The 144,179-nt window shown below is 47.7% G+C and overlaps 1 long non-coding RNA gene and 1 pseudogene across 1 annotated transcript; both read right to left on the bottom strand.

Annotated features, from left to right (window-relative positions):
- Nucleotides 1–26,233: 26,233 nt before the first annotated feature.
- Nucleotides 26,234–119,812, bottom strand: LOC144137740 (uncharacterized). Its single transcript, XR_013315724.1, has 4 exons — nucleotides 119,686–119,812; nucleotides 97,390–97,443; nucleotides 33,879–34,026; nucleotides 26,234–26,397 (listed from the first exon to the last, which is right to left on the bottom strand). It is a non-coding gene; the product is annotated as an uncharacterized LOC144137740 (long non-coding RNA).
- LOC144137745 (uncharacterized) lies at nucleotides 69,984–74,350 on the bottom strand (annotated as a pseudogene).
- Nucleotides 119,813–144,179: the final 24,367 nt, after the last annotated feature.

Raw genomic sequence — 144,179 nt, 5'->3', positions numbered from 1 at the left:
CAGCAGCATGAAATGTAGCCTTTGTTTAGCTTTTGCCAATGAGTTCCAACAGGCCACTTAACTAGTGTCAAATACGTTTTAAACCTTTAATTGCTATTTATAGCACGCATATATTTTATCATTTTTTATAAAAACATTTCGTTGTAACATCACTCAAGGTTTTTATTACCCAGCCAGCTTGGTTAATATATCTCGGAGCGAAGATCTACAAACCAAATGCGTTATTGCAATACATTCACACGCCCGTCTTAGAGCAAATCTGCAGTAACAGACGCCACACATTTTGGCTATCCAGCAGAGCTTTGATGTCATGCAAAAAAGGTGTCCTTTTACTTGGCTTTTCTGCAGAGCTTTGTAGTCAAGCAAAAAAATCACTTGGTGGTTGGGACAGGACGGGCGCTCGGTAGTGAGGGCAGACGGGGCTGGCCGCCCGCCGAAGTCGGTGTTTCCGCCCTGCCGTCCACGCGTCCCCTCCTCCCCCCCCCCTACACACACACACACCTCGTTCCCTACCACGGCACCAAGTCAGACAAGGATCACTTAATCACGTACCACGATATCACTGCGCATTACCGCCTCGCTCGCCGTCAATACCCTCTTGCCCACCCTGAGCTAACCAACGATCAGTAGCGCTTACGGCGACTCCTGCAGACGCACTCCTTGGCCTGCCGAGCACTTCTGCACAGAATTCCCCCCTCGCAATTCCCCTCGCCAAAGTGTCCACTCTGCGGGGACCCAGCCACGCTGGCCCACTCCATGTGGGCCTGCCCTCAAGACTCCTTTCCACCCATAGTTAATGAAGAGCAGTGGGAGGGAGCGCGGGGCAGCTCAGACCCAGAGGACCAGATACTTCTGGTCACCCGGGCTGCCAACGTCGCTGCCGGCCTCAAACCGGCCGCCACACCGCTTCCGTAAACAAACCAAAGGGTCAATAAAGTGATTCCTCCTCCTCCTCCTCCTCCACGCGGAGACGCAGGGCGGCCGAGGGCACACGGCAGGCGTAAGGCCCGCGCAGACGGCGGGCACTCTCTAGCACAAGGAAACACAACCGTGTATTCTTCAAACAAAGGCGAGTAGGAATCATGGCAATGACTGACAAAGTTCCCATCAGTGCCCTTTTTTCACTTGATTGGCACTTTCACGAAGGCAATGACCTTATACATGATTCCCTCGCGCTCAGTGCAGTTCACGTACTGATTTTGGCGATTCACACGGTACTTATTCTTTTTCGTTGCAACCGGACAAGTATCAGTGCTTCGTGCTCTTGTGTTCCATAAACCAGATCACCGCACACGGGAGGTTGCGGAAGCAGCTGAAATGCATCGCGAGGGTGAAGATTGCGTCAGCATGACCTCCTTATCTTCGACCGCGAAAGAGATGGCCTTCCGGAGTGCGCGCATGACATAGGGAATGAGGAACGCGTGCGCGCCTGTACACTGCGCAGCTACTTCGTTTTTAAAGACGATAGTCTTTCTTGGGCTACTTAAACCCAGAAATTTTGGTCTGTCTGTATGTCTGTATGTCTGTATGTCTGTCTGTCTGTCCGTCTGTCTGTCTGTGACTCGATTCAGCCACCCGGCCAAAGCTAAACAATGCCGGCGCAATAGTCTTATATAGTCACAGCTAAATGTGCCCGTCTATGTCCGGTGTAATATTCATACTTGTCAACATTGTTGAAGAAGAACAAGACATTACGCAAACATGAGTCAACAAATCAATACAGAAGTGATATTTGCAGCGTTCCTTTATAAAAAAATCAAACATGCTTGACTTTTGCAAAATTAAATACTCCATCAACTGCAGAAAAAGAATTCACTCCGCCGTCGCCTGCTGTCACCCGCGGCACTATAGCTTCTGGCGCCATTTTAAGAAGTCAACCGGCAACAATTACGCAAGGTTTTACTAGATAGGTTCCACGTTCTGCTTGCAACGCACGTGGAGTAGGGAAACGCGGTTCTATAAACGTTGAAGTAGAGCGCCTCGATTAACGCGCGTCTTCGCCGTACGGCAGCGTTCGCATCGAGACACCCTGTTTGGAGCAGTGGAACGCGGGAAATTTAAAATGATTTAAGCAAACCTTTGGCGTCTTTACCTTGGGAGGAGCGCGACGCAAGAGGAACAACATGAGAGGTGAGCGGGAAAGCGAAGGGAGGCATTTACTTCGCAAACGCTGATAAAGACTATCGTCTTTTGACGGCATTTGCAACGAAAGGAGCAGATACGCGGCCAATTTTTTTCCCCCTATACATAGTTTTGAAAATAAAATTTCAGTTGTAGGTAGCGCATGTTTCTGTCCTTTACTTCCTTCGTCTAAATGATTTGGCGCATGAAAGTCTTATCGTGGAATGCCAACTAGCTCGTACCCACACGTTGTTAAGTGAGTCTTCACATTCCTGAGGACCTCTGGTGTCGTCTTCAAGCCGTTGCCTGATGTACGCCGCCAAGGGCCTTTGTTCTTCGGTGGCGCTTTCAGCGTGAGCCATTCTTTGTGGAAGAAAAAAGCGCATACGAAGCGATGAAAACGGAGAGGAACAAATACGAAAGGCAGCGCGCCATCCGGTCGTATTTGTTCCTTTCCGCTTTCGTCGCTCTTTCGGGCTTTTAAAGATGGTAGTCTTTCTTGGGCTACTTGAACTACAAATTTTGGTCTGTCTGTCTGCCTATCTCTAACGCGATTCAGCTAACTGGCCAAAATGAAATACAAGCTGCACTATAGGTTTACATGCTGTTGCGAAGTTGTCACCCCAATTCTGACAACCCGTTGCTGCATCCCGGGAAGACGTACCCGAGACGAGCTCCGTCGCCTCCGACATGCGTGTGGCAGCGTGGTGAAGCGAGCGGCCAGCCAATGTTGCTGCCTCGAAGAAGCCCATAAGCCGAAGGCAAACGTAACTTGTTTACTGCTTGGCGAGAGATGGGCCGAACCCGACAAGAGCAATGCCCCGACGGGCGAGGTTACAGTACAGGACTCGAGCAGAGTGACAGCATTGATTCACTGCTCAAACAGGAATGAGCTACAGCGCTTTGGGGGTCTTATTTATACCCAAAGCGCTAACGGTCAAACAAGCTTTCCCTCTAGGTTGTGCTCACGACACGAACGGGACAGACACACACAACACTCTTTCCAGAGTTCGTGAGCGGTCGATAGTAACGGCGCACGCTGAGTCCCAGAGAGGGGAGAGAGGAGGTCTCCGCAGCGGCTTCCGCGTCCTTCGGACAAGTCTCTGCGTGTTGCGTCGGTCGCCACCGAAGTTTGAGTCACGCCGATAGCGAGGCGCCAGCGATCCAGACATGTAGCGACGCGTTTGAATCCGTCGGCTGCAAGCGTGAGTCACCGACAGGTGGGCCTGCTTGAAAGGCGCACGTAGTGGTGGCTTCGCCACTCAGCCGGGGAGTGTTGCACAAAGCACAGCGGCAGGCTGACTTGACAGTTACGAAAGGTTCCACTAGATAGGTTGCACATTCCGCTTGGAACGCATGGGGAGTAGGACAACGTGGTTCTATAAACGCCGAAGTAGGGCGCCTCGATTCACGCGCGTCTCCGCCGTACGGCAGCGCTGGCATCGATGCACCCGGCCTGAAGGAGTGGAACGCAGCAAATTTAAATTCCCTTGAGCAAACCTCTGGCGTCTTTACCTTGGAAGGAGCGCGAAGGGAGAGAAACAGCATGAGATGTGAGTGGGAAAGCAAAGGAAGGCATTTACTTGGCAAATGTCGACTAACAGACTATCGTCTTTCGTCGGCATTTGCGACGAAAAGTCGTCGTCATCAGCCTACTCAGGTCCACTGCAGGACGAAGGCCTCTCCCATTGAGCTCCAACCGCTCCTGTCCTGCGCTGCTCGAGTCCACAGTCTACCCCCGAAGTTCCGTATTTCATCCCATCATCGGATTAATTAATGGCCTTCTTCTTCTAGACCCATCTCTTGCTATGCACTCTTTTGCCCTAATTGTCCACCGGTTGTCGGTTCGTCTCACTACATAGCCAGCCCAAGTCCATTTCTTTTTTCTTTATTTGAACTATGATATCGTCAACTCTAGTTTGTTTCCTGATCTAGGTAGTTCGTTTCTTGTCCCTGAACGTCATTCCAACATTATTCTTTCCATGGCCCGTTGAGCTGACTTAAGTTTGTTCGTTTAGTAGGGCGCCGAGTTTCAGCTCCATACGTCATAACCGGCAGTATGCACTGGTAGTACATTTTTCTTCTGAGTAATAGAGGTAGCTTACTCTTCATTATTTGGAAGTGCTTGCCGAGTGCTCCCCTGCCCATACCTATTCTGCGCCTGATTTATCTTTCGTGGTTGGGGTCAGCACTAACCATCTGTCCGAGGTAATTGTATTCTTTATACTTCTTCCAGCGTTTCGTATCCTAAGCTGAACAGGACGTTTTTCGCAAGCTTATTCCTCATTATTTTAGATTTATTAATATATATTTTTTGCCCAACGGCCATGCTTTCTAACTGTAGTTCCTCAAGAATTGTTTGCAGGTGTTTTGCACTCTCACTCAGCAATATTATGTCGTCCGCAAAACCCAAATGGCTCAACTATTCCCTGTTTATCTTTAATCCTATGTTTTCCCAGTCAAGCTTTCTAAACACCCCTCCAGACGTCCTATTAATAGTTTTGGAGAGATGGTTTCTCCCTGTTTTACTCGCTTTCGGACTGGAAATTTATCGCCTTGCTTTTAAAGGGTTATCGTGCCCGCGCATTCTTTATATATGTCTTCTAGAAGTCTTATTTAGGTCTCCTTTATTCCCTTTTTTTTTATTCTACTAGCTCGGCTACGTTGAGTACGGAATCAAAAGCTTTCTCATAGTCTATAAATGCCATGTAAAGGGTCTAGTATATTCTGGGGATTTTTTTACCAATCTATTGACAAAATGAGTGTGATCCATGGTTGAGTACCCTTTCTTAAACCAAGCATTCTCTCTGGGTTGCTGGAAATCCAGACTGTCACCTATACGGCTAGCTATAACTTTGGTGCAGCGGTGGCGTAGAGGTAGAGCATCCGCCTAGCGTGCAGAAGGACCGTGGTTCGAATCTCGGTGCCGGACAATTCCCACCGGATTAAAACAAATCCGCGTGTTGATGGAATTGCAGAATGAGGCTTGAGGTGCGGCCTGGCCCCGGCGACCCTTGCCGCTAACGCACTCACTCACCGGAGCAGGATTGGCCACCCCGGTGTAATAATGGCCACAACCTCCCATGAATACGCCAATTAACCCACGACCCTTAGTCTCCAGTGGCTGCGAAGCAACTGTCCAAGGTGGCGGTCAGACCTGTGACGCAGCAGAGGGTGCTAAGAATCCCTGGAGCCGGACAGGCCGCCGTTGGAATCTGAACCTGGCAACGCTTAACGCGAGAACTTTATCTAGCGAAGCTAGTCTAGAGTTATTGTTCGATGAATTAGAGGGCCTTAAATTGGATGTCATAGGGCTTACTGAGGTTGGGAGGACAGGTGAAGCTTTTACGGTGCTGAAAAATGGACATGTCCTGTGTTACCGTGGTCTAGTGGACAGAAGAGAACTGGGAGTGGGATTTATAGTCAATAAAATCATAGCTGGCAACATAGATGAATACTATAGCATTAACGAAAGGGTAACCGGTCTTGTAATTAGGCCTAATAAGGAGGTGAAAACTCACGGTGGTAAAGGGCTACGCGCCTACATCCAGCCACGACGACCAGCTAGTTTAACGCTTCTATGAAGATGTGGAATCCGCAATGGCTAAAGTAAAAACACAGTATGCCGCAGTTATGGGAGACTTCAATACTAAAGTAGGCAAGAATCAGGCTGGAGACAAGGCAGTTGGGAGCTATGGTCTGGGCTGCAGAAATAGCAGGGGGAACCTACTAGTCGAGTTCGAGGAACGGAATAATCTACGCATCATGAATGCGCTCTTCCGCAAACGGGAGAGTCGGAAGTGGACGTGGAGGAGCCCGAATGGGGAGCATAAAAATGAAATAGACTTCATATTATGCGACAAACCTGGCATCGTGCAGGATGTGGAAGTGCTCGGAAGGGTGACGTGCAGTGCCCACCGTATGGTAAGATCTCGAATAAGGCTAGATTTGAGGAGGGACCGCAACAAGCTAGCACGAAAGAAGCCGATTAATGAGCTAACAGTAAGACGTAAAGTTGAAGAATTCAGGACCGCGCTGCAGAACCAATATTCAGCTCTTATCGAGGATGCAGAGTTCATGACACAGGAAGCTAGCGACAATCTTAAACGCATTATCACGGAGTGTGCAATAGAAGTCAGGGGCACGATGGCTAAACAGGATACCGGTAAAATTTCCCAGGATACGAAAGATCTAACTAGGAAACGGCAAACCATGACAATCTCCACCCCAGCTGACAGAATAGAACTAGCGGAGCTTTCGAAGCTAATCAAAAAGCGTAAGCCAGCTGACATACGGAAGTATAATATGGAGAGGATCGAATATGCTGTAAAGAACGGAGGAAGCCTGAAAGCAGTGAAGAGGTGTCTTGGCGTGGGGAAAAATCAGATGTATGTACTTAAAGAAAAGCAAGGCAATGTCATCACAAATAGGGATAAAATAGTCATAGTAGCCAAGGAGTTCTATAGAGATCTGTACAGTAGCCAGAACATCCAGGATAATGCCGACCGCGAACGTAGTTCAGAGGAGATAGACATCCCACCAGTAACGATAGAAGTAAGGAAGGATTTGAAAGAAATGAAAGGGGGCAAAGCACCCGGGGAAGATCAGATAACAGCAGACCTCTTGAAGGATAGCGGGCAAATTGTACAAGTAAAACTGGCAAACTTCTACACGCAATGCCTAATGACCGCTATTGAACCGCAATATTGGAAGAACGCGAACATCATCCTAATCCATAAGAAAGGTGACATGAAGTCGTCTAGAAAGTATTTAGGGAATCGCTAACAGAATTTCCGCCACCTTAGATCAGGCAACCTAAACAACAAGCACGGTTCCGTAAGAGCTATTCAGCAATGGACCATATTCACACGATATATCAGGTGATAGAGAAGTGCGCCGAGTATACTGAACCCCTATATATAGTCTCATAGATTATGGGAAAGCATTTGACACGGCCGATACCGCGGCAGTCATTTAGGCATTACGGAACCAGGGTGTAGACAACGAGCATTATGTAAGAATATACTAGAGGATATTTACAATGTGTCCACAGCTACCATCATCCTCCATAAGGAGAGCAGTAAAATACCTATAATGAAGGGCGTCAGACAAGGAGACACAATCTCTCCAATGTTATTCAGAGCATGTTTACAAGAAGTATTCAGAACATTAGATTGGGAACAGGTGTGAGTAAGGGTTAATGGAGAGTACTTCAGTAACCTCAGATTTGCTGGTGACGTTGCCTTGCTAAGTAACGCGGGGGACGAATTGCAAAGCCAGCTTACAGCACTGGACAAACAAAGTGGAACCGTGGGCCTGAAAATTAATATGCAGAAAACTAAAGTAATGATCAATAACCTCCGGACAGCACAGCGGTTTGAGATAGGTGGTGAGGCAGTGGAAGTGGTCAGCGAATATATCTACTTAGGCCAAGTTGTGACACCGGACCCCAACCACAAGGCAGATATAATTAGAAGGATAAGAATGGGGTGGTGTGCATACGGCAGGCATTCTCAGATAATGAATGGCAGCCTACCATTGTCCCTGAAGAAGAAAGTGTATGGCAGCTGCATCTTACCGGTACTCACCTACGGGGCAGAAACTTAGAGGCTCACTAAAAGGGTTCAACTTAAATTGAGGACGACTCAGCGAGCAATGGAACGACAGATGATAGGTGTAACATTAAGGGACAAGAAGAGAGCGGAGTGGGTCAGGGAACAAACGCGTGTTAAGGACATATTAGTAGAAATTAAGAAAAAAAATGGGCGTGGGCAGGGCATGTAATGCGAAGGCAAGGTAACCGTTGGTCATTATGGGTAACAGAGTGGATCCCCAAAGAAGGCAAGCGTAGCAAGGGGCGTCAGAAAGTTAGATGTGCAGATGAGATCAAGAAGTTTGCGGGGATAAATTGGTCGCAGTTAGCACAGGACCGGGGTAATTGGAGATTAATGGTAGAGGCCTTTGCCTAGCAGTGGGTGTAGATAGGCTGGTGATGATGATGATGATGATGATAACTTTGGTAAAGAGCTTGTATTCAACAGCGAGTAGGGTGATGGGTGTGTAATTTTGCCATGACCGACCACCGGGGGATGCATATGCTACTATTCAAACTTTCCGTCGAGGTCGGCATACGCTATATTCGCTGCTTTCTGTCACTGCTGCATCGTGTATACCTGCTCGTAGAATTGGTCAGCAGCTACCACCCCTCGGGCAGCTCCTCAGGAGCACTACACAGCCAATCAAAAGCGCTCCAGCCAGCCAACGGGCGGCATTCATGAACCGACGCTGCCAGCCTGCTGTACTGCTCAGAACAGCGTGCGCTCTTAATAGAGCGCTCTAAATGCTAATGCTTCATCCTCGATGTGATGTCTTCAGTGACGTTGTTGAGTGTAAAATTTCGCCGCGATGCCACGTTCTTTATCATTTGCTGTGGCCTAGAGTAAGGTTTCTTTATAAGCTTTTGCGGTAAAGCGCACAAAAGAACTTAGACTTTAGATGTACAAGAATTTAGATGCGCAATAAAGATTCGAATGCAGTGGGTGCAGTCTTTATTTTTTCGTGCTGCAGACTACATGCACGTGTCCAAACAGTTTTTAACTTTCTTACGAAATGCTTACGTTTGAAATAACCTGTTGAAAACGCAACCAAAAAAGACAATGTCATTTAATTTCTCCACCTCTGGCACCACCTCGACAGAATTTGAGAAACTCGGATGGTAAACATGGCACCTTGTCATTTGCGCTAATATGTTCTCGCCTTCATAGTAGCTAGCGTCTTCTACGGCGACTTATATTTCGTGGGCCTTGACATGTAACGCAAGTAAAGGCATGTGTTATTCCACTCTATACACCGTTCATAAAAATGTAGGCTGTTGGTTCTCTGGCCACTCTAGCTTCACAGCATCATAAGGTACTCAAAAAGTTACTATGAGGTAGTACTAATGACCGAAAACATTAGGCTTAGCAATGGATGCGTGTGAGTAGAACCTTTTCGCACGTAAAAGCTCCCCAGTCACGTTATCACGACACTGGTCGTCACCGGTGGCTTAATCGAAATAACGTAGACTCACGATGTAGCTGTGATACCCATTCGTAGAACGCTAAGCACTAGGCACGGTTGCCAGCTCGAAAAGAACTGTTGCACAGCACATAACATTTTTGGGACTGCAAAAACTCCTGGGCGACTGAAGCCACCATTAACCTCACGAAACGATGGGAAGTGAACGCGCAGTGTCGAGTAGTATACGCTGGTGTAGTGTGACGATGTGGCGAATAAAACCTGATAGTCTTTGGTTCCCATGCATGGTCTAATATATAGATCGTATTCACTGAAAAGTTCAGCGAGCGATTTCTTCGTTTGGCAAACACTGGAAACCGCCATGACATGGCTCGCTGTGCCTGCGCATGCGCACAATTGCGCCCGCATCTTGCAGACAAAAAAACAGGGGTGTGCGTCGTCTGCCCTGTTTCAACCAGATTCTCAGGCGTAGCGACAACAGATATATTAATCACACTCACAGTATGTGGTGGTGCTTTGTTCTTTACAGCCAAATTTTTGGGGTTTTATAAATCCTGTTCGACCAATTATCTCCATTTCGCTATTATAACGATTACAGGCACAACTTTCGCGATATCTGCATTATTGTGGGAATACAGGGCATTACAGGTATCACCATTTTCCGTAATTTTTTATATTTTCCATATTTTCTTAACGTTTCAAAATTTGGTTCAATCAATTATCTCTATTCACGCTAATAAAAGGATTACAGGTGGAACTGTGGTTATGTAGCTATACGGTTTTTTTATACTTTTTTAATTAATTTTCAGAATTTCGTTCGACTAATTATCTCCATTTACAATATTATAACGATTACATTTAGAACTTTCGCGAAATCTGCACTATTGTTAATGCAAGACGTTATACGGTTCAAAATTTCCCGTATTTTGTATATTTTGTTATTTATTGTTTTTTTTTCTCGAAATTTCGTTCGACCAATAGACCCTTTGCAAAAAGGCGGACAACACTGAGAATTCAGCGGTGGTAACACTTGTGGTGAACGCGACGACGCCATTAGAAAGGAAGCAGGTTGTAGCAACGCCGTTGCGGTTGCACGTTTTCGCCCACGGCTTCACGAGTCTGTTGCCCCACGACGCGTAGGCAATTACGTGGACGGTGGACGGTAGCTACTCCATAGAAACTCTGTGCTCGCAGCCTTTTCGCTTCCTTTCTAATGGTGGCGCAGCGGGTGCACAGTGTTGCCAGAGTGGCTTGCTGCTTTTCCGCCAACGATTTGGCCATTTTGTAAAGGGTCTATTATATCCAATTACGCTAATTATAAGGATTAAAGGCGGAACTTTCGCGAAATCTGCCTTATTGTGGAATTGTAGGGCGTTAGACGGTTCGCCATTTTCCGTATTTTTATATTTTTTTAGTTTTTTAATATTTCGTTCGACCAATTATTTCCATTTACGCTATTTCAACAATTACTGTGGAACTTCCGTGGATTCTGCGTTATTGTGGAAATATAGGGCGTTACACGTCTCGCCCTTTTCCTTATATTTTATATTTTTGTTATTTTGAAGCTTTTCAAAATTTCGTTCGACCTGTTATATTCATTTACGCTATTATTATGATTACAGGTTGAACATTCGTTATATCTGCATTTTTATGGAAATGCAGGGCGTGTCACGGTTCTGGCTGTGGGGGTACTCGGCATAGAATGCTACGCATTAAAATTGGCGCAGCTTTGGTGCAAGGCTGGGGAAATAGCGGAGCTGGAAGTGGACCTATCTTCTTCCTGTTTTACTAGGGTTTGCTAAGTTTTGTTGGGCTTTGCGATGTTCTTGCTATAGGGTAGGCGAAGTGTTGAGGGGTGAGGGCAATTTTTTCCGAATTTTACAAGGCCCTTTCTGTCAGCCCCCTACACTGACAACAGATCTCAGAGAGCAAGGAGCTAGGTCTACACCCAGCTGCGCTGTATTTCCAGTATTGCACTACTAGTGCAAGCTGCGCCATTTTTTTTTGCGTTTTAGTAGACCAAGAAATATCAGCACCTTTAAAATGGTGCAGTAATGAGTGCACATATTCATAGGCCCCTAGTGCTCACACTTGAACAGGCGCGAAAGCCGGCTTCACTGTTATAATACCCTTTCTGCGCCGGTGCACCCTTTACAGGCTGCTGAAGTTTTATTTTGTATTTTTTACTAACGCCACCGGACCAAGCTTATGTTTAAACAGCTGCACTGTTAAAACCATACGATCCTTTTGAAGAAATTTTTCACGCGTACGCCGATGTAAATGCGATGGTAGCGTAGCAGCTAGTGCTTGCGAGGACTTCTTTCCTGTCGTGTCGTGCTCGTGCTCCACAGTCGGCACAAGCGTTGGCGAATCGCAAGCGCCCTGTGAATAAATCACTTGAGTTTGGCTTCCGCAAGGCAGAATTGTCGGTAATAATATTTTTGTTGTTGTCCTTGAACATGTGACAGATCTACAAGGCGCGATCAGTTTTCACTAGCATACGCGCGTGACTTGGTACATCAAGACGTAGTTGCACGGTTGCATGCATACGTAGGCTCCGGAGTTTGTACTGCTCTACCTGGTTGTGCGACAATTTGAGCCGTGTCTGGCGATAGGTAGATCGAAGGGTGCTGCACGGAACAGTATTTGGAGTCGAGGTATTTGGAGTCGAGAATCAAGTTTGCGTCCGGTGAGGCACAGTTTGGAACATAAAACAGCTTTGCTGTTGTCATGCGCTGTGCTCCATCCGGTGCCAGCGCGGACAAGTACCGCCATCTCGTGGGGCCAGACGTAACCAGTGATGGATAGCCAGTTATATGGAGTGTGCGGGACTGAGGCGGCGTCGCCTTAAGCGGGGTTCACACGACGGAGGAAGAGGCGCGCGGAGGCGGACGGATATGTGACGTCGACCGCACGTGACCGAATTATCCGACCTGGCGGCGCATCCACACGGGACGCTCTGTCCGGCCAACAACAGATCGAGGTCATGACGTCACAGTCAAAAGTCAAGTGGCAAAGACGTTTTCGTCACTTCCTGGGCTGTAGGCTTTTTTTGTTTTTACATTTATTACAAAGGCACTGCGCATAGCCTCAAGAAGCCATGCACTGCGGTAAGGAGTTTCACCCAAGGCGTCAGCCAAAGCATGTGGAGGCGATTGCCATTGGCATTGTGTGTGAGCGCTTTGGTCGCTTCGCCGCTTTTTTTTATTACTGTTATTGCGTCATTTTGCCCCTGGGAATTTGTTCTGTGCCCGAGTTGGTTTCTTTCCACGTAGATGATACCCGCGTATTACGTTGTCGTTGCCGGTTATTTAAATAAAGTAAGTGTATCGTCGAAGTGTCCCTCGGCGTCGCGTTGTCTGTTTCTCTGAGGCAGCTCAGGAATGAAGCCGTCACCTTGAGCCCTCGCCGGTGAAACGGTGACAACACGACGACACCGATCTTTTCCCTAACAATCGAGGACGAAGTGTGACACCACTAATTGTGCGCCCCCATATCCTACAAGAAAAGAAGTCACGTTGCCGTCAGCAACAACATGCAGCAAAATAGTTCACCACGCGCGGATATGCCGTGATGCAGCGAATTCAGTGATGTGGAAATGATTGTGTGCATTGGGGTGCCACGCTGGACGTACCACATTCGGCTTGTTATTTCGGTGACAGGTAATTGCGCAAACGAGACGTGGTCGAGCTCGCTGTGTTACGGTACATCTACGAATAACACGGTGACACACACACACAGAGAGAGAGAGAGAGAGAGAGAGAGAGAGAGAAAACCTTTAATGAAAGCTGAAGAGGTCAGTCCCACTAACGGAGAATTTGTTTTACGGTAAAGGCGAGATTAGCCATTGCACTTAGCTTGCTATCGCCCTTAATGTCTGCGCTCTTGACAGCTGAGTGCAATGCTTGCACGGGCAGCAATTTTTTGCAGGCAGCTGTATGATGCGGGCTTCCAAATACAAGTGCTTTACATACATACTATTACATATTGCAAACATACTATTTTACATTGCCTAAGTGGTGAAAAGAGCAAACTTTAAATCGTAAATCAGCGGGAAGCTGAAGGCATGTAAAGTTTGATAACTGCACGTCGCAGGCCTTATAGCTACAGCAAGTGGTGAGCCTGTCTTATATGCACCTCCTGCAGTTATAACTGCCCTACCTGGCCTAATTGCACTCAGTGATGGTACAGGACGAGATTATTAACAGATAAGCCATTTGCAGTGTCGTGGTATTTTATTGTCCCTCTGTTTTCTTAGTGCAGGAACACACCCAGCTGAATATCATCACAAACTTAATAAATCAGAGCAAAGCGAAGTTTATCAAGCTGTGAGTGGTCATAGCGCTGTATTCTTATTTTTATGGCGAGCCTTCCCTGACCAAAACACCTTTTCCCATGGCGTTATACATCCGAGACTATTTCCGAGACCCACTTTGGGTTGCTCATAGAAGCAGCCATTCCACTGAGAGAAGGAAGAGTCACCTATGCAAGCCTTCCTCATCAAGATGCCAATAGTCAGCTGTAATCATGCTATTGTCAGTCCAGTCGCCTTTGGAACTCTCAGCTGTGCATTGTGCTATCAAAACTGCAAATGCTCAACGCAGGAACACACATGTACACTACCTCAATCAGCGCAGTAAAGCACGGGGACAGGAAGATGCTTTGAGTCTTCCAGCATATTCATGGTCACTATTCAATATTTCTATCCAGTGATTGCAAAAACAAAGCCTGAATGCTTCTGACCACTTTGCCGACCACATTTTTCCCTCACCATACCAGACTCCTTGCCAAATTACTGCCTTCAGGTCCTTCTGCTTTCTTAAGACTAAAAAATCTCTGCCCTCAAAGTTGCCGATGCATCTGCTCCCTTCCTTGCACTGTTTTCTTTTTTTATTGCGACAGTATGCCCGTTGGCATAAAACCTTGCACTGTTTTCGAGAGGAGGAAGTTTCTCTCCAAAGGCTTCTAGTTGGAGTGGCCCTCACTCTTTCAATCTGGACACATATGTAATCCCCTGTCCACTGAAATCCATATGCATGAGTCACTAAGTTGTGAATTTTCATAATGTCTTTGAACATTGATAGCAGGTATAGGTTCTGAAGAGTTGACTCTGATGATATGTTTTGGGGCAACACGTTACGTAAAATGGACTCAGCAAGCCTAAAAAGGCATTTTTAGGGCAACAAAAAGCCAATATAGACACGAATCTAAAAATAGGCCGTTATTGGCACTATCAACAGTCGATTAATTTAATTCCTGTAGTTCGTGCTTATATGTTGAACGAAGTTTACAGGGACTCCAGGAAAAAAATGGGAATTTTGCCTAAACTTTCGATCTCTAGTTATACTTTGTACATCAGGGCATGAGCTGCGTCAAAAATATTATTATGTGCCTGTGCATAACTGTTTTGTGTGCTGGAATTTGCTTTTTTTACTGATGTTCACATGGTTTCTGTATATACACGATTGTACTTTACCAGTAATACTTAGTTGCACTTGTTCCTGTCATCCTTTGTCTCTTGTCAAACTTTTGCCTGTATATATGGGAGTGTATCTTACCAATAAATCCTAATTGGAAGTAGCACTTGGTCATGTCATCCTTCTTTGTCCAATCCAAATTTTGCACTTTACACGTGTGAAGTCGCCCAAAAGTTCACGTCGGTGAGCTACATGAGAGATCCAGTACATCACCCACTAAAAGGCTTCATGGCTTCACCTAATAATTAGGCCGTAAGCTACAAGTGAGACTAACACTAGCCATCTAGAGTTAACATCTATGGATAAAAAGCGAGTAGTATAATGCACAAAAGAAATTGGAAACAATACGAGGCTGTTTGGGCACAAATTTTTATTGCAATTGAATTTCCTGGAAAGAATAGTCCGTGTTGGGTGCAACAGGGCCTCAGAACACAAGTTGGGTTCAATGTTTGTTTCAGTTAAGTTTTTTCTGAGCCGACATCACAAGCACAGAGTTAGGTAGCGGCACTGTATATCAAAACTATCATGCATGGTGGTGTGGCTCCTATACTCAATAAAGTGCAAAGGCTTTCTTAGAAGAGAAAAACTGGAAGCAGTGCCCTTAGAGAAAGTCAATATCTTGATTCAGTGCCTTCCGTTTCACCTAATGGGAATGCACTGTCCCCTTATAACTGCTGAAGGTGGTACAAAAACAATTCAGCTATTACCAACACACCCACTGAAAAGAAAGTGCTGGTGATCCATTTTACATTCCTGTGTCTGATGTGTTTGAGGTGTTTGCAGCACATTGTGGCAAATTTTAATTTTTGTCCCCAGTGCAAATTACAAAAGGCACAAATTGCGGCTCGTTGAATGTTATGTGGTGCTTTTGATTGGACTATGTATTAGGGGTGGGCGATCGATCGATCAACTTTTTGATTAATGCTTTAGTTGCGATTAATTTTTTAGTCGGTCGAAGTCATGTGAGAAAACTGAAACAGGAGTACCGCGTTGAAAGTGTGTGCATGCCGAGGACCATATTTGCGTTCAAATAACCTGCCTGACGTTACAACAGAAAGCAATGCAAGTATGCTCAGAGATGACAGCAATAAAACTGTTGGGACGGATAATCATTTTATTAATATTATTATTATTATTATTGTATGGATTCCATTAAAATATTATTTTTGGTCATTTTTCTTTCGAAACCAACACTACCGATTAATTGATTAATTAACAGATTAAAGCTAGCCAGTTAGTCGGATTAAAACTTTTAACCGACGCCCAGCCCTACTATGTATGCAACCTACATCTTCGCTTTACTCAAAAGGTCAGACAGTGTTTATCATTACTACAATATTGTTGTATGAGGAACAACACTACCACCACAAAGGAATTAGAATAGGCTCCGGAACGATCGCCGGGTGGCGCTGCACTCTCCCCGGAGGGGGAGTACGCCGGGGCGGCCGTCTATTCGGCACGTGCTTTTTTCGCTGCGCGCGTGCTGCATTTCTCGCGCTAGGAAGAGGGCTGGGTAAAATTTTCTTTCGACTTATGAAAGCATACACATTAGCACGTGTCCAGCAAGTTCGGTTTACACGTAGAGTAGCTACTGGGTCCATTTTTGCCGGTGCATGTCTTGTCGTGTGCTAGAGACGCGTCGTCTGCTACGCGCCGCTCGAACGGCCGAGTGCCCCGGCGGTTTCACAGGATAAAGAGTGCTCTTGTGAAGTAGACGCCTCCCGGCCCGCTCCTCCGCGTCTGGCAAGTGCACGCGCAGCTCGCGCTGTCTTCCGCACCGCCTGAGGCATCCAGCCCCCTACTCACGAATGCGAAGAAAGCGACCGCCGGTTGCGTGAGCCACTTAAGCCAGCACGTACAAAGGGCGGCGGGAACACTCCTCACTCGCCCGAAACGAAAAGATGAAACTGAAAGTGAAGCAAACCCCCCGTATTGTTCCATGGTCAGCTGCCATGACAGTAAAGAAGAGGATTCATTCGTTAAATTCTGCATATTCCCCGCGAAAGCGCACCAAAAGGATAGGCGGTAAGCATGGATCACTGCGGTTCGAAAGGTGAAATAAGTTGGCACATTTTTGTTTGCATCTGTGTGCTTTCAGATTACATTACCCGGCTTTGAAAATGCGAACTAGTGTTCTAACGAGTCCTCCCCTCTACACTTTTAATGCATGCTGCCAATTATTGTTTTCCGCTATAATAAATGAACTTCGGAGTTGTTTACCTGGTGCCGTTTGATATCGTTCATAAATAACACAACAGGTTGACATTTTGCATGGGTGAAAAAAAAAAAGTTTCTTGCGATTTACCTAGCTGTAGTAGCTCTGGTCCGTCTTGTCATTGAGACTTGTGTTCTGGACGGGATTGCTGCGTTGTTCATTTTTTTCCCGCACATTTACAAATACTGGTAATTAAAAGAGGTATACACCAAATTTTGTATAATAATAGTAATTAAAAGTTATACGCCAGAAGCTGTTCTGTTGTTTCCGCGAACTGTCACTCTAACCCATACTTGTACTCCAAGCGGGTGACAAACATTGCGAACAAAAATTCCTTCAAGGGCAAGTAAAATGGACATGCGGCGCTGTCAGCGCACCCCTTAATTAGCGTGTGCCTTTCTAATGCGTTTTTATAAGATTGAGCTGGTTGTTTCAAGAGTAAAAAATAACCTGTTACCATAATAAATCACGTTTATCTTACATTTCTTGAAAGCCTCAGTGTTTCTGCAGTCCAGAAAATCCGGATGTCCGAAGCGCCAGCACGCGAAGGGAGTACGCGAAGAGAAAAGTACTACATGACAAGCTGAACAGCTGTCACCTTGCTGACAAAAGGACAGCAGCCGGCGACCGCCGAACAACGCGTTTCCCCACTTAAAATCGTCGGGGCAGTCTGCCGGTCGAGCGGCGGGTCTGTAGCAGACGATAAGACAAACGTCGACTAAAATGAACTCAGTAACTACTCTACGTTTAAACCGAACTTGCTGGACACGTGCTGACACGTATGGTTTCATAAGTAAAAAGAAAATTTTACCCAGCCCTCTTCCTAGCGCGAAAAATGCAGCACGCGCGCAGCGAAAAAAGGACGTGCCGAAGCGGCGGCCGCCGCCGCGTACTCCCCCGGAGGGGAGAGGGCAGCGCTTCCCTCGACCTGCAAACTTTTGCTTCGCCTCTCTATACCCACGGGTAGATTTCACAAACAGGCAGCCAGAATGCAAAGGAAGCCAAGTAAACCAGGGGAGGTCATCCACTTATTATACAGCCATCGGTTCTCTTCTTGTGCAAGATGGATAAAGCCTGCCACTTGACCTTACTTCAACTGTGGTATCAAAACAGCTTGTCCGAGTTACTGCTGCTGCTGCTTCCTTTTTTTTCTGACATGCTATAGGCACTCGTTACGAAATGTAATATATGCTACCGCTACAAAACGTCTGAACTAAAAGCCCGCAACCCTCCTAGTTGTATTTCTTATAGGAGCTTCTGTAGAGACCAGGTTTGCGAGGATATGAAATTGTGCTTTTAAAGCTGTTTTATTGGAATAGCTTTTAATAGGAATAAATATTTTCAAATTAAAGTGCTCTCCGAAAGCACATTTTCCTTCGAAACGTGTTTTGGTTGAGTTGGTATTGACAAAATAAAATAAAAAAAACGATGAGGGCTACAATAACAGCGCATGAAAAGAACGGACGACGAATACGCCAGCTGCTTGCCTTTCTCGTGCGTTGTTCTTGTAGCGCTCATATTTTTTCAACTCCTTCCTCCTGTCCTTTAGCCGCACGTCACAGGGGCATTGCGGCAAAGCCTGTCGGCGCTAGCGGTAAAAGCGGCGCTAGTAAGCGGTGGTCGATCGGTCATCCAAACTTTTTATGGGCCTGGTACTGGTACTACAGCGGAGTTATGGTGGAGTCAGTGACTGCCGAACAGGCAACATGAGCAATACGCTTAAAGCAGATACGTGGCATGTTCATCAACCAACAGCTCGACGCTACACTTCACAATCATGTAAGCAACCGTCCATGACGTTGACCTGCGGCTACGCTGACACAAACTCGGGAATCAAACAAACGCCAAAGCGAACCTACCACTGCGGAAGGGCGTATGTACCTCCGCAATAGTGATAAAAAAACACCTTACCGCAGTGCATAGCTTCTTGATGCTATGCGCAGTGCCTTCGCGATAAGAGTAAAAAAAAAAGCTCATGCTCCAGGAAGTGACGAAAATGTCCTTCTCACGTGACTTTCGGCTGTGACGTCACGACCTCGATCTGTTGTTGGCCGGACAGAGCGTACCCATCCACACGTGCGGAGCTAGGCGGAATGACTAGCAGACGACAGCGCCGAGGAACAGGTTCCATTCCCCACCGAGGGCCACCGTTGTCGAGCGAAAGCACGCGGAGGCATTTTCTTTCTCGGAGCCTCCGCGGGCTATCCCCACTGAGGGGCGGAGCCTAAAATCCGTCACGTGAGTGGGTCCCGCGGGCCAGAAAGAGAGGGTTTCTCCGTCATGTGAATCCCGCTTTAGCAACACAGACGCTTGGAGGCTCACACGCATGGTTGCCCGAATGCGTGTCACGCAAATCAATACAACCTATAGAAAGTACGCTATGAGTCAAGTCTTTGATTTGATTTTTGATTTGATTGTGGGGTTTAACGCGCCGACGCAACGCAGGCGATGAGGCGCGCCATAGTGGAGGGCTCCGGATTAATTTTGACCACCTGGGGATCTTTATCGTGCGCCGAAATGTCGTACACACGGGCGTTTTTGCTTTTCGCCTCCATCAGAAAAGCGGCCGCCGCAGCCGGGAATCGAACCCGCGACCTCGTGCTCAGCAGCGCAACGCCTTAGCCACTGAGCCACCGCGGCGGGTATGAGTCAAGTCTTCCGCGGACGAATTTGAATAAGGATATTACGGAAACTAATAAAATATTCATGGGAGTAACACGACAAGTTTATGCTCCAAGCACCGGAAAGGGCCAGACAGTTCATAGGAGCTGCTTGGGAAATACCTGCGGGACCGACAGACAAAATAAAGGGCTATAAAGTAAAATAAAAGCCTAACCCGTACCACATACGTATCAGGGGTGACGCCACTTAAAAATAAACAAACTGGACCGAAGTCAAAAAGCATTTTTTAAGAGACAGGAAAAGAAGAAAGAAAGAAAGAAGAAAGAAGAGAGATCTACCCCGCGAAGCCAAGCCAAGGTAGGGGAGGCAATCAGCGGTATTTTTTTGAACGAATATGTGAAAGCTCGGTTATGAATCAACATGTCGTTCTTCATTAATGTGATCTTGATATGCAATCATATATGCAGTTTAAGTGCTTCCTCGATGGTCAAATCTCGTGCTCAATGTTGACTCCTCTTGATCCGTTGATCCTTTTTCCGTCTTCGTTCTCTGCCGTGATTGCGATCTGAATCTGCCCCTGACCTTCTGTCCCTTGTGCCCTGGTAGACCTTCTGTAAAACTCAGAAACTGATTACTTCCCCCAACCCCCCTTCCTCGTGTTTTTCCTCCCCTTTACTTCATATCAGTTCTTGCTGTACATTACTGATGTTCCAATTTGAACTATCATGATTGTGGTTTCACCTTGTTTCTGTTACTGATATCCCTACCTGAGCTATCTTGATTGTGGTTGCAACTCATTTTTTACGGGAATTTGTTGGACTTCCGCTACTTCCCACTCCTCCAACTTATACTCCATTTATAATTTGTACTTCCTACTTTAACGTACTTTTACACTATTGCTCTTATGTCGTGTTTATAGCTCATTATAAGTAATATATGATCTCGTGCACCCCGTTACGCGATTATATCTACGCGATCATATAACTAACCTCAGATATTTTCAAGCGGGTGCGGCCACTCTAACCTCTTCCTCTCTTCCTTAAACCTTACTGTACATATATAGTTCTACCCTTTTACAATAGTTTTTTTTTCATTTTCTTTTTAACCTTTCCTAATTTCCCATTATACACCTTTTTACTTGGTCTTCTGTTTTTGTTAAAAGAGCACTAAAACACACCAATAGGTCCACAATTGTTACTGTGCCCTGCAGAGTGACCATACTGGTTGATATTCCCATTTTAATCCCTGCCCACCCTGTTTATAGTATTTCCCACTACTCTCATAGAATTCCGTGCTCTTCTTGAACGTACCTCCCACGGGGGAGGGTATTTGTCCACCTCTTGCCACGAAATGCACCTTCTCGCCTAGGTATGCCAGGGTGTCACCAACTCAGACCGACTCTGTGCTTTTGCAGTTACTTCATTCTTTTTGTCCCGAGTTATCCCCAGGGTCTCCGGGCATTGTTGCCCACACTCGAATGGGAACACTTGTTGTACCTTGTGCAGTATTGACAGCCTAAAGCTGTGCTACTGCGAAAGTCCACCTCTCCCTCGAGAAGGAATTATAAAAAAATCCACCGCCCCACCTCTATCGTGCTCGTGGCCACGTACTTGGTCGAAGTCCTGAGGGTGATCACCCAGCGATGGAGACTTATACTATTTGCTCCTCTTTTTTCTCCCACTTCCTGACCCCCTATGAGACCACCAGTGGCAAAATGTTTGCCAGCCGCCTCGGGAGTCTGTGGTTTCAATATTTTGGTGTCATTTTTTTTCCAAGTGTGGAATTGCCCCTCTTTCGGTGATCCTTCCATTTTTATACCCACCTTGGTTAATGGATATAAGTTTGCCATGTTGAGCCCCTGGGTGGCCTGGTGGTCTTGTGCTGCAGTGAACCGTTCCTCCCCCTCAGGGGGTGAAATCAATAATGAGCACGACGGAATACCCAATCACCTATTCCTGTTTAGTTATATTATTTTATTATTCTCTTCTACCGTTTGTGCTAGTAACTCCATTAGCTTTTCGTCTTTTATTATTTCTTGTTTTTGTTTGGATAACTGATGCCTTAGTTTCTTTTTGAATTTACCTGTAAGGGATTTCGTCTTTGGGCAGTCATCTAAGTAATGGTCAAAACTTAGCTTCTTTTTTACAACTGCATATTTTATCATGTTTAAGCCCGAACCTATACAAATAGTGGGGGAACCTGCCATGGCCCATCATTGCTTGTGATACAAAATGATTGGTTGGGAAGTGACTTGGGATATTTTTAACGTTGAGGACCCATTGGTACGCCTGAGTGCTTGAACCCTCCTTAACCCATTCTTTTTGCCACCTGTCTGAAGCGTCTTCAAATATTTGTCTTTTAATAAAATGCTTTGACATCGGGATGGTAAGTTTTTCTCCTTGCTTTGCTGCTGTTCTTGCGAAATCGTCAGCTAATTAGTTTCCCGGATTGCCGGAATGACCCTTTATGTGTGCAAGTTGGATTATTCCCTTACCCTTATTGCTTTCTATTAGTTTTTTAACTTCCAAAATCATGGGATTTTCATTATAAGGATTGCTAATGGCCTATAATGCTGAAATACTGTCTGTTATTATTTGTATCTTTTTACATTCCTTGGAACTGACATACTCTATTGCCTTCGTTAGTGCTACCACTTCAGCCTGAAAGTTGTCGCAAAATTTCGGTAAACTATACTGACAAAAATGTACATTACTCAAATTTTCATTCATAACCACAAAAGCCGCACCTACTTTGTCATTTGATTTCGACCTATCCGCGAAAATGTGAAATTGATAGTCCTCTTCCCCTGAAAGTTCCCTATTGTAGGGGAAAGCTAATAACTTTGCTGGGTGCCTTTCCCACTTGTCTATCTTATTTATTATATTATTTCTATGGAATGCCACGCCTTCCCATGTAAAAGGTTTATCTTCTTTTATAATCTTGTACGTTTCTACCTCTTCCTCAATCGTAAGATGGATTGGCAAGATATTACTTACTATATTCAAAGCTATATTAGGCGCTGTTCTATAGGCTTTGGCTACTCTTAGTAGAGCTATTCTCTGTATCGAACTCAATTTCCTTTTAATGTGACTTCTGGCTGAATGCCAGAAAGGTGCTGCATATACAATTACCCTTTCAATGGCTCTTAAGTATATTATTCTTAAATGGGGACTTGTCCTTTCTTTTTTTCTAGATGTGAATTTCGATACATTTACCGCCAGCAGGGTAACTTTGTCTTTGATATAATTTAAATGGCTCATAAAGCTTAGGCGACTATTTATGATGACTCTTAATATCTTTATCTTTTTGTCTACCTTAATATTGTTACCCTGCATCTTAAAAATTGGTGGTCTGTTGTCGTATTTGTTCCCAAGAACAATTGCTTTACATTTGTCCATATTAAAGTGCAGATTTCTCGTGCTCGCCAATTTTGCAACCTTCTCTAAGGCTGCATTTGTTGCCGTTTCAATTTTAATCATTGATTTCCCTTTAACTACTACCGTGATATCATCAGCAAACGCTTGTATATGGCAACCAACCCCAAATTTCTCATTCAGCAGGTAGTGAATCATGAAGTTCCAAAACATGGGACTGAATGGTGATCCCTGAGGTGACCCGATGGGTAATTTGAATTCGAGTTTCTTAAAGTCGTTGTCGTATATTATAGTTCTGTTTGTTAAAATACTTACGGCAATCCTAAGTTCTCCTGAAAACCTATTTTCTTACAAAATGCTACCACATGATCAGCTCTGATGGAGTTAAATGCACTCTTAATGTATAAAGATATTAATACCGTTGTTTTTCCATCTAATTTTGCTTGATCAATTCGCTTTTTAATTTCTCTCAGTCCTTCTGTCGTCGGCTTGTTACGTATAAAGCCAAACTAGTTTTTGGAAAAGTGAATATTTTTATAAAGAAAATAATACATCCTGGATTTCACAATTTTTTCCAACACCTTACCTATAAGTGAATTTATTGCAATTGGTCTATACCGGGACAGTGTGTGAGAAGGAGAAGAGACTCCTAGCCTGCACCACCGAAGTATCGCAGGAAAAGAAAGGGAAGGGAGGGGAAAGAAAGCGGGTTAAGGAATTGGCAAAAAAGTGGTTGGGATAGGAAAGGGATGGGGTAAGGGGTAAAGGAATAGATCTACCATCAGCGACCACCGCCCGGGAACGGGCCCAACAATCAGCGGCTTTTATTGATTTTTTTTCTTCCCATAAACAAAAGTGTACATTCAGTTGCTTCTGTGAAAACTATAATTATACAACAATTAAGCTTTAGAAAGAGAATATTAACACTCGTTGTGCTGGAACAGTGTCTTGTAGTCAGTAGACTTGTACTGGTGTTTCTTGATCTTGACTTGAATACTTGAAGACGATGACGTAGACGAAGTGCTTGTCTGTAGTCATGTCGTTCTGGCTCTGTAGAACTTGGCCAATTTCTTGCTGTTGTTCCTTAAGTTGAGTTGAGGACAGCTTGCCTTGTATCCATCTTTAAGAAGGACTTGGCCTTAGTTTTTGAATGTATTTTTGTTGTTGTATATAGTGTTGTTATAGCGTTAGAGCCAATATGACGAGAGATGCAGGTGGAGGAAACCTCACCAAATTGGCCTTACATCCCATCTCCCGATCATATCTGCCTCAAATATTGTTGTTATCTGTGGTTAAAATTTAGGGTATTTGGTCACATTTGCATCACAAAGTCGTTAATTTTTAATACCATTGCTACAAGAATCTTTCTTGTTTGTTCGTTTTTAATGATTTCAGGTTTCCGCTTTCCAAGATTTGGTCCTAGTTTCTGAACCATTTCAGTCCTCTCCTTGGTAACTAGTTCACAGTCATTTAGGTAGTGATCGAAGTTTTCTGCTTCGTCCTTACATGGACGTAATGTATTCTGCGTAATTCCAAATCTTTGAAAATAGAAAGGGAACCTCCCATGTCCAGTTACAGCTTGAGCTGAATAAAAATTTGTCGGGAAGTGTTCTGGAATAAGATTTACATTTGGAATCCACGTATACGTGTAACTTGCCTTACCTTCTTTATTCCAAAGATCTTTCCATTCCCTAGTAAGCTTTAACTGTAATTCTCTAGATATAGTTGATTTCTTAGTTGGGATAAAAGTGTATTCTCCAGACTCTGAAGCCTTGTTTGCCTGTTCATCCGCTAAATCATTACCTAGTGTGTTACTGTGACCTTTTACGTAGCTCAATTTAAGATTAACAGCATTTGTAGTTATTAGTTTTTTGATTTTGACGATCATTGGGTTACTATTACATGATTTTTTTAAAGCGTTTAAGGTGGATAGGCTATCTGTATACAGTTGATAACTATTATACTCCCTATCACCAACAATATACTCTACTGCCTTCTGAATCGCTAAAACTTCTGCGTCAAAATTAGAGGCATATCCTGGCAGCTTATATCTCCTTATTACTACAATTGCATTATTGCAGTCTAAAACTATGAAAGCTGCCCCGACTTCCTTTTCTCTTTTTGAACCGTCAGTGTAAATCTTGAAATTCACTTCCTCTTCTTTGTCAGCTACGGGTATAACAATTTTTTTGGCTGGATGGTCTTGCCAGTGGTCATATTTTTGCATTATTTGTTCTCCCAAAAATGTTTCATTTTCCATTGAAAAACTTTTACCGTTCCTCAATATTTCATGTTGTTCATTTTCTTTCTGTATAGTAAGATGGACAGGTGGTATTTTCGCTAGAACATTAAGAGAAGCATTAGATGTTGTTTTGAATGCCTTTGTTACCAAAATTAATGGTAACCTCTGTATTGAGCTTAACTTCCTTAGAATGATTACTTTCTTGGTATACCATACGGGGGATGCATAATTTATCATCCTCTCGATTCCTTTTTTATATATTAGTTGTAATAACGTCCTACTAGAATCCTTGTCATCCTTCATCGTTCGACTTAAATTATAAGTTAATTCTGCTACTTTTTCTTTCAAATATTTCAAATGCGGTAAAAATGTTAGTTTGTTGTCAAAAATTACACCTAGAATTCTCATTTCATTCACTATTTTGATTTTATCATTTCCAATCTTGATGCCTGGTGGATGGTTTCCGTATTGTTTCCCAACTATCATAAATTCTGATTTTTCATTATTTAATGTGATCTTACTTCTTCTTGCCCACCTGTAGATTATGTTTAATACCTCGTTAACATTACTTTCAGCATCGTTTCGAGATTTGAATTCAACCATTACTACAATATCGTCAGCGAAAGCTTGTACATGCGAACCCTGTGGAAACCTACACTCTAAAAGTCCTGAAACCGTGAGGTTCCAATATAAAGGACTTAAAGGAGAACCTTGGGGTGATCCTTCTGCCAACGACTTTACTACCCTAATAGTTCCATCTTCAAATATTATTTCTCTTTCAGTAAGTATACTATCTGTTAGCTTAATCAAGTTCTTATGGCATTGATATTCTTCAAGTTTAGAGGTGACTATCTTTGGTTGAATTGAATTAAAGGCATTTTTGATGTGTAACACTTTATGAATTCATACCTGGCGGAAGTTGAAAGTGAGAGGTTGATGCGGACCATAGTAAATATATATTCTGACTTGGCCGCTGTGAGCTATATGTACACAAAATTTGCAAGAATAATACCCACATTTCTGAGCTCATGATGGCGCCAATTTTGTGAGAACTACAAAATAACGGGTGAAAATGTAGTTTGTGTTTATTTATTAAATACAACTAGACTGAATACAACTATGCAATGAGTAGAGTGAGACGGGTAATAGTAGTCCACCGCTTTTAATAGTTACATGACGTCGTTTGAACTATCTTCGTCGAAATGGCGCGTTTTCATTGACGCAAATACCAATTCTGTATGAGTAAGTCAGATCCCTATAGGGAAGGCAGGTGCAATTTGTGAAAGGCCTTGACAGATCTTTGCATGGAAGAGTGTCGAAGAGATCGCACTGAAAGGAAGGAGAAAATTTCCCGTAAACATTTCATGCCAAGGACTTCCAATTTTATCTCTTCAACCTAACACGGTGCGCCCGACCGATTTTTTTTTGTTTGCCGCATGACAGCAACAAAGATCTTTTAATGTTGAACTGATTATTTGAAGAAAAAAGATCTATTTAAATGGTTGTTGAAGTTAAAAAAGAATAACAATTCATGGTTGGCTGGCGTGCCCAGGGAGAGCTGGAGGGCATTTGGGCTAGTGCACGATGCAAAAAAAAAAAAAAGTGAAAAAATACTAGAACCTATATAGAGGCTGTATACGTCAGGATGTGCATATTTCGCATGCTGATAATCAGAGGGAGTTACATTGGCTATCCACGCACGCTCGGACACGTACGCAAGCACAAGTACGATGCATAGCAGCAAGTTTGGCACCAGTGACCATGGGTCCTACCAGCGAGCACACAAATTACCACAGTAAAGGTTTCCGATATGATAACACAAAGTTCCTACAAAACAGAACGTATTGAGATTTTTACGTGTGTTATGACTTAAACATAATAAATAGCGATGAAAGTCAGCCATGGTAATTAATGAACTGAATAAAGGTCACGAGCCCACACTGAATGGTAATAAAAAGCGAAAACGAGAGCTGTGTTACGCTCAGCGTTCTCAAATTGCCAGAGGTTGCCAGAGAGAATAAGGAGTTCAGTTACATTCGGGAACATTAACTGACGTGCTTTGACAATAAATAAGGGCAATCAAATATATCTACATACTCATAGGGCTGACTGTGCTTACATTGCAATCTGCATAAAGGACTCGAGCCCCGTGAATTTGTGGAATTATGAAAAGTATTGCGCTTTCTGGTATTCTTCTCACTCAAAACTTCTAAGAAGGTTTATAGCAACAACGTGCTTCTAAAAGGCATTAAACAAGTGAGGTATTTACTCTATACCAGATAGCGTTAGTAAGCAGACAGACCACCTTCAGATAGCGGGGTACCCAAAGTAGCGGAATCATTGTTGCAGCAGATAACAAGAAACCCGGAAGACTGTCTAGAAGTACTGGAACACAACAGAAGTGAAAAAAAAAGATGGCTGAGATTTCCTACATGAATTGGATAGTGCATAATTTGAAAAAGATAGGAAAACGGTGTTATGCGAAAGTTGTATTTTCTGTGCCTAATAAACGTCCCGCCATGTGTTGAAGAGTTAAAGGGACACTAAAGGGTGACTAACTGTTTGCTTCAATTATCAGAGCTGCTATTTCTCTCCTCCGTTTCCCTTCCATTTTTTTGTGGCATACCTATACAAGGCATGCTTCGCCCCTCCCCAGGTTTCACGTTAGTGGAGATGGCCCGGTATTTTTTTCATCATGAGGTGGAGTGGGAAAAGTGCCATACTTATGTTCAATAAGTCATAGAATTTTGTTAGTATCAATTAATTTTAGTATCAAACAAGGAGCAGTTACTAAGTGCGCGGTGTAGACTAGGAACGATAGCATTTACGGTGCGTACTTAGTGGCAGAGCCTACGTACCATAGTGCGGGGTAGTAAAGTTCGTAAGGAGTTAGTAAATACAGCCGTTACTATGCTAATTAAATTTACTAGCTTTTCCGTTAAAGTGACACTAAAGTGTGGAAACAAGTTGGCCTCAATCGATGAATTACGGTACCGAGAATCTACATGCACCATTCTTGTAACCAGCAGTTGTTTAATAAGGCAGAAAACGCCGAAAACGTGAAAACAGGGGACGACGCCCCGTACACGTTTGGGTGGGTACTCGTGACGTCACAAAAGTGGTGAACAGCGAGAGCTCATTGGAGAAGCATCTGTGGATGTTTTCCTAAAATAAACAGTTCCTAAGGAGTTGAACACCTGAAACAAACGTAAATCAAAGCTTTCCGTGAGCTGATCGTGGCTAAAAAACACAGGCTACAGCTTTTATACACTGTTTCCCTCACTATTCAGTCAGCCATCATGCTTTCAGTTTTGTTTTCTAAAAGCATTGGTGGGCAACTGGGGCGCTCATCTACGAAGGTGAGCACCCCAGCTTCTCCAAGCAATATACCCGGCAGGGAGCACTTAAAGTCCCTTCATAAGTTATCTTTTATTTGTCACAAAGTAGGGGCGAGGCACCGGACGTATAGAGCGTAAATGGTTGGTGGTACGCGCTCTCATGCTGGCAACGGTAGCTTTTAAATCTCCAAGCCATGGCCGACCCCGGCAATATTTCTGTGGCCGTGGAGGCTGGCTTGGACTTTTATCATTTGTCACCAACGGAACGAAAAATGATTTTAAATGCTCGAGCGGCCTATGCTCCCGCCTAAACCGGCTACCCATTTTCCATCCAGCCTGCCGCGAGCGAAGTCCCGTCTAATGCAACAACTTCCGTTTCAAATCATTTGTCACCAACGGAACGAAAAATGATTTTAAATGCTCGAGCGGCCTATGCTCCCGCCTAAACCGGCTACCCATTTTCCATCCAGCCTGCCGCGAGCGAAGTCCCGTCTAATGCAACATCTTCCGTTTCAAATATCGTGCAAGCGCGGCTTCCCGGCGCGCCGTTCAGGGAGGCGCCTTTAATTCACCTTGTGTGGCGATTACAGCCAGATATTCACTGCTCTCGCGCTAACCTAGCTCCGTGTCGAGTCCTCTTGGACCGACATCTCCCAGGCCCAAACGTAACAAGGGTAGATGTAAGCGACGAACGCCTTTACGGATTTTTTATCAGCAGCCGCTCGCCGCGAACGGAAGAGCAGAAGGTAGCATCGATCGGCTAACCACCTGAAGTAAGTACCCTGTGCCTTTCACATGTGGCGTCGCCTTCATACGAACACATTCCCTAATCACGCTATACGCCCTTTCTATGTTTGTCAACAAACCCGTCTGCGCGCTGATTGGTTGCCCCTAGCGGACTTCCGCCGAAATTACTTCCGGCACGTCTAGTCAGTGCGTTTGCCGGGCTGTTTACATGTTCATGCCTTCGTTTCTTCACCGAAAAAAGTGTTTTTACGCAGTTGAGTGTTTCTCCGGACCGTGATGTCGAGTGACTATTTTAAAGGCTTAGAGCCCGATGCGCAGCTTCGCTACCGTTAGAAGCTATCTTTTAAAGGCGACGAGCTGCCTGATCCCCTCGACGGCGATGCTGTGCGGTTTTCGTACACACGTGGCCAGAAGAACCTTCCTTCTGTTACTGTTACTGACGTTTTTTGCATATCGTGGAAGGCGTGTGCTTTCACAGGAAAGAACAATTCAAGAACTACAAGATGAGGGACGCCTACAACGCTTTTCTGAGCGGTAAAGTGAAGCAAGTTGTGTCATTCAAGGCTGACAGCCGCAGTGAAGGCGTCGTCGTAGTTTCAGCTACAGTAGAGGCCAGCCAAGCGCTTGATAAAGCATACACGCAGTGGCGTGTCATCAGATATAATGGAAGTGTAGTAAGTGGTCACTGTAGAGCATGGTTGGGTAAGTAGCACGTTTTTCTTAGTAATGGAAGTTACGGCCTAGCCGTCAGGGCGTACCCACTCGCCAGGACAGCGAAACATCTTTTGTTAATGAGCTCTACTTTTCGGCTTAGATTTTTTTCCAAACTTGCTACCACGCTTTAACAATGTAACTGCACCACAAATTAAAGAAACAGCTGAGCTAGCCGGCTTTCCATCCTTCGTGCGACGTGAGCTTTTGGTGACATGTGTGGTTCTAGAACAAACTGCAGACGAATGCGCATTACTTGCCGGTTTGTTGTAGTACCGTCACTTGTTTACTTGTCACCCAAAACGCGTGCCACACGAATGAAAACAGTACATGCGGTGAAACTTCCAGCGTATGTCATTGGCGGTGTGTGTTTTTTTCACAAAACTTGGCGCTCTTATTTCGCAGCATTTTAAAGCGGAAAAAAATATATTCACAATTGTTAATGGAACTGCTATGGCAACAATTACTAGTTACCTTTGTTCAACTGTTGCGTTCTAACAATATTGAAAGTGTAATCAGCATACACAATTCATAGCTACCCAATGTAGCTGCATGTAAATGTTTTGTTTAAAATATTCTCATGGTACCTAAAACTTGTCTTTTGGTGCACTTTGTTTACATCCTGCGTGTTGTTGGCATTCTATGTTCCAGGCTTGGGGAATGCTGCACTCATGTGGCTGCCCTTCTTTTCTACGTTCAAGCAAGTGCAGTGCATGGGCTTAACACCGATTCCCCAACTGAGAAAGCATGCTGGTGTATTGAAGTGTTGAAAACAAGCAGAGTAAGGCATTGGCGGCATGAGGCTTTCGTTTTCGTTGTTATTGTCTACACCAAAACTAATTCGAAACTTGTATGCAGGAAGCACCAATCAGCGACTTGATTTTCTTCAAGCCAAAGGATGGACAGCCAGTCCCCGAACAAGTTGCTAGGCCTCAAGAGACGATTCCAGAATTGTCGGACGATCAAGTTCGAAGCTTTTTGCGTCAAGTCAAGGCAAGTTTCTTTCGTCTTCTTTTTCTTTCGGAAGTTGTCACTTGTCCTTTAGTTTTAAGTTTTCCTGGTGATCAGGAACAACTTTGCGGGCTAGTTGTTACCAGGAAGTGCGTGAGTATTAAGTGTGGGACGCAGTACGTTGGCAGTATATTTTTTTCCTTGTTTTCTTCCAGGTAACTGCCCCAACACACTTCTTCTGAGCTCCATCACGGACAGTGAAGAGACGGATTCTGCACTAGAAGCAGCTGCTGAGCAACCCCAGCGACAAGAACAGCCTCCGGAGTTTTCTCCTCTGCGACTTGGTGTTTACGCTAACTTCAGCTTGGAAACAGCAAAGGAAGTCCAACTGACTTCTGAACAATGTGACGAAATTCAGTTAAACACCAGGGGTCAGTCTAGCTCACCCTGATGGCCGCAAAAACGCCAAGGAAGAATAACAGCTTCAGTGCTCCACCGTGTTGCTGCATGCCGAACTGGTGCTGATGGGCTCTTAGCAGAAATTATGGGCTACATAAAGACGCAGAAAAGCCGTCAGAAAAGCCGCGGCCGATAATCAAGGCCGCTTCCTCGGGCTCAGCAGCGCAACGCCTTGGGCACTGCGCCACCGCGGCGGGTTTCGCTACAAAAGCCTGACGCTGCGCTCCATTTCGCGTTATTTTGACCTGTAGCGTCAGCATCGCCGTATCATGTTTTTACAACTGTAGCGTGAGCCTGCGGCCACCATCACAGCGTTTTTCAACGCTGCAGCTTCACACCCGTAACATCTAGGCTGCTGGCTGGTTCTCGACAGAGCAGTGAGCCCGTTACGACCGCCGGCTGGCTGCGAACAACAGTGCTCTCGTTATGCTCCATACCGCTATCATCACCGCTCAGCAGACCATGAAAAAGTGTGCACCGGGACGTTATAAGGCCGTTATGAGATGTCTAGAACTGGGTTACGCGAAGCACGAGCTATGCTCACTACAGATACGAACTACGCAGCAGCCAAAAGGGTAATCTCGGAAAGTGGACGCTCGCAACACGCGTTTGAACACTTTCTTTGGATGCTGAGCAGATGAAAAGACTACTTATCGACTATGCCTGTTCGTCTAATGAAACAAGCGGAAAATATTTACCTTGGCTGAAGTGGGCAGAACAAATCTGCGAGCTTTTCGTCGGTGCCCAGTTGTCTCGTCGCACCGCGGCTATCCAGGCGCTCCGTCTTACAGGTTCAGTGCGGAACCTGAACGTTCTTATCTGAGACAGACGGTTTGGACCCGATCGTAGGCTACAAACTGGCACACAGCAGCCCGAGCCTCGTTGCGTGGACTTCGAAGTTGAAGATTCGCTACAAGAAAGCATGTTGAAAACGCGAAGACCGCGTCCCTACACAGCAGCAAAATGCAGTTCGGGGAGAAACCGGATGTTTGCTATTGTCGCTTCCGGTCAGTGGCGCGCCAGCGCACCCTGGTGGCGCGGTGCCTGTGAAACCGCGTATACTCAACCGAAGCCATCCTTCATAATACCCTTCCCCAGAATGCCGTGCATGTGGCGCCCTTGCCACCCTTCCCCTCATCTGCTGGGGGAGTCCTAAAGATCCCTTACTCTAATTTCCTGTGATGAGCAGCGTAGGAGGCGCTGGGGAGCTCAGACCAAGAGGTACAAACCTTCTTCGTCACCATAGCTGCCGATGTCGACGCGTCACATAAGCCAGCGGCCACATCTGCACCCTGAGTCACATAAAACTGAATGAAATGTTCTCTCTCTCTCTTTGTACATTTTCAGCGCGATAATATTTGAACCGGGCGCGGGCACGCTTTACGGATAGCAACATTCGCGCGCGAACAGCGGCAGATTAGAAGCTCAGGCGGGTGGCTTCACCACACCGTCCTTATGCCGCTTTCTGCCGGGGTTATTGCTTGCAGAAGCTTGACGTTCACCGTGGTAGTTTATTGACTTAGCTAATTGCGCAACAATGCTTTTCCAAAACGCAAATGAAAGCATGATCGCTGGCTGAAGCGTAATGGAAGCTGCCTGTCGCGCAGTGTATAAAAGCAGTAGTCTGTGTTTTTAAAATTGATCAGCCAACGGAAAGCCTTGATTTACATATACTTAACGTGCTCAACCACTTGGAACTGTTTATTTAAGGAAAACATTCATATATGTTTTTTAAATGAGCTCTCTCCATTCACAACTTTTGCGGCGTCACAAACCGTAGCACCCAAAAGCGCAGGCGCGTCGACACCTGTTTTGACGTTTCCGGCATTTTCTGCCTTAATTAGTAACAGCGAGTTGCGAGAACAGTGTATTTAGATTTTCGGCACAGTAATCTACCGATTCAGGCCAACTTTTTTTTGTTAGTATTCCTTAGTGTCCTTGTAAGACTGCGAATTTTTTTGAAGCCTTATTCAAAATCCTGCCCCATTGCATGTGGTTTGTATGTTTCTTTCTTTCATGTAGTATGTAGATAAGTATCTGCCGCATGTCAGGACCACCACATAAAAACTGAACATATTCATCGCTAATTTCACTGACATTATTTCCGGCAATGATAAATGCAGGTAATTGCGCTATTTTGAGTACTAATACTTAGAACAATGTTGTTTCGTGCCGTAGTGCTGAGTTCAGTAATGGGATATTTTACTTATAAATACGTATTGATTTGAAACGAATGTAAGCAGCAATGGAACCAAAGGTGCGCCAGTTGCCGTTAACACAACTACTCTTAGCAGCTCCTTGCATAAAGTCTTATGTAACACAGAGCATGCTGACTTGCGGGGAAGTTATTAAATGAAAAATCATGCCTTGTGATCTCAGTAGGGTCATCAAAAAGCTATTAGTCAACAAAATCCTTACTCTCACTGCTCCCAACGCCATCTCCAAACATTTAAAACAGGACAAAACGCACAGAATACAATAGCTGTTTAAAGTTGTAAAAAAAAGGATTATTGAAACACCATGGTTTTAATCTCCGCCTGAAACCGTTGTGTTTTTGGTTTCTCTTTTCTAAAAAAGTGGAAAAAGCATTTGTGATTTACATACCGGTGCTAGGCAATAGTTGTGCCTGCTCAAATTTCCAGGGTACGTCGCATGATGTAGAGGGAATCCGGGGTGACCGTAGTACGTTGTTGTGGTGAAGGTTCCGTTGGGGTAGCTAGCTAATACTAGGTGATCAAATTTATCTCCTCGCCTGAGAAAAAAAATATCATCGTAGTTAATAAATTTAAATGTTAATAAATTACACACACACGCACACACACGCACACGCACGCACGCACATGAGTGCGCCGAGAATAGCATATACAGGTTCGATTGCGGTTCGGGCTTGGGTGAATTCATTTCGTTACGGTTCAGTTCAACGAGTCAAATTATCAGTAAAGTGATACGACAATGTTTAGTTATTTAATAGAACCATAGAAACAAAACGGAAACAAAAATTAAAATACCGCTTTATACCGATACACGTACAGTGGCGTAATTTCAAGGAGAACTTTAAACAAATCGGCCATATAGTAGTTGGGAAAAGAGACGAAGTAATGAGGATTCATCAATTACTTTCTCGCCCAGCATTTACACCATCCTAGGGACTAGCTAGGGTTTTCACAAAAGGTGGGATAGGTGTGTCTGATCGACATCTTCAATACGGGTGAAACATTTATACAAATCTGCTTGTGCACGGAGCATAAGAGATATGAAGTTAATTGACAGGGAAACAAATTTCACTTTCAAAAAATGTAATTTCAAATCCGGCTGGGGTCACAGACGCGTTGGACGCATTATGTGAAATAAGAAACTTTTACATTTGTAAAACACAAGATATTGAAGATTTGCTTTTTGCTGGGGCTTTGTATACTGTGACGCGGCGGCTCTAACTAGACGACCAGAACAAAGGCCGCTGGAGATCTTCGGCTGGAAGTATAAAAGGACGACGACGATCGATTCTAGACTCCGGCAGCGGTTCGCCATCAGCCTTCGCACTGTATTGAATGTTGTAAATATTGGGGGCGAAGCCCCTTTTAGGCGCTTGGGCTGTCGGCGTCTCCTGTCGTCGTCATCGTTTTATGTAGTCACGGTACTAAAACACCGGGACATTCGTTTTCCCCGTGCTAGAAAGTTTCATCTCCGTGGGCAAAACCGCGCACTAAAAGAATACACTGGGACACTAGTTTTGCAACTCCTCGCGCTAGAACGCTTCGCGCTTGAAAGACACGAGACTTTTACAGCAAAGCTGTGTACCTCTACCCCCAACGGGTTTATCTCCGTGGGAAAAAAAACGCCAAGGCGCCAAGAATATACTTATACACTGCATGCTTCGCCCCTCCCCAGGTTTCACGTCATCCCGGGATATTAAAAAAAAAAACACCTCTCTGCGCCACGTAACAATGCTTTTAAATGAGTTAACGCATATATTTTTGCTTTCTATAAAGAATTATTTCCAATCAAAATTATAAAACACATTTCTACGAATTGCCGAAATGACGTGCCCCGTTTTTCTGCATCTACTAAAGCTAGGGAGTTAATTTTTTTAGTTTAATCCGTCATCATTTTCATTCTTCATGCCAATCTTAGTTAATGAAGCAAACAATAGTTCAATTTGAAAAATGCACTGCAGTCCACCATTTTGCTCAGATTTTGCTCACCAGTTTGCTCACAATTTTCTCAGTCACTAGAAACAATGCTAAACTTAAGCAAGACATCCGTAGCCTCAAAAGGGAAAACGCCACTAGCGCACCATATGCACACGAGAAAAAAAATAATAACGAGGAGTGCCAACCACCGGCCTATAGGTGGTATTCGTTGAAAAGTTTAGTTGTTAATTTCTGGCTTGGAAACACTGGAAACGGCCGCAGACATGACCGATGCGCCACGGACATGGCGCGACTTGGGACACTGCGACCGCACTCCGAAAAAAAGAAAACACCGGCGTACGTCGTCTGCTCCGTTTCAACCCTATTCTCAACGGTGGTGTCAACAGAGATGTTATTAATCGCATTCACAGTGGACATGAGGCAAGAATTTGCGTTCGTTGAGGTAGTGTTTGTAGCGTGCAACACAGTCATGTGCTTAGCAGGGGTAAGCACCGCCATCCCACGGAGCCCGACATAACCACTGACGGCGCACTCACACGGTTGCCTACATGCGAGCTTCGCTAGTGAATAAGCAATACTCACAGACAAACCACAGCAGATGCCCTCGGCCAGTCAAATACTACAGAAGAATTCACAGAAATGGAAGATGCCATTAAAACCACAAATCCGAACCCGCCTCCACCGAAAAAAAAAGAAACAAGAGCAAGGAACCGCACAGCGGACACGGCTTGGAAGCGCTAGAAACGAGCGTTGAAGAAAATCTCAAGCATACCCTTGGAACTTTAGGTACGAGCCTTGGGGAGAAATTAAGCAATGAACTAAGCTGTAAATTTGAAGCCATGGCCACGGCCGCTGGATGAGAGCGGCCGTGCCATGGCATAGAACTTAACACTGACACTAAACACTTAAATTGACGGTCTGGTGAGTCGAGTTCTAGCGCTAGAAGGAATAGTAGCCAACATATCGCTACCTGCACAGCCGAGCGCAAGTATCGCCCCCATAAAGGCGCACAAATCCTACCCTCGCCCGTCATCAGTCGAAAGCTCATAAATAGTTAAAGCTCCTGTAGGAACCACAACTCTCGACATGGATTCCCGGGAATAACAACAGCGTGCACCAACAATATTAAGGGCTAGAGCGTATGGCAATGGAACTGCAGGGGCAATCGTCGCAAAAAAGGCAACATCCAGCAGCACTTTGCAAACCTTTCCGTCGCCGAAACACCTGGTGTTATAGCACTGCAGGAAGTTGGATAGTTATCCACATTACTGAATTATAAAGCTGTCTATTCCAATACGGGTGATGTGAGCAAGGACAATCCCGCAGTTTGCAAGCTGACCAGGAGAAACGTTCCCGTAATACAACACGACACCAGAATCAGATTGATTGAGCACGTGCTTATAGAATTTTTCCCACGAGAAGAAGGCAGAATGTCTTGTTGTATTAAACGTCTACAATAACCCTCGAAAAAAGGACAATTTTTCAATTCTTTTCCCGAAGGCAATAGACACTGCAAAAAGCCACCCCCTACTCATAATGGGTGATTTTAATGCCCCGTGTACGGCTTGTGGATACTCCAGAGACACACCCAAGGGTAAAAAAGTCTGGGAAATCACCCAGCAAGAAAGACCCTCTGTCACAACTGATGATTATGATGATGATGATTCCTATTGGTTTCCTCTTTGAAGCGGGGTGATGACATGTCATCTTAACAAAAAGGACTAATATAACCACGTTTTACACTCTTGGTTTAATACTAGCGCTGCTTAGGGCAGGCACTAAAGCTTATTAGGCCCGAAATACTTTCTTTTCCCTGTTACAGGTGGTAACTGTCCTAGGCAATATTCCCCTCTCTGCTTTTCGTCCACCAGCATTCTAATCTTCTTTTCGTCCCCTCAATAGCCTTGAAATTAACTTCCTCTCTGATACCCTTAAATCCTAGGGCTTCTGAAAGCCCAATATTCCATTCATGTAGATTTGGATGGATACCCTCACATTCTAACACTATGTGCCGCATAGTTTCTGTATTTTTTCCGCAGACCACACGTATCCCATCATTTTGTGAATATTTCCTTACAAAACTCTTAGTTCGCAGGGAACCTGCTCTAGCCTCAAAAACCAAAGCACTGCCCTGGGAATTATCGTAGAAATTTTCCTTTCTGATGTTCATCTTCTCAGCCCTGTACATCTCTAACGACGTTTTAGCTTCCATTTTTTCCCTCCATTTATTCGTTTCAATCTGCCTTGCCTCTTTTTTGGTTACCTTGGCTGTTTTGGATTCCCCACTGTTCTTTCCGTATTTCGTCGTTAGCCTTCTAGTCTTTCTTAACCATTGCGTGTCCACGCTTTTCAAGTATAGGTACCTAAAAACCTTAGAAACCTTACCTAAAAACCTTAAAAAAACCCTCCTCCCCCATGAGGCATGGCAACAGCATCAGCACAGAAACCACTCCGGATCTCGCTTTTCACCAAGTACGCATGTGAGGTCACCTCGAATAACACCCAGGACAATCTGGGGAGCGACCACCTTATTATATCCATACAAATCAGTGCTGGCCCATCAAAACCCGAAGGGCACAAAATCAAGGTTGTCGAATGGGACGGCTTCAGAATCTTGAGACTTGCTGACTGTGACCACGACGGTGGTGTGCCGTACGTAACCGACATCGAAACATGGTCATCACAGCTGAAGGCGCACGTCAAGGAATCTACGAAAACCATACCAGAGGAGGCGGGTTTGGTGCCAGCTGATTCCCGCTTACTTCACACGAGGGAAGCCAAACAGGGATTAAAGAAACGACTTTAAAAAACACAACCGCACCCTGAGAAGATTAATAGCCAGGTTAAACTGCGAAATTGAAGTCTATGCGAATCGAATCTCCCGCTAGCAATGGCACGAAACGTGAGAATACATGGACATCCAGATCGGGCTCCCCAAAACAGAACATTCTGCGAGGCCTTAAGAATCCTGAGTCGGGTAAGACCGTGGAGTGGAGTGGAGTGGATAAACTTTATGTGGCCGAGCTTCAGGCGCTGATGGTTGGACGCCCTCTCGGTGGGGGGCCTCGTCTAGTCCGGGAAGCCCTGGTCCGCGCTGGCTGCCCTAGCCCTCTCCACCAGGCTGCGCTGGACTGAGAGGTCGGAGCTGGCCAGCTGGCCCGCCCACTTCTCGTACGTTGGGTGAGGAAGTGAAAGTTAAACAAAATCCTCCACGTGCACAACGGGACAAATGCCGAGCTCATACAAATAATCTTAGACAAGTACGTCGGCTCCAACCCCCGTAAACTCCTGGACTATTCAGGCCCCTAGAACACCTTACTTGACCGACAAATCACCGTCGAGGAACTCCGGGCGGTTGTTGAGAAGCTGCGGACGAAGTCGACACCGAGGCCCGATGGCATATCTAACAAGACGCTTAGAAACCTCGACGAGCCTTCCTTCACTGCGCTAGCTAAATTCATGAACGAGTGCTGGTTGAGAGGCAACCTCCCCAAAATGTGGAAGACTGCAAAAAGTAGTCATAATGCCTGAACCAGGGAAAAAGCTTCACATTGACAACTTCAGACCAATCTAACATCCGGTATTGGCAAGCTCCTCGGACACGCCGTTCTTAGTTGTATCAGCAACTACATGAACGACAGTGACCTATACTCGCACACTGTGATAAAGTTCAGAGCAATGCTTTTGACCGAGGATATTGTGTTACAAATCAAACATCAAATAATCGACGGCGACAAACTTTTTCCTTTGGACACAAGGGAAATCTTAGGTGTTGACCTCACCAAGGCTTTTGATAACGTCAGACACGAAGCGATACCAGGCGATACTAGAGGGGCTAGCCAAGATAGCCCAGGGGTAGCGAGTATACAATTACATCAGAGACTTCCTTACAAACAGGACTGATTCCCTTTCCGTCGGAAGCCTTGAGTCGGTGACTTTGCACTGGGTGGCAGGGGTACACCTCAAGGGTCGGTGCTCTCCCCTTTCTTTTCAACGTCTCACTCCTAGGCCTTCCAGAGAGACTAAGCAACATCAAAGGCCTTCACCACAGTCTGTACGCCGACGACATCCCCTGTCAATCGGGGGCAGCAGCGATGGGCACATTCAAAACACCCTACGAGAGGCAGTAAACACGGTGCAAGATTATGTTCGAGAATGAGGACTGGGCTGTTCTCCTCAGAAATCCGAGTTGCTCATCTACCGGCCCACCAGTAGGGGACGGAAGAGAGACCCGTCGAATCCCGACGTCTGTGTCTACGCCAACAACCAGATGCTCCCAGCCGTAAACAGCATTAGAATCCTGGGCCTACGACTGCAATCTAATGGTCACAACAAAGAGACTATCCTTCATCTCGAGAAAAGCACTCCGCTCACCATGCGACTCATCTCCAGAGTGGCAAACACGATGGAAATCTGAAGGAAGACACGCTCAAACGGGTCGTACAAACGTTAGTAATTAGTAAAATCACCTGCTGCATTCCTTTCCTACAACTCAAAAATGACGACAAAGTAAACGTTAACGGCTTAATTCAGAGGGTTTATAAACAAGCAATGGGAGTACCCGTTACCACACCCAACGAACGCTTCGAAGCACCAGGCATCAATGACTAGATTGAAGAACTAATTGAAGCGCAACTAACAGCCCAGTTGGACGCCTACCTAAAAGCAAAACGTGAAGACATTCTGCAGTCATTAGGAATCTGAAGCGGAAGTTCCATCTTAAATGAAGTTGACCTCCCACACGAATGGCGAAGATACATTCGAATCCAGCCACTACCAAGAAATATGCAGCCGGGGCTAAACGTGGAAAGAAGACAAGCACGAGCCCTTGATAAACGTTTTCGAAACCATTGTGAGACACGGGAGATTGTCTACGTTGGCACTACCGAGTACTCCGACGGTGGCTCTTGTCTCAACGCCATGGCAATTGCAGCCGTCAGCAATGACGGCGTCGCAATGGCGTCAGAATCCACGCAGGCCAAGGACCCCACTCAAGGCGAGGAAATGGCCATAGCCCTTGCTATAAATTCCACCTGAGCAACCACAATCATAAGCAACTTGAAGTACGCTATACATAACTTCGCGAAAGGCAGGATCTCCACTACAGCAGCCTCGCTGTTAGAGAAGACTACTAACCAAAGAAAAATTCTTTTGAAATGGACTGCGGCCCACTGCGGTCTACAGGGGAATGAAGTGGCCCACGCAACCTCTCGAGCTCTGGTCAACCGAGCTGTGTTAACTACGACGTCACCACAACCACCATCATCTCCACACCAGACCGCTTAGGAAAGCGAAGAATAAGTACACATTATTAGATCTCACAAAGACAGGCTAGTCACATACAGGGATATAATAGGTCACTACAGGTCATCCAGATGAAATATCTAACGGTCCACCACACCCTTTCCAGGAAAAAGGCAGTCACGTGGCGACGGTTGCAGACAAACAGTTTTCCAAGCCGTGTTTCCATCAACCGCTGCTATCCAGACCTTTACTCAAACCTCTGCACTTTATGCAACAGCAGAGCCGACACTCACCACGCGATATGTTCCTGCCATGAGCTCCAAAAAATACGACCGCCTGTAATAGTAAATTTTAGGCAAATATACTTAAAAGATACAAAATTAAGACTGTAGAACAATGGGAAACTGTACTGCTCAGCTCCACACCGGAGGCACAACTCACAGCAGTCCGGATGGCTGAAGCCGCCGCCAGGATCCAAGGAATCCTGGCTGACGGCTGAGGGAGGGAGACCGTCCAAGTCGTCTACCCTTCAGAACCCACCTCGGGCATCAAATAAAGTCATCTCTCTCCCACCTCTCCCTCTCTCTCGTTGTTTTCACCACAAGTGTATATTTTGACTTATTTTTGTGTGATTAATTTTCGTGCATATATCCGCAGTACGCGACAGTTGACAAGCGGCTCACGCAGTACATTGGCATAAAAGACAGAGGTTTTAAGTTTTGTTCCTAACCGTCGCCTTTGTGAAAAAATGAAAAAAAAAATCTTGGATGACAAAGCGACAATAAAATAAAACGTCCACCCACATGTTGTTTGTTTTCGTGCTTTTCATGCTTATGATGTCCGCCCAGTGCTTTGTTAGTTTTGGATGAATTAATTATTTTCTTCCATGCTTGTCGAGTATATATGTTTCTATTTGTTTTACATTTCAATGTTTTCTGAAGTGGTATTTCTTATGCCGATATAACAAAAAATTGCAAGCAGTATGTGATAGCTATTCTGGCGGAATTTCGGGAACATGCGTATACATATATTATGAAATATATTATTGTCTTGGTTCCTGAGAGTTAATAGTTTGTATTTTCAATTAATAGTTTTGAATTCAGTCAAAGGTTTAGTTAATTGCTATGTATATTATCAGTTAACAGTTATATAGTTATTATGCGTAGTTTTAATCCCGCGAACAAAATTTCGGGCTACGCCTCTGGTTTAAAGCTAAGTTTTCTATGCCTAAGTGAGAGCATGAGCCGTCCGCGTAAAAACTCCCTGAAGGAAAGCTAACTTTCTACAGTTAGTTTCACAAAACGATGAGTACGATAAGTGAAGGCACATTAAGCCCTAAAAAATAACACAAAAAGAACTCTTCCTCTGGTCGGAATCGAACGGATCCCTTGCTTTCGGAAGCCGACGCCTATTCGATTGCACCCTTCAGACTTTTTTTTTTAATGAATGAAAAATTAAGGCACACTCACGATCCCACATTACGAGTAAGAGACAATACAAAAGCTAGCAGGCGTCGATGAAGAAGCACAAAGTCCAACTGCGTTTTGCGTCCTTCAAAAGTCAGGCAAGCATGCAGATACACGCGTCAAAAAGATTCAACCAGACCGGTGGATCATTCTGGGCCGCATAAACACTCCTCACGAACGCAGCCAGCTCACGAAAAATGAACTTAGTTGGCCTGGCCATTCAAACTTTTATTTTTTAACCCACAGAAAATTTAGCAAAACTCACACATGGCAATGAACACACAATACAAAAACTAACAGACTGCAAAAACTAAGCACATCAGTAAAACAAAACTCGGTACCGTTTCAAAACTCGGGCAAGCAGACGCACGCATCTAAAAGATGTAGCCACTCCGGTGGATGACTCTGCGCCGCATAAAAACTCCCCACCAACTCTCACTGTTTCCAAAAAATGCCCTTGGTTGGCCTAAGGGGTTCAGTATGCCGATCAATCATGCGGAACTTCCACAAGCTAAGCAATCCTAGAAGAGCAAAGCGTCATAGGGCACCCGATTGAAATCTTGAAAAGGCCAAAAACGAAATGTATACGGAGTGATGTCACTCTCCTTTTTATGAGTTAGTTGCAAACGTTCCAGAAAAGCACAGCGTCACGGCAAAACACAAAGAAATGATCAATATTGGTTGATTTCACCAGCGGCAATTGTCTGACCAAGGGACGACGTCCTTTTCCCGTGCCAGTATAACTACAAGCGTTTGTGAATGAAGCTTAACGAAAAACGTTTTTGCATTTGGCGACACGCACAGAAGCTCGACGTGATCTAAAACACTGCTTTCACGGTCACGCAAGTAGAGCTGGTGGTAAACAGGCACCGGGAGCAGATTATCAATTAAATGGTTCGCCATAGCCTTCCTTGACAGGCTAAACAGATATTCCAAAGGAAACCGCGCAGTAAGAAAATTTAAAGTGCTTACAACTTCCTTAAGAGAACCCCATGATGTCTTCTTCTTAACCTCGTCCATAGAAAAAAGAAGAGAAGGTAAATGGCAAATTATGCACTTTTGAAGTATATTAGGTAAAAGTCGATGATCCACCAACTTGTAGAAGTAAAAACGAGGCACAAGTTGGTGCACAAACAAGTGCATTAACCCAACCCATTCAGATCCTCACTCGGAGGGGGCAAATACTCCGTGTAAAGCCCGGACTTCACCTCGCGCACAGCACCTGAAGCGCACAAGCAAGGTGTGCTAGCAAGAAGACATTGCAGTAGAGTGTGGCCTGGAGTTTGACTATGACTCGGATTGCATGGGAGAAAGCTTCGCGTTTTAACCATCTTTATCTTAAAAGAAAGGGGCAATGATTTTTTTAACTTACTCTTTCGTATACGGGCGACAAAGGACGAAAAAACAATCAAATGGACGCACTTTGACGTTGACAGTGCCATATTTCGAAGCCGTGAGCACAACAGTTTACCATGATGAAGTGAGCATCATACTCTTATCACGTTCTCGTTTAATTTGTTCATTCATTTCGCTCGGCGCTACTCGCAGCGAATTCGCCGGCAAACACGACAGCCAGCAATGGGCGGCCCGTGATGCGGCGAAACGCATTTATGAAGCCGCAAATGTATTGCATTGATGAAGCCAGCATTGATGAAGCCGCAAATGCATAAAGCAAGCTGTCCCGAACCCAGGACCCACCGGCAGGCGTCTCACAAGTGCGACAAAGCACACCGCTCCGGCTCTGCAAATAACCCGGTTGACGATTGTACCAGTGATGTTTTGCCTCGAGTATGCCGGTTTTCTTTAATGTGTAGCATCCTTTGCGGAGTATCTCTACAGCCATCCCTTTCTAATGGCCCGCATTTCCACAAAAATGCTTAATTGGCCGAGATTACACATTTAATCGTTATAATAGCGTAAATGGAGATTCATCTTCATATTCATTGACATCTTCATTGACATGCCAACAGTCAATGAATATTATTTATGGAGAGTTATCCAGTCGGTGTCGATTACGAAGTCTCCAGGTAGATACAAAATTAGGATCAGAGATTTGATACACAATTTAAACAGCATCAAAACTCTTCTCCTGTACATTATCAACCCAATATTATTGACCGGTCAAATTTCTAAGGAACACAAAAGCAGCGTAGTCAGGCCTTTATACAAAAAAGGCCCTAGAGGTAGCTATAGGAATTATAGGCCAATCGCCATACTAAACTCGTTGGCCTCTAGTCTGGAAAAGTGGAAAAGTAATACACGTAAACATGACTTCATCTTGTACGAAATATAATTTATCCAGTAATGCTCAGTATGGATTTCGTAGCTGTCTGAGCACCACGAGCTTGCTTGAAGAATTCAATGACTTTATTTGTAGGGAAATTGACAAAAACAACATTGTTCTCACACTGTTTGTTGATCTGGAAAAGGCTTTTGATACCATTGACCATTCGATACTTCTTCACAAATTGGACAATTTTGGTTTCAGAGGTCCATACCTCACATTTTTCTGAAACTATTTTTCCGACCGTTTGCAATATGTGAAAGTGGGTGACTGTTTCAGCAAACCATTGAGTCTGAAATGCGGGGTGCCCCAAGGCCCAGTTCTGGGGCCGATGTTGTTTAACCTCTACATTAACGATATAACTAGTATCACGCTTAAATCGGCAATATATTTATATGCGGACCATACTGCTCTTGTTTTGCCAAGCTCAGAGTATAACGAAGGAGTACGCATCTTTCAAAAGGACATTCTTTCTTTGTTAGATTGGTACGGCGGCAACAGAATTTTTATAAACAACTCCAAAACAGCTTTTTATGTTTTCACAGCCCTCACAAAACAATCAAGGCATCACATCCCATTTACCTACACAATAGCAAATGCCAGTCCTGCTTTTGCCGTCCCCTTAAACTTACAAGTAGCATGAAATATTTTGGTTTACACTTTGATGATACATTATCCTGGTGTTCCCATATTGAGTATATTGCTAAACGTTTAAGGCTGGTTTGTGTTTACTTGTATACCTTGAGGCCAATCTCTCACATCCCTGTTGGAAAGATGGTTGATAAACGTTTAGGGGAATCTATATTAAGATACGGAATAACCATTTACGGTCAAGCACACTATTAACAAAGTCATTTGTAAAAATGCTTTTAATCTTGCCTACGGAACGTCCCGACATGGGGAAGACATTTCAGCCGTTATGAAGCATTTTACGTTGCTTCCCGTCCAAGATCACTTTATGTTCGATGCACTCGTTAAAAATTATTTCTCCCTCAATTTTAAATCACCAAAAACAAAACCACGCCCTCTAAGACACGTTGATAGATTTAATGTCTCGAGAATATATACGAACTACGGTAAAAGAACTCGCGCTTACTACGTCCCACTTTTCTTCAATAAAATACGCGGATGATAGCCTCACGTTATTTCCGGACATACAAAATATAAGAAAATGTGTGACTAGTTTGAAAGTGGGATGTCTGTATGGCCTGTAGTATAAAAATTGATTGCTCCTTTTAATATCGGTAATTTGTTACCTCCTGTATAAGATCAGATTGTAGTTTACTATTTACTATGTGTTCTGAGTGAAAGAACATTTCCCTTTCTAGGCTGTATTTGTATGCTTATGTTCTAGGTTGTATTTTTTGTCTGTTGGTTCTCTGTTTTTTGTACTTGTATGCTTATATTCTAGGTTGTATTCCTTGTCTGTTGATTGTCTGATTTTGGCTTAACTGCTTTCAATCGAGACTGTCCAGCCTAGAACACAAGCCTCAGGGCTTATGCTGGCTGGATATGCACATGTACGTTTTTGTTTGGACGAATAAACTTCATATCTTATCTTATATTATCTTATCATATCTTACCTTATCTTATCTTATCGGACAAATGGTGAAAAGTGAAACAAAATAAAAGAAATTGCAAAAATGAACTGACGATATTGAGAGAGAATGGTTGGGGTGACCTTTATTGGGCGCTTGGGCGACGGAACATCCCAAACGGTGACAATGATTATGTACAGGCGATAACGATGACATGAGGCATAGGAGCTCGTACTAATAATAATGTACAGAACAGACAGAGAGAGAACCTTTATTAGAAAAGGATGACCACTGGTCACGATGGACGAAAGGAATGGGGAGGTAGGGTAAGAGAAAATAAACAAATCTTGCTCGTTCTGAGCAGAGTCAATAACTGGGCCAATTCTTGGAACTTGCAATTAATGGGCTAGTTCATGGTGATCACAATAGGGATCAAAATAAAGTCAAGAGTTTGTGCAGGTTTGCCAGTTCATTCGAGGGAGGACCCACTCAAACCACCCGTGCTAGACCGCTTTTAATTGGATAAACTGCTATTTCATATAATAGTTGTGCATCAGTTTGTTGTGGATCGGGATGTGGTTGGGGTGATTTGAATGTACTCTGCCTGGCGAAAGCTGGGCATCACCAAACTAGGTGTGTGAGGTCTGATGGAGTGGTGGTACGGCAGTAACGACATCGAGGGGGAGGGTGAGGGGTATACCACTTGAGAAGTGTTTCAGGTGTGTAGGCTGAATTTGCAATATATTTGTTAATAAAGAACTTCTTGTACAAGGTTGGAAACACCGGCAGCGTGGCCAAAAGGGCTCACAATATCAAACAATATGCATCTTATAATCCCCTTCCCTCCAAAAAAACGAGTTCTAAACTGAAAAATCCCCCCCTACCCAAAAAAAGATCCAAGCACGAATGAAAAATGGCGAAAATTGGCAAACCGTATAACGGCCTGCAATCCGACAAAAATTCACAATTCACCGCAGTAACGCATTTAACGCTTATAATTGCGTGAGTGGAGATAAGCGGTCGAATGAAATTTAAAAAAATCTGAGAATACGAAAGTTTAGAGAAAGTAAAATAATTTACAAAAAGAACTGACGAAATAAAAAATATGCATCTAAAAAATCTCCAAGAAATAAATACTAAATTAAGAAAGCTCGGAGGAGGACGTTCGAAAATGGGCAAACCGTTAACGCCGTACATTTGCGGAAGAATACATATCTGGCGAAGTAAAGGTCCTTAATCGCTATAATGGTGTAAATTTGCCGCATAGGCCCTAAAACAAACAAACAAAAGAATTTGTAGCAGCATTGCCGAAGACGACGAAGCACCACTCTGCGGCTCATTGCGGGAGCCCCGTGGCGCGTGCAGTCAGGGCTGATAGGAACTCCGAGCGTTCGGCAAGGCATAGCTGCCGCTGGCCCGTCAGCTGCTGCCTTCTGTTATAAACATATCTGTTGTTCTGTGGCTCTGCCGGTCACCAATTCTGTGACAGCACGAGATAATGAAAACGCCTAGTCACAGAACAACCCATATATTTAGTACAGAAGGCAGCAGCTTACGGGCCAGCGGCAGCTATGCCTGGCCGAACGCTCGCAGTTCCTATCAGCCCTGACTGCACGTGTCACCAGGCTCGCGCAGTGAGCCGCAGAGTGGTGCTTCGTCGTCTTCAGTAAAGCTGCTACAAATTTAAAAGCGAAAAACTGCACCGCTTATTTGGCTACTCACAGCCAAACCTGGCTGTAATGAACTCAATTTAGACAGCGCGTTGTTAGAATGCTGAACTTCAGTGGACAATTCTCCGAACTTCTGTAGATTTTTTTTGTTGCTGAAGCTTTTTGTTTAGATAAGCATGTTAGTGTGGTGTGTGTTGAGAGAATATAATTTTGCAGTAAACATTTGCGCGGAAGCCTCGCAAAACCTAAAGGCCCTGCAAGGCCCTGTCACCTACTATTTTTTACTGTGTACTCGTAGACGATGAACAGTGCTCACGGATTGAAACGCGACACTGCGAGCGCCTGGCCTGCGGTACATGCAGCGCCGCCCCTGGACGCCCGCGGAAGCTAGGTGTTGCGTTGTGGTATACCACGAGGATGAGAGCGTTTTAACGGTAGGCTTGCTGCTTCCGGTTGCAAATAAGCGGGGCTGTGGTTCCCCGCAGCAACAGCGGTGCGCTGCAAGCCTGGAGCGCAGGAGCGCGTTTCTGCGCCAGTGGTAGCCGCCCGGCGGTCCGCGCAGCCAATTTCGCGACATCGCCTGCTCGCGCGCTCTTATTATGCGTACCCTTCCGATGCGACCCAGATAATGTGCATGTAAGGCACGGGGACGCTTATCTTAATAAAACGAATGTCTGCACGAAGGAACAGCCAACTTTATGCCATGATTTTAACTAAAAAAAGAGGAGAGCCCAAGAAGTACTAATGCACTGCACCACACGCGAACGTGCCTGCAAAGGCGTCTTTCCTTTTTTTTTAGTTGACATCCTGGAATCAAGTTTGCTGTTCCTTCGTAAAGAAGTTTCTCTTATTCAGGTAAGCATGACTGTGCATTACATGAACATTACTGTGCCGCATTGGGAGGGCACGCGTAACAAGAGCGCGCGCACACGATGTCGCGAAATCGGGGGCCCGCACAGCCGGGATACTACCGTCGCTGCACAAACGTCGTTGGTTCCAGTGCTTCAGGCTCCCAGCACCCCGCTGTCGCTGCGGGGAACCACAGTCCCGCTCATTGGCAAAAGGAAGCAGTAAGCCTACGGTCAACACGCTCTCATCCTCGCGGTATGCCCCAATGCAACATTTAGCTTCCACGGGCATCCACGGGCGGCGCTGCATGTACCGGCGGCCACGCGCTCGCAGTGTCGCGTTTCAATCCGTGAGCTAGAGCACTGCACGGGCCCGGGCCGGCCCGAAAGCCCGGGCCCGACCTGGCCGTGTACCGGGCCGGGCCGCCCGAAGTCGATTTTCAGGGGGCCCGGGCCGGGACCGGGACCGGGCTCGGGCTCGACGCCATGGGCCCGGGCCGGGCTTGGGCTTGAATTCATAGGGACGGCCGTTAATAGGTCCGACGTGAAGTGTAGAAAAGAGCATCAAAATGAATATCCTTGGTTTATTTTTGCGCGCTTCTTGCTGTTAGTTGTACGCATTGTTTTAAAAACGTGTTTTGCTAGGTCCGATGGCTACTATACTGCAATTTTAACCCTTTCGGCCCTGGCGTCGTCATTTGACGACACAACACATAATATCCTCTAGCGCCTTAACAACAAAACCAAAACTGCTAGTTTTCGGGCTGAGGGTTGTTCAAGGATGCCTCTTGCGATAGACACCAGCATTGTTGAGATTTCACGAGGCTGGACGATATGAAAAAGACGAGGCTTCAGTGGACATAGGATATGACGACCGCGCGGGTAAGGAAACGGAAATTCCGGTTCGTCAAAATGTCTATAAATCTGTAAATACTTGGATTACCAGCTTTATATTTTTTCTGAAAGATCAGGGTATCATAGGCTTTCCGAAAAAATGAAAAAAAAAACTTTTTTACAAAAAACAAAATTTTTAATTGCCTAATGACCTAATTAATTAACGTGCCTGAAAATTAATAAATACTTGCACTATTAGCATAATTTTTCATTTCTGTGCTTCTGATGTCCAAAGCTGCACGAAAAAATGCATAAAAACAATTAGCGCTTGAAATAAAAAATCCAGGGCTGAAAGGGTTAATAACATTTCTTGTACTGCATCAAGATTTTATGTTTTGGTGTATAACATACCGAAAATACGATTACAAGGAATGCCCAAGAGGGGAAGGAATTATTTCGGATATCCTTGAGCTGTGCACCTATGTCTATGTATGTACACGTGTGTTTTAGATGTCGCACCAATCAGAATGCGGCTGCCGTGGCCGGGAATCAAACACGCATGCCAGAGAAACACCACCACTTAACGACCACTGCAGGTGAAGTATTTAAACGCGCGTACGTACTCGTTGATTCAAATGCGGATAAAAAATTTCAGCAATACCAACTTGTGGCCGAGACAATCACGTGAACATGCCAAGAGTCTGGTAATCAAAGGTGATAGTGTCTCTCGTCTAAGAATACGAGCTATTATTACGCCGATGTGGCGGGAACTGCAAACGGTGAAAGCTAAACTAGGTGCACTTTTAAACCCTTATTTTTTGCGTTCAGTTCATGACGTGCTTGTACAGACGAGATGCTCCATCTGATCGCCCGGAATACAATAAACAAACTTTCTTCAGCGTCAAAGACCGGGCCCGGTCAGACACGCGCGGGCCCTCCCTAGGCCAACAAATAAATCCCCGGGCCGGGCCGGGCCTGGGCTTGAGATGGCGGGCCCGGGCCGGGCTCGGGCCAGGCTCACTTATGAATGCCCGGGCCCGGGTCGGGCTCGGGCTTCACGAAGAGGGCTCGGGCCGGGCTCGGGCCTTAAAATCAGGCCCGAGTGTACAGTGTACAGTGTACAGTGATGTGTACAGTGCTCTACCGTGAGCACTGTACACATCAGCTCTAAAGCTTTGTGGGGAGCGCCTTGGCACGACACCTTCTGGCCTAGAGGGTGTTGCCCAGAGCCCTACGCCGCGAGCTCCCTTCCCTTTCCCTCCTCACCTGCCGTGCGGCTACCGGGCCGCAAGACTTGGAGACGTCGGGGCCCGAGAGATGGCGTTGGCGGACACGGGGCAGCGGGCGGCGAGGTGAGGGAGCTGGCGCTGGTGAAGAAGAACCGCGCGCGGGGACTGAGATTCGGGGGACAGAGTGTTTTTGGCGCTGGTGTCGGTGTGTGTCCGGACGCGGACTGAGAATGAGCTCCATGTGAGTAAAGAGTTTCTCATGCCTCATTTGTGCCTCATTTCTGGACGGCCGTAGAGAGCAGGTCCACATCTGGCGCCCGAACGTGGGGCTGATGTCAAGCCCACCCGTGGACATTTGCTCTCTGCGGCTGCCGGGAAGGGGCCCACTGCGGTTTGGGACGGCATTCCTTTGTTCCGGGAAGGAAGCGCCATTTTGGCAGTGGCAGACCAGGGCTTTGAGCCGTGTAGATGCATGCCTGAAGCTTTTCTTGCGTTCTTTTTTCTGTAGTTTGGTTAACGGCCTAAGTGGTTACATTGCGAGTTTATTTAGCGTTTGTAGGGATATTAGTCGCTTGTGTATTTTGACGTGTCCCTACTGTAGTTTTTTTGTATTTTAATGTGGCTGTAGTTCAGCCCCGTTGGTCCTAGGTATTGTCTTGACGTTCCTTGTTTGATTCCATTGTAGATTTGTGTGTGGGGTGTGGTTGTGGCGTTACGTATGCAGTTAGCGCGGCTTGCTCTGTATCTTCGCGTCTACAGTTTGGCGTGGTTGAGCCAGCTTTTTGTTGGGTAGTTCGCTGGCAATGGCTCCTACCACACGGAGAGAGACGGGAGAGAAGGAGGAGCCGCAGGGCTCGGGGGGAGACTCAGCGGCCGCTGCCCAGGAGGCTGCTGATCAGTTGCAGCACGCAGATTTCGCCTCAATGATGAGGCAGATGACCGGGATGTTCGCGGAGATGACCCGAATGCTCGGTTCGGCGCCAGCGGCTCCCACAACGGGTCCTGTACTGCCAGTCTCGAAGCCGCGTTTGGATATCGAGGTTCCGTACTATTCCGGCTACGGAGGCGTGAAATCCGTTTACTAATACCTGCACCAACTGGATTCGTACCAGACTGCGGTAGGCGCTTCGGATGAGGTCGTGCTGAGGCAAGTACTGCCCGTGGCACTAGTAGGAAGCGCTGCACGTTGGAGGCGCTGCCACCCGGCTTTCGAGTCGATGGCAGATTTTAAGGATCTCTTCCGCGCTGAATTCTTGCCACCCGATTACGAACACCGTATGAGGGACGAGCTTGCCCTTCGCACGCAGCACCCTGAGGAGAGCCTCCTCGAGTACGTGCGGGCTATGCAGGAGCTGTACGAACGGGCCGACCCCGAGGCAGCCGACGCGGTCAAGGTAGCGCGCGTGTGCAGGCAATGCCACCCGCGTTTCAGACCGCACCTGTGGGGCCGGAGTTTTCGCAACTTGGAAGTTCTCGCACAAGAAGCGCGCGTAGTTCAGGCGGATTTACTCGTCGAGCTTCGCTACACGTTGTAGCGAGACCCGAGGAATCGCTCGAACCGGGTTGCGCCTGGTCGGGAGGGAGAGCGGATAACGGCCCCACAAACTCCTCGGTCGGGAGCAACGCAGGCGACGGAAGAGGGAGGCAGGACGAAACAGCCCTCTTGTGCTGGTTTTGTCGCAAGCCTGACCACTTTTCCCGTCAATGCCCCGAGAAAATGCGTAGCACGCAGGGAAAATCGGATGCACGTCGGCGCCGACGCTGGCGCCGACGTGCAACTGGCCCCCTCCGCATGCAGGGCGCATGGAGACCCCTCTTCGTCTGCCCCGTTCATGCGAGTTCAATTGGTCGGGCGCGAAATGTTTCCACTGGTCGACACAGGCTCGACGGTGTCTCTAATAGGAGACGAAATATTTGAGGCCTGCCGGAGAAGGAGAATCCGGGTTAGGCCCACCGAGACACCTTTCAGCTTAGCAGCGAGTTCGGCAAAAGCAGAGGGAGCTGTGAGACTCACGCTCGGTTTTGATGGCAGAAAGCGCAGACAGCGTTTTGTTTGCTTGCCTGGTTTGTCTTGTTCCAGTCATACTGGGCAGAGATTTCCTTTCGAGGGAGGGTGTTGTGCTCTACATGGGGAGGAACGGCTATCAGTACGGTCCGCAACCCCCTTTCTTTCCTTTCGCGAACGCGCCGATGCCCGGTTTGCAACCGCACGGGGCAAATAAACTCTAATGTTCTGCGGAAGGCCAGGGAGAGGCGTCAGGAAAGATGAGCACTGATGTAAAAGCGGTCGTCGCATCTTTTTCAGGATCCGATGATCCGCGCCGAATGTTGGCGGAAAGTTTGCTCCCCTTATCGGAAGGAGGCGGCGGAAGAGCGCGCACGGAGTTCAGCGGTTTCATCGGCGGCGCGCGCCGCCCCGAGAGGGCGAGGAAAGGGCCGGACGGAGGAGTCGAGGCCGGCCACAAAGAAAAAGAGAAGCGGCATCTCGCCGCGGCGATTTCTCGTCCCCCGAGAACAGAGGCAGAAAGGAATCTGTCTTGTGGGGAGGTAATGAGTAAGGAAGAGCTCATTGAGGCCCAGAAAGCAGACGGTCTGTGTCAGCGGGTGCTGAAAAGGCTAGCGAGTGGCGTAGCTCGCACCGGTAACGCTGAGGGGTTTGACGCGTATCTGCTGGGCGACAATGGCTTATTCGCTACATTCCCAAACTGGACGACGAAGAGGCGGTTTCACCCCCCTTTCGAGTCGTGGTCCCAAGGAAGTTGCGGAAACGGTTCATGCGATACGTTCATGACTCAGCGCTGGCAGGACATGGCAGCGGCAGTAAGACTTACGACAAGTTATGCCGTGTCGCGGCGTGGCCAGGCATGAGGACAGACGTGCTGAGCTATTCCCACGCTTGCCCTCTTTGCCAGGTAGCGAAGCCGTGCGCTGGGAAGCCTGTGGGTTTCATGAAGTCGGTAGAAAGCCGCTACCCGTGGCAGATTGTAGCGTGTGACGTAATGGGACCCCCCCCAAGATCCGCGCGAGGAAACCAGTTCATTCTGGTTATAACAGACCACTTTTCTAAGTGGGTGGAGTTGTTTCCTCTTAGAAAGCTAGCGTCGGAGCGGGTCGTAGAGAAGCTGTTGGACACATTCACTCGTTTCGGCTTCCCCTCCGACCTGATCACTGATAATGCTTCGTATTTCACAAGCAAAGTCTTTTCAGACTGTTGTCGAGCGCTGCACATTCGGCACAGGAAAACGAGTCCTTATCATGCTCAGAGCAACATCACTGAGAGGGTGAACAGGAGCCTGAAGTGCATGCTGGTTGCGACAACCAAGAAGCATAAGGACTGGGACGCGCGTTTGCCTGAGCTGGCTTTCGCGACTACGACTACCGTAAATAGGTCAACGGGTTTGACACCAGCTTACCTAAACTTCGGTAAAGAGATCGCTTTCCCACTGGAAAATGCACTGCTCTACGTGGTAGCGGTAACGCCCCTTCTCTGTCGCAGTACGCGGCTAGGCTCCGGAAATGCCTTTTCGCAGCGCAATCCAAGGCTCGGGAGAATCTCGACGTGGCGAGCATGGAGCAAGCCGAGCAGTATAACAAAGGCCGTCATCACCTTGTGTACAATATCGGTGACCTAGTGCTAAGGAGAACACACCCACTCAGCAACGCTGCACGCGGTTTCACCGCAGCGCTCGCACACAAATGCCAAGGACCATACAGAATTACGGCGCAGACGACTCTGCTCATATATGAGATGCAGTCGCTGGTGGGTCCTGCGCACGTTAGCGATCTCAAGGCCTATCATGTTCGCGCTGGCGATGACGAACAGGTGGTAGCGGAGCCAGAAGGTGGGAGGCTCGCTTCTAATGACAGAACGGCCGGCGATAGGGTTCGCGCCCATCGCTACGACCTGAGGGTGCGGTAGTGTCTACCCTCCACGGGTCCGCGTCTAACGTCGTTCTACCACGGAGCAACCCGCAGCGCAGCACAGTCACCGCTTCAAGTTTCATGGCGCCACCTGTGTGGTGGTGCGAGGCGTGGTTTTGTTCCTGGCCGTTACGATGCCAGCCTGGGCCTGCCGACAGCGGGCCCTCCCGGTGCGACCCGGGAGCTTCGCGCCACCGGCCTGGTGGTGCGAGGCGATGCGTTCGTGCCTGGGGGTTGCGAGTCCGGCCCGGGCCTGCCGAGCAGAGGGCCTTCCTGGTTCGACCCGGGAGCTGTTGCCATGGTTCGGGGGTCCTGCCGCCCTTCGGAGATGCGAGGCGGCTGCGGTTCGCCTCCTGGTCAGCGGCGGAGCCTTGTTCGTGGGATGGAGGCCTGCTGAGCTCATCACGGAGCTGTAACCCTGGCGTGGAGGCGCCGGTGGGCGCAGACCCTACAGCTCGCTCTGGGGCTGCGAGCCTCTGCGAGCGCCCGTCAACCGGGTTTGCCCCGGGCTCATCACGGCGTCTCCGGTTCCGGCTCCGAGCAGCGGATTTCCGGTACCGGGGCGATATCGAGAGAAACCTGGCTGTTCCGGAGAATCCTGCGCCGGGCCGCCGAGAAGGTGCTCCGGCGGACCCCTACGTGGTGGCGATGGCGACAGAACGGCATGCTGCCAAACTTTGGCGGTTGCCGTCCCACCCACAGCCGCACAGGGCGGCCCCGGGCGCCGACCAGTGGTTCTACCTGCACTAGGACCCCGAGGACAATCTTCAATGATGGACCCGTATCCCGCGTTTGAGGGGGGGAGAGATGTGGGGAGCGCCTTGGCACGACACCTTCTGGCCTAGAGGGTGTTGCCCAGAGCCCCACGCCGCGAGCTCCCTTCCCTTGCCCTCCTCGCCTGCCATGCGGCTACCGGGCCGCAAGACTTGGAGACGTCCACGCCCGAGAGATGGCGCTGGCGGACACGGGGCAGCGGGTGGCGAGGTGAGGAAGCTGGCGGTGGTAAAGAAGAACCACGCGCGGGGACTGAGATTCGGGGGACAGAGTGTTTTTGGCGCTGGTGTCGGTGTGTGTCCGGACGCGGACGGAGAATGAGCTCCATGTGAGTAAAGAGTTTCTCATTGTACTCAACTGCAGTGTGCCTCATTTCTGGACGGCCGTAGAGAGCAGGTCCACAGCTTCTAAACTTTCCGTTCGTGAACCTCAGATACAATTGGTGTGAACCGACTTTTGAAGTGGGTGGGAGAAAACGAGTTCAAACTGAATTCTGAAAAGAGCACCTGCGTTCTGTTTTCTAGATACCGCGGCATCTAACCTCAGCCTAGCGTCCAGCTCACAAGAATAGACATACCGGTGAAAACTTAACACAAGTTTTTTGGTGTTGTGCTGGATCGAAACTCACTTTTATCCCACACAACAAACACATGAAAATGAATTACAGTCATAATTAAATCTAAGAAAGCCCCACGAATTTCTAAATTTTACGAACAAATTCGGATTTCCGGCAGGTGCCTGTACGGCCCAGTGCTGCTATGAATTCGAAGTAACGAAATAGCTTCCACGCCGTTCCCGATTTAACGAAGTATTTAGAGAAACGGGAAGATTTCTAAAGGAGTAATTTGTACTATATTTCGTCACAACGACACGGCGTTTATTCCTCGAAGTCAAGAAAAAAACACGAGGCCTCCTGTTTCGTTTTTACGCCACCCTCTATTTTTTCTGAACTCTTCCCCCATATTTTCTAACATAAATTCTTCTTCTACTACTACTGTTACCACGACTGCTAGCGGTTTCTCCCAGCAGCTGCGCATCCACTGGGATCTTTGTTCTGGGATCTCAGAATGGAACGGGGGACAGGCTGACCGAGTTTGCGGGCTATGAAAATGTGTCCGACCAATGCTAACGAAGTGCACGCTGGTGAAAATCACGGGATTTTTTTGCCACGAAATAAATTAGTTTCCCTCAGAACCTCTTGCGTTTAATTATTACTTTCACCGCGGACTTCAAGCACATTGCTAAATTCCCTCAGAACCTCTAGCGTTTAATTATTACTTTCACCGCGGACTTCTAGCACATTGCTAATTATCGGCAGGGAAGCACCGCAGCCGCCGCAATTGCGATGACATAGTAGATGCTGGGATGCACCTTCCTTTAGACGTCAAACTTATGGAATTAACTGCTCGTAACATGACAGTCCTGATTTTACGAAGTTCTTAATTTAACGAAATATTTCGTGGTTCCCGGTTACTAGGTTAACTCGGGTTTTAAACTGTATTAAAAACAATAAACATGCTAAAGGTAATTTCTCACCACTCCTATGGATCGGACAAAACATGGCTTTGGAGGCGTTTTAGTACGCAGCACTTTGGCGGCCGCTACTGTGGTTTGACATCAGCGTCAGCGTCGTAACCCAGGGAGCAAAGATAGAAAGAAAACGACGAGGAAAGTGTGGCTAAAAGTGTGAAGGGGAGGGCAGTATGCTAAGCCCGCACGAGACGCTCCTTGGCGGCGAAGCATGGCGGAAATGTGAGGCGGAGGCAGCAGGACATGCTGGGCGGTGGTGACGCGCTGCGAGAGGACGCCATGGCAGCGCATGCCGTCGTGCGCTCGACAATGATGTGCGTTCATTACCTGAGGCGCAGTTCGCGGTCCCTTCCTGAGACGCAGTTCGCGCCGCCGACGCAAAGGCTTACCATCGCTTCAGTCGAGAGAACCCACGAGTGAGGGAGGACTCAGCGCATTGTAGCACTCAGGAGTGACTTCTGAACAACGTGTGAGGCAACCGTGGATTTGCTTCGCGTCCTCCTTGTTGTGTGGCTCATCCGAACCACTTGACATTTGCGCTGAAGGTTATAAACATGATTGGCGGTGGTGAGGGAGGGCGCCACTGTACGTCCAAACGAGTGACCGGACTTCGGATTGGTTCCGCCGTTTTTCTACGTTTTGTTCATGTGAACTGCTTTTTGAGCGTGTCACACCGGTTTTTCAGCAAACCAAAGTGTACGAATTCGTCCGGTGGCCGTCTGCCAGGGAAGACGTCGGTTTCTACCGGCAAGAAGGTTTCGAACTCCAGCTTGCCGGGAGCAGGGCTGGGCCTCTAAGGTGTAGCGCTGGCACAAAGTGGCTCAGGCATTCGAATGCCCGGAGAAGGACATTGAATACACCGGACGTGCACGTCACCATGACGAAATGGCAGAATGGATCTCCAAACGGGGGTACGACTCTGCAGCCATAGACGTTTGTTAGGTGAGACACACCACACCACCTATGCGTACAAACACACTGCTAGTGGCGTTAAGGACAACGAGAAAGACACCCAGGACTGGAGTCTTGGGGTCTATACACGCGGAGAGTGACTGCGTGAGTCCGTGAAAGAAGCAGAGACACTGGAAAAGATCGATACCCGCGGAGAGCCTCTGAGGAGACGTCTTTCTTGTTTCAAGCCATTCCAATGCCGTATTGTTGTCAAACCGTGAGGAGGCGTAAATCTGTAGGAAGGGTAGGGTGAGGTGACTCGCAGCGTTCGAGCAGCCTGCCTAACCGTATTACAGGAATGCCCGCTTTTCCGAGTGCACGACCGCCAAAACATCACCCTGGTCTGCACAAACAACCTTGATGACGCGAAGGGGCTATCGAAGATATAAGGCACCTACGTTTACAAGGGAAAAAACAAACCAGCAAGTACTCAGCGATGCAGGAAGAAGTATGCCGAGGAGTCATTCATGGGGCGGACGACGGAGCGACCGACGCAGAAATCGAGCTTGAAATTGTGGCAACAGGATACGAAGTTCTCGGCGCCAGATGGCTGGGTAAATAGAGTTCGGCCGTGATCTTCTCCGGCGAGCGAGTTCTCGTCCCAATGCGCTATTCATTGTTCTAGAATTGCTGTTTTATCTGCCGGAAGACACGTTCTTCAGGTTTCAATTAGGGAGAGACGGGACACAGAACGGATTCATGCCCGAAACCAAAGGGCTTTGCCTGCGAAAACTGGACAACCTAACGCCATGCACGACGATTCGTGCACTCCCACGGGTGCACTATGCAGGGGTCGGTAGAAGGCCTACTCCGGTGAATGCAAGGGGAAATTCTTCAAAGCAAACAGACCCAGAAAAAAGAACTAAATGCTAAATCCAAACCAACTTAGCGTACAAGAAACGTGATCCCAGCAACAACTGGCGCGGGGAACAAACAACACATCTCCGGCGACGGGAGCGGGTGGCACCTGCGGTGCAGATAGCAAAGGGATGACGTCATGCGGCCGCACTCACGAGCGGACAAGTACAGTGTCAGGAGCGAGCACCGGGGACAAGGCCTGGGCCAGCTACCTGCCGGGCAACACTCAACTGCAGGAGCAGCACACAAAAAAATTAGTAGTTGGTTAGCTCTGCTATGCCAGGATATACGTAGCATGAGCTAAGGTTCAGCAATCCACTCTAATCCAGTCTAGTCCAGACCAGTCAAGTCTAGTCCAATTCAGTCTAATTCAGTCCAGTCCAGTCCTGTCCAGTTACTGCTCCTCGCGCATGCTCAGCACGGCTCTTCACGAGCCACGCGAAACGGCTATCAAGCGACTCCGGCGCAGCGTCAGACTTGGCTACTGCATAATTGAGGCGCACAGCTGGGCACTTGCCGGCGCCAGAGCGTCTGCCGGGGCTGTGACGCAACACAATCCAACACAATCCACTTCAATCCTATCCAATCCAAATCCAAGCCAATCCAATCCAATTTCCCTCGCGCTTGCGCAGAACGGCCCTTCACGGAACACGCGAAACAGCTCAACATCGGCCAGTGTAGCTTACGCTACAAAAAGAAGCACACGTCTTCGGGCAACCAGCCGTCTTTTCAAGCACTGGACAGTCACGTCAACGGGGACTGCCTCCCTTTCTCCCACTCCTACTGCCTTAAAAGCTCTAGCGGTGGTTGAGCCCAAAATCCCATCCACTCCGCATGCAGCCACCACCTACAGAATACGCGGCCCCTTTGTCAAGTCATAGTACGCCACCTGATACCTCACAATCCCCTCTTCTGGGAGACGCTTACCAACTTATATTACAAGAGTTCAAAAGTTTCAAAGAAGCCAAGCAACATCAAGAGCAAATGCAAACCCAGTTTCGAAAGGCGAGTGAGCAAATTGGAGGCAACCACCGCTACACTGAAACAGCGGTTACGGCACGTAATCGTGAGATGCAAGAAAAACGCACAATGCGCATGGCGCAGCAAGGACTGACTGAGGATCAGTGGCGAGATGCGGACTCGGCATCTCATTGAGCCGCGAACCGAGGATATGACAGTGGGACTGGCAGGGGTACAATCAGAAGCAGTCGTTCCTGGAACTATATGTAAAAAAGGCTGTGAATTCCATTTGCAGTCATTCTGATACAGCAAGCGCACAAAACCCCCATTAAATTTAAGGTATACAACACATTTTTAAACTAAGAGGAATACCGAAATTCTTGTGGAAAGGAGACTAGCTGTATGGCATGGTGATGCCTTTGGCTCGGGCGCCCCTCACGGAACAGATACATAAGGATAACCTGGTCACATGGGGAGGGCGTACATATCCTGAACGTTTATAGCAGCCCTAGACATCCCAACCCCTAATTGGTCTATTTTATCAAATCCTTGCTCATTTCAGCCGGCCGTGGTGCCTGTGTGATGGTGGTAGGGTACTTCAATGTAAGAAACAGCGCAAAGGACAGGACGTAGAGTCTTCTACTCGACGTCATGTCTACACTACTCTACGTCCTGTCCTTTGCGCTGTTTCTTACATTTTTAAACATGCACCAACCAGCCCACTTGCTCCCCGTTCCAAGGTACTTCAATGTTCACAATGTGGCGTAGGGTTGCTATTGAACGGACTCAAAAGGCAGGATGTTGGAAGAACTGGCAGCCAGGGAGCATCTCACGTTACTCGCCAATCCATTGCAACCTACTAGGACAGGAAATAGCGTCAGCAGTGACTCAAGCCCAGACCCGACCTGACCTGACTAGACCTGACCCGGAAGAGAAATAGGAAAACGTACGGCAATGTTTCGGAAGCGACAACTTTATTTTACAGACCAGCGTGGACGACGCACGCGGCAGATGGGAGAGAAAACACCGAGCTTGTAGACTAACCAACTGGCGCAATTGTAGAGAAACCAGAGAAAGACGGCTTGGGGAACAGGGGGAACCCAACATAGTGGAAATCGAACGCTGGACCCGAGAGCTGTTATCGGACGTGGAACACCATACGCAAAAACTCGAACCTGCGGAAGGCGGGCCAGCTGTTGACTCGCACCTGCTCCACATAAGGGATTCTAGAGAATCGCTCACCAAGAGATGGTGGAGACAGCCCTCAACTGCAAGCAGTGGGCGTGGGTGCAGCTACGTGAGGCGGCTGTCTAACACTCTGCGATCGTTTGCGCAGGCGTCGCCTTTGGTGTGCCTTTGGATCAGCGTTGCATCACTTCAACCTCTGGATTCCGAAGCAACTACAGCGCCGCTTCGCCTTCAAGAAGACCCCCAGTTTGTACTTCCCGCGCAACCGCACTGGAACTTTGCCCCTTCTTTTCTGGTGCCCACATCGAGCACGGCATCAGCGGTGGACGCCGATAAAAACGTACGGTGGCAACCGGACCCCTTCAGTGGGCGTGGGAGCAGCTACGTGATGCGGCTGTCTAACACTCTGCGATTGTTTGCGCAGGCGTCGCCTTTGGTGTGCCTTTGGATCAGCGTTGCATCATTTCAACCTCTGGATTCCGATGCAACTACAGCGCCGCTTCGCCTTCAAGAAGACCCCCAGTTTGTACTTCCCGCGCAACCGCACTGGAACTTTGCCCCTTCTTTTCTGGTGCCCACATCGAGCACGGCATCAGCAGTGGACGCCGATAAAAACGAACGGTGGCAACCGGACCCCTTCAGTGGGCGTGGGAGCAGCTACGTGATGCGGCTGTCTAACACTCTGCGATTGTTTGCGCAGGCGTCGCCTTTGGTGTGCCTTTGGATCAGCGTTGCATCATTTCAACCTCTGGATTCCGATGCAACTACAGCGCCGCTTCGCCTTCAAGAAGACCCCCAGTTTGTACTTCCCGCGCAACCGCACTGGAACTTTGCCCCTTCTTTTCTGGTGCCCACATCGAGCACGGCATCAGCGGTGGACGCCGATAAAAACGAACGGTGGCAACCGGACCCCTTCAGTGGGCGTGGGAGCAGCTACGTGATGCGGCTGTCTAACACTCTGCGATTGTTTGCGCAGGCGTCGCCTTTGGTGTGCCTTTGGATCAGCGTTGCATCATTTCAACCTCTGGATTCCGATGCAACTACAGCGCCGCTTCGCCTTCAAGAAGACCCCCAGTTTGTACTTCCCGCGCAACCGCACTGGAACTTTGCCCCTTCTTTTCTGGTGCCCACATAGAGCACGGCATCAGCGGTGGACGCCGATAAAAACGAACGGTGGCAACCGGACCCCTTCAGTGGGCGTGGGAGCAGCTACGTGATGCGGCTGTCTAACACTCTGCGATTGTTTGCGCAGGCGTCGCCTTTGGTGTGCCTTTGGATCAGCGTTGCATCATTTCAGCCTCTGGATTCCGATGCAACTACAGCGCCGCTTCGCCTTCAAGAAGACCCCCAGTTTGTACTTCCCGCGCAACCGCACTGGAACTTTGCCCCTTCTTTTCTGGTGCCCACATCGAGCACGGCATCAGCGGTGGACGCCGATAAAAACGAACGGTGGCAACCGGACCCCTTCAGTGGGCGTGGGAGCAGCTACGTGATGCGGCTGTCTAACACTCTGCGATTGTTTGCGCAGGCGTCGCCTTTGGTGTGCCTTTGGATCAGCGTTGCATCATTTCAACCTCTGGATTCCGATGCAACTACAGCGCCGCTTCGCCTTCAAGAAGACCCCCAGTTTGTACTTCCCGCGCAACCGCACTGGAACTTTGCCCCTTCTTTTCTGGTGCCCACATCGAGCACGGCATCAGCGGTGGACGCCGATAAAAACGAACGGTGGCAACCGGACCCCTTCAGTGGGCGTGGGAGCAGCTACGTGATGCGGCTGTCTAACACTCTGCGATTGTTTGCGCAGGCGTCGCCTTTGGTGTGCCTTTGGATCAGCGTTGCATCATTTCAACCTCTGGATTCCGATGCAACTACAGCGCCGCTTCGCCTTCAAGAAGACCCCCAGTTTGTACTTCCCGCGCAACCGCACTGGAACTTTGCCCCTTCTTTTCTGGTGCCCACATCGAGCACGGCATCAGCGGTGGACGCCGATAAAAACGAACGGTGGCAACCGGACCCCTTCAGTGGGCGTGGGAGCAGCTACGTGATGCGGCTGTCTAACACTCTGCGATTGTTTGCGCAGGCGTCGCCTTTGGTGTGCCTTTGGATCAGCGTTGCATCATTTCAACCTCTGGATTCCGATGCAACTACAGCGCCGCTTCGCCTTCAAGAAGACCCCCAGTTTGTACTTCCCGCGCAACCGCACTGGAACTTTGCCCCTTCTTTTCTGGTGCCCACATCGAGCACGGCATCAGCGGTGGACGCCGATAAAAATGAACGGTGGCAACCGGACCCCTTCAGTGGGCGTGGGAGCAGCTACGTGATGCGGCTGTCTAACACTCTGCGATTGTTTGCGCAGGCGTCGCCTTTGGTGTGCCTTTGGATCAGCGTTGCATCATTTCAACCTCTGGATTCCGATGCAACTACAGCGCCGCTTCGCCTTCAAGAAGACCCCCAGTTTGTGCTTCCCGCGCAACCGCACTGGAACTTTGCCCCTTCTTTTCTGGTGCCCACATCAAGCATGGCATCAGCGGTGGACGCCGATAAAAATTCCCCCGCATTTCCTCGAGGGGGAGAATGTGAAAGTGCGAATGCACGGTTGTCGGCCCGCTTGCGGCGCTTGCGCTCGGCCGCCGCAGCCCACCGCCTCGCCGCCTTCTCTTCCATCGGGTTTGTAGTATCACGTGTACACCACGCAGTTATCAAGCCGATATAACGCCGCTGAGTCGCCAACGCACGCCGCGGACGACGTAGTTTGAATGCGTTAAAGATGTAAGGCGCGTTACTCACACTGATATCAGCGGGGCGTCCGTGGCTTAGTCGGTAGAGCGTCGCGCCGCGGCCGGAAAGTCCTCGGATCGAAACCTGGCGCCGGATGCTGTTTCTTTTTTAAGTGCGAATGCACTTTATAAGCGACCCCAAACCATCAACCGCCGGCGGCGGCGACCGCAGTGCTCCTCTATATTTAAAAAAGAAACAGCATCCGGCGCCAGGTTTCGATCCGAGGACTTTGCGGCCGCAGCGCGACGCTCTACCGACCAAGCCACGGACGCGACGGTGATATCAGTGTTAGTGACGCGCCTTATATCTTTAACGCATTCAAACTACGTCGTCAGTGGCGTGCGTTGGCGACTCAGCGGCGTTATAGCGGCTTGATAACTGCGTGGTGTACACGTGATACTACAAACCCGATGGAAGAGATGGAACAGAAGGCGGCGAGGCGGTGGGCTGCGGGGGCCGAGCGCAAGCGCCGCAAGCGGGCCGACAACCGTGCATTCGCACTTTCACATTCTCCCCCTCGGGGAAATGCGGGGGAATTTTAAATATAGAGGAGCACTGCAGACGCCGCCGCCGCCGCCGCCGCCGGCGGTGGATGGTTTGGGGTCGCTTATAAAGTACATTCGCACTTAAAAACGAACGGTGGCAACCGGACCCCTTCAGTGGGCGTGGGAGCAGCTACGTGATGCGGCTGTCTAACACTCTGCAATTGTTTGCGCAGGTTAGTACGTGTACACCTTCGTACTCTCGTAAATGTGATAACCTGTGCTTATTGCTGTTCCCACGCCCGGGAGTGTTGTTGTCGGAATTTTGTGAGTGCTATTATGTTATTAGTCAGTTGATTTTGCTCTCAGGGGATGTTGAGCTTAATCCTGGCCCTTCTACGCGGACGCAGAATGCCAATACTACGACTGACACTGAGCAAAAAACACTTAATGACATGTTTAGTATGCTACAGAGCGTGAATGACCGCACTGCGAACATTGAGAAAAGCCGGTTAGAACTACTTAATTCTGTAAATGAAGTTATAAAAGGCCAAGAAGCCATCCGGAACACCATCGAAGACATTCACAAACGGCTAACGGCAGTAGAAGCTAAACCATTGGCTAGTGACGCCGCGCAGCAAGAATTGGTCGCATTAAGGCAACTCGCCGACAGACTTAGCACTGAAAATTCAAAAATTCAGGAGTGCCAAGCTGAAATGGAGGACCGAATGCGACGGGACAACCTGTTGTTTTATGGAGTAGCTGATGAACCTTTAGAAACGTGGGAGCAGGCTGAAAATAAGATACTGGAAGTTATGTCTGCCTCATTTGACTTCACGGTTTCTAAACAGTCTATTGAACGGGCGCAAAGGCTGGGTGCTTTTTCTGACCAAAAATACAGACCGGTTGTTGTTAAATTTTCTTCGTTTAAAGTCAAACAAGAAGTTCTAAATTCTTCGGGTAAATTAAAAAACAACGGTGTTACTGGGAGTGAGGACTATTCTGCAACAACACGGCAGGCACGGAAAAAACTTGTAGAATTTGGAAAAACTCAGAATTCCACTTACAAACTTCGCTACAACAAATTGTACATTAATGACAAGTGCTACTGCTACAACCATGCCGATGGGGCCGTGTTTGAGCAGGATGGCTTTTCTATGCAGCCATCTATTCTCGCCAATCCGATAACGTAGACGCGATGCCCCAGCATTCAGATAGCGCAGGCGTGTCGAACTCGTCCGATGTTACGAAATAGGAATACGCGAGGGGTAGTGGTTTGCCGTCGTCATCCAAGAGTTCATTGTCATTTCTTTTTACTAAAAATAGAAGTGTTCTACCAAAAAAGGATGAATTGAGTTCGCTGACTGATTCATGCGATTCTGACATTATAATGTTGACGGAAACTTGGCTTTCCTTGAATGTTGCTAATCGTGAAGTCTTTGAGTGCAACAAGCATTTCAACATATATCGCCGAGGCAGGGGTGAAAGATATGGTGGTGGTGTGTTAATTGCTGTTGCTGATTACTTAGTTTCCGCCCCTATATTTTCCGTTACGAATTTAGAACTGCTTTTTGTAGAAGTTGACTTGGGTTTTAAAAGGCTTATCCTGGGTGTTTGTTATCGCCCCCCGTCGTGCGATGCCACGTTTGTCGATCAAATTCATGACGCTCTGAATACGATCGGTGTTCGCTTCCCAAATGTGCCTATAATTCTAGTTGGTGATTTCAATTATCCGAATATTGAGTGGTCCGCTCTGAACCCTCATCCCACACCTTTTTCAACCGAATGTAGCAATTTTCTGACTATGTGTGCATATTTTAATTTGTCTTAGCTTGTGAACGAACCAACTAGAGTTACGTTAACAACAAGTAGTATTTTGGACCTTATATTCACCACATCACCTGACTTTTTTTCACCCATATCTTATCTGCCTAATTTAAGCGATCATTCCGCTCTCCATTTTTTGGTAAACATGCCTGTCCTTCACCACCGCACGCTTGCAAAACAAATAAGGGACTATAAGCGAGCCGACTTTGATAGTATTAATCTTGAACTTTCTATATTCCTGGACTCTTACTTGCAAGGATTCCCAAACCGGACAGTCAACACAAATTGGATTTTGTACAAGGAGAAGGTAGTTGCTCTTATCGAAAGGTTTATACCCGTCATAACTATCACCTCTAACAAGTAGAGCCCTTGGTTTACTAAGCATCTAAAAAGATTGTCTAACAAGAACAAGCATCTGTTTCGCTCAGCCAAAGCTCAAAACTCAGCCCTTCGATGGGATGCATATAAATTAGCAGCTGCTAATTACCGGAACGAATGAAAAAATGCGAAGAATTTATTTTTCACGGAAACTTTGCCGTCCTTATTAATTAACAACCCTAAGCAATTTTGGAATATTGTAAACAAACGTGATAATTTTACTATAAACCTTAAGACCCCAGACGGTGTGACAATTCCTTCTAATGAGTGTGCTGATTGTTTCAACGCTGAATTTACTACTGACCTTTTTACCGGGTGTGCAGCTACTATTCCATACAGCATATGCTTCAGTTTTTGTCAAATGGAACCCATAGCTTTTGACACACTAGGTATTACCCGCATAATAGAAAAACTTAAAATTTCTTCGTCATGTGGTGTTGACAATATAAACTCAAAATTCCTTATCAACACTAAAAATTACAGTTATATCGTTTTTACAAAACTTTTCACTCAGTCGCTTCAGACTAGTTGCATCCCTGATGACTGGAAAATTGGGAAAATTACACCGCTTTACAAATCTGGTGATCGATGGTCTCCTAGTAACTACAGGCCTGTGTCATTAACTAGTATTCTGTGTAAAATAATGGAACATGTCATTTATAGCCACATTGTAAATTTCTTGGAGTCCCATTTGTTTTTCAGCCCAGCGCAGCATGGTTTTAGAAAGAAATATTCTTGTGAGACTTAGCTAGTCTGTTTCACTCATGATGTACACTCGGCGCTGGATCGTGGATTTTTTACAGACTGCATATTCCTAGATTTTTCTAAAGAGTTTGATTCGGTTCCGGATGATTTATTATTTATAAAGCTTTCTAAACTAAACTTACATGATGATATACTTGCGTGGTTGCGTTCCTTTTTGACTAACCGATATCAGTTCGTAAGTGTGAACGACACAGTCTCGTATCCTTCTCCGGTTCATTTAGTTGTACCCCAAGGATCTGTCCAAGTGCCTCTTTTATTTTTAATTTATATAAATGACCTTCCAATTAACATCAGCTCATCTGTCAGTCTTTTTGCAGATGATTGTGTCATTTACAGGCAAATAACTAACAACAACGACGTCCAAATTCTGCAATCAGATATTGACAGGAGTTCAGATTGGTGTGAATTATGGAAAATGAAACTTAATATTAAAAAGTGTAAAATCATGCGTATTTCCCGAGTTAACACTACACCTCCCGAATACTCACTAAACAATGTTTGTCTTGAAATCGTGCCGTCGTAAAAATATTTGGGTGGTATAGTGTCTTCTAAGTTATCATGGAAACCTCACGTAGATTATGTTGTAAGTAATGCCAACCCTATGTTAGGATATATTCGTAGGAACTTTAATTCTTCACCCAGCTTTTTGAAACTAATTCTCTATAAAACTTTGGTTCGTTCAAAATTGGAATATGAGGCTGCTGTTTGGCAACCTGGTATTGCATCGCTCACCGACGAATTGGAGGCGGTTCAAAATCGTTCATGTCACTTCATACTTTCAAATTATCATCGCACGTCCAGCGTCACCACAATGAAAACGACTTTATCTCTACCGCTACTCGAGCATCGCAGGCAAATATCGCGTTTGTGCCTATTCCACAAAATATATCATGGCAATTCCATTCTTAAGGGCAGACCACTAACGAATCCATCGTACATGTCAGCGCGCGTTGATCATCGATACAAAGTAGGCATTCCATATTCTCATACAAAGTGTTTTCACGATTCATTTGTTCCGAGCCCATCTGTTAAATGAAATCAACTGCCACATGCAGTTGCCGAAATCTTGGACGTCGTGGCTTTTAGGCGTGGAGTTTCCAGACTGTTTGAGTGAAAATGTGTATGCCGTTATGTTTTTTTTTTGTTTTTTTACGTTCCCTGACTTGGGCAGTGTTTATTTGTTTATTTAGCCTTCTCAGGTGAAGGTCCGTTCTATTTGTATTATCACCAGCCAAATTTGTGCAGTGTCGACTCTGTTGGAGTAAAGCTGGTTGTATGAGTGTTTACGCCAACTTGTGCAACGCATGGTAAGGAGCTTTAGTAAGGAACTGTTGATATAGCTATCGCAGTGTCTGTGCTGTTTGTGTAAAGAGCTGTTGTTATCATATTATTACTTGCTGTATATTCTTCCAATAATTTTGTTATCCCCCACTTCCCTCTGTAATGCCCCTGGGCCCTGAGGGTATGTAAATAAATAAATAAATAAATAAATAAATAAATAAATAAATGATGTCGAGGGATGCAGCTTCGTAAGGAGCCAGTGGATTACGCCGTAAAGCTTGTCAATCAAAACTGGCGTAAGTTCTGCCATGGCATGTCGGGCCAGTGACGTATACGTGGAAGTCTCTTATGGCAATGATGGAGCCAATCGCCACGAGGACTGAGCATGCCCATCGGCTTGCTAAGCAGGTGCACGAATACCCCGGGACAGACTAAGTACTTATTGAAGACCTCAAAGCAAGTATCTCCGAACAGACCGCCAGGGTGATTATCCAAGTTACGAAGGAGAACCCAATGACGTCTTGAACGAACTATGCACGAAATCAAGACTGCATTCCTCAACATGAAGAACACAGCTCCGGGACCAGACCTAATTACAGCGAAAGCTCCCTACAACCTAGGCGCAGTAGACATTCAGGCTTTAGTCGACCATTTCAATCAGAAGTACCGGATCCTTGGTTCGGTACCGCAGCAGAGGAAAGCAGCGGAGACTCTGTTTGCCCCAAAACCGGGAAAGGACTTGAAGGTAGAGAATCTCAGGCCCCTTTCGCTCATATACTGCCAGGGAAAACTTTCGAGCGGCAATCAACAATAGATTGCGATGGTTTCTCGACGGCACAGACCGACTTCGACATACACAGCTTGGATCCATACCACAGCTATGCCGAACCGACTGAAGACCTCTAGGAGTTTCCCTAGTACCGCTTTCGCTGTCACCCTCCGAAGAGGAAACAGTTCGACCCATTTCGAAAAATGGTCGACGACTACCACCAGGTAAGTGTAGCCCTGCTTCCTTCTTTGCAAAGGTCCCATCAAGTCGCAAGTGGCTACCTGCGACGGACGCACACTGTCAATTGGTTTCATCATTCCAGGCGGCTTTCCTCCGCGCGCCTTCACCGTTTGACAGACATGGCAGGATCGGCAAAATCGAAAAATGTCCCGCTTCATGCCCGGCCAGGTCACGGAGCGACTCAGTTTCCCAAAAACTTTGGAGCCACTTAAATGACCGGCCATTGGTTCGTTGTGAGCGTAACGCAGCAGCGCGCACCTCAGACTTTTGGGGATTACCACCTTGAATGGGTCAATTGCCTCACAATCGGTGGCTATGTACTTCAGCACGAGTCCTTCGTCATCCAGCAGATATGGGTCCCCCGTGGCGTCGGCGACACACGCTGACTTCAGCCCGTCCGCGCCCGCAACAGGACAAGTTGCGTCTCGGCGCGCGCCTGCAGCACCACAATGGGCGTCTCGGCGCTCTGTCTCCCTGAGACCGTCGCCAATCCGGCGACAAAACGGGTAATTCCGCTGGGCGGCTAATAGCTCTTGACGGCTGAATGCGACTACCGTGCACGCGGCATCGCTTCCCCTTGCTCCCGCAGCCATCGCCCACCCGCTTTCCGGCAGCCCGGAGTTTTAAATGCAGAGCATTTCAGTAACTCACGATGTCACCCGCGTTGACGTCCGCAGTCGTAGTCCGCACCCCTCCCCCTACACTATATAAAAAAAAATTATCCGGCGCCTCGATTCGATCCCTCAACCCTGCGGGCGAAACGAAACGTACATGGGGCTCTACCCACTGCGCCACAAAGCCGACACAGAATGGGAGGCTACGAAAGCGCCTTATATCCTTGACTCATTCAAACTACGTCAAGAATCTGCTGATACATTAAATGCAAAGCATTTGTTAGTCGCCGTCCACACGTTCACTGCGCATGCGCGTCGAGTCGAGGCGATAGCGAACACTCTCTCGTGAGGTGCATTGGATTGGATTCGAACACACTCTCGCGAGGGGCATTGGATTGGCTTGGCTTGGATTGGATTGGATTGGATTAAAGTGGGCTGTGTTGGATTGTGTTGCGTCATAGCCGCGGCACGTTGCGTCATAGCCGCGGCAGACGCGCTGGGGCCGGCGCATGTGCAGTACTCTCTCTTCCGCGGTTTCCTCTCCTTCGGGCGCGCTGCACATATAACCGGTGTGCCGTTCTCTGGCGAAGCAACATCCGCGCTTGGCTCAAACACCTAGAGTCCACGCCGCTTTACAAGTACGCCAACGTCGTCATCGACTGGGGCCGGCTTACGCAGTCCCCTCAACGTATATAAGCGGCGGAGCGCGCGTTCGGAATTCAGTCAAGGGCGTCTTTGCTTGGCTTTCGCTTGACGTGACGCTTTGCTTGACTCGAGTAGATGCGACGCATTTACTCGAGTTCCCCCCGTGGGAAGATGCGGGCGGCTTTTTCGAGAAGCGCCTCTCCCTCTCCGCCCTGCGGGGTGCCCCAGTCGGTTTGAGTATTCTCAACTCTGGGCTCTCTCTCTCTCCACTCGACGGCTGTTTGGCTGTTTCGCCTCCTTCGCGGGCGCTCGCTGTGGCGTCGCCGGCTGAAGTCACACCTGGACAGTGAATCTCGGTGGAGAACGGGGCAGGAGGTAGCGAGTCAGCTACCACGTTCGTGTTCCCCTTTCGGTACTGCACAGAGAAATCGTAGTGCTGTATTAGGAGAGCCCAGCGCACCAGCCTACCTGCAGGCTCCCGGAGCCGCATTAGCCAGCTGAGCGCACTGTGATCCGTTTGCACAACGAATTTCGTCCCGTCAAGATAGACATCGAACTTCCGAAGTGCAAACACGATGGCGAGGCATTCCTTTTCCGTCACGGAATAGTTCCTTTCAGCAGGAAGCAGGGAGCGGCTAGCGAAAGCCAGTCGCCTCAGCACGCCATCGTATTTCTGTAGGAGGACAACGCCAGTCCCAGATCGCTGGCGTCTACTTGCACAACGAACTCTCTGGTCAGGTCGGGAGACTAAGCTGCGCTGTCTCTGCAATGGCGTTAGACAGGTGACGAAACGCTTGTTTGTGTTCGGGCTCCCATCGCCACGCGGCAGATTTCGACAACAACTTTGTCAGGGGTGCCTGCACGCGGGCACAGGACGGAATGAACTACCGGTAGAAATTGGCATTCCCAAGAAGCGGCGGAGGCCGCGCATGTCCTTTGGCGTAGGGAATTCAAGGATTGCTCTGAGCTTCTCCCTATCAGCTCGATGGAGCCGCCGCCGAGCATAGACCCCAGCAGAGAGACTCGAGTCTGCGTAATCTGGACCTTCGCGGGGTTCAACGTCATACCCGCAGCCCGCACCCTCTCAAGCACGTCGGCGACATGGCGCAGGTGCTCCTCGAAGGTTCGTGAATAAATCACGATGTCGTCCAGGTAGCACATGGCGTGTGACCATTTGGCTTCCCCGAGGTCGCGGTCCATGAGCCTCTGAAACGTCGCAGGATCACTGCAAAGGCCAAAAGGCATGCGAGTGAACTCGGAGTCCTCTGTGGCACGTGAAAGCCGTTTTGCTCTGATCCCTCTCATCCATCCGGACCTGTAGATACCCCTTTGAAGCATCCAGCGTGGTAAAATACCTCGCGCCTCCCAGGTTTCCTACTATGGAGCTGATCGTAGGGAGCGGATCGACATCCTTTCGAGTCAGTGCGTTCAGGCGGCGGTAATCGACGCAGAGCCGGTAGGTGCCGTCTTTCTTCAGCACCAGCACAATTGCAGAAACCCCGGCGCTGCGAGAGCGGCGAATTACGCCATCCTCTAACATTTCGTCCAGCAGCTTATCGGTCACATGCCTTTTGAACAGACTGATGGGCCTTGGGTTGCACTTCAGAGGAAGCGCGTCTCTAGTTTCGATCCTGTGAGTCACCCGGTCGGTGCAGCCAGGTCTCTCGGTAAAAAGAAACATCCCCCTCGCGAGGGGCACGATCGAATGCAGAGGATTTCCGCGGGGGGGCGCCTGCAAGTCGTATGGATTACGTTTTGGTTGTTGTTGTAATTGTTGTCTTCCAGCATAGACATTGTCGATGAAGTCGATGGTGAAACGTGAAACGTTCCGTGAACCCCCTGCCGCGGCTATGACGCAACGTGGAGCGGCTATGACGCAACGTGACGCGACTATGACGCAACACAATCCAACAGAATCCACTTTAATCCAATCCAATCCAAATCCAAACCAATCCAAGCCAATCCAAGCCAATCCAATCAAATCCAATCCAATGCCCCTCGCGAGAGAGTGTTATAGCGCCGAAATCGCGCCACCACACGAACGCGTGATGTTGACGTCACGATCACGCCACAGATGTTAGCGACCGGAGCGCGAGCGAATGACATATGTGGTTTAAGCGCGAACCGACCGCGGCGAGAGAGCGCGTTGCGAGCGCCCCCACCTGTTCTTGCGCGCGAACCGGCTGTTGCTCAGCGCGAACCCAACGCGGCGAGAGAGGGTGTTGCGAGCGGAGAGAAGGCGAGGAGGACGCGGGGGAGAGGGCGCACCTGTGGCCGACGGTTGAATGAGTCAAGGATATAAGGCGCGTTCGTAACCTTCCGTTCGGTGTCGGCTTTGTGGCCCAGTGGGTAGAGCACCAGGTACCTTGCGTTCCGCCCGCAGAGTCATGAGATCGAAACCTGGCGCCGGTAAGTATTATTTTTTTATATAGTGTAGGGGGAGCGATGCGGACTACGGACGTCAACGCGGGTGACATCGTGAGTTACTGAAATGCTCTGCATTTAAAATCTCGTCGTACCGATTTAGCAGTCTCGTTAGGCGGACCTGCTGCGAGTGATCCAAGTCAACCGCATTGGCTATGAGTGGATGCGGTGCTCCGTGCGTAGCCGTCCGATCCAACTGGGGACAGGAAAATGCTGATCTTTTAGCGCGGGGAATCTCCTCAGAGCGCTCAACGCAGCGCGCATCTGGCGCCTTAGCTTCAGTAGCAGGCGCGGGCGCCGGCGGGCTAATAAATGGCTTCAGCGGCGAGAATGCTGCTTCGCGATAGCCTCCATTCATAATGTCAAACGGTAATTCCAGTTTTCAGGAGAAAATCTCGACCGAGAATCATGGGCACACTGAGCCCTGAGAGGTGAATGAAATGAGTGCGTCTCACCCGGTCTCCCCATCTGACCGTCAATCTTGCAGCGTCAGCCGAATGCGCCATGCTTTTCGCCAGATTGAACGTCGTTCGGCAGCCCCTCAAATGCACAGAATGCTCTCGCAAGTGGGACAAGGCCTCCTCACTGAACAACGATGCGCTGGCAACGATGCGCGTACCACGTCCGAAAGGCCCGCAATTGCCTGCTCTCTGCTGGGCCGGCGCAGCGAAAGCTGCGCGCCTTGCGTAGGTGTAGGGGTCCAGGGCGCGTTCACTCAGTCCCCATACCTAATTTGACCCGCTCGAAAAACGCGCCGCTGTGGGGTCTGCGGTTTCGTGCCTCCGGGGCAACGGCAGCGGCCCGTTCCACGCGCACCTTGGCTCGAGCGACTCACTCGCCGGAGGCGCCGGACGGTAGGCGCGCGCGGCTAGAATATCGCCTTGGATGCGCTTCGCCTCGACAGCCAGCTCCTCGAAATCGCGGAAACGACCGCCACGCAGGTATGCCGAAAAGGTTGGATGTGCCTGCTGGATTACGCGCTCAACGCGCTCCTCATTCGAGGCGTGGGGCTCAGCGATAGCAAACAACTCATCCATCGCTCGTACAAACTCCCGCAAAGATTCCTCGGGAGCCTGTGTCCGGAGCTCCCGCTCTCGCCGCATCCTACACTCGTAGTCAGCTGGTAGGAATTCACGCCGGAATGCCGCGCGGAATTCCTCAAAGTTCGCTGCACGGTGGCCACTGAGCCGGTACCACCTAGCCGCCGTTTCCGTCAATGCCACTGGAACAATGCGTGTGAGGATTTCCTCATCGTCCAGCCCTATAGCCTGCTGGTAGTGCGCCAATGAATCGAGAAAATCTCTGGCGCTGATCAGATCGCCATAGCCGCGGTATGTTGGTGCGGTCAGCTTGATAGCCGGGCGAATGGGCTTGCGGGCAGTGAGGAGTGCCTCAACCGCGCCAGATAGGGACTGAACCATTTGGGCGGCGTCATCTGCTGTCGTTGAAAGCCCGCGGGGGCGGCTACAGCGCCTGCAGCGCTTGCATCACTTGCGCCGAATTCGGCGAGCGTAGACAGCACGGGCTCTGGCTGCGCGCAACTAGGCGGGAGCCCCGCTCCGGATGGTGGCGGGGGAGCGAAACTCGTGGCTACACAGCGGGGGTGCCCGCAAAGAGCCGGGACAGACCACTGTGTGGGGCTGTTCATGTTCGCAACCAACGGGCTGAAATCCGTCACAGCAGAAGCCTCCAGTTCAGGCTGCACTGCGTAAGCTCCGTAAGGAGCAATCAACGAACCTAAGGGCATCTTGCTATCTCTACACACAGGGGCCGGCGAAAGCAGAAATCTCGCGTACACCGCTCCGGGTGGCGGCTGTGGCCTTTCTCCCGGTATACGTGTACTGCTACTCCAAGTGGCGCGTGGTCGCACCGTTGTACTCCCCAGAGGGGCTGCGACAGCGAGGGGTGTACGTACCCTTGCTTACGGAGGGGCAGTCGCTTCGTCCCTGTAGCAGCTACCGCTAGCGGACGGTGGTCCCGAGGCCAAGCGGTGCGTAAGGATCAAAACTGATTTCGATCGCGCACTCAGCTTTGGTAATTAGCGACCAAAGGCTAATGAGCCAGTGGCCCCACGTTGGGCGCCAGTTTGTGGTCTCCCTACCTCACAATATGCATAACCCTAGCACTGCACAAGGCATGCACTCATGCACACTGCGAGGAACCACCGTGGGTTCGAGCTATTTGAGCACGCTCACGGCACTGGGACGTCATCGCACCAGCTCAACACCGCCTCTGTTGGGCTGGTGGAGTAGGGGGCGACAGTACACCAGTGTAGTACATCAGAAGAAGGCGTTTATTTGCGCCAACTCCTTCAGTTACATTTCAACATCCCCGTTGGTGAAAAGGGGCGATGGGCGATCTGGCGCCACGCGCAAGTGTGCGCGTCATCGGTGCGCTGGACCGGTGGGCTCAGCAATAAGGGCAAAATCTGGGGTGCTGGCCGATGGGCTCGCAATAGAAAGACACTGTCCTTCCGTTCCCAGGCGCGTACCGCACGGCGTGATCGTCGAGTGTCAGGTACGGCTAATATGTGAGCGAAGGGACTGAGGATCAACCGAAGGCACGGGGCGGCAGCCGGAAGGGCTTGCGGGCTTAGAGCCGGCGAAAAAGAGCTGCGACCGGGTGGTGAGGGAAATGGTACGCACCTTCTGCTGTCCTCGTGAGCGTCTCCCCGAACGGCCTCCCCCCCCCCCGCCCCCACTTCCCCCCCTTCCAGGGCGCGCGTTTGCGTCCCGGTGAGAGTGCGGTTCGGGAATCGTTCAAACGGGCCAATGAGGTGAGGTTAGCTCCAACACCAGGGCGGAGCACCCTCTGCGTGACAGTTTTTTATCGCTGCAACGGTCGCTGCAGCCTTCACCTCAGGCAGGAGTTTGAGAAGACGGCTCGGGTCTACACAGTGGCGCCGAGACGAGCCGGCATTCGGAGGAGAGAGGGGAAAAGCGCCGCGCAATGGCACAAACCCAGCGATCGCGCAATGGCTCTGGCGCCAGGATCCCCACGACATCCAGTACTTAAATTAGGGGGTCGCGAAGTGCCTCAGCCAAAAATTAGTGCTCTATGCCCATCAGACAACTAAGAAACTTGCTCAAAATATTTTTCACTCCATCCCGGCCTTGGCGCTCTTCAACCCCTGCAGTTACGCATTGCAGCTGTGTAGCGGCTATTCACCGGTTTTCCTTAAAATGCAGCAAAAGAACATATTTGATAGGCTGTTAAAAATTGGCCGCGTGTCTGCTCCTTTCGTTGCAAATGTCGTCAAAAGACGATAGTCTTTGTAGACATTTGCCAAGGAAATGTCTCTCTTCTTTCCCGCTCACCTCTCATGTGGTTCCTGTTCCATCGCGCTCATGCCAAGGTAAATCCAGTGAAGGTTTGCTCAAGGTGATTTGAATTTCAGTCTGGAGGTTTGATTGACGCTTTTTTCTAAAGCTTTGACGGTTGCAGTATTTTGTCCATTGTCCTGAATTCTCAAGCCGAGAATCTTGATACTCGTCACAACTAGAATGTGGTTACCATAAGCGGAAAACTCGATTTTAGAGACTTTCAAGGCGCGGTTGCGTCCTCTCATCGTGGGTTTGTAAAGCAACAACTCTGATTTCTGAGGCGAGCACGCTAGACCTCTCGGCTTCGCGTATGTTTCGATTGCGTCGATCACTGTCTAGAGAATATCCTGAATTCGACCATCACTACCTCCGGTGACCCAGAGTGTGATGTCATCAGCGTAGAGGCTATCTGATCTAGTATTCAAGGAAGGCCAATCATAGTGACATTAAAAAGAAACGGCGACAGGACGGATCCTTGCGGTGTTCCCTGGCTGCCCAATTCTATGTCCTTTGATCTGACCCCTCCGATAGTTGCATGAGCTTTCAGGTCGGAGAGAAAGTCTTTTATGTAATCGTAAGTTCTACTACCCACCCAGTTTTTGTAAGTTATTAGTACGGCCTCGTGAGCGATGTTATCGAAGGCCTGTGTTAAGTTCAATCCCAAAATTGCTTTGGTGTCTAGGGACGAGCTCTCGTCTCCATCTAGGATCTGATGTTTGAGGCGCAGCATTATGTCCTGGGTAGACAATTTGAGTCTAAAACCTATCATGATGTGAGGGAAGAGCCCTCTGTTCTCCATGTAGGTGTTCAGTCTATTGTGGATGACGTGCTCCATCAGCTTGCCGACGCACGACGTGAGTGAGATGGGTCTCAAGTTTTCCTATTGTAAGTTCTTTCCAGGATTTGGAATCATGACCACTTGGGCAGTCTTCCGTTGCCGCGGGATGTTACCCCTTTCTCAGCATACATTAATGTACTTCGTCAAGGCTTCTATAGATTCGCCGTAAGTTTCTTAAAATTTTTTTCGATATACCGTCGGGGCCGGGGGTGGACCTTGTCCGGAGATTGTCCAAAGCTGCCCGAATCTCGGATATCGTAACGGGTAGGTCGAGGTCTGCGTTTTCTTTACCGGTGTGAGGTTTTAGCACCTTTTTTGGGTAGATCTTTTTTTTTGAGGAAGACCTGCTCCGTTCCCTGGTAAGTGTGAACAATCTTACTCAGGTTGTGTTTCTGGTTAGTTCTATTATTTTCGGGATCGATTAGGTATCTGAGAATATGCCTCAGGCAGGAGTTTGAGAAGACGGCTCGGGTCTACACAGTGGCGCCGAGACGAGCCGGCATTCGGAGGAGAGAGGGGAAAAGCGCCGCGCAATGGCACAAACCCAGCGATCGCGCAATGGCTCTGGCGCCAGGATCCCCACGACATCCAGTACTTAAATTAGGGGGTCGCGAAGTGCCTCAGCCAAAAATTAGTGCTCTATGCCCATCAGACAACTAAGAAACTTGCTCAAAATATTTTTCACTCCATCCCGGCCTTGGCGCTCTTCAACCCCTGCAGTTACGCATTGCAGCTGTGTAGCGGCTATTCACCGGTTTTCCTTAAAATGCAGCAAAAGAACATATTTGATAGGCTGTTAAAAATTGGCCGCGTGTCTGCTCCTTTCGTTGCAAATGTCGTCAAAAGACGATAGTCTTTGTAGACATTTGCCAAGGAAATGTCTCTCTTCTTTCCCGCTCACCTCTCATGCGGTTCCTGTTCCATCGCGCTCATGCCAAGGTAAATCCAGTGAAGGTTTGCTCAAGGTGATTTGAATTTCAGTCTGGAGGTTTGATTGACGCTTTTTTCTAAAGCTTTGACGGTTGCAGTATTTTGTCCATTGTCCTGAATTCTCAAGCCGAGAATCTTGATACTCGTCACAACTAGAATGTGGTTACCATAAGCGGAAAACTCGATTTTAGAGACTTTCAAGGCGCGGTTGCGTCCTCTCATCGTGGGTTTGTAAAGCAACAACTCTGATTTCTGAGGCGAGCACGCTAGACCTCTCGGCTTCACGTATGTTTCGATTGCGTCGATCACTGTCTAGAGAATATCCTGAATTCGACCATCACTACCTCCGGTGACCCAGAGTGTGATGTCATCAGCGTAGAGGCTATCTGATCTAGTATTCAAGGAAGGCCAATCATAGTGACATTAAAAAGAAACGGCGACAGGACGGATCCTTGCGGTGTTCCCTGGCTGCCCAATTCTATGTCCTTTGATCTGACCCCTCCGATAGTTGCATGAGCTTTCAGGTCGGAGAGAAAGTCTTTTATGTAATCGTAAGTTCTACTACCCACCCAGTTTTTGTAAGTTATTAGTACGGCCTCGTGAGCGATGTTATCGAAGGCCTGTGTTAAGTTCAATCCCAAAATTGCTTTGGTGTCTAGGGACGAGCTCTCGTCTCCATCTAGGATCTGATGTTTGAGGCGCAGCATTATGTCCTGGGTAGACAATTTGAGTCTAAAACCTATCATGATGTGAGGGAAGAGCCCTCTGTTCTCCATGTAGGTGTTCAGTCTATTGTGGATGACGTGCTCCATCAGCTTGCCGACGCACGACGTGAGTGAGATGGGTCTCAAGTTTTCCTATTGTAAGTTCTTTCCAGGATTTGGAATCATGACCACTTGGGCAGTCTTCCGTTGCCGCGGGATGTTACCCCTTTCTCAGCATACATTAATGTACTTCGTCAAGGCTTCTATAAATTCGCCGTAGGTTTCTTAAAATTTTTTTCGATATACCGTCGGGGCCGGGGGTGGACCTTGTCCGGAGATTGTCCAAAGCTGCCCGAATCTCGGATATCGTAACGGGTAGGTCGAGGTCTGCGTTTTCTTTACCGGTGTGAGGTTTTAGCACCTTTTTTGGGTAGATCTTTTTTTTTGAGGAAGACCTGCTCCGTTCCCTGGTAAGTGTGAACAATCTTACTCAGGTTGTGTTTCTGGTTAGTTCTATTATTTTCGGGATCGATTAGGTATCTGAGAATATGCCAAGTTTTAGCGAGCCCCATCTGTAGCTCATGCCGTCGCACATGCTGTGCAAGTTCTTCCGGGGGGGGGGAAGCTGATTCGCGTAGTCTTCAATTTCTTTGTTTTAAACTGCTATTCTTCTGTGTAGGCTACGATTATGTTTCTGCTTTTCTGCATACTGATCCACCTCGGCAAGCCATTATTAGCTTCCCACATCTGCAGGAGCCTGCCGTCCGCCACGTTTAGTGCGGCTTCCTCGGGGATGGTTTTAGTAACTTTTCCTACGCATTTGTGCATATTGTGAGTCCAAGACTCGATGTCATCAATTTGATACTCAAGTTCTCTGCTCTTCTGATATCACGAAAAAAATCCCATTCTGTTATTTTGATCTTGTTACCCTTTATATTTGGAAGGAACGGCCTTAACAGCGGTGGCTACAATAAAGTGATCGCTTCCCAAATTTTCTTGAGTGTTTAGCCAATTGGGATCCGGCATGTTCTTGACGAAGGTTAAGTCGGGAGTGGTGTCGCGGCATACGTTGTTACCCACCCTAGTGGGATGAGCGGGATCGATCGCTAGAGTGAGACCCTGCTGCTGTGCGTCCATCCAGAGGTTGCGCCCTTTGGCGACCTCTCTACTGTACTGAGGCGCGTTTAAGTCGTTTACTACAAAGAGTGGCAGTCTTTTGACTATGTCTAAGACCTTACGGAATAGGGGTCGGAACCTGTGCCTTTTCTTGGGACTACTGTATACGTTTAGAACGAAAACGCTGCCTTCGCTTCCCTTTTTGGTCGGAATAATTGCGACGAGGACGTGGTCCACGGTGACGACTCCAGTCTCGTCTTCCATAACCGGTAAATTTCGTCTTACTAGAGTGGTGACGGGCGTCTTATCGTCCGAGGCTTTACCGTAAGTTTTATGCCGGGATAATTTTGCACTGCAGCGCTATTACGTCCGGCGCCTCTTGGACATTGCTGTCTATGAAATGCTGCAGGTTCCCTCGTTTCCGGCGAAACCCACGGAAGTTCTATTGCCAAATCCCGTATTTCTCGTTATTCCGGGTCATTGTTCGAGTTTGATTCTTCCTTGTTAAATTTGACCATGTCAGCCGAAGCGGCTCTACTGTAAGGTTTTGAGGATTTGATAGGCCCAACGCCAGCCACGCGGGAGTTCCTATGGATATCCTCTAAGGCTGCAAGCCGGGTTACCACCTTGTCAAATTGATCTTTAATGGCATTGGTTAGCTCAGAGATCGCAGCCTCGATCCGTCGGTCCATAGATTCAAACCTGCAGTTAATACTCTGGTTTAATTGTTTTAGTTCTTCGGAGTCGTTATGTTCTTTGGATTGTTCACCCGCCTTTCTTTTGAAAGTGGTGAAGAATCCCCATCCCTCTGCATCGCAACTGCGACCGGCACGGTTTACGTTTCTGATTCTCCCACTTCTATTGGCGCTGCAGCGGTTTGCGCATGAGTTTGCTTACCGCCTTCAGCCTTACTATTTCTCCCTTTAAGATTTTGTTTTCCTTGGTTACTTGCTCAAGAATTTGCCTGATCCTCACCATTTCCTGTTCTAGGGAGGGAAGGCCCGGACTTTTTGTTGTCTCTGCTAGGAGCATTATGAGAGACCGCATCGGCCCAGCTCACATTATTTGCATTGTCTTCTTTGTTCCTTTCCGAGGAGTGCGAGTGACTCCTCCTGGTTTGGGGCCTGGAGCTTGAGCAGGACCGCGATTAGGCCCTCCTTGAATCTCTCCTGGTCTTTGACTTCGACCTTGATCGATGACGCTTGGAGTTCTGCTTTTCCGCTTCTTCTGGGGGAGTGAGTCGGGGAAAGGAGCTGGAGCGCTCTCTTCGGTCGTATTCGTTGTCTTTGGTGGGATCTTGCTTGTTCGTAGCTCTGCTCAGGTGAGTTTCCCCGCGGAGAATCTCGGAGCTGGTTCTCTCGCCGTATTCTTCTCTCGAGCGCTGCTGGTCCTCCCATTGCCGTTGCTTGAGCAAGTACGGTGTCTTGAAACAGTTGCGACAATATTTGTCGCCTGTGACGTGCGCTTGGCCGCAAATGGCGCATGTTGGATGGCAATTGTGACCTGCCGGTGGGTCTTTAATCCTGCAGCCCTGGCAGTATGTTTCGTTTGTGCTGGGGCAGACGTCCGTGCGATGCCCGAGACCAGCGCAGGTGTTGCAGACTTCCACCTTCTTCTTGTGCAAGAAGCATCGATATTCCGCATCATGGTAGTATACGCAGTGCGGAACTTTGGTACCTTCGAAGACGATTATAACCGGGCTTATCTTGCCTATTCGTCTCGCCTGGAGGACCGCGGGGTTCTTCGAGTTGACCAGACTCTTTGTGATGTCTTCTTGCGTGTCATATTGCGAATCACGCTTTTCGATGTATCGTCCGGGGGCTTCACATACGCCGTCGTAGCATAGGTCTGGTTCACGACTTGAACTTCTTTGATGCTGCAATACTTCTTGGTATTTTCCATCGTTGGCGTACTCGCGACCATGATGTTCTGTCCGGGGTGAAGGCGAAATATGTCGTCACTCGCTCTCTCCGTCGACACTGCGGCGGCGCGTAACACACCGTCACGGAGCTGGCGTAACTCACACGCGACGTGTTCAAGCCGTCGCGTGGTCGAATAACTATCTTGATATCTTCGCTTGGAAGAGGCGGCAGACGCGGCCTGCGCAGTCCGAGGTGGTTTTGGATCTTGTGCGCCTGCTCTCTGCGGGCGCCTTCCTGGTTTCGGGAGCCTAGATCAGTGAGCCTAGCCTTGGCTCGGCTGCTCTGTTGCTGGTGGCTGGTAATCCAGCCCTCGTCGTTTTCGTAGTCTTCGGGTGAGATTGGCCCACCATCCACCTCCACGACTTCCATAATGCTTCGCTGGGTGTCGATCAGGGGGGGGGGGGGGGGCTGAGACTGCACTGCGGGCTGGAAAAGTCAGCGGCGGCTCGTGCCAGCGCGCATCCAAAGTGCACGCCAGTGCGCCCGAGCATGCAAGCGCGCGGGTCACGGCACGTGCCAGAGCGTGCCAGAACAGAGCGTTCGCCTCAGCGTGCGAGCCGTGGCCGTTTAGGCCTCGTTGAGGTTAGCTGGCCTCGTCCGGCCAGCTGCAAACAAAGGCCGCAGAATTTCGGGCGATGGTCCGTCCGCCGAGGATTTGATGTCCTCTGGGTGCGTTGACCTTCAGGAATACGGTGGAATACCTTTTGTGGGTCCACGTGTGGAATGTCGGCCACAGGAATGTAAAATCCACGGAACTCATGTGGAGGACGTTCGATCAGCTCGGCCCCCTGGTGGCCGTCCTCTGTGCCCTGAGAAGTGAGCTGCCATGACATTAACCAAACGCGATGTATCTCGATACCCACTGGAGATAAATGGCGTGCAGATACCATATGTTTGCAATCAGAAATTTCTATGGATTACAATTGACCGTTCGCTGTCCTGGGCTCCCCATACCAGGCTCTCCATATCAATGTGATCTGGCCTCCCCATATCAGTGTGAAGTGAAGTGTTCACTCACCACTTTCGGGAATTTTTCGAGGCGCCTGGAGAGTGCGAAACTTTCCCGAAATTTGAGAAGAATGTTCGCAACTTTAGCGGTGAACTTCCCCAAGTTCCTAGTGCCTTAGCTGACACTTTGATCGCTCCAGTCTTTTACGAGGAGCTGTAGGATGCAGTCAGAAGCGTGGACCAATCCTCCGCTCCGAGGCCAGACGGTGTTCCCCTGAGCTTTTACAAAGCCTTTTTATTGCGTCAATGACCCGTTGTTAGAGATGGGGAACGCTTTTTCACTCATGAGGTGCGGCCACCTTCTGTGGGTAACATAGTCCTTATAACGGGAGGGGAGCCGTGAGACCCACGAGCACATATATATAGGCCCCTTACTTTGGTGAATACCGACTATAACATCGTAGCGACCATAATTTAAAGGCGCCTTTCGAAAGTGTTGCCGCACGTAATGAGCCCTGCCGAGACATTTCGCGTTCCAGGGTGGTCTATTTTTTCAGCCCTGTCTCTCACCAGGGACTTGTTCGCGTTTGCCACTCCAACAGGCATTCCAGGCTGCTTTGTATCGCTGGATCAAGCCAAAGCCTTTGACCGAGTGGAACATCGTTATTTGATGGCAGTTCTTCGCAGCTTCGGCTTTCCAATGGACCTCATTACAAGGTTAAATATTTTGTACCGTGGCCTCACTCCCCGACTCCTCGTAAACGGACAACTTAGCGCTCCTTTTCCAGTTGAGCAAGGGACCAGGCGGGGGTGCCCACTCTCCCCCCTCCTTTTTGTCCTGGCTATTGACCCTTTACTTAGACGCGTGTATACTCCCCTGACATACGCGGCTTTCACTTTCCTGGACAGGCCAGTGTAAAAGTGTCGGAGTACGCAGACGACGTGCCGCTGTTTTTGCGGAAAGACAGCAGCTTTACCGCGTTCTCACGCCTACATTCCATCTACAGCGAGCTGTCTGGCGCCCACATAAACAGGGGCAAGAGTCAGGCGCTGCGATTCGGGGCATTCACGTCAGACCTTCGGGGAGAAGGGAAGTGGATCGCCGCCGTCTAAGTTCTTGGTATAACGTACCACGCTTTGGGTGAGGTGTTGCGTGAGAAATGGGCGGGAATTGCGAAGAAGCCCAAAAAGCGCTTGCGGTCGCTGCGCAGTTTAAACTCTCCTTCACTGAGCGCAGCTTGTATATTAAAGCATGGGTTTCTTCCGCGCTGAATTACGTTGGGTGCATAGCTCGTCCTCCTCCCCCGAAATGTAGTACGGTAAGCTGGAGACCAAGTCCTTGTCTTTCTTTTGGAGAGGAGAGACCGAGAGGGTAGCTCGAGCACTCATACGGCTCCCAACGAGCACGGGGGAATACAACCTCCCATGCATCGACAATGTGCAGCGTCCTGGGGTTGCGTAGGTTTGCACATCTGACACGAAACCCATACTACTAGGAAGCAGCTCTCCAAGCTACTTCCTAGGCACATCGTGACGCGTGTTTTACAGTGAATCCTACATCGGCCCGTTGGCAGAGGAACCGCCGCCGTTCTACGCCTATGTTCCGAAAACCTTTCCGGAACTGTTAGCACAGATTCCAGATGTGGAAATTTCGGAAATTGCCCTAAGCAAGCTTTGCGAACAGCCGGCCACTGTAGAGCAGACATCGTGCTCTAAAAAGGCACGCTGGAGACAGCTGACTTCTTCGTTACTCCCAGAGGGCGTTAGCGATTTCGGGTGGGAGCGTGGCTGGGTGTTTTGCTCATTAGAGACCGCTTGAGAGCGTGGCGCGAAACAGCGTCAGTGCGGTGTCCGCAATGCGGACAAAATGAAACTTTTCTTCACGCAATCTGTCAGTGTTGTGTAGCAAAGACGTTTGGGACGTTGATGTTTAGGATGTTTGAAGTACGCCTAGAGGAGCGCACAAAATCGCGGGATGTCCTAGTGACGTTTTAAGTGCAGAACACTTTATGGGCTGGCCTGTCGTCCAAGCTCGCTAAGGGTCAATGCGACTACCAGAATCAGGCGGCGCAGTGAGATAACGGATCCAAGTACAGGCTTCTGTCCCGGCGTCAGGGGGCTACGATGAGGTTTCAAAAACCACGCGGTTTAAATAGTCATAACCGTTCAAACCTCGTGAACCGCTGGCGCTTGTCATACGTCTCCCCATTAGTTTGCGCAAAAAAAAACCGCCGGTACATCTGAGGCAATATCTGTGTATATAACCGGTAGACCCCACGTTCATTTTGTAAGGAACGCTAGTTGGGTTGGTTTTTGCGATAGTAAGGAAAAAAAGTGGCCGCGAAAAAAATAAATGGCGCGTTCAAAATGACGCAAAAAGGCTCCAGCCGCGCGAGAAAAAAATGGCGCGTTCGAAATGATGCAGAAAGGCTCCAGCCTCGCAATAAATAAATCACGCGTTAGAAATAACGCAAAACAGCTCTAGCATACGAAATTAAAGCAAACGCAAAAAGAGCGGAACGCCCGCTGGCGCAGTTTCAGGCAGGGGGCGCGCGAGCACTGCGAAGGCGGGAAATTTGAAATGCATTGGGTGGCAGCAGTGAGCGGATGTCGGAGCTGCAGCCAATTATGGCAAATCACTGCTCTGCACTTCCAAGTTCCGACAGCTTTCACATTGAGTGGAACGGCTTTAATTTTTTGCCATGTGTGGGGGCCCCAGTTGTAAGGAGGCGTCGGGGTGTCGCTGCATTCCGGTCCCGGCCTCAAAAAGCTATGTTCCCAATGCTGCTGCTCATGCGCACGCGTCTGTTCGAACACCTGAAAGCGGAGCTCGCCACGCTGGGGGAAGAGGCGATCCTCCTGCGTTGGTCGTGAATCAATGTAAACAGCAAACGTTTGGAATTTTGAATTGTAGAATATTAGCCTTGTAACCATACTAAAAACATGACACAGTTATCTGCAATGTTCACTATCCCATGTGTGTAAACCTGTGTAAAGCTGTAACCATTGTAAACCTGTAACGATCTCAGATTCTAACAAACAGCGCTACTAACATTAGCGGTGTTTTAACGCTGTTCGCGCTTGTCGACAACCTACCTTTCCACCCTGCCTATGTTGTACTGAGCGTGGTACAAGTAGTTACAACTTGTATCTAGGGCAGAGGCAGCCATTTCAAATTGTTTTTTTTTTGTGTTTTTCTTTTGTAATATGTTTTTGTTACCTGACACATAGTTCAATTGAATAATGTTATGTGTCTGCTTCGATTGAATAAACCTCTTTAAAGCGGGTATCTTTTCGAAGCCTCCATTTGGTTACGTGACACCTTGTGACCCTGTTTGGGTTCGTGACACCGCATGATTTGGGTGGCCAGACAGCGTCACAGTGAACGAGCTACGATGACAAGCCGGGCCCCTAAAATGCTGTGCACTTAAAACACACAGAGGTGCTGTAGGGGCGTTACCAGCGTGCAGAATCTTTCGTTTGCCAATTTTGTCATTTTGCCTGCTTATTTTTATGCTTTTCTTTTTTCAGGGGCTCGGGCTGGAGGCGTCTTCTGTCGTCGTTGTCGTCTGCACGCCGCATACGCAGTGGTAGTAGTCGACCGACCAAATGCGCACCCCCCCTCCCGCCCCCCCTTCCGCCACCCCCCTCTCCCTCCGTGCCACCGGTTCCGCGACGGCGCAAGATACGTCAATTGCACTAGCCTTAACACAACGGCCAGCCTCCGCAACCGTAATCTCTGATTCGAAGACGGCCGTTCAAAATTTCTCCCGCGGAAGAATAAACCCGTAGGCCCTCCAATTACCCTCCAAAAATTAACCTACCACACCGATAGAACTGATCTGGACACCAGCCTACAAGGCGGCCTACGCTACTGCTCGAGAACTCACTATCCGAGCGGGCCCCCGCCTTGACCCCTGACACGGTGACTGATCGACTCGAGATAGCCTCCTCAGCTATCACGATTTGGCCATACACTACCGTCTCGCCCGCCGCACGTTTCCCCCCCGCTCATATCAGTCTTAATAACTTTCAAGAACGCAAGTGGCGGCTCTTGCAGACCGACACTCTTCGTGTCGTGCAGTACTGCACCATATCCACCCCACACTATTTCCCTCCCCCGACTGCCCTTCGTACGGTTGTCTAGCGACCGTGTCCGACTCCATGTTGGCACGTCCTAATGATCCCTTCCCCTCCATCACGTGTGTCGAGCAGTGGGAAGGGGCGCTTTGTAGCTCGTATCCGGGGTTAATATCCCCACCGCTGTCACAGTCAGGCTCATGCCACCGGCCACCCCGTCCTCTTAATTGCATTTCTCTCTCTCTCTCTCTTTCTCTCTCTCTCTCTCTCTCTCTCTCTCTCTCTCTCTCTCTCTCTCTCTCTCTCTCTCTCTCTTTCTCTCTGTCGTCTCATATAGTCACGGTACTGAAACTCCGGGGCACTTATTTCCAACGTTTCGCGCAGAACGTAACGCGTTCTAAAAGAACACACAGGGACGCACCAGGACGCCCGGAACGTTTCATCTCCCTGGGCAAAAACGCGTAATCAAAGAACACGCCGGTATACTCGTTTTCCAACTCCTCGCGGCAGAATGCTTCGTTCTTCAAAGACACCAGATTTTTACAGCAAAGCTGTATACTTCTAGCCCCGAACGGTTTCATCTCCGCGGGCAAAGAGCCAACAATACACTGACACACTGCAGTCTTCGCCCCTCCTCACGTTTCACGTTATTGGAGATGACAAGGTATTTTCACATACTCTTCAGGTTCACGCTGCTGTCCTACCGTGACTTTTGTGGCTACATCGAGAATCGGGATTACGTGAAAGCGCTGTCGCTGGTGTTTGCGAATAGCACGCGTGGCGCGAAAACCTGGCGGGAACGCTTTTCTCGCCGGGGTGGTGTCTTTGTACTTGCCCTTTAAACGCACTGTTTTTTATTTTCCGACCAATGTTATATACTTTATTTTACACCCGTCCTTTCTTTCCCTTTCAAGTCCCTTACTCACATTTCCATGTGTAGCGCAGTCAGCCGGACAGTTCTTCTTCTCATTTTTTCCTTGGTTAACCTCACACCTTTCTTCTACTGTTTCTCCCGTTCTTTCAACTCGTACATTAGGTCATCTTAGCCTCGATGTTATCATCACAAACTTCCCTAAAGGTCTGGTGTGATTACTGGTGGTGAAATAAAATCTGTTTCATGATAGTTGCTCGTAGATATGAGCCCCAGCTCTATCTGTGTTTGTTTTCTTGTTCTAGCAGCCAAAGAATAATGTACTATTCATGCTGTATGTATAAAAAGTAATTTAGTGATGTTTGTGTACAGGATTTGATTGCGTTCAGATTGGGTTCAGATTGCGTTCAGACTGCGTTCAGATTGTTAGGGCCAGTCAAGGTGCTTATGCGCAACTTTTTCTCTTTCTTTCCCCATAACCTTGTACGTTTTATGGAAAATAAACTATTACTATTACTACTATTCAATAACTTTTCACGCCTCTAACAAGACCAGCGGAAGTGTAAGAGGGTAAGGCTGTCAATGACAAAGTGGTCTTTTTTTCGGTGCCGGAATTGCAACACGGATTATGTTCTGTGGTGTGAAGTCCATAATACACAGGAAATGATGGAAGTATGATGCCTGCATTATTTTTGATGAAAATAATAATTCTTCTGACCTTAAAGGGGCACTGACACAAAAATTTAGCATCTTGTTTTTTTCGTTGCGATAAGTAGCTAGTGACCTACTTATAACCCGTAGAAACCTCATTTGCTTCAGCGTGCGACGGTTGTTTAATTAGAGGGATTTTAAATGCGGCCAGTCGCAGTTTCGGTTTCAGCGAGTGCCGCCAAACGATGGATTTTGTGGATTTTGTGTGAACAAAGCTGACCACGTGACCGTCGCAGGGATATCACAGAGCAGAGCCGCCGTAGCACTGTCGAATCCGCATCGACGGCAGTTTCTGCGAATGCCCCCACGTACTGATCTCGTGAGGCGTTTAATTAAAAAGCGACCGTGGATGTGACGCAGGCGCTGCGAGTGCAAATGCTACCGCGGCTAAAGAACGACGCGCGACGCTCGAGGCGGTGGGTGGCAAGACGCGCGCTGGGAGCAGCCGGCCGGTCTGCCTACAGGTCCGCCTACAGATGTGTTCGGCTCAGCACTGCGGCGGATATTCGAGTGCCGCTCTCGTAAGCGGAGCAGATGACAATTTTTAATGCAACCCGCCATCGCATCATTAACTCCTTTCTCATTTAAGCCACTATGGTCGGGACTTGGGGACAATTTCGTGCAGCGGTAACAAGCTATCACTCGAGCTACCTGCGCCGGCCTGGGCCACTTCGCGGCCGTGGCCGCCGCCTGCACAGTGACCGTGCGGCTAGCTCAGTGGGCTTTTCGTGCCTCCGGCGCGTTTTCGCATCCAATGGTAATAAACAGTAATAGAAACAGAGTGCCTGGAATCGCTGTAGAACTTTGGTCGCGGCCAGCTGCCCGATTAGCTGACGAAATCACGGCGCCTCCGCCGCCAACGATCGGGTCGTTCGTTCTCGAGAGCAGAAGCTCCGCCCTCCGGCCCTCCGATTGGAGCGGCGAGCCGGGCGAGCCCGCGTAAAACGCCGGTAGTGCGGAAGCGGCAAACACAAACTCGTGACGTGTTTGGATGTTGTTTATTTACAATTGCGCGTGGTCCTCTGCTGGCTGCTCGGTTGCGTTTCGCACACTTCAAAATTGATTTTAAATATGTTCTAGGCTGTATTCGCCGCTGATATTTTGCAGATGATGTATATGTGTTCCCACCAATCTATCTCCGACGTTATCTCGCCTTCAAAATTTTGTGTCAGTGCCCCTTTAACCTGAATGAGTATTAGCCGAAACTTTAATAATCAGCTACATCATTACTGGTACCCGGCTCTGGTAATGCAACTTCGTCATCATCCTTGTTGCTGTGAGCACGTTGGAATGCAAGCGTGGAAATTGGACAAGGTATGCCATCACATCCCTGCCGGCAGCACTTAAACGTTGGCATAAATAAGAAGGCTGCGCTACGCATATAGATCTGCGAGGCGGATGGTTTATTATTCATTCCCTTACACGGCCGTTGAGAATCAAGTTGAAACGGAGAAGACGGCGGACGCCGGTGTTTTTTCTTCTGCGGAATGCAAAAGCAGTGGCCCAAACCGCGCCATGTCCGTGGCGCTTCAACCGTGCCCGTGGCTGTTTTCAGTGTTGCCAAGCGAGGAAATTGACAGCTAACCTTTAAGTGAATACCATCTATATGCAATAGATATTAAGCCTCTAAATACTCTTCACTACTGAATGATGATAGTCGTATGCTCAGCAATTTGGTTCTCCTGCTGTAGTTATATGTTTGGCAGCGGTTTCAAATCAACGACTATAACTTAACTAATAAAGTGAAATTACTAATTTATAGGTCCAATCACATTCCTTTACTTGTGAAGGGAGACATATATCCTTGGTCGGCTTATCCTTGCACAAAATATATGACGGGGCTGTCGTGACCCGAGAACGCGCGTATGTACGTTAGCTCACGACGCTTCCGAGGTGGTTTCTCTCGACAGACTGCGATTTCCATCCAAACCCGCAGGCATTTGAGGAAAAAAGCACCTTCAGGAGGGGTGACCCTGATGACCGGGTGCGAACGGGGGTGGCTGTTTCCCTTCATTAGCGAAGGCACGCAGTGAAGGACAGAATAATTTTTCTTAACCCCCCACCAGACGGGTGCACAGACATAAGCACATAAGGCTCGCAGGAATGAAGTTTACTCTTCCCCTCCTGCTCTGTGCAGGTATATACGTGGGCAATATAGGAGTAGACGCACAAGTAGACGACAAAAATGTAACTTGGGTGATCCATCGAGCTTCGGGAATGTGTCATGCAAAGCATCAACTATATCTTCAAAATTTTCCTATTGTGTGTTTCAGTGATCGTAGGAGCATGCATCAATCGAAATCTCGTACCCACCCGTACGGGAGATTACCTACGTGCGGGATTAACTTTCTGCTTTGCCTTGTCCCCCTCTACAAAACTACCTTACTTTTTAAATAAAATAACCATCATTAGTTTTAGTTGGCGCTTGTTTTATCTCTCACTCAAACGAAGCAGCTTTCAGGGAAAGTATAACAGCACACGTAAACAAGAACCTAGTTATACGCTATACATCATGAAATGTTTCGAACATTGGTTTATTTTAAGTGCGAATGCACTTCTTAAGCGAGCCTGAAGCGTCCGCCGCCGTCCGCATAGCAACAGCTGCGGGTGCGCGCGCTCCTCGTCTTCCTTGGCAACGGGGGGAGATGGGCGCGCGCTGCCTGGCCGCTGACATGGCACATACCCACGTGGGGTATTGGCCAGGAATCTCCTCGTCTTCCTTGGCAACGGGGGGCGATGGGCGCGCGCTGCCTGGCCGCTGACATGGCACATACCCACGTTGGGCATTGGCCAGGAATCGGGCGTGAGAAGGGCTAATGCACACGCTTAAAGGAGTACTGACACGAAATTTCAAAGCTGAGATCCGCTCTAGCAATCAAGTACAACGACAACACAAATAGGTGTCTGTGAATAAATGCATCTTTCTTTCTTTGTAGTTGTGTGTGTGTGTGTGATCTCTCTTTCGCGAACATTACCGAACCGCGCAAATTCAACTCGTGCATTCGCACTTTCACATTCCTCCCCTCGGGGAAATGCGGGGAATTTTTTTATTTTGATAATTATATACACTCAAGGGCAGCCAATCTTCCCAGCAATGTCTCATGTAACATGATATGACCGGCTACCGGCGAGTTAAAATCGGCAGCAGCCACTCCTGGGCACGTAGTGAATGGTATCCTTGAAGATAGGCTTCGGTGGCGGCTTTATTGGTATCGTCGGCAGTGTGCGGGCCGCAGCACGGACGCACGTGGGAAGATAAGCTAGTTTTCGCAAGCAACGAAGTTACACAGTAAACACGAAGACGTAGTCGAGTCACAGAGTTTTTTACAACATACACTAGAGAGGAATCTGGCGCTAGCGTCTATGCGACTCACATCAAGGCCGTCTGTTTCGTCATGGACAGCCATTACATCATTCGCTCGCGTTAGTTTCATCATTGGCTTGAATTTATACGTTTTAGTGACCGCAAATTAAGTGGAAAATAAAACAGGCTTTTTTAAAATTAAGGAAAAGGGAAGTAAAGCGTATTTTTGCCGTAATGGTTGGGCCTGTTATTCTGCAGGCCATGGTGGTAGTTACGAACGATGTTAATATTTGGGGGACAAGCTCATTCGAGACTTTTACTTTGTTAATTTTACCATTATTTCAAGTTGTTTTAAGAGTTTGGAAAGTTTTCTAAGCGTGCCTATGAAAACGTCGCCTTCGTGGTGAACCGTTACACCGACCGTCAGCCGTAGTTTAACAAGAAAAAAGAAAACGTGGCGTTGGAAAGTCGTGGACGATGACAAGATAGGACGGATACAGCCGCCCGTATATGTGGTACCTTGTCTTTGTGGAAGTATGTTTTGTTTCTTTCTTTACGTCAGATTTTTCGCGGTGGCATATTACCCGGTCAGTCATATGTCCTTCGACTGCGGCATGACAAACGTCAGCTACGATCACGTACTGCCTGCTACTTCACCGAATCCGGCTACCAGAACATGGAGGATTTCGGCTTCCTAGTAGCTCGTAGGCGTGTTAACTGACAGTGAAGAAAGCAAATCCAAAAAACCACTTAAGAATCCAATTGTCATGCCAAGCCCAAGCCAAAAGTGGGGGTCTTACCATAAACCCCGACGACCACAAGGATTACTAGGCGCAGTTTCCTGTCTAGTATACTTACTAAGAAACTCTATGGGTGGAGTGAAGCTTTGTAAACTACTTCCGCATGACTGATGCTCCTCACGAAATACTGGAACTGAATTTTGCGCCTCAGCACTCATTTATTTTGGATCTATATTTTATTTATTTTTGTTCATCAAACATAAATGCGCTGAGAAAACTATAAAAAGCATACAATACGTAGTTAATATACTCAGTAATTGTCATAAATGTTGCCTACTTTTAGCTTAGGACCCTAAATTTGTACCTGATTTTCGAAAAATTGTTACCCGTATCTTCAACTACTGGTCTGGCAATTACAGAGTGCCATAATGGCGGCACCCATGTTTCGACAACTTTGTGGGCCAGGTTCACCCAAGAAGCTTTACCCGCGCGATTTTCATGTCGGGGTCAGAAAACTCCCACGCACCCTCCATGAGGAGGCAAAGCAATCTAGTAAGGCATATGCTGACAAAATAAGTAACAGAGGAAAGCCAAGAAACCACCCAATACTGCGCAACGGCACCTTCTACAAAATGCGGCGCAAACCTGTAACGCATGTGCTGACACCTGGCGTAGGAGAAAAGAAATCAAGGGAACCATCTATATTTCATAGGCGTCCCACGCTGCGTTTGATTATGGAATCGGCTGCCTCATTATACAAACGCACCGCATAAAAAAGCTAAAATCGCGAAAGAAAACGCGAGTGGGATCGGCAGCGGCGAGCAGCGAGCCCGAGAGGGTGCCCGCTAGAAGCGGAGTCGACAGAAAGACGGGGGCTGAGAAGCGGAGAAGGCGGTGATGCGACGCAGGTTCCCCTACAATAAATTGTGTTAGCATACGAGTTAAAGTTTTAATAGGACTTTCTGGACATACATTTATTATTAAGTTGTGCGGTGGGGTTGATGTGATTGTGATTGGTAATGTTCCAGATGTTGCGAAGTGTGATCACGGAATAGGCGTGTAGGCTAGTAGATTTCCTGGAAAAGCTGACGTACCAACTTTGAAAGCGCGGAGGCCATGCAAGGATTCCTTACTGCGTGACGCAGTGCCGCAGCTTCCTATGTCGCGGATCGCGACGTAAGAAAGGAGCCCGACAGCCGGTCGCCCGTTCGATGGGCTCGTCACACAGAACTGCCCGAGCGGGAGGCGCGAGCTGGGCCCGTGCCCCCATTCCCGTGTAGCGGCCTCTTTATTGCTATCATCCTCATTCCTCAACACCCTCCCCCGCCGCCGATTCTGATGACATTGGCGGGTTAGCCTCAAGAATATAAAGGCGCTGAACTGGACGTCTGATTTCTTGTCCGGATGAGACGCGCAGACGACGCGACCGTACGACCCCATCGCGGCCTGGAAAAGTTTCCAACACTCTGCCTAGTTGCCACAGCACTGGGGATGAGGTGTCGTTCTGGATGACCACAACGTCGCCAATCTGCACCTCGGGTCCGGATGGCGCTGCAGCTTCGTGTGCAGAACGCAAGAGAAGCAGGTATTCTCGGCGCCAACGGCGCCACAGGTGCGACATGATTGCCCGTCGATGTCGTGCTCGACGTTGTTGATCTCCGCTGGCGGAAGTCAGCTCGTGCAGTCCCAGCTTTGTGGCACAGAGGTTGTGCGCCTGCCAATTAGGAAGTGAGCCGGCGTCAGAGGAGAGTGCTCTTCAGCATCTCCTGCTAACGGCGTCAACGGGCGGCTGTTGACGGCCACCTCTACTTCGCAGAGGACCATCTCGATCTCTTCCGGGGACAGTCGACTATGACCAAGAGCCCTTCGAAGCGTTTCTTTTGTGATGCTCATGAGCCGCTCCCACCTCCTGGTCATGACTGGCAGCGCGCTGGCTCCAGGTGTTTCGTTCACCGTCCTTGTCGCCTTCCGGTCCGCCGTTGCCGCCAGGATCGTAGGGGAACTCGTACGGCAGTAGAAACGCCAAGGTGACCACGCAGTAGCCCGGAACCGCGAACTCGCTCACCAACCGTAGACAACAAGAGCGATGTCCGGTGCCTCCTGCCTGGTCTCCTCTTGGCCCGTCGTAGCCACCAGGGTCATAAGGGAATTCGCCCTGCTCGGGCTGTTGCCTCAGACTGACGAGCTCAGTCTCGTGCCCGTGGCAGGCACTTGCGTAGCCTTTGTCGGGTGGCACGGCTGGTAGCTGCTTACGGTTGACCAGTCGTCGTGTGCACAGATCGTGATTGCGAACTGCTCCCCCATGCCTCAGGAACGATGATCGTGGCAGCGGATGGTGCGGCTTCCAGGAGCTTCCCATGGGGCCGCCAAGCGCGGCAGTAGAAGCGGCCCGGTTGCCGGTCACGAGCTCTCCGCAACCAGGGTCACGTGATGGTTCGCGCGGCCCAAATCGGAAGGCAGGTGCGCCGGTCAGAGTCGGGGATACCAGGAAGCGCTGACGCCAGTGGAGATGCCAACGGAGAAGCCAGCGCCGGGAGCAACACGGCCATCGTCGTACAAGTGGGAACGAGAGCCGCTTGTGGCACCTAACGACCACGTGCTCTCTCAGCAAGGAACCCCCTCGAGCGGCAGCGATGTCCGAAGCGTCGGAGAAAATCACGCTGGACGGGTCCGAATCACCGCTCATCGTGGTCATGGGGTCCTTGGAGAGGTCAGTTCCGTGGCCATCCTGGACCACGGCGCAGTCACCGCTGGGCGGGCGGCTGGGTACACCCAGTTTTGCCTCAGTGAAGCCGGTCGTGCTCTCCGCTGGTCTCTCTGGCGGGCCAGACTCATCGGCAGCTGTGAGGACGTTCCGACGGTCAGGAACGCACGGCTCACACGCCACGGGAACGTTCGCCATCTTGTGAGACTCCGCGGTCATCCCGCTGTCACCGGAGGGCGCCGCGGTGTTGCCGTGCCGGATCACGGCGGAGTAATCGCTGGGCGCTCCGGTGCTCCGGGCAGCAAGTGGCGAAGGAACAGCAGAGGGTCTGGCGAAGCACACCAGTGTACGGATCGTGACGACCTTTTCGTCGTACTCGTAGCTATTGAATAAATCGGCCTCAAGGTCGTCCAAATCAATGGTCTCCTCATATATGCGCTTATCTAGGGACTTCAACTCCTCGTAGCTGCTGTTGACAGCGTGCAGGTGCGAACGGATCTGGCAGGTCGACGAGAGGGGATCCTGCAGTAGCAATTGAATGGTAGCTACGCCCTTTGTGACGGCTTCCCTCACAGTGTCACGGTGGCGGCGAAGCTCCTCCATGGCAGACGGCGCGAACGCAGCCGATCGGGTGTCCTAGGCACGAGCACGAGCGGCAGACAGGTTTCGATGACGAGGCTCGCCGAATTGGGCAGCTGCCAGGAGACCCCAGCCTAGCGTCCTCGAAGACTGCGCCGCATCAGGTCAGGTCTGCTCGTTGGTTGTCTCCCGGGTTTGACGGCACCAGAATGTCGCGGATCGCGACGTAAGAAAGGAGCCCGACAGCCGGTCGCCCGTTCGATGGGCTCGTCACACAGAACTGCCCGAGCGGGAGGCGCGAGCTGGGCCCGTGCCCCCATTCCCGTGCAGCGGCCTCTTTATTGCTATCATCCTCATTCCTCAACATCCTACTCAGCACGGGTTCGTGCTTACACTCCCGGGTGCTGCACAGTTGCGCAGGTCATTCAACTTAGCAGGGAGGAATGACTAAGCAATTTTTGTCTTCTTTTTTTCTTCCTTTCTTCTCTTCTTTTGCAAAGCCAATCAAAAAAGCATTTTGCGGAAACGTAATCAGCTACAAAGCTATTTCTGTCATTATCATGCTCAAATAACTCTGAAGGCCTCCGTACATGTGTGGTACATATTTGGAAGTGGAAGGACCCAACCATTTACTAATTCCAAATGCAGTCAGCCAGATGTTATTGAACTGTGATGGTGTTTGGAGCGGGCGCTGGTTTCGGTTTTGAATCTAACCCAGACCGAAATGTTAATTGATCAAGGCGTTATTGCTAAAGTTGTTCGCTTACATTTTCACGACCATGCTTTTTACCGACCCCAGCCCGCACTGTGCTATGTGCCACAGCGGTACCAATGAAAAGCTCCGGAAAGAACAGTAGAGCACACTGTAAATAAGAATTTTTTTGATACGTGATGACACTGTAATACTGGTGGGATTTAGAAAAAATTCCCCGCATTTCCCCGAGGGGAAGAATGTGAAAGTGCGAATGCACGAGTTGAATTTGCGCGGTTCGGTAATGTTCGCGAAAGAGAGATGACACACACACACACAACTACAAAGAAAGAAAGATGCATTTATTCACAGACACCCATTTGTGTTGTCGTTGTACTTGATTGCTAGAGCGGATCTCAGCTTTGAAATGTCGTGTCAGTACTCCTTTAAGCGGGTGCATTAGCCCTTCTCACGCCCGATTCCTGGCCAATGCCCCACGTGGGTATGTGCCATGTCAGCGGCCAGGCAGCGCGCGCCCATATCCCCCCGTTGCCAAGGAAGACGAGGAGATTCCTGGCCAATCCCCCACGTGGGTATGTGCCATGTCAGGGGCCAGGCAGCGCGCGCCCATCTCCCCCCGTTGCCAAGGAAGACGAGAAGCGCGCGCACCCGCAGCTGTTGCTATGCGGACGGCGGCGGACGCTTCAGGCTCGCTTAAGAAGTGCATTCGCACTTAAAAAAAATTTCCGAGAGTCCATTGCTTGAGCAGCATTTCGTGGTCCGTGTCTCCCATAGCTTTGGCAAATGGCGCTTCAGGACCTATTAAAAAAGCGGACTGCACTATACTATAGCTTGATAGCCGAGTAAAGAATTTATTTGTATCCGCATGGAACATCGCACTCGTAGTGAAAACGACGATCAGTAAAACACTCATATAATATTACGACCAGTTTTCAGATCGTGCTGTAAACACCCTTGACAATGACATGAAACCCAAAAAACTACCTCAAGGGAGGGGCTCTGTCTCGGTCTCTTGAATTCCAGGACAAACGGACACATCTGAAACAACAAAAATGAACAGGAGTAAATTTGCGATTGACAGAGTATACAGAACACACTGCTTTGTTTGCGGAATTCGCCCAGAATTTGAACATTGCCAAGAACGCTAGCGCGTAAATGAAGCACACAGTTACCGAATTCCTTGCACTCTTTGTCAAAATATAGGATAGCCCTTATATTGAAGAAAATTATGACTACGGGTGCAGCCCGGGCATGTACAGGGCCGTCCAATTTAAGTGCGAACACAGCGCAGCGTAGCCTCGCTCCGCGGAGCGCCAGCGCACAAGCCGCGGCTGCGAATCGAAGCTAAGCGGCGCAGGCGCATAGGGGCTTGTAGGCGGGACTTTGTGTCGTCTGCTAGCGCGGGAGTGCGCCGCACTTGCTTTGCTGTGAAGCACGCCTAACTCTTGGCATGCTTGTAGTGTCTTAGCGCGCCGCGATCGCGTTGCGGGAAAGCGCACTTCTCTCACTGCACCGCGTTGTGTAGTTTCTGCGTACAATTAAACGCTTTCTCTTTTCAGGTCCACGGTCCCAGTTGCTGAACGGCTCTAGGGCTCTAAGTGCTGAACGGCTCTACGTTTCGGACGCGAAGTGCGTGTTTAGCCAGTGTCCTGTGGTCGTCTCCTTGTTTTGTTGTGGTTATGGAGAAAAGAAGAGCTTCATACGTTGTGGTGTGGCGCGCCGCTTTTCTGTTTGTTCTCCATGCCCATTAATTCCAATAAATGCTGTGCAATCGTGACATCTAAGAAAGCGCCATGGTGTTGGGGCAGATGAATGAAAAAGACACCACCTGTTTCTTGCCGTGGTTCGACTATGGCCAGCGGTCCTACATAGAGATATGGTTTGTTTTTTTCGTTTCGCGTTCTGTCGTAGCATGCTCGCCGCACGATTTAGTCACGCAAAGTTAAGAGAGACAATACATGCTGTGGAACAAGGTAGCGTTGCTTGCGAACTAAATATTTTAAAACTTTTTATGCAGCAGTGGTGCACCACTTGACGAATGACTAAATTCGTCAAGTGAAGCCGTCCGCATAACATTTTTAGAGACAGTCGTGTTTCAAAAACACTGTCACAAAAGAAAGAGACATCTACGAAGAAGATGTCTCGAAGAAGAAGAAGACATCTACGTCCGCCCCGTTATGTAGGAATTAATATTTTATATATGGAAGCCCGAACTGCTCAATTAGTCTCCCGCATGCATGCCCTCACCGCATATGCATTTTTACGAGTTATGGAATCACATATGGAATCATTTGGCAGCAGCGGCCACCGCAGTACACTGCCCTAATCGTCACGCTTTTGAAACACAGATCCTGCTCTACGGTGGTGCTGGGCCTTTGGCGTTCTCCGCCGGACCAGCTTTGCCTCGTCGCCCCTCGGAACCAATCGCAGCCGCTCGCTTGGCCTGTTTGCTGTGAAGTGCTTCGCCACGTGTGGAGCACCATATTGGCCTGCTGACGTTGCCAGCGAGGTGACGCCTGCGCAGAGGAATCTGCGCATCGATGACCGGCGGGACCCCCACCGTAAAAGCATCTGCGGTGATCTTCCGGGCTTCATTTGGCAGCAGCGGCCACCGCAGTACACTGCCCTAATCGTCACGCTTTTGAAACACAGATCCTGCTCTACGGTGGTGCTGGGCCTTTGGCGTTCTCCGCCGGACCAGCTTTGCCTCGTCGCCCCTCGGAACCAATCGCAGCCGCTCGCTTGGCCTGTTTGCTGTGAAGTGCTTCGCCACGTGTGGAGCACCATATTGGCCTGCTGACGTTGCCAGCGAGGTGACGCCTGCGCAGAGGAATCTGCGCATCGATGACCGGCGGGACCCCCACCGTAAAAGCATCTGCGGTGATCTTCCGGGCTTCATTTGGCAGCAGCGGCCACCGCAGTACACTGCCCTAATCGTCACGCTTTTGAAACACAGGTTTGTGTCGTGTTTTTTCCGCCTGGCGTATTGCTTTTTGTTCCGCTGCTGCCAAACTGTGGTTGTATTATGTCGCAATACGAGATGCCCCATGAAATTGCTAAATTCTTGAAGGACTTGAGGCAGGAAATGAGAGACATGCGGACAGAGATGGAGAAAGAATTGAGGAGGGAATTCAAAGAACTAAAGAATTCTATTGACTTCTTCAGCACTCAGTTTGACGCAATGGCTAAGCGCTCCGCGAAAATCGAGAAAGAGAACGCAGCGCTGAAAAAAGAGAACTTGCATCTAGCAGCAGAATGCAAAAGGCTGAATGAAGTTGTGATATCCTCCGAGCAACGTACGACCAGCCTTGAGCAGTACTCGCGAAGTAGGAACATTGAGATCAAAGGACTCCCGGCCGTTGACAAGGAAAATCTTCCAGCTATGCTAAGGATGCTCGGCGATGCTATCGATGAACGGATCTCTGAAACTGACGTCGATGTGTGCCATCGTGTACCAAGGAAAGATCAGGGTTGCCCGAATGTGGTTGTGCAGTTTCATTCACGTGCAAAGCGAGACGCTGTAATTGAGAAGGCACGCACGAAACGGGTCTGCGCGTCCAGTTTTGGTTTCTCTGAACCCTTACCGGTGTTCGTCAATGAGCATTTGTGTCCTACTCTTAAAAAACTGCTCGGGCAAGCTGTCGCGCGAAAGAAGGAACGAAACTGGAAGTACGCCTGGACAAAGGACGGCAAAATCTTTGCCCGCAAGACAGACACATCTCGGACACTGCGCATAACCTGCCAGCAGGACCTAGAGAAAATTCAATAGCCTGATGTGTAAGCAGGCGCGCATCGAATCATTTCGTAAGCCGAGATGGCTTACTCTCAGCTGAGTACTAGTGACGTTACCAATGTATATTTAGCTAAAAAACATCGCCTATCTTTTTTTCACGTAAATACTCAGTCAGCTTGCAATAAAGCTGATAGCCTGCATGCTCTACTTCTGAGCTTTAACTTCGTATTCGATGTCGTCATGCTGACCGAAACGTGGTATCAGCAAACGCAGAATATATTTAAAATGACCGGATACAATACTTACTACCTAAACCGCACGACTAAAAGAGGGGGAGGCGTATTACTTATGGCAAAAAATAATTTTAGCTGCCAAGTCATCGACGATTTCAGTGTGATTACTGATGACTTTGAGATTCTGACAATGCTAAGCGGAAAACTTGTTTTTTCAGTTTTATACCGGCCACCAGGAGGGAACATGTGTGCCTTCCTATCATTTATCGATGCGTTTTTAGGGTGGATAAACGAAAACCGTCTAAAACTTGTTTTGGGTGGTGATATAAATATCAATATGTTAGCTCCGACATCAGCACAGCGTGAATTTGCAACAATATTGACATCGAATGCATTTGTAAACACTGTCACTGTGCGTACTCGTATTCAACCCGATTCTGCATCACTAATTGATGTTTTCGTTACAAACGTTGAAGACCCCAATATTGAGTCTGGTACCATTGGTATAAATATCAGTGACCATTTACCTATCTTTCTGATGACAGACACTACTGAAACGAAACACCCTCGACGAAGCCCCGGCCCAACATTCCAAGATATCAATGCAGTTACTTTAGACCTTTTTCGTAACGAACTAGCTACGATAAGCTGGCAGGACGTATATGCGGCAAACGATCCGGATATTGCCTACGAAGCCTTTCTGACACAATTTATATTGGTCTATAAAAAACACTTCCCACGCAAGCGTTTGCGATCCAGAAAATCAAGAAAGCCATGGATTACGCCCGAATCCTTGCAGCTTATAAGAGAGAAAGATTCTCTTTATAGGCGTTTCCTAAAAACTAGAAACCCCGCTGATCTTGTGGCATTTAAGGCTTTTCGAAATAAGGTCACAAACTGTCTTAGACAGGCTAAACGAAACTACCTTTTCAACATCTTTAACGAGGAGGCAATGAAACGAACGGATGTTTTATGGCAAAAACTAAACTCCCTACTTGGCAGGGAAAAAGAATTCACGCGAAGCACAGAACTAATGCTAAATGGTAAACCAACCTGTGGAACGCAGCTAGCGGATGAGTTTAATAATTACTTTGTCAACATTGTAAACAGTACTCATAACCCTCATATCGTCGAATATATGGCAGCTAGAAATTGCAAAAGTGCATTCTTAACACCTACAAGTAGCGCTGAAATCTGTTCCGTATTTTGTACGTTGCGCAATAGCAGGTCATGTGATTACGATGACATGCAAATACGACCCGTGAAGTACACGCTTGACATAATCAGCCCTGCCCTTGCACATGTGTACAATCTTGCTCTTTCAAACGGCGTTTTTCCAGACCGTATGAAAATGGCTAAAGTTAGCGTGATATTTAAAGGCGGCGATAAAAACGAGTTATCTAATTACAGGCCCATATCCGTCCTACCCGTGTTTTCTAAAGGCCTTGAAAAAATAATCACAGGAAGAATGACCACATTCTGCGAAAAACATAGTATAATTACCGATTCCCAATTTGGTTTTAAGAAAGGGTCTTCGACGGAATCAGCGCTACTGGCACAAAAAGAGTTAATTTTAACGTCGTTTGAAAATAAGCTGCTAACGCTAGCGGTGTTTGTAGACTTCTCAAAAGCTTTCGACCGGATTAACCATGTAACTCTGCTCACAAAACTTGAATATTATGGTTTCAGGGGTGTATTCTTAGATCTGCTACGAAGCTATCTGCAGTTTCGGAGCCAGATTGTTGTTGTTGATAATAAAATATCTGCTAGTAAACCTCTAAATTCAGGAGTACCCCAAGGAAGCATCCTTGGGCCATTACTGTTCATACTCTACATAAATGACATTGTGAATATTTCCACCTCTGCAAAATTCGTTATTTACGCGGATGACACTACATTATTCTTTACGGCAAAGGAACCTGCACGATTGTTGCGTGATTCCAACGATGTGCTGGCAACGCTAAACGCCTGGAGCACAATCAATGCGTTACAAATTAACACCACAAAAACTAAAGCCGTGCTATTTAGGCCAAAAAATTCGCAAGCCTATATTGATGGTTGCCTGCACATCGGAGCATCTGCTGTGAGTACTGTGTCCCACTTTAAAAGTCTCGGTGTTTACTTTGAAGAGACCATGACCTGGAACAAACACGTTGAAAATGTAGTAGGTAAACTTTCGCGTTCTGCTGGGATTCTTACCAAGTTGCGTTTTTTCTTACCCCAAAAAATCAAGCTTTTGATTTACAACTCTCTTTTTTTCTCCCACCTCAATTACTGCTTACTTGTGTGGGGCAACACAACAAATGCCAACATTAGCAAACTCCATTTAATACAGAAGAAAGCTGTGCGAGCAGTAGCGAACTCGACGTATGATGCGCACACAGGACCACTCTTTGAAACTATGAATATCAGTCCCGTTACGCATTTATATAATGAAACATTAACTAAACGGTATCACAAAGAAAGAAAAAGATGCAGTTCTTCTTTTTTACATATTGCAAACTTAACACCCCGCAGTCACAGCCATAATACACGTCATGCAGAACCATGGCTTGTTCCCATCCCGAGAACAAATTATGGCAAACAGCTGCTGTGTTATACTTTGCCTACGTTGCTAAACTCGGAATATAACCTGTGATTTGTAATTTTTGTTCCCTTTCGGTCTTCCTACATATTTGTCTGTATTTTTCTGTATTTCGAACTACGTGATGTCAGTATTTTTCGATTCCTTAGGTGTCATGTCTTATCATTTTGTTTTTCTACCCTGCAGGTTGTCAGTATTAGCGTAATCTTGGGCGGGTGTATTTGTGTTTGCGTTTTATACCGCTAAATGCGGTGGTGCTGCGGTGTTGTTGCTAGCTGATTTTATTGTATAAACGCGAATTTTATGCATGCGCAGCTTGTGCTACAATTTGAATGTGCACTTTTACTTGACCTGTACATTAAGGGGCACGGACCCCGTCAAGCCACTTTATTGGCTTTTTGTCCGTGCTCCCGGCATCTGTAAGTGTGTAGATGCCAAATAAACAGATTGATTGATTGATTGATATATCCAGGCCGCAAACAGCCTTCATTACATGGCCTTCGCTGTTATTCGGTAGTCCATGGCCGCAGTTCAAACAACCACAGGCGGTCTTCATACAATCTCTGTTTCACCCATTAAATGTGACCCTCTTGTCGGCTTCCCTATTTAAGAGTCTCGCCCTTACATATTTATTTTGATAAAATATTTCCCTATAACGCTAGATGACTCCCTCTGAACCATTTAACAGGCCTCCTACAGGATCATCTGAACGGTTTCTCATTGCACGCCATTATTGCAACCGATGCTTCTGTCCAGAAGGAAAAGGCAGGCGTGGGTGTTTTTTCTCCTGGTCTAGAGTGGGCCTTTTTCCTCCGATTGCCTAACTTTACTACACATTTCCACGCAGAATTTTTCGAAATAGTCTTGGCCCTTCGTAAGCTCGGTTCCTCGAAACGACAGGTAATATTTCTCGCGGATTCACCATCTATTTGTTCTGCAGTTACTTCCTCAACTTCATCCATCCTACGTCAGGCCCTTGCTTCTTCATCGCCTTCCTTCCTCCATGAACTTCGTTTGGTTTGGGTACCTGGACATGCAGGAGTCTGGCTTAATGAATCGGCAGATGCTCTGGCGGGAATGGCATTGGGCGGTCCAGTAGTGGAGGTTATGTCGCCCATTACCTTCATTAGTTCGGCTCGCTTTCGTAGGCTGTATTACTTCAAAGTATGCCTGATTCTGCTTACAAAGACTCGGAGCTCGAGCACCTCCGGTACTCATGGAAGTGCAGCATAAGCCAGTCGGGAGCTTCTGGAGACACCCTCACTAGGTTTCGCTGTCGCGTGCGAAATTTAAACTATTACTTGCACCGCTGTAATCTGACCCCGTCGCCGTTATGCGCTTTCTGCAATGAACCAGAAACGATCGTCCATTTGTTCTTCTCCTGCCGACGGTTCTCCTCGATAAGACGAAGATACTTAGAAAGTACATGTAGGCGGCTAAACGTCCCGCTGTCTGCTACTCTGATTTGGTCATTCGTGGCGAAAGAACTCGGATTCTGCCACGGGGATCTTTCTCACGCGTTACACTTATTCATCATCGAATCAGGCCGTCTGCCGTGTTAGATATCATTTGGCCCTGCTGGATTCCCTTGTCAAGCCAATGCGCGCCTAGCTCACTGCATCGTCTGTGCACATTCTAACTTCGTGATTCTTAATTCCTTATTAGATGCGATGCATCTCTTGCTCACGGGTATGTCCCTCCAGCGTCGTTGTCGCGGCGTTGTCCGCATGCTCACTGCACATGCGCAACTCTCCTCCGTTCTTCCCTCCGACAGCTGCGCGCAGCACTCTCACTCTGTCTCATTATCATAACAACAGTTCCGCGTGTGCTCCTCGCTGCTCTGGGTGCGCGCATGTGTGGGCATGCGCGCGACTCTCTCCCCCCCCCCCCCCCCCGGCTCCTCTCCTTTCAAAAGCGGGAATATAAGCGGGGGAGCGCACGGCGCCGGATCAGTCCAGCGCTGGCTCTCGCACTTGACTTGACTTTGCTTGACGATACCTCCGTGCATGTTCTTCCGATGAAGACGTGATAGAAGCGATAGTCCCTTCAGCTAGTGGACTGACGCAATCCAATACCAGCGTCAGTCCAAACGCTCCCCCCCTGATGCTTCGCATCACATCAGGGTTGCCTCGCGGGAAGATGCGCGTAATTTTTTCATTCAATGGTGTTATTTTTACCTTTGTTATTTCTTTCTATAATATTCTTACTTTTGCTTCTCTAGTCATCTACTTCTGGTCCATTATAATATTTAAATATTTTTTTCCCTACAAAACCTACATAATTTCTTTCGGTAAGGCACCCATTTCCTGGAAAATTCTCCTGAGTCACCGCAAAGTAAACAATCTGGAGCGCCTGATGCAGGCTTGAAAACGCCAAGGGAATCCAATCCCGCCGTTTGCAAGTTTGAAACAAAAGTACACCACACGAAAGCCTGAATGTTCCACCACATTCTGGGCAGGTGAATCCGATCATAAATTAGTATTTACATTTTTCCAAATAAATTTAATAAAATAAGTGTTGAGACATGAGGCGCTGAAAAGACTGCTCGTACATCGCAAGCAGTTTGAATTCGAATACGTTTCTGCATACAAGACTCGGAAGTTCTTACGCATTGCAAAATTTATACCGATCCTGTCATCGGGCATCTCAAAGAAGCCAAATTCTCCCAATGCTGCATACAAGAATTTCTACAATTTTTATTGAACAGGAAGTGCAGGTTCAAAACTCAAAATTGAATTGCGTACCGCAGGGGGATTCCTTTTCTCCGGATTCGCTTTTATGCAACATCGCTAAACTAGGACACCAGTCCGCCGCCAATATGACTGAATCGCTGCAAATTGAGGAGTTGAATGCCCGTGTTACGTGGGCCTAGCCTAGCTAAGTTGACGATTATTATATGCTCTTCTGCGTGATAAGAGGCTGGTACGTTTTGTCTGCGTGCTATACATGCTATATTGGACATCAGGAAGTCTTCCAGATGTAAATACTGATTTTTATCGCATCCCTTCAATTAAGTATTTCAGCGAAGTGGAGGTTCAGCAAACGCGACGAAAACATGTTCAGTGTTTATGCGCGGAATGTTAACCTGGGCTGTGATATCGAGCTGCGTCGTAGTTGAGGGCTCCGCATTAATATGAAGCTCCTGGTTAACATGCGGCTAGATTTCGTCACACGCACGTTTTCGCGTTTCGTCTCAATTAGAAAAGCATCCGCCGCGGTCGGGAATCGAACCTGCGTTACAGCCACTGAGGCGGTTCAGCAAGTGCGACGTTCAGAAGCAGTTTGCTGGGTATATTGCGTGTCCTGATAAACACTATTTGTCGTGATTGTAACGTATGCCTCGGTGCGACGTAGCTGATTGCCGACAACCAGGGAAAAAAAGCTCAGGAAAAGAAAACGCATATTGTTGACTTGATCTAGCAAAAAGGGTCGCCAGCGTGCGCTCACCGCGTGTAAAAACAAGGTGTCATGTTTTCTGCCTCATATTCTTGAAATACTGCTGCTGACACCCAAAGCCATGCGAGAACTATCTGATCTCCTGCAAAACAGCAACCACCCCTGAGAACAGCAAGCCGAATCTGTCCTCGGACGTTCTACCGCCACACGGCACGGCCATGGCACTCGAACACGCCTCCGTAATCTTTTTCACGCACCGAGCGGTCAATCGGTTTCTTGATGTGCCCATTGCCAGGTTTGCTTTGACGATTGGTTCTGGAATTTTGCTCTGCGTTATAGCGCCACCTTTCTTTCGCATCATAGAAGTGCCACGACTGTGGTGAATTGTTACAGACCGGGTCCGACCACTGCTTCAGCCGGGCAGTGATGGCGAGCCGAGTAGCGTATACTCCCGTAAGGGTACACGCTACGGATTTTGGGGGACTGTCCTCACCTTTCATACAACGTTCCGACTCCCGCACCGTCCATATCTCAGGGATTTCTTCCGGGCCACCCAGTTAAAAAAAGACATCCCCCTCGCGAGGGGCACGATCAAATGCACAGCATTTCCGAGGGGGTGCGCCGGCAAGTCGTATCTCTTGATTGCGGGACCCGTGTCGCCATCTTTTGGAGGCGCGGGACAACTTGTGGCGCTTTCGAAACAAACGAGAAATGAGTGAAGGATATAAGGCGCGTTCGGTGCGTCGAAATGTGTGTCGGTTTCGTGGCTCGGTCGGTAGGGCGCCGGGCACCTTGCGTTCCGCCCGCGGCGTCATGGGTTCGAAACCGGGCGCCGGAAACTGTTATTTTATTTCTTCCTGGCTGCGGACTACGACAAGGCGCGCATGCGGACTACGACAAGACGCGCATGCGGACTACGACAAGGCACGCCAACGCCGCGTGACATTGTGAGTTACTAAAATGCTATGCATTTAAAATGTTTTTTGCGATCCAATGCACACTGAACAAGGCGTGTCACGCTCCGGAACACAAAGTTAGCGCGAACGTGTCCAGGCAGAGCTTCAGGTAAAGCTGAACTTCCAGGTGAAGTGCGACAACATAACACATTCTCCAGCAAGAGCAATTGTGGCGAGCAGCATGTAGCCAGATGAAGCACCCCTTCAAGAGGTCGCAACAATAAAGAAACAATGAATTTGTCTGGAAGATACTGTCACAAAGAAAACTGATTTCGTCGCCGGCTGCTGCCGTGCGCAGAGTTCCTCCGCTCCGACAACGAGAAGCCGGAGACCAAATTTAAAAACTGTGGGACAAAGTTACAGCAGACAAGGCTGCGTCAAAAAGACGACCATGAACTCTCAATCCGGCAGAGTAACACTCTGAAGCTCTGTTGTTGACGCTCTGGCTCCGATGCTAGCGCGGGCCACAATATAAGGGCCAATCAGGAACGGTCAAAGTTATGCGCACGGCACCACAGAGTGCTTCAACGGAAGTCGAACAAAATATACACAAAACAACCACTGGCCATGGAGAGCGCGGGATGTATGCTAGCTCACGCCTATGAGCGCTTGCGGAGGCAGTCTCTGGAGCCTAAGGGACTGAACCAACTTATCCTCGAGTACAACACGGTAGTACCCTCAAGAGCTTTGGTGGTACGGCTCTTCAATATTGCCAGCGAAGGGTTGACGAAAAAGACGGGTTTGCCTGTTGGACACCAAAATCGAAATGCAACTCTTGCTCTGTTTAAACAGAGAACTCTACGATGTTGCGATTATGTATTCTGGACACCATTTTCACTCATTCATTAAACGCCTTGGTATGGTTCGTTTCTATGCGGTTTCTTGTGCAAGACATTTATGTTCGTGCATGTGAGTAGAAAGTAGAAAGCGCCATATGTGTTGCACTTGTAATAGATGTACGCCACACTTGCAGTTAAGCGTGCCTGGAGTATGCCCGGTGCTCCCCGGAAAAATTCTTCTAGGAGAGTTTCGTTGAATTCTTTTAATCTCCAGATAACCTACTGCCGGCGGTGTTCATATTCGCGTAATATACGTAGTTCGATGTGAGTATTAAATTGTTCACTTCATATCGCCTCAGGATTATTCGAAACCAGATTTTAATTAAGATCAAGTGGAACGTTACTGTAACGACCCGTTACAATGTTTGAAGTGTAACTGGAACGCGTTCCTTTCTCAATATAGCAACTTCTAACGGGAGCTCCTTTCACAAATGGGAAGGAACAAGGAACGAGCTTTGGTTACTATTTTAGAGAAACCCGTACAACACTGGCTACAGGCATAATCCCTGCCCAGAAAGGCACCGTTGGCAAAAATAAAGTTCCACACACGAGAAAGGAAACGATAATATAGCCCGGAATCGCAATAGAAGTCGCCATCAGTGCTTTAATTGAAAGCGGTCATGAAATTTCCGCTGCAATGGTAGGCCTGGCACCTTCAGGCAGCCCAGCCGTTCAGCTCCGGTGGCGGCGTGGTCGAAACGACGCCTCTACTGGCCTCCGCAGTGCTTTGACGACCGCACAAAGCGGTGAGGAAACGCCAGGATTCTGTCATAAGCCCTTTTCGGGCTGAAAGGGCAGGAAATTAAAACAAAAGGTTTTCAGGCAGTTCAGTGCAATTAATTATAGCACACTCTAATATTTAAAGTGCTGTTTCGGGTTCGCCAGACCATTGAGCATCGATAAAAGCAATAAAAATGGAGCATAAAATTTTCGTGTCAGTACTCCTTTAACTTGCAGGTGTGTACAGCGGGAAGACCTGGTATACAGTGCGCCCTGGGGGAACAATACCCTGCGTCTCCCCCTGCGGGGATGTGCCGTGTCGATTGCCCACTAGAGGCCGGTAAACCTCGTTACGGCTGTCTGTTCTCAGTGACGAAGGGTGGCTTGGACATTTCATTATGAATGCTGTTACGGATGTTTCCCGATGGCATTTGATAATCTAGTCAGGGTTCACAACCAACGACGGACAGAAACTCCGTCTTGTTTGTAGCTGGAGAAAGGTAGTATCCTTTCCAAAGAGTTATCATTTCCAAAGTACAATCATTTCCAACAGCATTCTACTATTCAATGACCTCGGGTCGGTTAGCAGGGTAATCTTCTGATGCAGTCTATAATCTGACAGCTTCTGAGTATAAAGTATGGAGGGCGTGTTTAGAAAGCTTGACTGGGAAGACATAGGAACAGGGATAAACGGGGAATACTTGAGCCATTTGAGGTCTGCGGACGACATAGTATTGCTGAGTGAGACTGCCGGGCACCTGCAAACAATGCTTGAGGAACTACAATCAGAAAGCATGGCCGTGGAGCTAAAAATAAATAAGAATAAATTTAAATTAATAAGGAATGAGCTTGTGAAAAACGTCCTATTCAGCTCATGAAACGAAATGATAGAAGAAGTAAAGGAATACAACTACCTCGGACAGAAGGTAAACGCTGACCCCAAGCACGAAAGATAAATCCGCCGCAGAATAGGTATGAGTTGGGGAGAACTCGGCAAGTAATCCCAAATAATAAAAAGTAAGCTACCGCGGGCACTCAAAAGAAGAATCTACAACCAGATTATACTGCCGGTGATGACGTACGGACTGAAACTTGGCGTCCTACGAAGCAGCTAGAAAGCAAACTTAGGTCGGCTCAACGGGCCATGGAACGAATAATGTTAGAGTGACACTCAGGGACCAGAAAGGAGCTACCTGTATTAGAGAACAAAGTACGGTAGAAGATATAGTTGAAATAAAAGAAAAAGAAATGGACTTTAGACAGGCCATGTAGTGAGGGGAACCGACAACCGGTAGACAATTAGGGTAACAGAGTGGATACCAAGAGATTGGTATAGAAGCGGAAGGGCATTAACCCGATTAAGGGATGAAATAAGGAAATTCGGGGAGTAAACTGTGCTCCCGAGCAACGGAGGATAGGAACAGTTGGAGATCAATGGGAAAGGCCTTCGTGCTGCAGTGGACCTGAGCAGGTTGATGATTATGATGATGCGTTAATATCCCTGGCTGCTTAAGAGCTAAGGGTACATTCCTGGTGGTAGTGCAGCGCCGTGTTTAGTCGTCCGGCCCCGGTTCATGTCTTATTAAAGGCTATTTTGTACAGTAATGCCGCTGTCACGCAATGTTAAGTCTTCTCTGATATGGCGGTGGAGCAGTGAGCAAAGCTGTGGTGTTGCCCAATTTAGCCTGTGATTTATATTGACTGAACAATGTATTTTTCCTTCGGAAAGCATTGTAAGCTTTGGAGGGGAATAAGTACTGTTTCTTTTCTATTTCACACTCGGATTTCACTCAACTCTTACTCAAAAATTCAGAGAATGCCTAGCCTTCAGTGAAGGAAAGCATGGTGGAAGGGGAAGATATCGACCTGGCAGAATCGGAACAGCCAGGCTGGCTTACCACCCGGCGCAAAATGCAAAATAAAGCGTCCAGAGATCTCGTCATAGTTCCCGACAAAGGCTCACCCGCAACGACCGCCGGTACCAGAGGCACGTCGGAGCGAAGACGCCGCAAGCAGAAAACAGGTAATCCTCCCATTATTTCGCTGCCAGAGACGGACATCAAGATCGTTCTCAGGCCTAGAGGTGGACTGGTTCTTACATCGGTACCAGTTGCCACGTTGGCAGACCTCATTATGAACGCCGCATGCTTAACGCCCAACGACACAGACCAAGTCCAGATACAACCGAAAGCGACCTTCATCATCGTCAGTACTCCCGATGAAGAACGTGCCAAGAGATATACCAGAGTCACTGACCTCGAACTCAACGGGCAGCAGTATCCGGTCGCAGCGCATGTTTCAACCCCAGCGTACACTGCACTCGGCGTCATCTTCAACATCCCCAGCCCAGACACGGCTGAGCAAATTCTCCATATCCTTATGCACTACAACCCCGACATAGGGATTCTGGAGGAAAAAAGGCTCAATACCTCGAACATCGTCCAAATACTCTTCGAACAAATGAAGGTGCCTTTCTGGGTTCGGTACGGGGCAGATACGTACCGATGCAAGCCATTCAAACGAAAGACGGAAGCCTGTACAACATGCTGGCGTACTGGCCACCGCCAAAGCGTCTGCCCTGAAAACCAGCCACAGCCACGATGCTCACTGTGTGGGCTCATCAATCCTATAGACAACCACCCGTGCGTTCCGAAGTGTATAGTGTGTGAAGGAGCTTATCCCACAGGCTCTGCGGACTGCCCCCACCGTTTCCAACCACGGAGGCAATCACCCACGTACGCACAAGTGGCTGCCAACACTCGGCCTTCCACAGTGGGGACTTAACAGGGACCAAAACAGGTCTCTAAGACCTCTTCCGCAGGAAGCTAAACCAAACAAGCCGCCCAGAAGAGCAAGCCCGACCTGGCATCTCGCTCTCTCCACTCAACAGCAAAGGTGAGCACCCAACGACTCCCTCTTGCTGGCTGGCTGCAGTCTCCCCTCCCTCCCACGCCAATTCCAGAAATGTTCCTAAACGAGCTGAGAACGATTCGCAGAGAACTGACTCAGCTTCGCATGGAGAACGAAAAGCTCATGCAAAAAAACCAGGCTCCTAAGCGTGCTGCCAAATTGCCTGCCGAGCAGGTCAATCAAGCCTCCCTACCTCTTCCCCACAATCACCCTCAACGCCTCCGCCCCCTAAAAGACGTGCAACACAGGGGTCTGAGCCATCTGGCGAGAGTATGCCAACCTCCGAAGACAGACTCGTAACTGTCGAGCGCACTTGCCAGCGCGCCCTCGACGAGCAAAAAGCTGAATATACCCATTTCCATCAAACACTTCTGGATAACCAAGCGTCTATGCAAGCAATGGTAGAGGCCTTGAAAGCAGAGGTCGCCAAGCTAACGGTTACCATGAGTGTAATAATGGCCCCGCACGCAATCTCGCAATCTCTCCCTGATCTCCCTGATGGCGCTGCACAAGATTTGTAGCACACCTCGAGTTTGGCAGTGGAATTGCCGGGGATACAGAATGAAAAGGGACGCCCTTCTGCTTCATGTCCAATACCAATAAAAAATTCCGGATATCATAGCCATCCAAGAGGCAGGCGCAAAAATCAAATTGCCAGGTTACAAAAGCTTCCAAAGCTCCGATTCAGACATAACTGCTGTCTTGGTTCAACGTAATCTCAATGCAGATCTTGTGAAGCTAGCGGAAACGGAAATTCCGTACGTCTTCATAGAAGTCATACCCCGCAGTAAAACGGACTGCAGTATTTTTATCTTGAATGTATATAGCAGCCCTCGAGCTCAGCATCATAGGTTTGGCTCCCTGCTCGAGGTAGCTAAAGAGAAAGCAGCGCGCAATCCTCTCTTAATAGTTGGGGACTTCAACACTCCTCACACATCTTGAGGCTACTCATATACGACCAGAAAGGGAAGGCTACTATGGGAGCAGATTCAGAAGCGTCACCTCACTCCTGAATCTGACCCGTACATGTCCACCAGAATCGGCACTAGCGTGCAAAGAGAGACCTCCACAGACCTCACGCTATCTGTCGGAATCTCACAAATGCAGTGGACGTGCACGGAGCATACGCTGGGTAGTGACCACTACATTATCCAGCCCGACATTCTGCCTGTGAAACAATACACAGCTCCGATTAGACACACCCCCATCACGGACTGGGACAAATTTCGCAAAATCAGAGATCAGAAACCATCCGAAGACCTCTCAGAGCAGATGGATTTAGTGAGCTGGCGCAACAGTTAATTAAGGATGCTAAAGCAGCCAGAAGTAAAATTTATCCCGAAGTACCACCAGAAAGAGTGGACTCTCGCCTGCAGCATCTATGGATGGCCTACCGCAGCATGCAAAAGAGATGGCGGCGCAACAAACGCAACAGAGTCCTCCACTGAAATATCGCTGAATTGCAAATTACAATACAAAATTACACCAAACAGTTGGCCAGAGAGCAATGGCACCACATCTGTGACCAGCTCAAGGGCACGCTAAGTATGAGGAAAACCTGGACTTTCCTGCTACACCTCCTCAAACCCCAAAATAACAAAACAGATCAGACCCATAATATCCGAAAACTCGTCCATCTAACCCCCCGCACAATATCTCAAAACATGGATCGCCTTAGGTCAATCTACATCCCAGATGGTGCACAAGTGGTTCTCCCGGACTACAAGGGATATGAAAACTAAGCCCTAGATGCGGACATAACCGAAGCGGAAGTCAGAGGCGCCCTACAAAATGTAAGAACAGGCTCGGCCCCCGGTCCAGATTCTGTCACTAATAAAATGCTGAGGAACCTAGACGATAAATCTGTCGCCAAATGAAGTGAGTATTACAATCACTATTGGCGAATTGGCACCCTGCCTAAGCAGTGACGCACAGCCAAAATATTCTTCATTCCTAAGCCGGGTAAGCCCATGGCTATAGAACATAGACCAATATCCCTTACGTGCTGCGTTGGCAAAGTCCTCGAACATATTACTCTAGCTCGGCGTACCCGGCACATCAACCAGACGGATGCACTACCATGTGAAATGGTAGGTTTCCGCCCTAAGTGGTCGACGCAAGACCTTTTCCTGCAATTTTCGAATGAAGTCATGCAGGCAACCAGTCAAGTTGATAACACAGCGCTGCTTGCACTAGACTTACAAAAGGCCTTTGATACGGTAGACCACACGGCCTTTATGATCGGTCTCACCTCCATCAACCCAGGTCGCAGGGTCTACAATTATGTAAGGGTGTTCCTGATCGACCGCACCGCTACTATCCGAATGGGCCAAAACGAGGGTGGACCGTACGACTTGGCTAGTAGGGGCACTCCTCAAGGGGCGGTCATTTCTCCCATTCTCTTAAACTTGGCCCTCCTGCCGGTCGCCCATGCACTAAGGCGGATCCTGCATCTCCGTTTTGGTATATACGCGGACGATATCACCCTATGGGTGGCTGGGGGAAGCGATGGACACATTGAGAGCACCCTCCAAGCAGGAAAGGTGTGGTATCACAACAGGCAGCCCTGGCTGGCCTTAAGTTCACACCTACCAAATCCAAGTTACTGCTGCTTCCACAAAAGAAAAGAACGGCGACGACAGCCCAAATCACCATCCAGGTGCAGGGCCACACGGTACCGCGGCTCCCTAAAATTAAAGTCTTGGGCCTTACCATGCAGCAGAATAGGTCTAACTCGGAGCTCATTAAGCACCTGAGCTCCCACGTGGGCCAGCTCATTGCTCTCCTCAAAAGAATCACAAATCGAAATCGTGGGATGGACGAAAGTGACCGACTTCGGCTTATCCAAGCCTTCTTCATTAGCCGACTTCTCTACACTTTACCTTACATTAGAGCCAGTAAAAGGGAACTGGATAAAATTAATGGCTTCATTAGGAAACTGGATAAAATTAATGGCCTCATTAGTACAGGGCTGCCCTTCAACTTCCCCCCAACGCGTCCACCGACAAGCTTAACAAACTCGGAGTGTATAATACCGCTGAAGAGCTCATTGAAGCTCACCTGTGTTCTCAGAGAATACGCTTAGAGCTCACTCGAACGGGACAGCAGATTCTCTCGCGGCAAAACATTCCAGTCTCGCAGCAGACTCAGGAGTCATTACGTATCCCTGCTGATATACTTCAGCAAATAATCGTAAAGCCTCTACCTAGGCACAAGCATCCTATTCATAATTCGTCACGACGCAACGCAAGAGCCCGGTCTCTCGCCAGGCAGCTCAGAAATATTTCGGAAGTAGTATACTCTGACGCAGCGGAGTACAGGCATCACGGGGCATACGCTATAGCGATCACCGGTCAAAAAAAAGCACTGCTCCACTCAACACCCTCACAGTCATAACCACCTCACCTTCTGTGGCGGAAGAGGCGGTAGTTGACGTCGCCCTCACACATAGGCCACATCCGGTAATTATAATCACAGATTCGAAAATGGGCGTTCAAAATTTTGCCGGGGGATATATATCTCCCACGGCGCTCAAAAGTCTCAAGCAAAATCCACCAGAGGACTCAGTGGAGCTCATTTGGACCCCAGCCCACACTGGCATAGAGGGGAATGAAACCGTACACGCTATGGCTCGCGAACGCACACACCGAGCCGACGTGAGTATCGTTCCTCACCACGAGGCGCGCTCCGCCAGAGACCGACTGATCACATTTAATGACATACAGAACACTACCACCTCTCGCGTCGACAATTTCCCCCGCCGCATCCATCCCTTACGATAAGTCAGGCGCGTAGTTGGCGGCTCTTGCAAACGAAAACCTTCCCAAGCAGAGCTCGCCTCCACCACATCCATCCGACAGAATTCCCTTCGTCAGCATGCCCCCTATGTTGGGAGCACGCCTCACTAAGTCATTCCATATGGCAGTGTCCATAAGACCTCTTCCCTCTAGTCACCAGGAGCGAGCAGTGGAGGGAGGCGCTGGGTTGTTGTTGATGTTCTTCTTCTCTTTCTTACGAGCTGGCTGATAACTTGCGTAGAGGCATAATCTATTCGAAAACAAGTTACCACTCTACTGCACGTATCGTTACGGGGTGGCGAGGCCACTCGTGCAGGAGCCTAGAACCGAAGATGTGTCTCCTTTGGGTTCCGTTTTTAGAATGAGTTTATTGGAAAAATATCGAGAAAAGGAAAAAGAAGTACACATAGAAAAGAATGGGGAGGGTTGCTGCAGGCATCCACCGCCACGTAAGCGTCCTTTGCGGAGCGGGCGGCGTGGGTGAGTCGTGTTCATTTCCCAGCGTTCACTCACTGCGCGCACAACACACACACACACACACACACACACACACACACACACACACACACACACACACACACACACACACACACACACACACACACACACACACACACACACACACACACACACACACACACGCGCGCGCGCGCGCACGCACGCACGCGCACGCACGCACGCACGCACGCTCGCACGCACGCACGCACGCACGCACGCACGCACGCACACGCACGCATGCACGCACGCACGCACGCCCACACACACACACACACACGCACGCACACGCACACGCACACGCACACGCACCGCACGCACGCACGCACACTGCCCTCGCAGGTCACAGCACAGACATAACAGTCCGGAGGCCGTTTCGAAGGCGCCCACGGCGGTCACACTAGGTGTCGGGTGACGGGACCCAGGCGCTTTACGGGATTCACTGGAGGCAGGCAAGCTATGTGAACTTCGTCTGCGTGTGGCGCCGACGCTTCTTCTGTCTATACAAACTTATACATGGTTGTGACCTCTTCTCCTTTCAAGATATGTAAACAGTTACGCATGTCTCCGCCAAGCCGACTAGGTTCTTTCTGCCTTGCATGCAATCGTTATGTCGATTAGCACTATAGAGATTATAAAAACACTAAGCCGATCACGAAAGCTACCCAAAGATAACGAAAAGTGATATTTATTTACACTTATTGGTTTTGTGCTTGAGTTTTCTTTAATAATACATTTCTATGGCACGCAGTTGCAACACAATGGTGAACGAGGCGGTACGTTTCGCATTGCAGCGGCCTTTTCTACTGCAGGGAGAATTCTCAGCTCCTTCTTTCACTCATACCCTTGTTGCACGGGCACAGTTAACCACGGTTAAGCAAACCACGGTTAGACAAAACCGCAGTTTGCTGCGTTACACTACAGACGAAACTGCGGTTGCTCCGCTAACCACGATTAACGCAAACTGAGTTTGGCCACCTCAGTTCGGTCACGCTAACCGCAGTTGCCGAAGCCGCAGTGTTCAAACTCGCACAAGTCAGTTCGGACGCAAGTGGCGGCGCATCAGCGGAGGCGGAAAAAACTTACCTGGCGTTCGGAGGAGACGAAGGTCCTCAAATAGCGGGCGCCCCAAAGCTGCCCCTAGAGGTGCTTGCGTTGTTTGCGTCGCTATCGCAGTCAGCACGACTGCCCTTGAGCAGCGGCTCGTTTTCCGATCCACTCGATCAACTACTGGGTCTATTCATTCCACCTGCACCACAGGAACCAGTTCAGGTGGTGCAGCACTTCGCCGTACGTTTCAGTCGTGCAGCTCGCGGCACCTGAACCGCGCCGTTGGCTTCACCGGTGGTGCCGACGGGTGCAGGGCGAGTTCATTGCTTTGCCTGCACTCTTTTCCGAGGAGGTGCAGAAGCAGACGAAAAAAATGCAGCTCTGGTTCCGCTGATTAATCAGTATGGCGGAACCCAGTTTGCACCGCTGTTAACTGGTTCAAGAGGTGCAGGCTGAATCGAATAGGCCCACAACAAAAGCCGTGCTAAATTTGTGAATTCTGTGAGCCGTTCTCCCCAAAAATGGACAAAGCAGGCAATCATGAAGCGCTTTCAGCCCTCGGAAGCGATCTGCGCGCACGTCGGTCGTGCCTGCAAACATGCTGGCTCGCCTGCCCGCGCGGCACTGGAAGCGGCTCGAACCGGCCCAGACCATGGCTGCAACAGCTTGTAGCGGCTCTTCGAAATCAATCTGATCACGCAAAAGAACTCCCACATGCGAGAAAGTGGATATTACGGTGGTGAACAATTGTGCTATGTATTGCAATCCACAGTTGTAGAGATAACGGCGGTCAAGTAACTACTGCGATACTAAGCCTAAAGTTCCTAACACCAAGCCGACCCATTGCGAGCTGTTGGCGAAGGCCCTCCCTTGCCGCGGGCGAGTGCGCCGCGCTTGGGTCTGAAGCAACTGTTTTAACGATATTTCCTCTTGCCTACACTGGTTCTTTTTTGTTTTTTATTGTCAGGTTAAAAGTTTGTTAGTTTACGTTTGTTACACTCACAACAAAATGACCGCTGTCGACACACTTGGAATTTCGCGTGTAACCGCCAAAACCGCAGTTTGCGATAACCGCGGTTAAAGTTTAGTAACCAGGGTTAAACGTAACTGCGGTTACTTCCGCCGTGTAACCAGGGATTCAGTCGCAAGTTAACTCTTGGGTTTTCGATGTACGTAATTTATAAGCCTCAGCCGGCGCTTCACGTAAAATGCGTTCTCAGGCCTTTGGAGAGCTTGTGCAGCGCAAGTTTAAATGAAGATCCGTAGGAAGAGTCAGATAAACAGAGTGCCTGCTGAGTGTAGAGTTCTTGATACTCAGGTATCATGAGACCTCTCCTCATGAGGAAAAGTGATGCGGCATCCATCGGAAGGAGGAGGAGAAGGATGATCCCCACGTCCAGGAGGCATACTGCGGGTCTTTTTTGGTTTAAATAGCGCGATTAGTGGATGGACAAGTATGTACACCGATAGTCTTTCTCCAATTGTTACATTCTTTCCGATTCCTTATGGAGAGGGATTCATCACAATTTTTTTATTGCTCCAGTACAAATGTTGCTGTCGGTATCGTTTGTGTTTCGCGCACTTGACTGGTATTTTGCCGCTGTGGCCTGTTTTGAAGCACCGCGTACGACTTCTGCAGCCGCAGAGACATGTACAACAATGTACAACACGATAGTGGTCTAAGCCGAGGGCGAAGAGATGTGCACCACCTATTTGAATAACTATTGCATAACTAAGAGATGTGCATAACTATTATGAGCCTTGTATCTGTCTATTCGGGGGCCAATGAACTGCGATGTCTCTATTGAAGTTTCTTTTACGTGGAGGTTTGTGACAATCGCGTGTTTGCTTCCGTATCCCTCAGCTGCAGCATCTATTAGTTCTTCGATGAGGGCATGTTCCTGACCAAGCTAATGAGGAAGTTATTGGAGGCGAGATAGTGGTATCATTAGAAGGGACATCATTGCCGGTAATGGCGTCGTTATTGGTGCTACGTCCTGTTATCAATTCGCACCCTGTTATGGTGTCATGAAGGTACTCTAGGTTTGTATCAACTTCCCCGCCGATGAGAATTGTTCCAGTCAGTAGTTTTCAAGTTATTTGATAGTGGCTCCGCCGTAACATTGCAGGCCCTCTAAATTTAAAGGTTCAGAAGCTATAACTACACGCCGCAGTGATGGTACGGTTTTTTTACCACGAGGAGAATTCTATATGAACAATTTTGTTTTGTGGAAGCGTGCACTCTTTCAAACGTTTCTTTTTAACAACGTACGGCTTGAAATCAAGGTCTCTTCATAGTAAGATTTTAATAAATCGTCTGACCTACTGCAGCAACCACCGCATTGCCGTATTTCAGTTCAGAAAACACGATTGCTTTAAGCTGTGATACCAGCGAGACTAAAATGCAGGGAGATATGGAGATATAACAAAACATTTGAGGAACAGATCTCACAAAATATTTTTGCTCGTTTTCGTTAAACCAGGTCTCGCTATTTTTTTCCGTAGGCATAAGTAACGTCTATGTAAGGAAGTAAGCAACGCCCTTCGTTATAAAATTATATACTTACTGTGAAAAAGCGACCAGCAATGAAGAAGCCACCAGAAGAGAGGGAGTGAAATGCATTTCTGGTGTTACAAGAACCTGTTCGCAGCTTACGGTCAATTTAACATCGAGGAAAACAACACTGCTTTATATCGTAATTATTTGGCATGCAATTGTATTGTCCTGCCCTGTCAGCATAACCACAGCATCTAAGCTATATTCGGAACGGGTAAAAAAAAGTTTTTATGCAACCAGGGTTCCCTCGTTTCAGCAATCTGTTTTCCTGGATGCACAATGCTCTTTTTACTTTCGTCGCACTTTCGAACTTTCGACGGACCGAACTACATCGCACATGGACATCGCCCTTTTCTCCGTCCTATCTACTGGCCATACATCTTTTCAAACCATTTTAACCGCATGGTTTAAGCACAAGACAACGTGGAATAAAAGTTTAAAATAAACGAGCATAAATGCAGCAGAGGGTTACTGTAACCAAGTTGACAAGGATATAAAGGGATAATGTTTAATGTATTTGAGTCCACATGTAATGTGAGGGAAGAAAGCCAGCCAGAATCCATGCGCTCGAAAGGTCACGAAGAACACGAACGCCGTCCTTCTTGCATTTTAGAAACATCGGTGTCCGCTAGAAATACCGTGTGCCTTCAAAGTATTCGAAAAGCAATTTACTTAGCGAAAATGCACTGAGACTCCAGAGGAATATGGTTATTAAAATATCGCATTAAAGTATGATTATAAAAATATGATTCCAGCGCGATGCCTCCAAATATAGGACAGCGAAGGTTGCATGTTGCTGTAGGTGCTCGAAAACGCTATACGCACGTTTTTCCAATGCTTTGGGAAAAGAATTATACGTTATGAATAGTAGATATCCTAACGGTGATGTGCGGGAAAGTTTAATACATGAATGTTAATTACGGAAATAGAAAAATTTACTCACTGAGATTTTTACCCTATACTTACAGGCGTCACAGGAGGTGAGTTGAATGTTTAAACATTGTTATGAATGAACTATAGTCGACAGAGAGTTACTATATCCTGGAAATGTGGGGATCTGTTGTGGGTGACACGGGAGCTGAGGTTGAGCTGCGAGGTTGAATTTCGGGGGTAGGCAAAATACCAATGCATTTGCTCCTAATTGTTTTGCTGCAGCGGAGGGGAGGGAAACTCAATGATAGACCAAAAACCCAATTTTCTGAATGCCGTAAAGAGTTTAACTGCGGGGTGATTAATGGACAGGCCTTGATTTGAATTCTCTAATTTGTGAGTGTTACCTCCTGCGTGTTGAAATTGGGAGGTCATCGGCGTACGTAGGGATGCGCAGATGCACCATTGCGATAGTTTTCATGGTAGGGGTGACGTAACGTTGGACAGTGGCGGGTAAGTTATTGCTTGTGGAGGGACCCCATGTGCTTTTTTTCGGTAGGGATAAAGTGTCTGCGACCTCATCAGTTTATCAGTTTAGGAACTATCAGTATAGTAAGCTTAGGGGTATAACTCTAATATCATAAATTGCAAAGGTGTTAATAGTTGCTAAGTTCAGTCTGTGTTAAAGGCGTTCTTATGCCCCCAGATTCGAATATAGGCGTATACGCACTGTGTCAGGATGGACCTATATGGAAGCTCAATGCAACACGAGCAGGTTGCCGTGCAAGCTCACATGCCCGTGAATGTCGTTTCCGTGGAGGGTAAGACTTAACCTCCTGTAGACAATCGAAAAACCCAGAATTATGTTCTTTCTTTTAGAAGGCAACATTATTGAATGCACCTAAGAAATATTACACCAAATATTTTGACCGAAAGCAAGAGGCTAGTGTCCGGCCCAATACAGAGATATACTATTGAATTGCAAAATAACGTAAAACGAAGGACAGAAAAATATAAGAATTACGCAACCACAGAAAACTATAAATGCTGATTAAAGAAGTAAAACGTGTTACATGTCAATGGGAAATGTATTGCAAGTTTAGTTTCAATTGATATTACAATCCATACTTTCGTACCAAGGAACTCAATCAACCTTTTATTATGTACATTTTTACAGAAAGGGAGGTTGAAATTTCTGTTTGTTGGCTGTCTCATCTTGCGAGCCGGCAAAGAAAACCAAATTAAAGCCTGGGGAGAGTTACAAGTTACCCTGCTGTTGACTAAAAGAGCAATTTTTAGCCACGGATAGATGTGAAACAGAGCACTCGAAGCTGTACAAATAATGTGTTGCTGAGGCAATGAAAAGGAGAATATGTTATTATAAATGACATTGTAATAATGATAAGTAGAGGCAGCGAAGAATGTTAAGTGGAAAGTCTTTACGGGCCTTTATTAGTGTGTAGCAACCTAAAGCAAGTTTTCTACACACGCTACCGATTCGGTCCTCACAGTGTATGTTTTGGTCAAAAATAACTACTGAGTATTTATTAGAAGAGACATTTTCGATTCTACCATTTTCTGTGGCAATATAAATGCTTCCTAACTCAGGTGTATTGACGTTAAATGAAAAGTTTAACGTTTTGATTTATCAGTATTAATGATTATTTGTTGTGCGAAACCACTTTGAACGGTCTGATAAATCGGCCATGACATTATTTTCATTGGTTGGTAAAGAATCAGCAACTGCAACTCAAACAGTGTCATCTGCGCACAGTAATACTTCTGAAAAAGCAACGGACAAGGTCGTTTATGAAAATGGAAAATACAATTGCCCCCAACACAAAGCCTCACATGTGATTGCTTTATACCCAGAATGACAATTACTACTTTCTGTTGTCTAGATGATAAAAAAATGAAGAAAGCTCACCCTAACGCTTAAGACTTGGAGGTAACGAAGCTGCAGGCACCATTCGCGACCATCACGACGGTTTAAGTCGACGATTGCATCCGATTTGCTTTTTCTTTGCTGCCGCGACTACCTTAACAACATCATTCTTGTTCTAAATGTGAGCTTCCTTAATTTTTTGGAAGTTATAAGTGTCGGAAATCACTTTGGAGGGGCGTACACTATGACGTGCTTTTTTCGTTGTGAGCAAGTGTTGCGACGATTACGACGAACACTAATGTTTTTTGGTCAATCTTGGCCAACCTCCCTAAATGAGCATGCGCGGTTTAACAAACGTGAGCCCGGGACGCTGGGCGGTCACCGAAAGACACACACACACACACACGAGCGCTTGTATTTATTGGTTTTTTAGCGGCCGGGTGGTTGCCGCGAGGCAAGCTCGCACGTGCGCTCGGCATTTTCTTGGAATTTTTAACTGCGGACACGCAAATAGTGATTTGCTAAACAGCTTAGCTGTTAATAGGCTTGACATAAGTTATTTGAGGCATTACCGAATCCATATGTATCCAGTTTGTTCAACAACAGTGCATGGCAAACCATATCAAATGCTTTCCTCATATGTAACAAGATTTGTATCGCGATTTCCATTTTATGAGGGAGGAATTAAGGGTCTGTGATAGGGTTAGATAGGATTAGATCCTATGCGTTTCGCGTTAAATGCCCCTGGGTGTATGTTACTTGAAAATGCCGGTAGTTTTCCACAGGAGAGAATTTCCACTTTCCCGGTATTCACTTGATTACCATAATTCGTTGGTTCATTCAAGGAGGACCATTTTGCCTTCTAATCATATATGCTTACGGTGCTGCTCGTATGCACCCGGGGCACAGTGTGCCTTTGATATTGCAGTAATTGCATGGCATTTCCGCTCCGCTTAGAAAGGTTCGTTTATTAATTTATGAGTGTTTTATTTACATTTAAACAATACGGCGGAGACCAATTATATAATTGTTAGCCGGGTGTAAACCATGTGAACAAGGCAATACAAAATTATTTTGGAGCACAAGTGAGAGAAAAAAATTAGGCAATAAAAAAATTCATGACTGCACTTTACCATGCTACTGAATGAAAAAAATTTCAGGCGAGAGATTATTCCAATCGGTTATTAAGCGCGGAAGAAATGAAAACTTAAAAAGGAGTATAAAGTGTTTGAGCGCACTGAGATAGGCGTGAATTTAGCGCAATGATAATGCCTCGTGGGACGCGATGATAACGGACTGACTAAGGCCGATGTGTCAAGTCGTTAATTTTCTTGTGCTAAATGAAAAAGGAATTTCAGCCTGGCTATTTTTCTCCGAAATTCCAGTGTGGGGATCTTGTTAATTTTAATTAATTTGGTTGGGTAGTCAAGATGGTGGTATCGACTGTATATGAAAAAGCTAATTTTAGATTTTTTTAGATTATTAATGTCTTTTTTAGTATGCGGGTCCCAAACTACGCGTGCTTATTCTAAGCACTGTCGTATTATTGTGTAATAGGCAAGAAGCTTTATTACGAAGGTGAGTGTTTCAGTTTATGTCTCAGCAAGCCTAGTTTTCTCCGAGATGACGTGCATTCTTGAAGGATGTGTGTACACCAAGTTAAATTACAATTTATCGTAACCCCAAGGTATTTGAAACTGTCCGTTTCAGAGATAGAAATGCCAATAATTGTGTACTGATATTCATATGGTTGCTTTTTGCTAGTAATACGCATGAATACGGTTCTGTCAGCGTTGAGTTGCATGTTCCAACGGGCGCCACAATTATTTATGGCTTCGAGACTTTCATTTAAAGCTTGGTGATATTTAAGGGAAATTATAGTGCTGACAACAAGCAGTCGTCCTGTTATAAACTTATCGTAACACCTTCTCAAATACAGTTTTTCAAATCATTGTTTTTAAATCAACGAAAGTAGAGGTCCACACTACCTTGCGGCATGCCGGAATTTACTAGGAAGACATTGTGAAAACCCCTGATGTCGGCAAATTGCATGTAAGAGTATAAATAACATTTTAGCCAGTTAACAAGGGTGGACAGAAACCTATTATATTGAGCTTAAAATTAACTGTGGGTTGGAAATTCTACCCGAAGCTTTACTGAAATCTATACAGACTACGTCCGCCTGGCCTGGTTTGTCAATAACAGGCGAGAATGAATGGATGGAAGCAATTAGCTGGTAAGTGGTAGAAAATCCCATAAGGAATCCGTGCTGTAATGGCGACAAGATGTTTCACTCTTCTAAAAAGTTTTCATTTAGTTAGATATCATGTGTTCCATCAGTTTACAACATGATGATATTAGTTATATGCGCCTGTATTTTGTTATGATGGAATTATGTCATTTCTTAAACAGTGGTTTCACTCGGGCGATGAGCTATTCCGTTAGGACAATGCCTTGGGAAAGGGATAAACGAAAAATTACAACCAGACAAGGTGCGAGTTTCCACGCAATAACCGAATAACCTGTATTTTTTGTATCTCGAATGCGGTGCACTGTGAGGGAACGTAACTAACATGTTCTTATACGTTCCTGTTTTGAGTCAAAATTCTTCAATATATGGAGCAGTTACAATACTTCCAATACGGCCGATGTACAAAAAAAGTGACCGATGATTTTGCGTTTAGTAAGGAGCGGTATACGTATTGGGCTGTACCCTGTCGGCAGGACTTTGAATAAACCTATATAGCAATGCTTTATTTGGGTAGCCAGGTAAATCACCTTGAAATTTTCATCTAATTGAAATAGCCTATTGTTTTTACCTGAGCGACGACTGATGAAGTCTGCAATTCTGTGAAAGTTTGAACAGCTGTCGTTCGTTAATTTTCCCGGTATATATCACTCAGGTAGACGTTCCCATTCTTTAAACACTTTTGAAGCCTTGACATGCTCTGCACTGTGGTGCACATGCGCACCGGGGTCATCCTGCCGACTGCGCCAATTATATCGGTAAAATGGCTAAAATAGCTGCTTTCAGGAAGATTAAACTGGAAAGGTCCATATACATTCGCCAGCCATTACCAGAAGGGGCAGTCATAGCAGAGAGAGAGAGAGAGAGCGAGCTTTAATGAAGTCTGGCGATGTTGGCCGGGCTAAAATGCCCAACTTGCTACGTCAGTTGATGACGTTAAGAAGATGATGGCGATGATGTTGAAGAACTCGATGAACACAGATGCGTTGAGTTATTTACAGAGACTGGTATATACTGGTGTGTTGCAGAAACTCCATCACAGCTTTTGTAGCCCGTAATGCACATTTGGGACATGCCCACGGACCTAAAACGTCTTTTAGTTGAATGAACACGGAAAGCGGCAGCCCCAAAGACACTGTGAGGGAGATTCTTTGCGCACTAAATCTAACACATTCCCAGAGCAGGTGCTGGAGGGGTTCTCGCACATCGCAGTGTGGGCAGAGTGGCGACGTAGTCCGTTTTATCTTAAAGAGGTAGTTGCGCGTATATGCAACCTTAAACCGCATGGGATGCAGAATTGATTCTACCCGCGCGGAGAGTCGTGGCATTTTGCATTATGGATCAATGGAAGATAGCGGCGCGTAACGACGTGATATGGCATCACTGGTTGCTCGGTACATGTTCCATGACAGGCTAGATGCAAGGACCGAGGCAGCTTTTCTGAAGAACGGCATGGATATTGCCGATGTACGATGGTTATGCTCAATGAATGCAGCAATGTCCGCCTTCATATTGTCAGTTATTCCACAATGGGCAGGAATCCACTGGAGCGCTATGTGATGTTGCTCTGGTAGGGCTTGGAGATGTAGGGTGTGTGTGTCAAACAGAAGCTTGTATTTTTGAAATGACGCTAGACATTGAAGTTTAGCCCTGGAGTCTGAAGATAGTCCATTCTCGTGCGGGCTGCTTGGTGATGTGAGAGAAAGCCACCCTCAGATCTGCAAGCTCTGTAGCCGTAGTTGACGTTTCGTGGCCGAGCATGGCCGTGATCGTGGTGCGTGATTACGGTATCCACACCCCGATAGTGGAGTATGTGGATGACACCGACCCATCAGTGTACAGATGTGTGATGTCTGTATTTCGGTGAAATATAGTCCAGAGCGAAGAGCGAAGAACATTAGGGCGGGAGCCGGAACTTGCTCCTTCCTGGTGATGCCGGGCACAGTGGTCTTGACTGGTATGGGCCGGAACATCCAGAACGGGCAAATGAAGAGGGAAATCAGGCTGTATTCACCGTTGTCAGATATAAGAAATATAGGTCTGCTGGCATCCCAGTTGGGATTCGTTCAACGCAACGAGGTTGTTCCTTCTGAAGGCTCCATGCCAACTCGCTTGCATCGACAGTCGTCTCGACTGCCCAGGAAAAAGTTTGTATGCATTCCTTCAACAACTATGGTGATCTTGCCGCCACCGTATCGTCACCTTGCATCGTCCCTGAACGCTGCAAACCGTCTTCTTGCCATGATGGAGCTTGTTGGCATGATGGTCCAAGCTCGTCTACTACTTTCCTATTCAGCGACGCTTGGAAAGATTCATGACGTCCCTCTTGAGTACACGGACGAAGAACGCTCCTACCTGCGAAATCAAGAAGTCCCATCTTACAGATGGGACTCTTGAAAAAAATGGTGTAGTATCGGAGCGTCGCCAAAAAACTGTGAATTTGGAGTTCCCAAACGGCTCCGCGGTACCAAAGTCAATTTCTCTTGGTTTCAGCAGTTGTCGCATTGAGGAACAATTGGGAATAGCACCCCAGTGCTTGAAATGTCCAAGGCACGGTCATGTTATGAAGCAGTGCAGTGGGCCAGAGCGAGGAAAAATATGCGCCGGTCCGCGCCGCTTCAAAGACTGCACCTCGCGCGCGAAACCTCGATGTGCGAACTGTAACGGACCACATCCTGCAACCTTCGGTGCCTGCCTCAAGAAAAAAGCCGCAACCCTTGCACGCGCAGTTGAGGAACTTTAAGGAAGGGCTCCCAAACAACGCAAGACACCCCCTAATCCAGAAGTAGTTGGTGCAACACCTAGCTCTTAGGTTTCGCTCTCATTGCTCACAAGCGCTACAACGAAAAATTTACACCATCTTCCCGCGAGGGGACCCATGGGGTAGATGGAACGCATCGGGGGTTGCCGTTGCATTTGCGTTGTGTTAGCGATGTCAGCGTGTGGATTGTTGTGGTTGTGTATCCTAATTACGCAGCATGTTCACCCCCAATGTGTCGCATCTACCCCATGGTTCCCCTCGTGGGAAGATGGTGTAAATTTTTAACCGAGCGCAAGCTGCGCGCTAACGCACAGCTGGCACGACGACGGGAGCGAGCGCAGCCGAGCGCAAGCTGCGCGCTGACCACGCTGACGCACAGATGGCGCTGCGGTGAGAGCGGCGGAGCGAGAAGCTGCCGCGGCGAGGAAAATGGGGGAGGGATTCGGACTACGCCACGACAACGACGCGGGACAAGGCGAGTAAAGAGATGCGTTGCATCTAAAATGTCTTATGCATCTACTGTTCGAGAAAGCACCAAAAACCCCAGCCTGAAGAGCAACAACCAACGACACAAACTTGCATCAATACTGTGCTACCCATAGCGACTGACCTTGCAACCGAACCGCAAGGGGAAACCCAGGCTCCTACAATGAAAATTGACTTCAGCCAACTGATAATTTTGATGTTATTTGCGGCACTCAAGGCCGTAATCACCGCCATACCATCCTCAAGCAGTTTGCCTGAAGTTGCTGCTATTATGGCTCGGCAACCTCTCTTCATGACATCTTGCTCCCTACCTGTTGCGTCATTCATGATCGGGAGACAACGACGGCAGCACCATCGGCAACACTGTCCTTGAACAGCCGTACAAAAGATGCACCATTTTCCAGCGGAACGCCCGTGATTTGCGGTCTAAGCTGGTTGATCTCTGTCACCTTCTTCAAATATAATTCATTCTCATTCCTTGTCATTCCCGAGTCATGAGTAGATGAAAACTTCCGCTTAAGTGGTTATTGTTTCGTCCACTCACAAAAGTTAATGGTACAAGCCGGCTTCTTCTAGCTTCCGTACGGAGTTTCCGGTAGTTAAAATTCCACTCTCGCCCTACGAATAAAACGAATACGTTTGCGCAACTACAATGATTGGTTCTCAGACTTTCATATTCGTCGAAGCTTACTTACAACCCGGCGCCAAGTTCGATGAGTCCAGGCTGGAAAACATAATCACGGCGACGGCCAAGCCGCACATTATCTGTGGGTACTATAATGCTAATAATAAAATTTGGGGCAGTTAAGAAACAAGCAAATATAGAGCGAAACTTGCAGACCTCCTAATTAGAAATGGCCTTACGCCGCTAAATGATGGCGCATTACCATCCTGAAATCCTCCAATACAGCCAGCTGTATTGATCTATCATTCATCACAGCTCGTTTTTCTGAAAAATTCACCTGGAGGACAGGTTTAGAGTTAGAGACAAGAGGAAGTGAACACTACTCTATTTTGATCTCAACTCGTGACTTTCCCTCACAGACAAGTGAAAAGGTCGCGTGAACAGACCAGAGTGCCTTCACGGAAGCTACATGCACCTGCATTACGGCTGCGATTAGAGATGACGAAATCATCCCAATGATACTTCACTGTTTCCGGAAATCTACAAGCTTAAGTATAAGGTGCTGGAATCAACCCAATAATGACACGGAATTCGAAAGATTGTGGGCTATTCGTCGAAGTGCGGAGCGCAAAGCCCTCCGTACAAAATCTATGGAATATTTACGAGCTTCTCGAAGGGCTTAGAGGCATGTAGTTTGTCACCTAACCAAGCTTCAGCAATAACAGTGTATGAACTTTTTACCAACGTTAAATACTCACACACCATTGACGCGTATCTTGCGTGTTGTCAAAGGGTTACGCACGCAACCTAAGCAGCTGCATCCTTTCATTGTTCTCTCACTGCACGAGCGCTCCCCTTTAAAAGTAGTTGCGGAAGAATATTGCAAGTTCCTCTTCTCATCGATACACCTACACCTTCACCTTTTAAGCCCCCCAAATCATCTTTTCCAGCACTTTACCTGCATTTTACATTGCAAGAACTGGCAGCAGCAATCTCCGAAGTGAATACGAAGTTTTGTCCAGGTCCAAAGCACGTTAGTGACGCAACATTTCCGCACTTAGCTCGCAATGCCTTGCCCCGTCTCCTAGAATTTTGCAATTCCTCTTGGCTCAGTGGAAAGCTGCCCTATGATTGGAAACTTGCACAAATTAACCCTATTCTAAACCTAGCTGGCCACCCCGTGCTATTCCTCTTTTTGGCCTATAGATTTGTTGACCTGTATAGGAAAACAGTTGCTGAAGATGTTACATAGAAGAATGTCGTGGTTTTTTAAAAGCAGAAGCCTTTACCCGCAAGAGATGAATGGCTTCCGTAGGCACAGATTACACATTGACAATATAATCACTGTTATTTTTCAGTTGAGGAGAAATTGGATTCTAGCCACATATCAGTCGTAATTTTCTTAGACATAAAAGCTTCCTACGATTCTGTCAGACGCACAGCCGTTTGTACTCCTCTTTGAGTACACGGCTTCGGAGGAAAACTCTGTGCGTGGATCCAGAGTTGGCTTGCTGGACGTCAGCTTTTCAGGCGTACTTCGGACGGTGACACAGCACGTTTTCATGTAGAAAGAGGCGTTCCAAAAAGAAACGTCCTAAGCCCATTGCTTTTTAATTTGACTCTCATACAACTGAAACGGTGCCTACCGTGAGAAGTCAACATCACGATTTCCGCAGACCACATTTGCATCTGGTACGCATAACGCTGTTGACACACCACTCAAAAACGTCTCCACAAGTCCCTTCTCTCTATTTCAACCTACTTTGCTGCTCGTGGACTTTACCTTTCGCACGAGAAAAGCGTAGCAATGGCGCTCACAAGGAAGCGCGTGCATCGGTCTCAATTGGGCTTTGTGGTCGTGCCCTCCCGTACGTCCGGACTCACACGTATCTTGGCGTGGTCATCGACCGAAATCCATCCTGGTCGCCTGAGATAAAAAGACTATGTCCTCGTATCTCTGTGACGCCGCGGGTTCTCGGATACCTTCGGGTTCACGATGGGGCACTGATTGCGGTTCTATGCTACAGCTTCACAAAGCTTACGTCAACGGCTTCATACGCTTTAGCCTTCTCCTGCTGCATCATGCATCGTCTATTGACAAAATGAAGATAGAAGCGGCGCGACGAAACAGCCTGCGCATTTGTCTTGGTCTACCTTTAGGTTCCTTGGGGCTTGGACCATTCCTGAAGCTCGATGGATGCATTACCGGCATCTCCTTCAACCTACACCCTACTGTTTGAGCAGGATCACTGCGGCCCATAATTCTTGGTTTGGAGATGCGGTTACCGCTTTGTCCTTTCACAAAACAGCGCATCCACCGCGAGCAATGCCATCTCAATTTCCGCCTTGGACATTTCCGTCTACCCGTACAGGTTTACGCATCCCTTGTTCTAAGCTGAACTTCTCCAAGTGGCGTTGGACTACATGCTCAGGATGCATTATACTAGGGCGCCGACGGGTCTTCGTTGCCTCAAAGCTCCTATTCTGGGTTGTATGTCCTGTCGAACGGTAAAATGTACTCTTACCGCTTAGAAAGACCAACTTTCTCGACGTCAGCTGAACTACATGCACTCAAAGAGGCAATCCGCTACATTCTCCGTCAAGAACCCAATAAATGGACCATATTCATCGACTCTAAACCTGCCCTTCAGTGTCTCCTTAACAGCGGCAAACGCCTTACATATGAACTTTCCGCACAAGATATTCTCTATCTTCACCACCTCGCAGTAGGCGCTGGGCATAATATTGTAACGTGGTGGCAGAAGTGATGAGGCGAGCCGTTGCGAAGGGTGATGAACGATCTATTTACACACCGTCTATTTACAAGGTGGCCATGGGTGAGAACAGCCATGCCAATATACACTGTGATTAGATGGGGGTTTCTGATCTGTCCCACTCTTTCCGGCTGGTTCTTGACAACAAAGGGCTGGAAAGCGGCTAGCCTCTCCTTAATGTCAGGAGCTAAGTTTTGTCCCACAGACGTCTGCCGTCAGAGGCTGAACCCGACGTGCTTCATAAAACGGCTGCCCGAGCCCTTGATGGCCTTGAGCTGAGTCAATGCGACACCTCGAATGTTTTCAATCTCCCTTCCCTTCACCTGTATTATCTTCATCGTCACAAGCATTCCACCTTCTCTTGCTGCCGGATAAAGTCGGCGACATCCATCTCCACCCCGTGGTGCCGACCTTTGTGAGGTCTTGTGAAGGCCCTTTGCTTGGCAGCGCAGTTGAAAAGTTCGTTCCACTGCGTCTGCCATCGGCGCACATTCTCATCATCCATGCTGAGGTCACGCTGCGCTCGGAGTTTTGAAGTTCCATTTGCCTCCAAAACTACCTGCTGCTTAAAAAACCCAGTGTAGTGTCACCGCTGGATGGGCGCCATTGTGCTGTGAACACAGGTTTTTCTCGAGGTCACTCGGCAATGTGCACAACTAAGCACATAACATTGACAGCTGTGTACACAACGTTTGAATAAGCAAAATGAAGCCTTTAAACCTGCAAGCTGCAAGCCTGTGGCTGCAAGATGGCGTTGAATGTCAAGGAAATACAGGAAAGTCGCTTTCTTCAATTTAAGACCACCCCCGGCTTTCCTAAACAACCTTTTAAAAAACAGTACCGTTCGACATTCGCGTGAATACCGTAATATTTGTCCACAGTATACCACATTAGTGTAAGAAAAATTATTTGGCAGTGTCATTTCAGTCTGCTGGTATGCAATTCATAAGGCTTTTTTTTAGGTGCGTTTATTTTTCTGCCTCTCTGCGTATTTAATCCCTTCGAGTCTGGAAATTTTGCCCACTTTCCAGCTATTCCAGTCCACAAATATTTTGCCAGTTTATGTTGCTGCGAAGAAACACTCGCAGTACAACACCATAGCCACCGAGTCAGCGTGGCCGGCCATGTTTTCAGCTGTATTGTATAGATGCTGTGTAATGTAGCATCGGGTAGAGCCTTTCCAGAGTGAGCAGTATAATTGTTTACGGGGGCATGCCGTGGAGGTCAGTTTCGAAATAGTATATGCGTCAGGAACTCTTCTTATTCACATTGTATTGAGCGCAAAGGACCAGTGGACAAAGTCGACGGTGAAGACTTTTCCGAGGATGGAAGTTTGCTTTCTAGTATGGGACATGGAGCTATTATAAAGCAGTGGAACCAGCTTTGTTACTTTATTAACCCAAGAAAAGTGTATTGCTGACGTTGAAAGTTGTTTCCTTCCACTGATTGTGTGTTAACTGGCCATGGACACACAGTGGTCCTCTCGACATATTTGCAATGGTCTCTCAACTAAGTGGACTGGTGACAGATTAGGCTAAAATTTCACCACGCTTTTATGAATGCTCACGGAATTGAAACCCCGTGGCTGCTAAGTCAAAGTTGTTTCCTTCAACTGATTGTGGGTTAACTGGCCATGGACACGCAGTGGTCCTCTCGACCATGGACAGACAGTGGTCCTATCGTCATATTTGCAATGGTCTCTCAACCCAGTGGACTGGTGACAGATTCGGCTAAAATTTCAGCACGCTTTTATGAATGCTCACGGAATTGAAATCCCATGGCTGCTAAGTCACTGCAGAATCGTCGCCAACATTTCAGCTGGTGGAGCTGCATTGATAGGTCATGACAGTGAATGCTCTTAGTCTGCTAGAGAGTTATCCCACTCCTTCTCCTGTTCCTCGAGGTTGTAAATTGCTTAGGCGGCGACCGACCATCCAATGTGCCGTTCAATAGTTATTGGGCTGATGGGCACCCATAACAGCGAACAAGCGTAAAAGAAAAATTTTGTGTCTGTACTCTTTTAAGGTAAGCCTGCAAGTTAGGTTTGCGTATTTGGAGGCAGGCGCAGATCACATTCTGTGATGAAATTGCAAGCTGAGGTTGCTACAGAGACTGATCTTGAATGAACTACTTATGTACCACAATGGCAACTAAAAACAGTTTAGGCCCATAAAAAAGCACATGACATACAGTGAAAGCTTGTTAGTTCGAAATTGGTTAATTTAAAATTACCTAATCGAAATTCATGTCCATGTCCCAATTCGACACTGTGTTTCAGTGGGGGAAAACTCCGGATAATTTGAATGGGATGGTATTCACAACAATCAGTGCGAACTAGCAGCCCCTGGCTTACACTGCTCCTTGGATATATAAACATTGGCCCATAGCGAATACAATGCATTGCAAAACCAAACAAAATATACTAGACACCCAATAGAATGAGTGAGAATCACAACCAGGTGTGTACATAGTGCAAAGTTCACTTGCCTGGCTCAGCCAGCGCTCTGGTGCATGCCGTAGCATATTTTGACTTCCACAGCAGGCGCTGCCATTGTTCGGCTCGAGCTTTTGCACGTTTTTGTAGTGCCTGATAGTTGGGCCTGCGATCAGCTACAGTTGCAGAATAGGCCGGAAAAGGCGGAACTTTCATTCCTAGCGCCCGCTTTCTAATTCGAACTGCACTTAACTTGAACTAGTTCTTGTTCCCCTTCAGGTTCAAATTAATGAGCGTGTACTGTATTTCGCCATCATCCTGATCAGTCTGGTTTTGTCCATTGCTGGACAAAGGCTTTTCCGCAAGTCCTCCAGCCGCATATATAACCTAACTTAAGGCAGCACTGTTGCATTCGTAATTAAATCTAAACTTTATAGCAATCCTGGTCTATGAGCTTTGGTTACTACACCAAATTGTTGCAGTTATTGTAGGTTGCTGTTACCATGGTGTTTGCCTTGTGTTTTATTCATGTTACTCCTAAAATTTTGAGCAGGTCTTTACGTAAACTGTTTTTGGATCTCACTGAATCTTCTGTTTTTGTTGCTTTTTCAGAAGGAAAGTTCCCCATGCACCCTGCCTGCAGTTCTTCAATGATGCTGTTGGCGTAGATGCATATGGCCAGCTATGTTTCCTTGCTCCCTTACTGTTTACAGGGCTGTGGGGCTTTTTTTGCGTATTGTTTGGATATAAAATGTCAAATACCCAGGGATGGCCCACATTTTTAAAGATTTTTTCAGCATGCTTCAGGACTTGCAAGTACCGAGATATCTGGGAGGACCTTATATATAATCACACTTTGTCAGATAAGTTGTGTGGTTGTTTTTTATGGCTATAAAATGACTGAACATAATTTAAAAAATCTCAATACTAGTGTTAGTTACACTTTGTTTTAATTTATTACCTGATACGCCTTTGTGTGCAACTACAATTTTTTTAATTTGTATGTGGTCATTACGCAAAAATAAATTTGCGTTAAGAATGTCGCAACCATTTTTTATTCCTGCATGATAATTTCTACCTTTCATAAGGTATGAAAGTACGAGGGTAGCAATCAAGAATGTATTTATTTTTTCTTTAAAATCGCAACTATGCTGTAGGTCACGCACAGGTTGATTGTTGCTGACTCTTCATTTTTGTATAAATAAACAAGAATGTGCCGGTGTAGTTCTGTGTATGTGCATAGTACGTTTATATGAACAGTTGTGTAAAAATGGCATAGTTGTGTGCAATTTGCATAGTTTTGTGAAATTTACACGCATTTATGTATCATGCATTTTCTACATTTTGCCTTGTATACGGGGCACTCTCCCAGTCAAGCCGAGCCACGGCATTTTATTGTGCCCCCCGCATCTAGAACTGTTGCAGTTGTTGATGTTTGAATAAAAATATGATTTAACCGAAAAAAAGAAGAGAAGCCAAGTAGTTCATTCCAAGCTTTCAGAAAACGACCATTGTACTTCGAATTACCATCCCAAATGTTACCCTTTCAATAAAACTCGTTAATGGGGATTGACATACTGCTTTCTTTCAGTAAAGGCTCCAAAACGTTTTGCGAGCGCGAAAAGTAAAATACTTCGCAAGACTCAATACCCAATTTGGGGGGAAAAAACCTCCGTTTGGGTTTGTAAAAGCCTCCCAAGAAAGCATTACAATGCTCCCATGAGCTCCCTCAAACCTCGGTAAAACGCCATTAAAAAGAATAAAATGCTCCCTTGAAACCCCTCTAAAACATCCCCCAAGTTATAGAAATACTCTCCAAGGGATCAAACATGGACTCCTAGCCAACCACCTAAAAATTCCATTAAAATCACTGAACAACGCCCTGGATGAAGTAAAAAATGGTCCATTTTAACTTCCTTGAATTCCCCCAACAATTTCTTAAACACTACCAAAACACCACCTTCCTATCGCCTAAAAGCACAATGTTTTGAGGAGAGAAAGAGAGAGCAATCTTTAATGAAGTCTGGCGATGTTAGCAGGGCTAAAATGCCTAACTTGCTACGCCAGTTGATGACGTGATAAAGATGATGGCGATGATGTTGAAGAACTTGATGCGCGCAGAGACGGCGATCTATTCACAGCGACTGGTCTAGACGTGTGTTGCAGGTAATCTATCAGAGCTTTGGTAGGCCGTAAAGCACGTTTGGGACAAGCCCATGCTCCTAAAACATCATTTAGCTGCATGTCCATGGAAAGCCGCAGTCCCAAAGCCACTGCGAGGGACATTCTTTGAGCACTGAATCGAGCACATTCACAGAGCAGGTGCTGCAGGGTTTCTCGCACATCACAGTGTGGGCAGAGTGGCGACGTAGCCTGTTTTAGGAGGTAAACAAAACCTCCATAGCCCATGTTCTAAAAAAACTCCTAGAAGGAGGATCACTAGAAGACAGGCGAGTTAGAACCTCTAGGGAGTATATGGGAGGATGTATTTTTTAGAGTGCGTAGAAAGCCTGCTCCAGGCGCCGCTGCTTCTCATCGTGGTCGTTCGTTGAGTACTGGCGGCACTCGCGGCTGCGTGACACCGTTGTAATGCGCGGCATTCTTTTCCGAGTACCCCCAGAGCCAGGACCGTGTAACACCCTGCATTTCCTCAAAAATGCAGATTTCATGAAAGTTCGACCTGTAATCGTTATAACAACGCAAATCGAGGTAATTGGTAGGACAAAATTTGAAAATAAAGAAATATAAGAAAAATATTAAGGAATTAAGGAAATAGACAAAACGTATACGCATCACCTTTCCACAACAATGCAGATTTTGCGGAAGTTCCACCGATACACGTTATATTTGCTTAAATGAGATGATTGGTAGGAGAAAATTTCCAAAAACTCTAAAAATAAGAAAAAAAATACGGAAAATGGTGAACAGTGTAACGCCCTGCATTTCCGCAATAATGAAGAGTTCGCGAAATTTATACTTATAATAGCGCAAATGGCGATAATATGTCGGAAAAAACTTAGAAAAACAAAAAAAACTTGTTTGAAAAAAATCTCATACTCAAGACAAGCACATAAGAATGCTACGCATTCGTAGATAATTTTCTTAATTTCTGCAGAATTTTTCTTCTCTTTGCGACGCGATTTCAGCTCGTTGCCCCGCTGCCTGTCACATGCGAGTAGAGACGCTTTGTGCATGTTCTGCGCGGGTCTTACTCCAACAGCATCAAGAAGTTATAGACCCGGAATTCCCATCACTAACTGTCGACTCAAAGTTAGAGCACATGTAGGGAGCGCTCAAGAGCGTTAAAAACGGTGGCGGAAACAAAAACGCAATAGAAACCTCAGAAAGCGCATCGCTAATCTCGCAAAACAGACGACATTATACGCTGAAAAACTAGCCCGGGCAGGATGGGAGGAGCTATGTGACCGGCTGCAAGGAGCGCTTGGAGTGAAACGAACATGGTCTCTCCTTATTTTTTTTATTGCTTGACGCTAATCACTCCAAAACCTAACAGGCAAACAGAATCACTCTCTTGATCCATGAAGCGGCAGAGACCCCGAACGCAATGCTGGAAAAGCTGAAAAATATGTACATCCCTCAAGGTCAGCAGGTCCAGCATCCCGATTAGGCCAGCTCCCCCAATCTTACTCTGGATGAGGACATTACTGAGCCGGAGGTGCGGGAAACCTTGCATGAACTGCGTACAACCTCAGCCCCGGGTGAAGACAGGGTTACCAATAAAATTTTACGAAATTTAGATGAAGCCACTATAGCCTACTTAGTTTGGGTATTCAATTACCATTGGACGGAGCGCACGCTGCCTAAATAGTTTCGCCATGCGAATGTTACATTCATCCAAAGCCGGGCAAGCCATGCTCTATGGAAAATTTAAGACCCATCTAGCTAACCTCAGGTTGTGGCAAATTACTAGAACGGGTAATTCTTAAATCGGTTCATCGAAAACACGCAATCTCTGTCCCCCAACATGTACGGCTTTCGAGCAGGGCTTTCCACAAATGATATACACTTGAGGCTGCATCATAATATTCTGGGAAACTCAACCATAGCGGATGCCACAGCTGTTTTAGCCCTGGGTTTAACCAAAGCCATTGACAGAGTTACCCACGATGCTAACCTGAGAGGTCTGGAGCGCATAGGACCAGGTGCTCGAGCCTATAACTACGTGCGCGCGTTCCTCACGCAAAGGACGGCCACACTCCGTTTGGGAAATCTCACACTGCCCGATATACAGCTTACATCGTGCGGTACTCCTCAGGGATCCGTGATTTCCGCTCTGCTCTGTAACCTAGCAGTGGCTCATATACCAATCACCTTAGATCAGATACCGCAATTGCATTACACCCTTTACGCGGACAACATCACGCTCTGGGTCAAGGGAGGTAGTCATGCTCAACTTGAAGCCACCCTACAGGCTGGAGCAATAGCCGTAGAAGAAGGCGCGGCCTTGGCTGGCCTTCACTGTTTACCAGCCAAATCCGAACTATATATTCCTCCCACCTAAGAAATCCAGAGCACCACGAGACCCCTCAATCGCGATACAGCTGCGGGGTATACCCGTGCCACGGGTAATGCAAATAAACATACTTGGACTGCCTCTACAACAGGACCGACACAACAAAGCGTACATCAGGAAATTATCGGCTCACGTTGGGCAAATAATCTGGCTTCTTAGACGAATTGTAGCACAATGACTTGGCCTCACAGAAAAAGATAGGCTAAAACTAATACACACATTCCTAATAAGTAGGATTACATATGCGCTCCCGTATCTTAGCCTTACGGAAACAGAAATTCGAGAAGTGGATTGCCTAATTCGGAAGGCTTATCGAGCCACTCTACAAATCGAAACCGTGACTAGACAGAACATCGTTATTCGGCCCCGTCCTCGAAACATGCACCCCAATATCATTCACAAAGAAGGGCGCAACGAGCCCGTGCATTAACAGCAAAATACCCCATTGATCCAGGCACAGTGTATGTTGATGAAGCGGAGTATCGTTTCATGGACGCTTTTCCACTGGCAGTCATCAATTCAGCCGATTCTCCTCCACTCACGACTCTCACCATCCAAACCCGTCACCCTCAAGTGGCGAAAGAGGCGGCGATAGCACTTGCACTCACACATAGGCCAACACCCCGATTCATATTCTCATATTAGAAAACGGCCGTTCTGAACAAGCCAGATGCCAGATCTCGCCTCAGGCTCACCAAATCCTTAATCAAAAACCACCTACTGATCCTGTAGAATTTATCTGGTTCCCTGCCCACACGGGTATTGGAGGAAATGAAGTGGCACACACCGCAGCCCGAGCTCTCGTCTGCCGGGCCTGCGCGGCCAGCACTGCCTCTCATGGAGTCAGATCAACCCGTGATAGTTTACTCACGTACAGAGAAAGCACGGAACATTATCGCCTCGCCCGCCGCAAATACCCTCACGCCCACCCATCATTATCAGTAGGAGAAGAACGCATTTGGCGACAGCTTCAAACTGAATCCCTCCCCTGTTTACGCGTACTTCATCACCTTCACCCCTCACTGTACCCCACCTTATTCTGCCAGCAATGCGGAGAACGGGCCACATTACGTCGCCATATGTGGGCATGCAAGTACGACCCCTTCCCTCTCATCACCTCCCTCGACCAGTGGGAAGCAGCGCTGGGATGCTCAAGCCTGGATCTCCAGAAGTCATTCACGGGTCGGGCAGCCACAGTCTCCGAAGCTCTACGGTCTTCGGCCCCCAAGATGCGCTAACTTTTGGTTGAAATAAAGTTTTATCTCTCTCTCTGTCCTAGCGTAGCAGCCAACGCAGTGCGAGTAGATAGTGCGCGGTCTCTAACAGTCTGTTTAAGGAGTGCGTCCCGTGCGTACTGCCAGTCTTCCAAGCCAGAACGACGTGGGTTTAGCTCCTTTTGTTACGATATCAGGTAAATGGCGATTGACGTAGGAGAATATTGTTCGGATTAAAACTCGCATAGCATTGTAGTGCCTGTTAATATAAGTGAGCGTGTAAATATGTGCCACTGTTTAACGAAAAAACTAAGCTATCCAATTCCTCTCGTGGGAACATTCTCTAGACCGGGCACCAAAACATTAATCCTCAATCCTAATTTTGCACGGGAGAGAAACATTTCCAAAACGTTTTGATACCTTACAAGTCAGTCGTGTGAGCCATTTAATATTATAATCTTATGCCGCGACTAAGCGCTCATTGCTCAATTTAGCTTCGAGGAAAAGACACAGTTACTTTTACAAAAAGTTTCAGCTTCCATGTATGAATAAAATATTCACATGTTCCCGAAGTAAGTAAATTAAGGTCCATTTTTAAAGTAACCTCTCTCAAAAGATGCACGTGAAGCTTCCTCTATTTTTGTGTGTTTATCCTAATTTACTCCCGCGTAATCCTTTCCCTCAGCCTCCGGATTGATTGATTGAATAAACTTTATTCAATACAGCAAGCGCGATGTTAGGGCGCGCGCCCGGTGAGAGGCGTCCTTAGTCCAGGATTTCTTGGAGGTGACCCGCTCGCGTTGCCCTCTCTACCAGCATGCGCTCGGTAAAAGGGTCGGAGCTGGCTAGCAACTCCACCCACTGCTCTGTGGTAAGTAGCCTCGGGAAACAAACGAAATCTTCCATTTCCCAAATTTAAGCTGCAGCTGCACCAAGAATAGTGTCATTGGAACATAAGACAGATGCTTACGTTGGTTGCTCGCTTGGTCGCCATAGAAAGTCGATGTTTACGCCATAGTATTATTTGCCCGTTTTTATTTCCCTTTTGTTTGTGCATAACGGAGTCAAACTACCTCCTTTCAACATTCTCCATTCGGTTTATTTTAAGACGCCCGTGAAACTGTGTTACATTGCCGCATTTCACAGAATCGGTATGCTTAGTTTCCCCGATCTATCAAGAGAAGCGGTATTGTTAGTCAGACCACAGAAGCTGGGTCCGACACGCTATGCCCATTCTTTTTGGTGTGCTAGGAAAACAAAAGAATTCACTGAATGTAAATTTCAAGGGAGTGAGGAGAGTGAATAAAGAGGTGTGCAATGAGTTGTTCAGTGTTGTAGATCTGTCTTTGGAACCTGAACCTGACAAAGTTAAAGGCAAGAACTCTCTCAAGCGAGGTATGCTTAGCTGTACAATTAGGGGAGCTCTCGGACATGACCTATGATATTGAAGGGTTAGGTGAAGTTAGAAGAACACGAGAAGGCTTCACGGAGCTTACAAGCGGGCATACTCTGTGCTACCGAGGGCCTCAAGAAAAGATAGAGCATGTTTTGGGATTACTAATCTGCAGAGAAATAGAGGGAATGTGAAGGAATTCTTCAGCATTAACGAGAGTCGCAGTCATTGTGATCAAGATGAGCAAACTACACAGGTTACGGACAGTACATGCCTATGCGCCTACAGCTAGCTAGGATGAAAAGGCTGTAGACAGTTTCTACGAGGACGTCTAATCAGCAGTGAAGGCAAAAACACAGTTCACGATTGTGATGGCAGACTTTAACGCAGAGGTCGCTAAGAACGAAATGGGAGAAAGGGCACTGGGAAACTTTGGAACCCGCAGTCGCAACAATCGAGGAGATGCTCTGATGAGCTTGGCGGAGAGAAGCAACACCTGAGGCTCATGAAAACATTCTTTTACAATCAACAGAATACGAAATGGACATGCTAAGTCCCAAAGGTTCCACGAAAAGTGAAATTGACTTCAGTTTAAGTGACAACCAAGGTATTGTACAGGACGTAGAGCTGCTAGGGAAGATTCGAAGCACTCATCATGGATGGTAATTAGGTGAAAAGTAAGGCTGAATCTGACACGAGAAAGAAGAAAACTTGTGAAAATTAAAAAACCCGCATGAAATGATTCAGAGCCAGGTCGCAGGAATATAAAATAACACTTCGAAGCAAATTCGTGCGCTAAATGACGGTAATGAGGATATTGTAGACAGGTTAAATGTCAGCTTAACACCGGCAATCGCAGAATCCGCAGCAGCTGTGGGAAAAACAGCACGTTCAAAACGAACAGGAAAACTAATTCAGAAAATGGAGGAACTAATTTCGAAGCATAATAAAAATCAGAGTTTTGAGTACGGCGACAAAAATTGAATTAGCTGAGCTGTAAGAACCGATCAAAAGAAGTAAAACTAACGTCATTCGTGCGTACAATATGGCAGTGACCAAGGAAACACGTGAAATAGCAGGAAGCTTAAAAGCGACGAAAAGATATTGGCAAAAACAGAATTTATGCACTCAGTGACGAGCAGGGCAACATTAGTAACAGCATGGGGGAGATAATTAACGTAGCAGAACTATTATACACAAGTTACTTTACGACAGAGAAGTTAGACCAGGGGAAAATCCTGAGCACACAAGCTTAGCTTGCGATGTCTTACTGGTAACTGAAGAGGAAGTTGAAAAGCCTTTCAAATGCATGAAAACAAGAGAAGCTGCAGGCGACGACGGCATAACCGTGGATCTTTTGAAGGAGAGAGAGGATACTGTACTGGAAAAGCTTTATGCACTATTTTCAGGATTTTTCAGGATGTTCAGGACAAAGACCAACATAATTATGATTCACACGGCGGGAGATGCTAAAGATCTTAAGATTTACAGACCCGTCAGCCTACTCAGTTCTATACAAACTGTTTACCAAGCGACAGTTCACCGCCAATGTGGCAGAATAGATTCCCGGTAACCCAGAATGCAGGCTAGGCTTAGTATCATATAGTACTCAAGAATGGGCCAAATCCATGTCGTCAATTAAGTCATACCAAATTCAGCGGTGTTTAGTTAGCCCAATTACATGGCTTTTATACAATATTAAAAAGCGTGTGATTGATTAAAAACCGCGGCTGTGTTTAAAATATTGAAATACCAGGGAATAGAGGACACCTACATAAAACGCCTAGATTGCATAGCGAATGTACGTGTACGATAATCCTTTCTAAGTAAAGCAAAAAGTTTCCTATCAGAAAGGGTGTACGACAGCCAGATAGCAACTCGTTAAAACTGTTCCAAGCGTGTTTAGAGGGGATATCTAGGAAGCTTGGCTGGGACAACGCAGGATTAGGGATATACGGGGAATACTTGAGTGATTTGTGGTTCGCAGACGACATTGTCTTGCTCAGTGAGTGGGCAGAGCAGCTGCAAAAAAAATGATTGAGGAACTACTATCAGACAGCTCGGCCGTGGGTGTACAAATGAATATGAATAAATTCAAAGTAATGATAAATAAACATAAGCAACGCGCCCTCTCCAGCTTACGAAATGCAACACTAGAACATGTCGAAGAATATGACCAGCTTGGACAAGCTGTCAGTGCGGGCCCGAACAACCTGAAGGAAGTTCCGGAGCGGAATAGGTTTGGCTGAAGAGAGAGAGAGAGAGAGAGAGAGAGAGAGAGAGAGAGAGAGAGAGAGAGAGGAGAGAGAGAGAGAGAGAGAGAGAGAGAGAGAGAGAGAGAGAGAGAGAGAGAGAGAGAGAGAATAGTCTTTAATGATATCGGTGAGGTTAGCCTGGCCAAGGCGCCTAGCTTGCTACACCAGATATATGAAAAAATGAAATCGATGAAGAGATGATGATAATGACTGTGATGAAGATGATGCGCTAATTAATAGAGCCCTGTTTAAAGAGTCTGATCAAGTCCTATGCTTCGCAGGAAAGACAATAGAGGCTTTGTCGCTCGAGATGCTCGTTTAGAGTTCGACCAAGGGCCTAGCATGTCACGTAGAGTTAGTCCTCTAGAAAGCGGGAAGACCCAAGGACAATAAAAGGGACGTTCTAGCTGCTCTATACCGCGTTCACTCACATAATACGCGGTTCAAGTCCTCGCGCAAGTCGCAAAGAGTGCAGAAGGGGGAAGCGGCCTGTTTCATCTTGAATCGAAAAGAACTTGTGTAAGCGACATTTAGCCGCACGCGGTGAAGAACCGCTTCGTCATGCTTGGAAAGTCCGTCAGGCATCTTAAAGGTCCCGTGCGGGTCCTATGGAGTGAAGCGGCGCGTAATTGTGCGGAGCAACAGCCCACATTGATCGCTGAAATCTCCAGGCAGCCTTGGACGCAAGGGCGGAACCATCTTTCCTGGAGAACGGTATCGGTATCACTGGCCCGTGCAGATCATGCGCTATCGATGCCGCAGTGTCGGCCTTGACGTTCCCAGTTAACCGCAGTGGGCAGGAATCCACTGAAGCTCTACATGATGGTGTGCATTTAGAGCTTGTAAGTGCAATGAATTGATGTCGAAAACAAGCTGATGTTTCGGGTACTATTTTAAGCACTGAAGGGTCGCTCGAGAATCCGTGAAGATTGCCCCCTGACGTGCTGGTTGCTCGAAGATGTAGGCGAAAGTAGCACGCAGAACGGCAAGTTCGGTGACCATGGATGTCGTCCTGTGGCTAAGCG

Source organism: Haemaphysalis longicornis, unplaced genomic scaffold (genome assembly GCF_048455015.1).
Source record: "Haemaphysalis longicornis isolate Haplotype H1 unplaced genomic scaffold, Haemaphysalis longicornis Haplotype H1 scaffold_49, whole genome shotgun sequence".
Classification (NCBI taxonomy): Eukaryota; Metazoa; Arthropoda; class Arachnida; order Ixodida; family Ixodidae; genus Haemaphysalis; species Haemaphysalis longicornis.
The sequence above is the reverse complement of the archived record's forward strand: the minus strand, read 5'-3'. Positions and strand labels throughout refer to the sequence as shown.